The sequence below is a fragment of the Podarcis raffonei genome, chromosome 3 (assembly GCF_027172205.1).
Source record: "Podarcis raffonei isolate rPodRaf1 chromosome 3, rPodRaf1.pri, whole genome shotgun sequence".
Taxonomy (NCBI): Eukaryota; Metazoa; Chordata; class Lepidosauria; order Squamata; family Lacertidae; genus Podarcis; species Podarcis raffonei.
In genome coordinates, this window is record NC_070604.1 from 51,389,744 (window position 1) to 51,533,922 (window position 144,179).

At 42.1% G+C, this 144,179-nt stretch overlaps 1 protein-coding gene across 1 annotated transcript; it reads right to left on the reverse strand.

Moving 5' to 3' along the window:
• Window positions 1-21,170: 21,170 nt before the first annotated feature.
• On the reverse strand, window positions 21,171-88,632 carry PREP (prolyl endopeptidase). The gene is made up of 15 exons (XM_053381559.1): window positions 88,413-88,632; window positions 82,356-82,430; window positions 77,760-77,893; window positions 75,525-75,655; window positions 75,090-75,299; window positions 74,210-74,331; window positions 66,506-66,611; window positions 59,054-59,245; window positions 50,434-50,631; window positions 44,697-44,800; window positions 31,570-31,706; window positions 28,560-28,654; window positions 25,949-26,080; window positions 23,736-23,892; window positions 21,171-21,901 (listed from the first exon to the last, which is right to left on the reverse strand). Exons 1-15 carry the CDS (start codon window positions 88,455-88,457, stop codon window positions 21,607-21,609), a joined length of 2,133 nt encoding a protein of 710 aa, XP_053237534.1. The 5' UTR covers window positions 88,458-88,632; the 3' UTR covers window positions 21,171-21,606.
• Between the last annotated feature and the right edge of the window lie 55,547 nt (window positions 88,633-144,179).

The window sequence follows — 144,179 nt, forward strand, 5'->3', positions numbered from 1 at the left end:
TTGAGACTGCTTTATAATGAATCACTCTTAGACAATGTGCTTGCTATGTTACTGATTAATTTTCTGCTTTGCTTCTGTTCTGAGACGCAAAATAAAAACACTTTTGTTAGAGGAACATTCAAGCATCAGATCCATTTTATAGTCTTTTTTTCTTTAAGCTATTGTCTGATGGAGTAGTTTGTGTTACAATTTTGGAAAACACTGACGGTGCTGAAGATTTAAACATCTTAATCCTGTGAGATGCATTTGGAGGATGGTATACCATATTACTGTGCCGGCAAAGTGACATCATATCGTGTTGCACTGCAGATTGACTGAGGTTTTCTGTGCCAGTACAATAGTGCTCTGTTGTTTGGGGCTACTGTTGACTGGGGCTACTCCTCTGGAAACAGCCGTGTGCCCCATATCAGTCTTGTACAAAACTATTGCATGTCTCAAAAACTGGGGGAAGGGAGGTTATAACTGCACCTGCTGATGTGCGTTAGGCTTGTTGGTGCAACTCCAAAAGTTAAACTGTGGTGGAGCTCAGTCCTGGTGTTTGATTTCAGCCTCAGAACTCAGCCATATGAAGAAGAGGTGATAGTGTCCCAGAGTAAGAATGACTGATTCCACCGCATATTGGGGATTATGAAGAAGGGAGAGGGACCATACTTCAGATGAAGAGCAAATCTTTTGAATGCAGAAGGTCTGACATTTGATTCTTAGGTAAAAATGATCAGGTAGGAGGTGATGGAAAATACTCTTTGTAGAGAACAGTTAGCCCATGCAGTGATGTCCAGATGCTGTGGGCTATGCATTCCCATCATCCCTGATTAAAAGTAGTGGTGTAGCAGTTAAGAGCAGTAGACTTGTAATCTGGTGAACCGGGTTCGCGTCTCCGCTCCTCCACATGCAGCTGCTGGGTGACCTTGGGCCAGTCACACTTCTTTGAAGTCTCTCAGCCTCACTCACTTCACAGAGTGTTTGTTGTGGGGGAGGAAGGGAAAGGAGAATGTTAGCCGCTTTGAGACTCCTTTGGGTAGTGATAAAGCGGGATATCAAATCCAAACTCTTCTTCTAACGAGGGTCATTGATAGAAATCACAATCTGTACACTGTGAATCCTTTTCACTGCATGCGCTACAAATTCAGGTGTATACGTATTTGATCTATAGATATGAGTGCAAACCCATAGCAATCTAGCTCATGCTGTTGAAGTCAATCCTCTCCAAACATATGCACTTATTTACAAACCCTAGGAAGAGTAAGGTCCTTAATATTCCCCAGTCAGAGTTGCACAATATTGTTTCTTGAAGAGATGCTATGACTCATGTTTCTCTGGAAACACTGAAGGAACATGAACAGCCTTCTACCATGGTAGTGGCTCTGCAGGACAAGTTAGATTCTTTTTAACTGGAGATGCCAGATATTGAACCTGGAAATTTCTGTTAATGGGATTGTTTGTTGTATATTTTATTATATTTATTATAGCTTGTATTTTATTATATTTTAATTGTGCATTTTTTATTTTAAATCTTATTTTAATAGCATTAAGTGGTGCATTAATCAATTTGTAACTATATAACCCTAACTCTCCCCTTCATTAGAACAGTATCATGGCCAATATCTTATTGATTTTGATATGATTCGTTTGTGAGCGCAGTCCAAAGCTGCATTTGACCTTATAAAAAGCAGTTGTATTCCACATCCTTTCTCAGAGTCTCTATCCTTGTTTATAATTCTGAGGTTGTAACAGCAAATATATGCTATCATATCATCCCCCTGCCCTGCCCAAATCCTATACAGTGGTACCTCAGGTTACATACGCTTCAGGTTACAGACTCCGCTAACCCAGAAATAGTGCTTCAGGATGAGAACAGAAATCGTGCTCCGGCGGCACGGCAGCAGCAGGAGGCCCCGTTAGCTAAAGTGGTGCTTCAGGTTAAGAACAGTTTCAGGTTAAGAACGGACCTCCAGAACTAATTAAGTACTTAACCCAAGGTCCCACTGTACAGGCATTTATTCGAAAGTTTAATTCCACAGATGACAGCTCAGCTTATTTTGAAATGAGCTACATGGAAATTAGTTGGGCATGAAGCATTGAATTGAGGTGATTGTATACAGTAGGATTCCATGTTAGAAGTCATCCCTGACCCTCCTGACTTCTAAGTTTTACCCTTTCTTGCCTTGAAAAAGATTTCACAGGAAGCATCAGTGTCTATTGCTGTATCTGATCTGGTGGAGCCCTGTGTTGGAGGGGAGGGGAGTTTTCTTCCTCTGCTAGTGCTGGATCCTGCACTCTTGAGCCTTTGAGCTGCTGCCTCAGTACCAAATCTTACAGGATCAGACATATGTTCTGGAATGTGGTTGATTTTCTCTCTCTTCATGTTCTGCCAGCTTTAGACTGATGTGAGATCCTGCACGATGGTGGGATAATTATTATAACTTTTCGTAGACAGTTTTGTCACCTGGGACTTGAATTGAGTTTACAGATTGTCATCATACGATACGTGTTGATTTTTTTAGCGATGCCAGGATCACCAACATTTCCTTTTTAATTGGCCACTGTAGTAATATTGCTTTTATGTAATTATCACTGTCTGTCCATTTTGTGTTTCACCTCACTCTCCAACATGCACACAAACACATGCCAATCATGATTACACACACTTGTCAATTAATTTATGGTTACACTTCTTGCGTATGAAGTTCCTGCATATGGACTGCGGTCCACAAAGCTGATGATAAATTTTAAGGTGCAAAGCTCATTCCTATTTTGGTTGCAACAAATTGCAACAGATTAATATGACTGCCCCTCTAGAAATCCAGACATAATTATTTTCTATATTCTATATTTCTCCTGCACAATCTAGTGGGCTCTTCTTTCCTTAGTCATTCATTGTAATCATCTGGACAAAAAAGCACCACCTGAGTAAAAAACCTCAAACCTCAGCTCCATAATATGGTAATGCACTGGTGTAGATAGTTAGATATAGAAATTAGACAGAAGCAACCAAATACGCAACATCCTTGGTAAGCTAAAATCATGGATAGGCAGACTGTTGTCATCCTGAAATCAGTGAGAAATTCCAGGGGCTATAGTCCAAAGTTTAGGGTTTAGATTCCTTCCAATGCGAAAGCACTGGACACACATTGTCACACTGTAATAAATGCTGTGTTTTCAGATATAAAAGCAGAGACAAGTGAAGGGAAATACACTGCTATAAGCAGATCAGCCTGCACCATATTTCCAAATAATGATTTGTACAGCCCCCACCTCAGGGCAAGGCTGTCTGCACATGGCATCTTTCTATCTCTAGCTAGAAACCTTATTCCAGAGTGGGGGACATTTAGACCTCCAGATGTTGCTGAACTACAATTGGCCATGCTTGGTGGGGCTGATGTGAGCTGCCCTTCAGCAACACCTGGAGGGACAAAGGTTTCCCACCTCTGCTAGAGGTGGATTTAGGGAAGCTAGGTGCAGAGCCTCAGGGAGTCACAACTATTCTTTAGGATGGAGCGCGAGAGGCAGGGGGCGCTGAATTTGGGTATCCTACAGGGTGCCGCTGAAATTTGAGACCCCAAGGTCTGCCACTGCTTCTGCTCTAATCTCAAGGTTAAACTAGATGTTATATCGGAGACACTGTGTGTGTTAAGTTATTTTTACATTGTCGGCAGCCAGGAGAACAATTCTGAATCAGGGTTGCAGCGCAGTGGGAGGGGAGATTTCACCTTTTGTCCCTGTACTGATTGCTCATTGAAAAATCACTGTGCTGCTGTAGCAGCTGTTAGCAGCAGAGTGAGGGCATGAGGGGGAGAGGATTGGACCAGGGTCACAGGGTAGGGCAGGGGTTGGTGAAACCTGTGGCCCTCCAGATAATATTGGACTACAACTCCCATCATCCCTGCCATGCTGACAGGACTAGGGAAGTTGGAGTCTAATACATGGAGCACCATGCTTTGCTTCCTCTCACGTTCCCCCACTGAATTTTCCCCTTTCTGTTTGTCTTAAGGGGGAGTTGACTGGAGATATATCTATACATTGTCATGATTCTTAGTCCATCTGTCTCTATTTCAAAACTTCAGAACCCCCTTCTCTTTCACACACACACCCTGCCCATACTCTCTAGAGCAGGCTTCCTCAGCCTCGGCCCTCCAGATGTTTTGAGACTACAATCCCCATCATCCCTGACCACTGGTCCTGCTAGCTAGGGATCATGGGAGTTGTAGGCCAAAAACATCTGGAGGGCCGAGGTTGAGGAAGCCTGCTCTAGAGCACCAGTCTGAGATCCCGCTTCTGTATGTGAATTGCAAGTTCAAGGAACTTGCTACGTATATGCCTTGAGAACATTAACATTCTTTTGTTGAATCCCTGAGCGCAATCAGGCATCACTTTAGGGAAAACCACAGTTAGAAACACACTCGCAGCAATCAAGCAGCAAACATCACAATTATTTTTTACAAGGTATTTAGTGTTCTCTACAATCTGTGCTATATAGGTAAGTTACATTCTAAATATATAAATTCTCTTTGCAGAAGTGTATCATACCCCCCCCAACTATTCTTGATGCATCCTTGCAGGTATTTGTTTATGCAGGAAAGTGGAAGCTGATGTAATTACATTTTGCCGTAAACTGTATCAAGCTGCATAATCATTATCTATGTGTGAGCATCTGGAAGCATAAGGAAGAAGGTGAAGAGCAGCAAGCATGAGAGCATTTTAATTTATATTCATGATGACAATATTGGTGCTGCAAAATGTATGGAGAATAAATATCTCGGCATGTTGATACTTGTGGGGCAGATGGTTGCAGAAAAAAGCAGTCATGGATATAAGGAAATATCCCAGAGTGCCAAGTATATATAGCTGATAGAGCCGATAAGGCATCTTGCTTGAAGTTTACAAATCTTTTTTAGTTTATCTTTTAAAAGCATCAGTAGAAAGCAAAAGGGACGTCTTCTTAAAAGAAGCAGAATTTTTCATGTCTATGAATTTATCTGCTGAGAAACTTTCCCTTTGAATTTCAATAACGCTTTTTTAAAAAGCTAAATAATGATAAATATGATTTGTGATTTTTTGATAACTCCCAAACAAGGTGCCTCATGAGCTGTATGTAGCTGGCACAGTGATGTATTTTCTTCCATTCACAGCTGTTTCTAGACACACATTGTGGTAGTTGAAAACAATAGTAAACATCTTAGTTCCAGCAAGCAGGTTAGCTACAAAACTAAGATACCAGGCATAGCAGAGTTAAGGCTTAGGAGAATGGGAAGTCTAGTCAACATATTTTCTCTAACATTCATGAAACCATATAGTTCAAAATAGTCTCCATGCGTTCAGTCCTTGATATTGTTGTAATATATAGTTAATAAGTTCATGAAAGGGTTAACCAGAGCTCAGGTTGCCATTGGGATGGAGCTTAAGCGCACCAGTCACATTCTCAGAGGAAGGCGTGTCTATAAAAGGAGTGTCACCACCTAGAAGGCCCTGTTCCATGTCACCACCTGATGAAAGTCCCCTAGTGATGGTACAGTGAGAAGACCTCACTCTAAATCTAAGGACCCAGGTAGGCAGATGCAGAAAGAGGCATTACTTTGTATTCCTGGACCCCAGATGCTTTGCTTTAAAGGCCGGATTTACGGGATTTTTTGCTCTATAAGACTCACTTTTCCCCTCCTAAAAAGTAAGGGGAAATGTGTGTGCGTCTTATGGAGCGAATGCAGGCTGCGCAGCTATCCCAGAAGCCAGAACAGCAAGAGGGATTGCTGCTTTCACTGCGCAGCAATCCCTCTTGCTGTTCTGGCTTCTGAGATTCAGATTTTTTTCTTTCTTGTTTTCCTCCTCCAAAAACTTAGGTGTGTCTTGTGGTCTGGTGCGTCTTATAGAGCGAAAAATACGGTACTTTATTTTTAAATAAAGTATTGAATCCAAAAAGGCCTTCCTTGCAATACTTACATAGTGCAAAAACATGGCAATAATGCTCCACACATCTGTCACTTGCATAGCTATATCACCGATGTGAGCTGTTCGCTTCATAAAGGATCTATTTTCCTGTTTAATTGTTTGGAAGGGAACCAAAATCTAAAGCCCCCAGTTCACTCCAATGCAGATTGAGCAGGCAAATAGCCCATCAGCACAGCTGTGAGGAAAACCTCAGAGTAAAAGTACAATATGCAGATCAGGACAGGAACTGGTTGCTGCTAATATAATATTGGCTGAGGTTCTGTAATTGTATTCTGAATCTGAGAAACTGTGTGGCAGCTGTTAAGTCTTCTGTTCTTCTTCACAGATGAATTTTCTTTAGGTATACATCTAACAATACACTTGGTGTAAAATCAGGATTTGCTGCTGTCAGTTGTGTGAAATAGCCCTGTACTTTCACTATGTAGTCCTACAGCTAAGAAGTGCAGTATCTAGGGATATGAAAAGATGTGTATCTATTAGATAAGATGATTGAACAGTATGGTAGGTATCCTGGGAACACCACTCTTGACAGCCAGAGCCTGTGTTGAACTACCTGAAGTTAACTCAGGTGTGAATTGGGTTGCCACCTTTTACCCCCACATTGTCATTTACATTTCTAACTGGAGATAATTTTTATTCTTCCCACCCTTCCCCTCTATGGTTCTGCCATCCATTTCTTTCCTCACCTGTGGATTCCAGGTGGGCCACACTGCAACTGATGCAGGTGACAGATTATAGGACGGTGAAGGTAAAGAATGGAATAAACTGCAACAGCCTTTTCTCCTGCATCTGCTAGAGTTACCTGATCTCTGGGATAAGAGGTGGCAGCCCCAGGTTCAGACAGCAACTATGCATGTACTTCAATCCAAAATATCTGGTCAGATTGCATCCTGGTCCACAAGATGATTTGGAAGCACTCTCATCAGCTGACAGAAAGTCCCAGCAAATTGAGACAGTGCACATCCTCACTTTCACCATCACTCTGTGACGGTGTGAGGCAAGAAAAGGCAACCTTCTGCAAGGAATTAAATGTTGCCATCAATAAAAATCCCACAAAAAGTACAACTACCAATTCATGCATATTTTAACATCATAATAATGCCACTTAAATCCTATCAATTATTTTAAATTATAGACCTTGTTTTTATTAAGTTTGCAATATTAACGCCATGGAAAATTCACAGAAGACAAACTGCATCCTGTACCCAAAATCTGTGGGTCCCTGCCTACCACTGATGAAACTTTCAGAGCACTTCCGACGCATCATTTTTCAATAGAATCTGTGGTACTTTCAGCTTTGAGTTATTTAATGGTAGTTCACACTTGGGTGCACTTCACTTGCTGACACAGGATGACTGGTAATTTGAGAACTGTTTCAGTTTCTGTACTTGGAATGGGGGGAGAGGGAGGCCATCTGATCCTCAGGGCTTGCCTGGGACGTTGGCCAGTGGATTTGACTGCGGGAGCATTTGAGCATTCTGCCTCCACCTGTGCACAGCCTTTTTATTTGTAAACAAACTCAAATATTCCAACACACCATAATGGAGCAAACCTTAGCTCTCAGGGTACTGTGGAATTCCTTCTCTGCAGGAGCAGAAACTGGATTCTTCCCCCATTGGATGCTTCAATGGGAGAGATTTAAAATTTAAAAAATGGCAAGGAAGAAAGCATAAAAGCTCTGCCACATCACTGCAGATCTCTCCCACTTAGGAGGTAGGATTATTTTGTAAGGACAGATCCACACTATACATTTAAAGCATATCCAATGCACATGGCCCCAAAGATTCCTGGGAACTGTGGTTTGTTAAGGGTATTGGGAATTATAGCTCTTTTAGGGGGAAATTACAGTTCCAAGGATTCTTTGGGGGAAGTCATGGGCTTTCAATGTATGTTTGATGTTCCTTAGTATCCAAGTTGTGAATCTGTCCTTGGTCTCCAGTGATCTCGGCACTTACCAAAAACCAGATAAGCGCTGCGTCCCTGGACCTTCTGCTCCATCAGATAACTGGATCACCTATAACAATATATTTAGATAAGATATCATATAAAGAATAAACCCACTGAGTTCACACACTGATTGCATAATAATTTCTGGTCAAATGATGATGGTTGGGTTGATAAATTAAGCATGCAATCCATTATTTGGTGAAATGTCATGTGCATTTAAATCCCAGGTAAACCCAGTCTCATTCTAATGCTTAAAAACATAAATGTGAGAAGAAATTGTAACTATTTTTAAACCAATACAATTATCCATTAAAGCTCATAACTCTTTGCAGGCATGCACATTTGAAACCATAAAGAAATACAAGGTATATACACTGACTTGTAAGTGGATTTGAAATATCCAGTTGGGAATAATTTATGATTTTCAGGAAGACAGCTGTCCTCTCATTTGATGGAGCTACTGCAAGCTTTTAAGGTGGAAAATTCATTTGTAAGCATAACAGGCAATGACCTTCTCCTAGCAGTATATTGAAAACTCGACTAGAATTATGTAGGGCAGTTTTTCTTCCAACTGTGGCATATTATGAAGTACATAACCATTTTCAGAACTAGGGTTGGGAGGCAAGCAAAGCTCAATAGAAAGTATAATATGTATGGAACAATCTGAAATGGAATTTCTCCACTCTATTAAATATTTATTGCTTACAAACAGGGCAGTGCTTGATGGTCAGTTTTATGATAGCAATACACCTGCAAAAAGAGAGTCAGATTTTTATAAGCATAAGATTCATGTTATAAATTTTAAAAAACAGAATTTTGAAGGTTTGGAAATTGGTAAATTGATTTTGCAGGTTTTTGAAACAGAGACACTAGTCAGTGGAACAAAAACAAACAAACCTGCGTACCTTTTGTAAAGTAATTATTCTCTCACACTATGTTCAGAACTCTTTAAAAACTATTTTTGGTCTTCAGCTTACATACAAATATAAAAAAACAAGAATCACCAGAGAATTTGCAGTTCCAAGGAAGAAGCCAAGGGAAATCCAGACTTAATCAGCTGAACTTAGGTCTCACTCAAATGAATTTGACAAGTAAGTCAGGGTTTAAGTTAAGACTCATTAATTTCAATGGGAACAAAATTCAGCTAACTTTTTGCTTCTACCCATAGATTCTGAATCAACAGCTTTTGAATGCAAGGATCAACTCGACCACACACATCAAAGAGGGTGTTAAAACTATGCACAGTCTCACACCACCCATGACAACTATCCATGCATCTGTGAGTACTGGATGCAGGGATCCAGCAAGAAGGCATACCGGGAATTATTCCTTTGAACATGGAGATCAAGAAGGGAATGGGAACATGTGTGTACATGGATCACCCTTGCTGAATCAGTGCAAGAGGTAATAGAACAGTTCATCAAGAGCCTTTGCAAATTTACGATTCCATAAACTTGGGGCTCGAAAGTATTCCTGTTCTGGCACTTAGATATGCTCATAATATAGGATGGCAGCTGAATTCAAGCTAAGCAAAGCATTGGAGAAATCTCTGGCCCCTCTAAAACTGTCACCCCACCTTCCCTTGTCAATGCACTTCCATTTATTATGTATGAAGTTTAGGAGAGCATCTTCAATCTTGAGTGCAAAGGTTCTGGTAAGAGTCTTCTAAGTGACATTGATTAAGCATGCGGTAATTCAGGCATAAGCTTATATAACTCTGGCAATATTATGATTCTAGCAGTATTATGATGGGAATAAATCATAGGCTGAGAATACAGGAACAATTTCCATAACAAAACCTATTCAGGGCTATCAAAATACTTCACATCCAAAATCTAGGGCAGAGGTGGGAACCTATAGCCCTCCAGATGTTCTTAGGTTTCAAGTCCTGTCAATCTCAGCCAGGATGGCCAATGGATAGGGCAGGCAGATTAAATAATATTGTCATGAACTGGCAGGACAATGGGCAGGAAGAGAATCCCAGTGAGGGGTGTAGCTAGGACTAGGTCACACCGGGGCAAGCTGGGGATGGGGAAGGAGAGTTTGGTGTAGGCAATACTCACGTGGTGATGGAGGATGATGAGGGGATGGAGTTCAGTGCACAGGAACCAGAGCAGTAGCACCCGTCACCAGAGCCAGAGAGGCCCTTGTCTCCATGAACACAGCAGACTATGAGGCGAGTGGGGTACTCCAGACAGCTGGCCCACAGTCCAGCTCTCTAGCTCTGGGAGAAGGTGTGATTCCTCAGCTGGAGTAGGTTCAGAACAGGTGTGGGTCGTATGCCTCATCAAGCCCCAATGCTGCAATCAGCATGCAAAGTATAAAAGGGAAACAGAGCTGAGGGGCTAGGTCTGCTCAGCTGCCCACGTTGGAAGACCTCAGCTTGACATCTCCAGGATGTTTGTGGGACTTTGCTTTGGTTTGGATTTTGGACATGTGGATTGACCCTCGATGGGGACTTGACATACTGACTTGCCGCCAGGTAGGCCAGGGTTCGGGACAAATATAAACATAAGGGCAGTTCTGTTCGATTAGAAGAAAGGTGCGTTTCAATCCAGCATCTTGTTTCTCACAGAAGCAAAGTACAAGCTGGGCATGAGGGCAACAGCTCTCATCCACGATTGTTTCCCAACAACTAGAATTCAGAGGCATGCAACTTCTGACCCTGACTAGTAGCCATTCATAGTCTTAACTTCCATTAATTTGTCTGCTTGTTAGGTAAGATAGGTGTAAGATTTCAATTTTTCTACCTGCCTCATATCTTGTAGATTGGGTATAGTTGCTTGCATCATTTGTGGATATTCTGTAGTGAGCATGCTCCTGGTCTGATGTTGTGATTACTTGCATGCACATGCTTGTGCAGGTATGTGAATGGTCCAGGTTGGCAGAAGGATGTTGCATTAGTTAATCGTTTGAGTCCCTAGTTGTCTATGATCATCATGCCCAAGCCAAAAACAGCTTATTCAAAGAAGAGGTATATGGGATGTATGGGGATTGGTAGTACCTCTGATAGAGGATCCATAATGCTCCTTCTGAGATAGCTTGTCCACCTTTGGTCCCCACCATGCACTCAGCTCTCACCTGAGGCTCCTAGAAACTGTCAGCATGTGACAGTGGTGACACCCCGGTAATGGCTTTGACTGGCCGGCTAAACCAGTTGAGGTTAGCCAATGGGTCTCAAACCCTTGGTGAGTTAGGGACTTCCCCTGTGAAGATAGGCTCCAGGGGATTGAGCAGATGAGACCAATAGTGGGTCCAACAGTCAAGAAGGCAGTTTCTGCATGTGCTGTAGAGGGAAGTGAGGGACAGATGGATCTCATCAACCTGGGAAGGTAGCCCATCTGGGAGAAGGAAAACTTTTATCCTAAAACTCTACTGCCTTGTGGGATGTTTCTTGGGAGAAGAAAAGTCTAAGGAGTAAACCCCACACAAATCTGGAGTGGAGTCACTAAGATGGATGGTGCCTTGTACGCCTCCTTCCAGCAACTCCTGCAGCCAAGCTAGTGCCAAACATATTTATCTTCCATCCTTTGGACCATATCAAATGGAGCAGTGTTGTTGTCTGGACAGCTCAGCACCTCCATACACACTGTCCAGGTTTGTGCCCTGGGGAGGTCACTTTGGTGCTGGTAACACAGCAGTTGGACTTCACCCCTGAAGGCGCATTACATGGTCTCTTGAGATAGGCAGATGCCAACAACGAAAATCAAAGAACATTATTAAATAGTAATGGAAGAAGAGAAATACTGTTCTTTTGTTTCGTTACAGTTGAGTTCTGTATTAAATACGTTTCCTCAGTTTCAGGATAAGATGTCCAGTGGTTTTTATGCCAGAGGGCAGTCGCACCCAGAAAGAACTCTGCAATACATTTACCATCTGCTCCTGATCGTGCAGGTGTTGCACAAAGAGCGTTTTTAGTGTGTTGTTCCCCTCCAAAAGAGAAAGGAAACACTTTCCACAGCAGGTGCCAACTAGTCCATGGGTAAGATGCTACAGCTGCTATTTCTCTCTCTCAGATGCTGTGTCATCTAGTCTGCTCCCACCCATCTCTTTGGGGTACTGATGTTCAGCACTGCTCACTGAAGCAGTGACAGTATCAGTTCTGTTGATTCAGCATGCCTGTCACTTGGCAAAGCCTCCATCTGGAAGCCCCTTGATGTCTGACTGTGTCCTTATGTCACCTGTAATTACCCTTTGCTAAACCACAGCTGCTATAGTATTTATTTCTTTTACTGTAAGAGAAACACTGTGATTGTTAGCTCTTAGTGATTAGTTCATAGTATAGTGAGCTTTATTAAATAGGAACCCTGAAATCTGGAATCCCTTCCAAACTGATGCCAAAGTTTTGTACTCGTTTTGTACCACCAAAACTGGTATAGTGTATATTCAATATTTCTTTGACTAAAAATTCATCCACTGTTGGTGGGGGGAGATGCTAAGAAAGAGAAATCAGGCCAATTTATTCTATTTTGCAGCTGGAAAGGAGGTGATAATGAGGACTACAGAGAGTTATGCATAATGGAGAAATCCACAATAGGCTATTTTGGTGGTTTCACACATCTGAAGCAAAAAATGATGATAATTAGAAGTTGTGGAGACCAAATCAATGCTGGATCCAAACTTTGTTCATTTGTCTGGGGGGGGGGGAAATGAAATAATAGAAAACAATGCTGTTTGTCCCTGCAGATAATGCAGTAATGAAGGAGTTTACATAGTAGATTAGAGGCCTCCATGGCCAAGGTAATTATAATGACAAAAGACAGCCAAGGAAGCTAAATCACTATTAGTTCCAACTCAAGGAGCCAAGAGGAATTAAACAAGCCAGGAGGTTCCAAGTAGCAGATGCCTGCAAATCTTGTATGATTTTACAATCCTGCAAGTCCAGCCAAACATCTGCAGGGAAGATCACTTAGGTGTTATTAAACATGTTAGCTGATCGTCATTTCTTTTAAATCGAAGGTGGCAAACCTTTTCCAGCCTGAGGGTTGCATTCTCTCCTGAGTGATCTTGCATAGGCCACACGCCAGTGGAGGGCAGAGGCAAAAAAATGGGTGGAGTAATAGCTGTGGCTTTTGGTACAGTTGACTACATTCCAGATGGGGAAAGCACTTGGAGAAGGCATGGAGCAGGGTCAGTGAGGGGGCGTGGGCTATGGGAGAATTTCAAGGGCCAGAGAGAAAGGACTTGAGGGCCCCATGTTTAATCACTATGCAGGGTACAAAAATAATATAAAACAATAAAGTATTTTAACTTCCCTCCCCCAGCAAAACAGCATTATGAAGACTGATAAAACCAAAAACAAGGGTGTTTTTGTTTTTAAGAATTTCAGAAATAATAAGGTGTGAATGAAATTTGACATGCTAGGATATTGGTCAAAGTGTCAGCATTCATAACACAACAGGTACTGCAGTTTGAAAGGAACATGGGAGAAAATGGGAGAGAATCAGGGTTTTTTGCAGCACTTCTCAGGTGGGCACCATTGCCATTCTAAGACAACAAGGGAGGCGTTCATGGTGAGTTCCGGCACCTCCTTTTCTGGAAAAATAGCACTGAAGAAAAGCACTAGCAGTATAAGCAGGAAAACAGAATATTTCCCACATCTCAATGTACCCTAAGACATAGAGATGACTGAAAGTAGGAGAAAAATAAAGTGTATTAAAAAGCACTGATAAATCCTGATATATATAAAAAAACAGCTTCATTGACTACTACAGCTGGATAGATACATTGCCTTGGGGTTAATGAAGTTGCCATTGTAATATGTGAATTACTAATATGAGGAAGAAGGAAGAGGAAACTGAGAAATGTATTGTGAAAGAAGGTTAATCTGAAGAAGTTACTACTCTAAAATTCAGGGTGCTAATTATCTCAATAATTCAAGGTGTATACAAGGTGAAAACAGCTAGAAGACTAGAATGACAAATTAGAGCAGATAATGTTGTAAAAACAAATGAGAAAGTGAAGGAGGGCAATTTGTTGAGCTCAAAATAGCTTACAACAGCACACTTACTGCCTGTTTTTCTACAGGTCGATTCAAACAATCAGGTAAGGCTAATGATAGAATGTGAGAAATGAAGTTAAATAACACTGGGGAATATGCATGACTTGGAAAAAAGCAGGATCGTGGTGCTTTATTTTTGGTGAAGTGCTTACAGGAATATCTCCATCCAGAGAGAGAGAGAGGAGATCTCTTGAGATGTTAATTAAGAGATATATTGTGTGATAACCCCAAACCTTTGGTCATTCGTGAGATTTGAAAATGAGAAGAATTCTTTAGAACAATTGATTCTTTGAGCAATGCCTTGGGCAGCAATGTGGAAAGTGCAGTAATGCCAAGCTCATGCAGCGACTAATTTAAATGTTAACATTAAAAACAACATTGTGGAATCCAGTTGGTACCCTTGCACTCACAGGAAGGCTTTCTGTCTAACGGAGGTGTCCACTACTGGAAGAAGATGGGAGGTGTATTTGCTGATTCCAGCTCCCATTATTCCCAGAAATGTGTTCCAGTGTGTTAGGACTCTCCAGAACAAGGAGGAAAGTGGCATGAGGTGCTGCAGGGGAAGGGGGTGGGAAGAGAAAAATCCATCTCTTCTGGATTTGAACCAAGTGTTATTTTGTCCAGCATTTGGTGTACAATCTTGGCCAACCAGATGACTTCAAACTCTGCCTACAAAAGAACCTGCCCTCAGTACCTGGTATTAAGAGGTATGCTGCAATTTTACATAGAAGTTCTACCTAACCATCATGGGATAGACAAATTTAGGCAGAATTTAAAACAGGGTAGATTAACTTAGGCACCGAGACATGGGTGGCGCTGTGGTGTAAACCACTGAGCATGGGGTTTGCTGATCAGAAGGTTGGCGGTTCGAATCCCTGCAACGGGGTGAGCTCCTGTTGTTTGGTTCCAGCTCCTGCCAACCTAGCAGTTCGAAACACGTCAAAGTGCAAGTAGATAAATAGGTACTGCTCTGGCGGGAAGGTAAACGGCATTTCCGTGTGCTGCTCTGGTTTCGCCAGAAGCAGCTTAGTCATGCTGGCCACATGACCTGGAAAAACTGTCTGCGGAAAAACATCGGCTCCCTCGGCCAGTAAAGCAAGAGCCACAACCCCAGAGTCGTTCGCGACTGGACTTAACTGTCAGGGTCCTTTAACTTTTTTTAACTCAGGCACCATTGTTCTACTAATGGCTTTCCAAGCTAATAGACAACACCACTATATATGCAGTTAATTATGCAATATGTGAAGAATATATTCTTTTGGCTGCTGGCAATCCAATGTTATTTATTATATTTCTATATTGCCTTTCCTCCAGGAAACTCTAGGTAGTGCTCATGACCCCCCCACCTTTTTTATCTTCACAACATCCCTGGGGGACTTATTAGGCTGAGATAGTGGCTGTCCCAAGGTGAGGTTCATGGCTGAGTAAGGATTTGATCTTGGGTCTCTCCAACCCTAGTTCGACACTCTAACCCCTATGCTACCCTGGCTCTCCAGTTCATTATGTGACCCTGAATTGTAGCACTGCATGTGTCAGAGAAACATTGCTCTTTCCCCCAACACCATTCAAGAACAAACTAGATACGTGAGAGAGCCATGGCTATCCCAGTTCAAACAATTTAAGGTCCAGGTGTGCTCTGGTCCATTCTGTTAGTATCCTATCTTAAACAAGCTGGCATCCCCCCTTCTAGCTAGCCGGCCTGGTGACTCAGTGCCTTCCAAATGGAAGCTTCATGTTGAACATTCAGTGCATCTTGTGTGTACAACACGGATCCCCAATCAGCAACAAAACCTCTGTGTCATATTGTTCTGGAGAGCTATACTAAAACCATGAAGAGGTAGATAACTTGGAGACAGGGAACATGATGTGAATACATGTTCCAGGTTCTGTTTTTAGCATGCCCAGTAGAAGGAAAGAGCTCTCTGCCTGAGACCCATCACCCATCAAAGAAAACAGTACCAGGCTAGAAGAAGAAAGAGCATCACCTCATTTAAAGCAGCTTCCTATGTTTTTGCTGGCAGCTTGGACTGACTTGTTTTAAAATGTCTGCATCAGAGAAACTGGCTTCCCACTCAGAGTCAATCATGAATACACAAAAGGCTTGTGCGTGAATGGGAATATGATTCAGAGTGAACACAAGAGTTGTCAGCTTTTCCTTGGAGCGTATTTCTTTCTCTGAACCTTATGGTGTATTATTTTTTGTAAGGAGGAAGCAGAGAGAGAACAGCTTATCAGAGCAGCCAACTTGAAAAGACAATCATACCCCCTGGCGTCTCTCAGGCATGCACATTGGCACACTACTACTGTCAGCCATCAAACATTCCCTTAAAAGAAATTGCTCTGAGGACTGGATCGTGGGCAGGCTTTCTGTTGAAGAGAAACAGGGGGAACCCTCTTGGTCTCCATACATTCCATAATCTGAGAAGCATTTTATTGACTGGCTATAGAAAAATGGATGAGTGGGCTTAGAACTCGCCTGTTCCTATTCACTGTTACAAGATCTGGATAACAGCTTTGTGTGAATGGATCTGCCAGCAACAAGCTGCCTCTCTCCATATGAACCTACTTGGACTCTGAAATCATCTTCTGAGGGCCGCCTTCTTGTGCCTCCTCCTTGAGAGGTCCGGAGGTGGCAATACAAGAACGGGCCTTCTCTGCTGTGGCTCCCCATCTGTGGAATGCTCTCCCCAGGGAAGTTCACCTGGCACCTTCATTATACACCTTTAGGCGCCGGGCAAAAACGTTGGTTGATTTGATTGACATCATATGCCCTTTTAAAATGCGGTTTTTTTGGGGGGGCTATTGGGTTGTTTTTATTTTGATTATGCATTTGTGGTTTTATATTTTGATTTTATTTTGTGAACTGCCCTGAGACCTCAGGGTATAGGGTAGCATATAAACTCACCAAATAAATAAAATAAAATAAACAAGAAGTTTTCCCACATGGGCTGCAGTGCCAAAAATTATTCTCATACTGTTTATTCTTTTGGACACTGCTGATCCAGCAGTGATCAGGACACTGAATTGGCATCTGTCATGTCACAGGTCAGACTGGGTTTCTTCTTCTGAGCCCAGTCTTGGTGAGAAGAGGACACCAAACATGAAGCCAGCAAGCAGTAACCTATTGAACTGAATTCTGCAGCATTGAGTCATGTAGGACCAGGACAAAGACCAAGAGCACATTTCCCTGGGCCTAAGGAACTGAGGGCCTCCATACTACCTCATCATTCCAATGGCACGGTGGATGCACCAGGTGGGAGGCCAGGTAACACAACAGAAGTGATGGTCTACCTGTCAGACAGTTGATCCTTTAATAAGTTTTTCAAAAGGAGGTGGGGCATAGGAGAGGTGAATGGGAGCCAGAGGCTCAAACTACCTTATTTCACATCAAACCATTTTTGGAGCACATGGCCCACAAGGAGCTCTCCATGGTGCTGCAAGAAGGGAACTGCCTTGGCACCACAGTGCCTTGGTCCCTGAATATCATGGGGGCACATGTATGTCAGCCCATTTTCCACACGAAAAGGTGGAATGTAAATGTAAAAGCAAAGAAATAAACCGAGTTCTCGCAATTTCCAGGTGTTTTTCATGCACACCAAGCTTCCTCCACATAAGAAAGGTGTTTTTAAATAGCAGTTACACAATTATACTAAGTTGTTCATTACTAATCACCACCTATTTCTCTGACATGTAAGATTGTCACTTGCATTTCTGTTTTTATAATATGTCTTTACTGGTTTTTATGTTGTATTTTTGTATACCACTTAAAAGCATTTCTGAATATTTAAAACTCTCTAATTAAAATAAATTATTATTATTATTAACAACAACAACCATTTCCATCTTCCCAATGCACATTTAGGACTCTTTAGGTTAAGAAGAACCGTTTAAGGCTTTATAGATCCCTGTCCAGATAGGGGCACAACTGGGCCACCAACCAAAGCTGATGGAAGGCCCTCCATTCCACTGAGGCCACCTGACAGCAAAGGATCCAGAAGCCGCCCCCTCCAAGCTATGAACCTGCTCCTTCAGAGGGAGTATAACTCCGTCAATATCAGGCAGTTGCTTTAGAGAGAAAATGCTGGGGTGGAGGGAGAGAAAAGGACACATCTTCACCACCCCATTAAAACAGCATTTGTTATTTGCTACCGATATGACAAGTTGGCTCTTGCTAGGAAGTAATGTAAAAAGGGTAATGAAGTAGAAAGCGCTGTTCTTCATTTAAGTGTTGCCAGCTGACATTCTGAAAAGCTCCCTCAGTTTGTGGTAAAGTAGCAAGACAAATGGCTAATGCTCTTCACAGCTGGCTGGCCTGGATGCGCTAGAGATCACCATTTGTCAAATGGTAACTTAAGAGCAGCAGGCACTTACTTTGTAAGTCAAGGGTGGGGGAACATCATTCAGCCCAGTGACCACATTCCCTTCTGAGGGAGACGTGCTGGTGTGGGCAGGGCCAGAGGACAAAACCGACACAGCAATTAATGTAGTCATTTTGGCAATTTCCTTTTCTTCTTTTAGCACACTTTTCACTCTTTTGTCATCCAACTGCCTCCCTAGCTGGTTTCCTGCTTCTAGTGTTGTTTTTATGATATGACTGGTTGAGGTGTATGAAGGTGCTGGGGGAGGGGCAGTGGCTCTGGTGGGGGGGGGGGAGAGACCATGTTCCTTCTGGGGTAGTTTGTCCACCTTTGGTCCCAGAGCAAACTCCTTGACCCCACTGGAGGCTTTTTAAAAATTATGCCAAATGGTAAAAAAAAAACATTTACCAAATGGTAAAGATAACCTTACCATGTCACAAGGCAAGATAAGTGATGGTGGACTGGGTGTTAAAGAGTTGTATATGTGCTTTGTGGTAGCGTATCTTGGATCACTAACATATTTCGTGACTTTATGGTTTTCTTAGAGAGGTTAGTGAGTGGCCTGGATGTTCCAGAGACAAATAAGTATCATACTCCAAAAATTTGAATATTAAGATCTAACAATCCATTTCTTTCTTTTGAGATAAAATATGAAAGGTCTAGATTTTCTATGGAGATAAACATCTGAGATTTTGCAGAGAAAAGGATCGTGTCAGTATATAAAAATGAAGTTGCTTGTAAACCACAGTTGTATTGTTGTCAGCTTTAGATCAAATGGTGCTCTAAGGTTGATTGTTTCGCAGCATTATTGTATCTATTCTGGCAGTCAATGCATAATCATTCCTCACAAAAGGAGGAAGTCTTATTTTTAGCTGGTGGGCAACAGGCACGCACTCCAATACCCCAGTACATCAAGGGGAGAGATATTCTATCAATATGGCTGCCATATCCTACACACATCCAGCCCAGAACAGGTGGGGGAAGTCACAGTGCTCTGAAAAGCTGAGTGGCAACAGCTACAACCTCCCACCCCATGTCCATGGCAACACTGCCAGTGCCCACCAATCACATCCAGTGTGGTGATGTCATGGAGATGATGTCTCAAATTGTGGAGATAAACGTGGTGCAGTTTTGGAGGAGGAAACCACAGTAACTGTCAGCATATTTCTCCCTTTCCCCTTAGGGGTTGCACTGGATCTATTTTTGGGGGGGCGGCGGCGAAGGGATAGCTTGTTCTGTGTCCAGGCTACAGACCTGCAAGGAAAAGTTGCTCATTGAGTGTTTGACTGGCAGTGGTAATGGTTAGAGTAGACTGCCTGGTCTTCCCAGGGAACTTACCTGCATAGCATGGCAAGTACATACGCTTTGAAGAGAGACACTTCTTCCCAGTGGTGTAGCGTGGGTTGTCAGCACCCGGGGCAAGGCAAGTAATTTGCGCCCCCTAACCCGTGGAGCCAGGTAGGGGCAGAGAGCTGCGAGTGCGAGCGCGCCCCCCCAGATGTTGTGCCCGGTACGGCTGGCCCCCCCTGCACTCCCACTACGCCACTGCTTCTCCCAGCTGTTGGAGGCTACAGCCAGAGACTGGACAAGACACAGCATTTGCATACAGCTACGAGGAGGAGCAGACGGTTGCAGGAGATAAACTTTCAGATTCACTTGGTTACCTGGCAAGTGCTGTGTCCCATCACCCTTGTGTGCTCTAAGTGTGCATGATCTGAAGCTGGATAAATATAGGTCAATGCATCTCACTATCTGTAATTATGGTGTCTCTGTGTGGTTTATGTACTGGTGGTATACTGAAATCGGGTGTCGACTGATTCAACAGCATATGACATTGGTGGAACAAGAGGCAGAGGAGAGGGAATTTTTTTTCTTTTCCTTCCCCTTTTTCCTCGTTTCCATTGAGTTGAATGGCGGACATTTCCTTTACATTAGCTCTGTAGCTGGTGGAAAGTTTTGCCAGTATTGTTCAGGGTGTACAGAATTTTGCTTAACTCTGCTCCTCCCATGCCCCACCATCTCCACTCACTTTGGCTGGTGGAAAGTGACAGCACAGCGGACCTGGTATGGCAGTGCACTAGTGTGTCAGTACAGTTACGACATATCTGATGTGACCATGGTGGGGGTTAGTTCTGGCATACCTAAAGTTATGGGGTCATAATGTGTCATTATTGTAAGCATATTCTCTAAAGAACAATAGAAAGCAGAAGAAATGACAGGTGCTAATCAATCCTCCTTTCTTTTTGCCCTTCTCTTCCTCCAAAGATTATTTACATCCTTGGTATTTCAAACAAAAGGAAAGAAAAAACAGTGCCCTGCCTTGGACAGATGACATTTCCAAATCAAGATTTTACTGTAGAGAAAAACATTTACTATTTGTCAATCAAGAGTATATCAGACATTGAAAAATATTTCATTATATTAAAGGGAAAGCCTGATCTTCTCATTTAGCATTTAAGTTTGTATAACTTAGGCATATCTTGAGAAAAGACCATGTCTTAATGGCAGAATATCTATTTTGCACACAAGTCTCGGGTTCAACCCCTGCCATCTTCGGGAAGGGCTGGTAAAAAGCCTCTGGAGGACTGCTGTTGACAATAGTGTGCCAACGACACTGTACTAGATGGATCAATGGTCTGAGGCAACTAGGGCAAATTCTTATCTTCTGAGAAAAGGCCTGAAGTACCAACTCAGCCAAGAGAAGCAGAGGCTCTTCCAGTTGCATTGCTACTCAATTTGCAGCACCTCCTTTTAATTGTAACAGCCCAGAGATTATAGATAACAAGACTGGTTAAAAATAGATGTTAAAAGGAAAGAGGTGTGAGTGTATTGCACTGTGCGAAACAATGCAACTGCGTACTGATTCAAAGCAGTGCTGCATAAAAGCCAGACCTTTAAAAGAACTGACACACAACCTGAAATTACTCCGCATTTGTAATATAGTTATTTTAATGGAGAGGCATTGGCAATAATCCCAACACTCGTCGTGGCTGTAAAGAAAATACGAGTTGACAGTCTATACTGGAACAGTACTTACATTTAATTACAAGAGCGTTGGGTATGTTTACAAGGAGAAAAACCACATTAAAACCTTTTCACCACCAACACCTTTGACTTTTAAGAATTCACGTTAACAGCGTCATCTGCAATCTGCCTAATTATCCAAACATGCTATTTAAAAGGTATGACTGGAACTAAAATGAAGAGCCAAGAGTAAACACTGAACAGAAGCAGAAGAGAGACAGAGTTCATGGGAAGCTGGGCGTGGCAGTTCTTAAATGTAAGTACTACACCAAGTGCTCCTGTATAGTTTTAAAAGGTTGTTCAAGCCCTTGATTTAACTGAGACAGTAACGGCCTATTCTATCCATTCGAGATTTAGGCATCTTGCTATAAAGGCAAACATGTCAGATGCTTCCTCTATAACTTTGGCTGTGGGCTTCCCAGCCCCGTGGCCAGCCTTGGTGTCCACGTGAATTAGTAGTGGGTTGGTTTGCTTGGGGCTTCGGCCTACGACATATTGTAGAGTAGCAATGAACTTCAGGGAGTGAAGAGGAACCACACGGTCATCATGATCAGCTGTTAGAAGTAAGGTGGCAGGATACTGAACTCCTTCTCCTTCCGGAATTTTGATATTGTGGAGTGGAGAATACCTGTTAGAGGGACACACATTTGTTGGAGATTTGATAAAATGCTACCAGTTGGCAGGAAAGTGGGAAAAGAATAAGGAATCCTAGGGGCTGGGAACATGATGGACTTACTCAAGACATTTCTATACCGTCTAATTATTTGCATTTGTAAGTGGTGTAAAACATAAAAACAAACCACAAAAAATGAGACAACAGGACAATTATCACAAAACTGAATGCTATCTTAAAATGAGGAGGGAAGGAAGTATCCTCTGCTCGCCACTGCAGCGGGATCCCGCCATCGTCATCTGTAGGCATTCACTCCATAAGATGCACAGACATTTCCCCTTACTTTTTAGGAGGCAAAAAATGTGTCTTATGGAGCGAAAAATACGGTAAGTCTTCATCACCTGCATAAAGTTGAGCAAGGAGGATGGTGACTAATCTCAGCTGGGGAGGTTTTCCACTGGCCTGGGCCCATCACACTATATGAACGACTTCTATATTGAGCTGTGCATCTGAGCCATGGGGGACCACCAACAGAGATCTCCCCAAAGATCTCGGTGTTTTGGCCAAGATATAATGGCTAAGGCAGCCCTTAAGATATCCTGGAGCCATGTTGTTAGGCTCCTTGTAAATTAATGCAAGAACCTTGACCTGGCCTTGGTGACGCATGGGGAGCTAGTGCAAACGTTTAAGCACCCAAGTTATGTGCTAGTGCTCTGAGAATTAGTTCTTGTTGAGGAATGGGATATCTGGATCTAGAAAAGGAAGGCACACGTGGCCTACTGACATACTCATTCCAATCCAAGAGTTGGCAGGAAAGGTTGAAAGGAAAGGGACTCCTTTAATTTTATGGTAGTTTCCGCCTCCTCCCTTTTGTGTGTGTATATGGCTGAGAACAAGAGGAGGATGTAAGCGTACACAGGGCAGTTAACTCGGGGGTTAAAGTGGCAAATTTTATTCCAGGGATTGCTAGGAAATGACACTGGAAATAAAAACTGCCATTATTGTAGGGCTCTATGGCAAGACCAAGGGACGCGGGTGGCGCTGTGGGTAAATCCTCAGCACCTAGGACTTGCTGATCGCATGGTCAGCGGTTCAAATCCCCGCGGCGGGGTGCGCTCCCGTTGCTCGGTCCCAGTGCCTGCCAACCTAGCAGTTCGAAAGCACCCCCGGGTGCAAGTAGATAAATAGGGACCGCTTACTAGCGGGAAGGTAAACGGCGTTTCCGTGTGCGGCTCTGGCTCGCCAGAGCAGCCTTGTCATGCTGGCCACGTGACCCGGAAGTGTCTGCGGACAGCGCTGGCCCCCGGCCTCTTGAGTGAGATGAGCGCACAACCCTAGAGTCTGTCAAGACTGACCCGTACGGGCAGGGGTACCATGGCAAGACCACATTTCAAAAACTCTGTTCCGTTCTGATCACCACATCTCAAAAGGGGAAGCTGCTTATGATCACCAGCTGTTCAGAACACTTTGTTGGCTTTCATAGCTGATTAAAGGTTGTAGCCAAAAAACACCCCCTCCCCATGGTAAAACAAAGTGGAGTTAAAATGTTAGCTGCATTTCTAACATATTGGGAATACCTTTCATATTTATTTTGAAGTAATTTCTGCTGATCATACAGAGTTTATCTCCAGGTCAATGTACTCAGAATTGCAAGCTAAGCTATCTACATGTGAGAAATTTACTGAACTCAAGAGATAATGTATAAATGAATGCATCCTGGATTTAAGTGATTTTCAATTATTGAGAGAAAATAAGGGGTGCGCGGGAAACAAGTAGTTTCTATATTATTGTTATTCAAGAAGGCGATGGTGAATATAAACTAGGAAAAACAAAACAAAACTTTACTTACTTGTACAGCCAGGCAAACTGTTCTTTATAATCAGAGCAGCCGAAGTCTGTTGTCCAAGCATGACCAATGGTGAATTTGTGGAATTTTAACATGTCCATCACTCCTACTTGAGCAATAACACAGCCAAATAGATCAGGACGCTGATTGGCACAGGCAGCTGGAGAGTGGAGGAAAACACACCCAACCCAAATTGAATCTAATGTTTAAAGCAGCTAGCAGTGCTAATATCTACAAGTAGCAGTTATAAAGATAGCAATCAGAGGATGTCAACATTTGAAACATGTAAGGGCAAACCTGCATAGGCACAGATCAGTTTGTTGATTTAGCACTAAGGGAGAAGTTTATTGGGGGGAAAGAGGATGAGATGCAGGAACACCTGCTTCCATTCTGTGGGGAACTGGAATCCATGAAGCTGGCTTTATGACAAAAACAAATCTGCATGTTTTAGAACGGGGCCATTGCTGAACTTGAAGGAAGGGCAATTTCATGCAGACAAGGAGCAACTGCGGGATGGTGCAAACTCTTCCTCCATCTGTTCCAAGGATGGGGACCATGTGGCTTTCCAGTTGTTGTCAAACTTCATGTGTTTGGCCATCCAGTTGTTACCCTATTGACTTTAATGGCAAAGTTCTGTGGAGTCAGTCCAAAGCAGTGCCGATAATCAGTGCTGCCTTTTGTATGCTGAGCTCAACAAGTGAAGCATCGACACTGAACAGCCATTTGACGAGGCTATTATTAAATAGAATTTGTCCTTGTGTTTCCCAAGGACTTGAAGAGGAAGAACTTGAAATAGAAACAAAAGATTAAGGAAATGCAGCATTTTTAGAGAAGCAAGTCTACTGAGAAGAGAGGGGGTAAGGGCCTTCCAAGATTTCAGACATTTTCAATGGCTGGTAAATAATTTAACTGGAACCGTATGCTCAGGTTCCAGGGGACTGATATTGGAGAGTGTCAGAGCAGATCTAAATGCCCACAAGCCATTTTGCAGACCAAAAATTCATGAGGTAAACACGCCAGTACACAGACTCTGTTTTACTGAAATTAAAACAAAAACCTGAGACAGTCCCAGATTGGTTAATTTTCTCAAAATGGGATGGAATGCAGGGGTGGTCAGGAAGAAAAACACACTTGTGTGAGCAGTGGGTTTCCTACAGGCATCTGGGTAGCCACTGTGAAAACAAGATGCTGGACTAGATGGACCATTGACCCGATCTAGCAGTATCTTCTTATGAATCAGTCCCTAGTTATACACAGCTCCAGGGAAGCATTCATGCCTTATCACAAAGAATATTATACACTTTAACAGTATGAATGTCTCAGGTGGAAGGGGAACAGACTTCTTGGTACCATCAACATGGTTTTGGGAAGGAGACGGACTTGGCAAAAGATGACTGTTTTGAGATAAGGCTCTTGTATTAAGAGATTTGTCACACTAATTTTGGAACTGTTTTCTAAATGAAGCCCTAAAAATTCTTCCGTAGGCTTAAAAATGGTGAGGTTGTGTGGATTTGGGGTATATGCTACAGTCACATTTCAAATGTAATTCTATGACTATGCAGTTAGACCCATAAGAAATAAAGAAAAACTGAGAATGGAACTCAAAACTGTAATGCTTAAACCCAATTAGTGCCTGTTGTGTATGTGCTGTTCTAGCAAAGAGCCACTTGTTTTGTTTTTAAAAAAGAACACAGTGTTCCACTGTGCATGAAAAGGGGAACAGGTGATAATCTACCATTGCCGTATCAAGACTTTGGTCCTGGATAAACGTAAGGACAAAATACTTCAAAATAGGAGAGTGTGGGCTGAAACAGATTTAGTGGCAACTAGTGATGCAAAAGTCAGCTCTGACTAGCTATTTTTTGATATGAATTTGCTCTTTCCTTCCCTAACTAAAATGAAAAAGTGTTTTGTATGAAGTCAGTTCTACCCTACAGGAAGAAAAAGACAGATGCCTCAGTGCAGTAATTATGTGTGCAGCTCATAAAGGCAGATGTTTTCTTAAATGGCCAATTGGTATTCTGCAGGCCTAGACAATATTTGGGTATTGCACTAATTACTTCAGTTTGTTAACAAATGGTGCAATGTCCAACTTGTGTGGGGAGGGAAACGTCCTTCCAGAGCTTATCCTCTGAGTCCTCCATTTACATGACATTAAATTCACTTAGCTTTGTCATTTTTTAAAAAGGAAAAGGAAGCAGACAGCCTCTTCTTACCCACTAAGAGACCCCCATTTGAACCTCCATTGATAGTCAGTTTCTTTGGAGAAGTATACCCTTCTTTGATAAGATACTCAGCTGCACACTGAAAGTCATCAAAGCAGTTTTGCTTATTGGCCAGGATACCACCTAAATGGAAACGAAGAAAACAAGATAGTTAACCCTTTGAAAACACACAGATACACAGACTTTTGATATTGCCGATTCAGAACATGTACTCTAGGATGTATGTACACACAAGAAGAACTGCTTGGATTGAATTTTTCAGTTCCACAAGTATTTTAATAATGTATGCAGTTGAGGAACACAAAAAAAATAATGAATATCACGTGCAACAGAGACTTCAGAAAATGGTCTTGCCAGTACCTTTAATGCTTTCAGAAGGCTTGAATAATACATACCTATGCTAAAGACTTCGGGGCGGGGCGGGGGGGGGGGGGAGGAAGGAAGGAAAGAACAGACCAGGTAATGTTCCTAATAACTGATCGCTGTAGATTGCAGACAAAACGGTCACGTGCATTTCTGACTGAGGTTTGTCTTAATGGGAAATCGACAGCATCCAGCTCATTTATGGTATTTTAAGCTTATAGGCTTATAAAATTAATAGTTTCAAAAAAAAGAGGTAAATGAGTGCTTTTCTTAAAACAATAAATCTTTCATTCATATGGTGATCAGGGCTAGAGAAATATATCTTCCTTTTGAGATCTAGCATTTATCTACCGCAGATCAACACAGAACTTGAGGTGCACAGCTAAAGGTATCAAAACAAAGAAAAGCACAACACTATCACAGACACAATTGTATAGGAATGAAGAGATGTTTAAGAACTAGTGTGCTTTTTTGCCGTGCAGCAAGATCTGTTTTCTTGCCTACCCTCCTGCCTTTCCTTGTTCCAAATCTAGCAAACATTTTATTCCTTCCTTTCCATTCAGTAGATAGGTTTTTTCAAGTTAATAAAAATAAATAAATCAGGTGGAACAAAATAATTTTTACTGGGCAAGGCAGGTCCCTTGATTTTCATCAATAGTATACCCCTCTTTGATAAGACAACAGCAAACTTCAAAACAAGTGAAATCCATATTCACATCAAGGTAACAATACAATAAAGCTTCTTAAATCCATGGGCAGAAAATGACATTATGCATAAAGGCTTGGATCCATAGTGGTCTTGCATGGGCAGAAAACACTGAGTCACAAAAGGTGCCCTTCCTTCTCTTCCTGCAGCACCTGCATCCCATCCTGTTCTATTCTGGAAAATCCTCCAATGCTTAGAAGCTGCTTGGGGAGTAACAAGCAGCTGCAATGGGGAGTTCTGCTTATACATCTTTGATCCGAGCCAAGATGTACAGAATTCATATACATACTTCACATAAACACACAAAATAATCAAGATTACAATGTTGGATCTGTTAGGATGTAGCAGTAAACTACGGTTTATTGCTATGTGAACAAACCAATACCTTGGACCCATCTGCTTCCTAGTCTCTACTTCTCTGATAGGACTGCAAGATTTCACTTCTATTTTCAATTAGCCCAGTTCATCCTTAAGTTTTTTGTGGTTAATCTATGGTTTGTTATTATGGTTAATCTATGCTTTATTGAAATAAGCCAGCTTCATAAATCAGGGTTTTAAGTTGGCTTATTTCAGAAAGCCACAACCACAGTTTGTTCAAATTAATCAAAAACAGAGGTAAAGATTTGCAGTTTCATCCTTAACAGATGTGCTGGAGGAAGAGAGAGTACATAAGGCTGCAGAAAGTTCTCATAATGATAAACCATAATTTATTATTACATCCTAACGTAGCCAGTAAATTTTCTGGATCATAGCCACGAAAACAATTACTGTGGCTCAATCAAGGCAAATTTCTATAAATTATAGTGGTTAATATAAGTTAGGGTTGCCATATTTCAAAAAGTGAAAATCTGGACACAAAGGATGAGTTGTTTTTTTAAGGAAATTCGGACAGGGGTTGCCGTAAGTCTGGAGTCTCCTGGACATTCCAGGTGAAGCTCAGGCCACAGTGCCAAGCTCCATGAATATCAGTAATAGCTGCCCATGACACTTAAGAAACAACAGACTTCAACCTAATGCCAACACACAGTCTTGTGTGCAAATGAAACAGAAAAACCAGAGCCCTCCCACATAAAGGTTAACTTAATTAAGAACTCGTTAAAGGTCTACAGCTAATTTCCTGTTATTGAAGGGCACTTTGTTTTGGGGCAGTAATACTGTGTTTTCTCTTTCTGAAAACCCCAATTACTGGGAAACACTCCAGACTACAGAAGCAATTAAAATAATAATGAGGAACAAAACTGATGCAGCAATGGAGAAAATTTCGTAAATTAAGAAATATGGACATTTTCAAATAAATTTGTGATGGTGTTCCGGAGTCAAATTAAGGTAATAAAACAAAAACAAAACCAGACCTCTGCAGTGGTTTAGCATGGAGACATGCAAACATTTGACCTGTGGAAACACAATCACAGTGCAACCCTGTACATGACTACACTCAGAAGTGAGTTCTGCTGAGAGTTGTATGTGTCCAGGATTGCAGACTGTTATTGAATAAAGCACTTTACGTATGTTCTTGCACCAAGGAACTCTTACCTTTGTGCCAGGTCTCTCCATATTCACCACCTCCTCTGATATTAGCCACAGCTAGAATGCCACCCAGGTGTCTTACAAAAATGAGTCTTGATACACTGCAAATATATATATGCAAAGACAATTAATTGGTAAATACTTTCAGCGCTTGGCCTACGATGCTCAAAATGTAGCTGGAGGAGGAATATGTTTCCGTTCATAGAATCAAAGAAATGGAAGGGACCCTGGGAGTCAACTAGATCAACTACCTGCGATGCAGGAATCTCAACAAGATCATGCATGGTAGATGGCCATCCAACCTCTGTTTAAGAACCTCCAGGGAAGGAGAGCCCATCATCTCTCATGGAAGGAAAGAAAAATGAGAGATGTAGGAACATAGGAAGCTGCCTTATTCTACAGGTCCATCTAGCTCAGAATTGTCCACAGTGACTGGCAACAGCTCTCCAGCATTTCAGACCAGGTTCTCTCCTAAGTCCTACCTTGGAGATGCTGGGGATTGAACCTGGGACTACCTGCATGCAAGGCAGGTGACCTGCCACTGAGCAGCAATGCCTCCATCTAGACAAGCAGCTGGATTAGAACCAAGCCACTTCCTGGTTTTCCTACAGCATATTCTACGACGCCAGGGGCTCTGATGTATGGCCCAGGGTGCCAGAGATTTCTGCAGTGGTGAGGAAGGAAGACACAATACCTCCCATGTCTTAAATGCTATTCAGTCTTCTTTGGACACCTGAGTCCAGCTAGTTTTCCAAAAAAGACAGGCCAGGTTAATTTAAAAAGCCAAAAGATGAGTGATATTGAGGGAACAGAACCTTTAATGCCATTTTAATTCACAGGATACTGCCTGCCAGTTAATGATCCCTTTTTGGCAGGAGGTATTTAGATGTTCTAGCTCGACTCTAGGAAACTGATCTCAGTTTCTTCTTCTTCACCCAACTAATGTTTGGATAGTTTCCTGCAACTTGGGCACAGTAAGTCCAACAGGAAGCTTGGCTGCACAAGATGTGTTTCTTTTTGGTAGTTATGAACACCACACACACCAATTGGGGGAGCAGTAGAGGGTGGGAGGAAGCCCTGTGACACGAGCAGAAGTCCTTGCATAAGCTTCTGCTGATGTAGCTGGTTAGCTGAATCTGGTCTAGAGTCTTTTTTTTTAAAAAAAGTGTGCATATTACTGTATCAGTATGTATGGCCCTCAAAACAAAGGCTAGGGTGCCCTTTTGATGTTCTTGTTTTCCACTGGCCAGCAGCTCTATTTCCACATTGGCTTCCAGCCCTTAGACCACTTACGGGGAATGTTTGTTTGTCCAGATGTTGGTGATGCTACAACTCACATCAGCCCCAAGTGAGCATGGTCAAAGGCCAAGCTTCCTCTCCCAGACTGCATTATGGTCAAACACACCACCTCCATTTGCCAGCATTCTACATCTACACTGAGCCAACCTGGTAGCACTAAGACTGAAAGGTACAGGTGAGCTGCTAATTAATGCTTCATGTGCCCAAAGTGACAAAGATCTTTGACTTTATAAATGTGGCAGCAAATAGTCTGCGACACAGCGATGCACACGAGAGACACTTACACACATGCTGCACACACTGCTTGTTATGTGTACTAAGATCACTGTAAGCACCGAGATGATTTTTGATTCTAAAGTTGAGCTCAGTGATAAAATGGGAAAGGTTTGAAGCTTATATATTATGCAAGTGTTTTTTTTTAAAGTCCATTTAAGCAGGCATTTTTGGTTCTCTGCTTCTGGACTTATGACTCATTCATTTGGGCTTTATTGTCAGGTCACATCTGCAAGGTACATAGCTGAGTGACTGGCTGCTGAATAAAAGACATGACAGCAAAATATGGAGAAAGCCCTTGGGATGTTGAGAGGATAGTTTTCCCCTGGTCACCTGTTCTTGGAATCTTGCAAAGAGCGTGTTCTTATTTCAAGTGTTCTCTTCCATGGTATTGAGTACCTATGAGCCATCTGCCAGAAAATAGCCCCTTCTTCAAAGGCTGACCTCTTTTTTTAGCTGCTAAGTGAACACAAGGATCTGGTGGGGGAACACTCGAGGCCTGAAAACTTGAACTTTTGCATTAAAAAACTGTCCAAATTCTTTACAAAGGGAACTTCATATCTGAACTTAGAATAAAACAAGTTAACTATAACAAGGCTTAAAAAAAGAAAGAATCAGAATTGTGTACAAACGCTGAAAATAGCAAAGCTTTAGGAGTAAATGGAAGTGAAATAAAGGGAAGAGAAGGGTAAGAATAACAGGCAAGTAGTAGTTGTGCATAGACGTAACAGTGGCTCTTAATTCAAGTCAGTAGCAAGAGATTGTCTTTGCTAAACATCATTGACTGAGAGCATGGATCTTAAGGCATGGAAGGATTCAATAATTTCAACTTAATGTCATCCTCATGGGAGATGTATAAGAACCTATTTGTGACATTTACAGCACTATTCTGCTGGCCTCCTGGAAATTTAAGTGAAGCTTTTCTCCATTTATTTTTTTATTTTCGAAATGTATACTTGATCTATGGCTCAAAGCAGTTCTCAGGGCAGTGCAGAGGTACTACTTAGGGCAGAGCAGGGTTGGCACCCTCTGCATTTGTCAGATTATTTCTCCTAAACACACAAAGATCGTCTATGTAAGAAAAGGAGTGTCACCATTAGACTCATAGTTTGGTCATGACTTTCAAGCTAGCACAGAAACTCTGCCAGACGAAAAATAAGGACTATAGGCATGTTAAAGGAGAACTGCAGTGTGGTCAACAAAAATCTGAAAGCAGAAAAGAGCTGGTAAGAGGTGACAAAGCAGGTTGCTTAATTAGCAAATGATCACTCATGTTTTGGGAACTCCCTTGACCTGGGTATTTCCACTGGGTTTCAGTTTCAGTATCAGTATCCATTAGCTGCAAATTCAGGCTATATAATACACCGAACAACTTTCTTAATATAAAATTACTGGCACTATTACTATTCTGACAAATCTTCATAAGCACCCCATCTCTGCTTACCTGTAGCTTGGTGTGATTGATATGTTGAAGCCACCATAACCATAAAGGAAAGCAGGATGAGACCCATCTAATTTGATTCCTTTTTTGTGGACAACAAACATTGGAATCTTAGTACCATCTTTGCTGGGGTAGAAAACCTGGGACAGAGAAAAAAATATGTGTGTATCATTGGTACAGTCAGTCTGCTTGGATGGATCTTAGCCACAGGCAACCATTCTAATTTACAAAGGAAAAGTATGGGAAATAGAAATAAATAACATTTTGATTGTTAGGAAGTTGAAGGATGCAAAAATTATAATACAAGACAAGCACTGCTAAATCAGACCACTGAGTCCAGTATTCTGTCCAACCAGATGCCATCAGCAATTTTTAAGTCACCCATTGGGGAAAAACACTGTTGTAAGCCACTTTGGACACTGTTCAAAAAAGTGGATATAAATCAATTAAATGAATGTATGGAGCAGAGTGGGGGATGATAGTTTTCAGATTATATTCCAAAAGCTTGCTTGAACAAGGGTTTCTCTGAAATCCAAAACAAATGAGAACAAGGGGGGCAGGCTTCACTACAGAACTGAGGCTCCCACTGTAAAGGCCCTGTTCCTAGTTAGTATTAGTTCCTAGATAGTATTAGTTTATAGCAGGGGTGGGGAACAGATATTATTGGACAGCAACTTCCATCATTCTATACCATTGGTTGTGCTGGCTGGGAGTGAAAGGAGTTGGAGTCCAATGACATTTGGGGGGCGGGTACAGATTCCGCTCCCCTGCTTTACAGGGAACTGATACCTAGACGAGAGGCTCCCCTGCTTATATTAATGAGCAATAGGATCACACATAGGAAGAGGTGCTTCCTAAAGCAGGCAAGATCCAGGCTATTTAGGGCTTTAAACTGAGCACCTTGAATTGCTAACTAAAATTTCCCAGCAATTAAGGAATAGAATGCAATATTCTTCTTCTTCTTCTTTTTTAAATGCTTTATAAAAATACACACAGACAGCTTTGCTGAAATAAGCCACGCAGAAAACTAGGGGAGAGCTATTTTTGTAGCTAGCAGATAACTTCAAGAGGAATACGATCCCTCTCTCCCACAAGATATTTAGTGAGTATATTTATCACTGTGCCCACGGTTGGTAAAATCAAACACCACTACAGTGTCTTAAATTAGCTCCTGCTCAATCACAGCTACACTGGGGGGGGGGGTGCTTTCAAAAGATTGGAATGGGGGTGGAGAATGCAAAGGGGGGGGGGCAGGTGGGAAATGGAACAAGGTTTCCAAAGCATCTATTATTTAGTTACACTGCATGCAACAGGTGACGACAAACTCTTCCAGCCCTGAAAGCAGCCTGCTTTAACAAGTCTTTCACAAGAATAAACACTTCCATAAATCAGCATCAAAGGCTTGCACAGCATAACAGCCTCCACGCATGCCTGTGATAGGAGCTATTGAATAAAACTGAGCCAGTGCCGGCCGCAGTACCAGAAAGTGGACATGGAGAAAGAGGAGGAATCAACCAACTAGTAGCCTCAAAGCAAAGCATTTTTTCACAATCATTTAATTCTTCACACAGCACATAGTTAAACTATGGAACTCGCTTCCACAGGAGGCAGGGGTGGCCTCCAACTTGGCTGGCTCTGAAACGGGATTAGGCAAAATTATGGAGAAGGCTACTAGCCATGACAACTATTATCTGCCTCCACAGTAAGAGACAGTGATGCTTCAGAGGACCAGTTGCTGGAAACCTCAGGAGGGGAGACTGCTCTGGTGCTTAAATCCTGCTTGTGGGTTTTCTACAGGCACCTGGGTGGCCACTGTGAGAACACAATGCTGGACTAGATGGGCCATTGACCCGATCCAGCAGGCTCTTCTTAGATTCTTAAAACCACCTTCCATGGCAAAAAATAGCAGATCTGTCCCCTATTAAGGATGCATCTTGTCTACATTCAATATGGGATAATCTCAGTTTCCTTGCACTGATCTGAATAATCTAGAAGCACCAGGGGAAAAGGGGTGTGAATTCAGCTCAAGTCAATGCTTTATACCTATCCTGTAGGACTCAGGTATATTGGATACCCATTTGACCACGATGGACGCCCAAGGACTGTTTTACTGCTTTATCCCAATGAAAGAACAGGTGACCTAATGTTGCCAGCCTTGGTGCCAAAGCTGCAGGTAAATACAGTGGTACCTCGGGTTAAGTCATTAATTCGTTCCGGAGGTCTGTTCTTAACCTGAAACTGTTCTTAACCTGAAGCATCACTTTAGCCTATGGGGCCTCCTGCTGCCGCCGCGCCGCCAGAGCATTTCTGTTCTCATCCTGAAACAAAGTTCTTAACCTGAAGCACTATTTCTGGGTTAGCGGAGTCTGTAACCTGAAGCGTATGTAACCTGAAGCGTATGTAACCTGAGGTACCACTGTAAAGGCTTCCGTCAAGGGAGGCACATACCTAGATATGGTCAGAAAAGCTGTTACAGAAAATAGAAGAAGAATTATAAATAATCAAGTAAGACTTCAGGTAAGTTTTTTTTCACTAGCCACCCATAGGGACGTGAAGCAGCAGTGTCATGCTGGTAAAAGAAAAGTGCCAGGAGTCTTTAAAAAAATTTCTACCCCTTGTTAGTGAGCCTTGCAGTCGAGTAGCAAATGGTTGCTGGACAGAAACTCCCCAGGTGGCAGGAGAGAGGGGAAAAAGAGGTGGGGAAGAAACGGAAGAAAATATAATTTTCAAAAAAAACCTGACAGAAATCCTGCAGTGAAGGCATAAAGTTTTTTTTTTTCATTGTTGCTTAACCAAGTAAAGAAAATAGTTTAATTCCCTCCACACAAATATCAAATGTCAAAAAGGTTTGATGCAAAGTGGGTTAATCAAAAGCTTTTGAAGGCAGCCTTTTATTGCACTTCTATTCTTTTTGAGTTTTTGCAGAGCACACTGAAGATCAGTGAGCATTCCTTATACTTTTTGAAAAGGTGTCTCATTGAATGCATTACTAGGAAACCTGAGAAATTAAAGTCAGATCCCTTTCATTAAAGTAGCCCTTAATGCCAGAACACGCCATGATGCAGGCAATTATTGAAACAACAGTCGATAGCAAAGGGGAAAGTGTCAAAGGAGAACTATATAACTGACACACACAGAAGTCTTTGCAATATAAATAATGGATGTCGTTTAAACTGTGGCTTGGAATCTTGATCCCCTTCTTCCTCCCCACCCCAGTATCTTCTCACCTCTGACACTGAGTGCTCTTAACAGTTTCCCAGTTGGAAGCTACAACAATTGAATGAATGTGCTAATACCTTTTAGCATCTTCTCCATATCACAAGAGACCAGCTAGCCCAGTAGTGTCAACCTTGGCTGCCAGTGACACTCCAAAGCCTCTTATGCAGAGATAATTCCTACCCCTACTACCCGAAACATTTTACCTTATACTGTATAGTTTCCATTCCTAGCTGGGAATCAGATATAAGCAAGTCAACTTGCCAAAAAGGATACAGTGAAGGTGCAAGCCAGATGTCAATAGGCAGGGGGTTCCCAAGGATGCTGTCACACTAAAAGATCTACAGCGGTACCTTGGGTTGAGAACTTAATTTGTTCTGGAGGGCCATTCTTAACCTGAAACTGTTCTTAACCTGAAGACCACTTTAGCTAATGGGGCCTCCTGCTGCCGCCACGCCGCCACTGCGCGATTTCTGTTCTCATCCTGAAGCAAAGTTCTTAACCCGAGGTACTATTTCTGGGTTAGCGGAGTCTGTAACCTGAAGCGTCTGTAACCCGAGGTGCCCCTGTATTTCATACAAGCACGGATCAAGTTAGTATGGGGCATCTGTAGCAGTGCCAGTTCCTCAGGTCAAAGTGGTTGAGTGGGCATGCATGGGGTAAAGATGTGATCACAAGCAAACTGGTCCCAAGGTGTTAAGGGCTTTATATACCAGTAGTAACACCTTGAACTTGGCCCAGTAGCAAACTGGCAACCAATGCATGTATCTGAGCAGGGGTGTTAAATGCTGACAGGGTTTCACTCCTGTTAACAATCATGCTGCAGCATTCTGCACTATCAGAAGCTTCCAGATCAAGCACATCCAGTTGTGGTTTCTGCTCTCCAGGATCTTCTCCTTTAATTAGTTATGCTTTTAAAAAAAGTCTCTTTAAATCACTCTTTGTTTCAAGAACCATCACAATCTTTTTTTTGAAAAAGTGATTTTGTTGTCAGCCTATTTATTAGATTGTATAGTAGCTGCTGCCAAGAAGAACATCAGTCTATGACAATGGAGGCCACCTATGGCTTATGATCATTAATCTTAGGAGTGGGAAAGGGAAATAGGAGTTGTGTTGAGATTAATAACGACTTTTTTCTCCAGTCACCCTACTTTGTAAGTTTCATGAGAGATGCTTCAAGGACAAAGGCAGTAACAATTAGCCTGAGAAAGGTGACTGACTCTGAATAACTCATAGGCACATTTCTCACAGCTCAAGTTAGTAAATTCCCCAGGTGAAACTGAAAGCAAACATCCTGCAAAAAAACTGTCCAGTGCTTTATACTAAAAAACTGCTCTGTAGAAGAAGAAGAAGAAGAAGAAGAAGAAGAAGAAGAAGAAGAAGAAGAAGAAGAAGAAGAAGAAGAATGGCTACAAGCAAACAATGTCAGGCTGTAAGAAATGACAGAACAACAATAAAAATAATAACTTCCACCCTTGATCAAAGCTAATTCTACCGCAAAGTTGCAAAACTCACCCCATATTTCATTTAATTTTTCATGCTGAAAGTAGAAACACTGGACGGGTATCCAGAAAATCTGTCCCATTTGCAAAAGTACATCTGCTTGTGCCACAGAACCTTCCCTCCTTCTCTCCATTTATCCCCAAATATGCTCTGGATGGTTGTGGGGGAAGCCCAGAACAATTGTGGGGGGGGGGGAGGAAGTTCCATTGTGTAAATGGAAATCCTTGTAGGAACAGGACGATTTCACAGGATACAAACCACTGGCAACACCATGAAATCTCTACACATTTTAAATGTCTAGCTACAACTGAATGGGAGATCATCACAGTTACATGTAAGAGGTGTTTTTGCAAAGAAATAACCTTTGAGTCCTGTAAGGTTTTATTTTATACGCTATGCATTCTACCATCTATATGAAGTCACTGGGTTATGTCATTCTGGGATTTGAAGCGAGGTCATCAGTATGCAGATGACATCCAGCTCTTATTTCTCCTTGTCATCAGAGTCAGGCAAAGCTGTGGTTTCTGCTGAACCAATGCCTGGATTTGGTTAGAGGCTGGATGAGCCAATAAACTTAAGCTGAATCCTGACAAGATGGAGGAAGTACCCTGCTTAGTTCCAGAAAGCACTAAACACAGCCTTCCCTAAGCTGAGGTTTTGGACTACAATTCCCATCAGCCTAAGAGAGAAGGCAGGTGGTACTCAAGATTCCTTAATTACAACATGGCGTCATTGTTGTTTTACATTTTTTGTGAACCACGTAGAGAACATAGTTGTCTATAGATGCCTACCCATAAATTGAAGGCATTCTTAAGACATTCAATAAACTGTTTATGAACAGTACGATATAAGCATAAATAGAACTCTTTCAAGTACGGGATTATATTAACTATGCAGGGAACTGACATCTATTAACACTTTGTAAGCAGCTGGGACAAATGATTGGAACTTGAGTTGCTCTGCTAAACAAAGACTGTTACTTTCCAATTAAGATCTAATTTCAAAACCCAAAAAGCTTTTAATTTACTTTAGCAGGCATAAATAACCCTTCTGAGCATATCACCTTTCTTTATTAAAGAAGCACTGTTATGCTAGATTCTAACGCTAATTTAATACTGTTTGTTGGACTGGCATAACACTACTGAACTCAGTTCAAAGAAGCCCATCTATAATTTATCTTCTCTTAAAGAAAGATCTCTAATGGGATTTGCAACGCAATACATTACTTCTCCCATCCAGAATGGAACCACACACCTTAACCCCAACCAAGACAAAGACCTTTTCGCTGACCAAATTATAATTGAGGACCCCATTTCTGCACTGCTCAGAGGTGTAGCTGTCCCAAGATGGCTCTTTCTGTCCCTCAAACTAGGGAAGAAGGTTATCTTTCCCTGGCTCCACATTTCCTAAAACTACTTTTAGATGGATTTTGATAATGTGTGTTAGTTTAAATGTGGCATCCAAGTTGTGAAAACCAATTCAAAAGAAACCCCTAACAGCATACTACATTATGTCACTCAGACAAACCATACTGTTGAGGTGAAACTTTTTCCTCTAAAATTGAGAACCAAGGTGATATTCTAGCTACATTTACACTGATATGTTTTTGGCACTGGTTTCAGAACAGTCTGGATTCACCCTCCTTCAATTCGCATGGAACAAAGTGAACTCACAGTGATGCGCTCAAGTTTTCAACTACTGAATTCTAATTCTAATTCCAAGTACAAACTACTAATCATGTTCATAATAGTCAATGACATCATAACTCTAGCATCATTTTTTCAAGAGTTCTTTTCTGGCTCAGATTTTAATCCATGCTGGTGAGCATCTCACTCTACCCATCTCATTCCTGAATGTTGTCATGTCAGAATCCCAGGTACCTGGGAGCCTGACATACAATTTCCAGGGTTCCTTTGAAGGCTTCTTGTGCTTAGGATGCAGTTAATCCTTTGGATTTGGCTTGCAGGAGAAGTGGAAGAGGAAGGGAGTCTAATTCTGAACTGAGGTGTATACACCCTCAGAGCGGATCCTCAGAGTAAGCAACAAGGCTTTCATTCCAGCTTATATAAAAAGACATCATAGGGCAGGAATTGACAAAATATGCCAAAACACAACTCCCATTAGCCTCAGTGAGCATAGTCAATTGTCAGGGATTATGGGAGTTGTAGCCCAAAATATATGGAGGGCACCACGTGGGTTATCCTATGCCTAGAGCAATATTCCTAATTACCCAGATGCCCATCAGCAAGTGTTTTGTTCTGCCACTTTTATGAAACATTTTGAACTGTCAAACAAAATAAATTGAGATCCACTTGCTAATGTAAGAGGAAATAATTCTTCTCTATCTTGGGAATATGTGTAATAATGTGTTGATTGTTAACTCACAAAGGCAAGATCAATCTGTATTCCTAGATCAATGTTTGTGTTAGCTGCAAAACTACAATTAAAAAGGATAAAAGTTTTACCCATGTTCCATTTCAGAAATGATACTGGAGGGGGAAGAAAGGACAAATAGACTTTATCCTTCCCATGAGTAAAGATGAACTCAATTACTTACAGTAAAACTCAAAATACATCTTTATTCAGAGTACTTTAAAGACTGGAAAAGCTTTCATTTAAATTGCCATTAAAAAGCTTTTCCTGCGTAGTAAGCAATTTGTAGAGCAATAGGATCAATGGGTATGGATTGAAGCAGATCTCCTTCCATTCAGGACGGTCTTTTAACAAGCGGCATCTGAAGGTTTGGAATGAAGCCTCAGATTGCAACGTCCTCATCCATCAGTCAAGATTTCCACTACTCATTGGAAACAAGTTGGAAATTGGAAATACTACCCAAACTATCACGGCATATTGCATGCAGGTATGCAGTCCAACATTACCTGTTCACAAAAGTGCTCTGACATCTCATCTGCAATGCAGGATAAGCAGATTCATACTATTAAAGCAGCACAGAAGAGTGAAGTTTGGTGGGTACAACTCCTTATGCAACAATAAGAGAAGCTGCACATGCTGATATTATCTGTATCCTCCATTTTATCTGGGCACCCCAGGCCTCAAGATGTTTGAAAAGAAAACCATGTTCAACAACAATTCATGAAGTGACCAGTCCTTCCTTACTTTCAATTTGGGCTGCAAGCCTCCAGGGGTTTTTACTGGTATTTGTTTTAAAACAATGTCTTATTCGTACATAAGGGCAAGGAATGGTCCAAAACAAACCCGCGGCTCAACTGCATCCCTCTCTCCTTCCTGTGCTGCACTGGGAAGAAGCAAACCAGTCATCTTCTTTTGCATTATGTGCAGACGAGTGTTTATGCTTTGCTATTCTCCAAACAAACCATGAATGGAAGCCAAAGCGTATTGTTTGCTTTATTGCTTGTGGTTTGAAGGAAACAAACCGCAAATGCCATTTGCCAAACCAGCACTCTGGTTCCTTTTCTACTGGCCTGGCAGTTGGCGCAGGGAAGAGAGGGGCGGGCACCAAGGAACAGCATGCATCAGTAAACTGCATGCTTAGAGTAAACCATCCGTTTATGACTTACCATCGTTTATGGCTTATTGTTATGTGTGAACCAGTTCACTGGCACAGACTTGGAAGTCGTAGCACTGCTTGAAGAAATATGAATAGGAAAACTACGTTCACAGGTCTTGTCTATGCTCACAGGTCTTCCCCAGAAAAAGGAACAGGCAACAGCAACAAAAGAGTAGGCTAAGAAGCACTTAGATGCCGGAATTGGGGAAGAAGAGAAAGAAAAAAAACCACCAACCAATAAATTTTCTTCTAGAGAAAACTTATTTCTTGTTCCTGTGCTAGCAAAACACTCAGCACACACTAAGAGGCAAAGCCTTCTGTATTTTTCACCAAGGCCAACAAGAGAAGATAACATCCCAACTGTTCCCAAATGGATGGAAGTAGCACTATGCTGAAAGTACTCACAATCTTTTTTCTTTTTTTGCACACATTTTCAGCATTGCTGAAAAGCATGCCTTCCTCTAGTGACTTGCATTATTTTAGATTGCCCTCAGTTTCACTTGCCCCCCTCAGTGATGGCTAAATCTAATTGGCCGCACAGCATTATTAGAGTGCATAATCTCCAATGGATAGGATCATCCATAGGACTAATTAAGGCTGATTGGAGCAGCAGTAACAGCTTGGGAAAAAATTCTCTGAAGAAGTAGCTGAACTGGAGATATGATAGGCCGAGCAGGATTGAGAGGGGGGAAAGAGGTGAATTTTGGCAGAGAAAAACGTTTCTCACTATAACAATTAATTTCTACTTGAAAACTACCATATTTGGCAGAACTCCAGAGAGCAAGCCTGAGCATACAGGGCAGCATCCTAAACCTGCATTCATAATAACTATTACTAGAATTTGAGCCATATCTCAAAGGTAGAGCAACTGCTTTGCATGCAGAAGGTGAAGGTTCAAACACTAGCATTCTTCAGGTAGGACAGGGGAAGAACCATGTCTGAAATCTTTGTGAGCCACTTGCAGTCAATGTAGACAACGTAGGAGACATACACCAGTATAAGGCAGCTTCCTATGTAAAACCAGACCACTTGTTTGAGGGGGGCAACCAATAATTATAAGTTGGCTAAAAATAAATTAGCAGATGCCTATTACTTAAGGCTATAGGTAACCATTTCACTCTAAAAGCTACACTTGAAACACCAACAGAAAACAATTTAATAATAATAATAATAATAATAATAATAATACTTTTATTATTTGTATTCATGCCCCAGCCACTCTGGGCAGCTCCCAACAGAATATTAACTTCCTAAAGAACAGAGCAAGGCACAGCTCTTCTGAAATACGAATATTTTCAGTCATCTTAAGGGTGATGCTCATTAGCAAGATTGCAGAACCACTGAACATGCCAATTTTGAATCCCAGTAGACCATTTATTTGGAAAGATACTAGGAAAAAGAACCCTCAATATATTCTCCCTTAAAAATTGTGATCTGAATCTCTTATGGGGCAATCAGGAACTTGGTTAGTACATTTTTTTTAATGGAAAAAAGATTTTCATTTTAAAAAAGTCTGCACATTTAATACTCACAACTTGTCACACCAGTAAGGATAGCATGATCCAAGAATGGTGTGGGAAGATAATTGTGAAGAAATTTCTCTTACAAACTGCCAATTAAATTCAGTTCTGACTCATCCTCAACCTTGTCAAGATTACCACATCTGTACCTGATACAATTCTGTGTAAGGGGCAAAGATTATTTTAATCTCGTTTCTACTCCTGAATAAACAAATATTCCAGTCTACATTGTTAAATGTAGTAAGAAAGGAGCTATACTAAGTTCACTATACAACCCAGACTTTTCAGAGGGTTTCCCATAGGCATCTGGTTTACCACTGTGAGAACAGAATGCTAGATCAGATGGGCCTTTGGTTTGATCTAGCAGGTCTCTGATATTCTTATATTTTCACAATATGGCCCTTAATCTATGCTATTCCTTAGAATACACTGTCATGCAACTTTCCTTTAAATAGAAGTTCACAACTGCCCAGACAATTCCTGGAGCCTATCATTTTGTATCTGTTTAACTGGCATTAAGAGCAATTGAACTGGTCTCAACCACACCGTTTCAGCACCTGTAATCTTGGCCTGCCAAAATAAATGTACTGAATTCTGAACTGGAACAGCTGGAGGTGTAATCTATGATGAAATATCACTCTAGGGTATAAATATGATGAGCACAGGGCTCATCACAAGGGCTGAAAATGCATAGCTTTTACCTAAAGAAACATATGAATGATTTACAATACCAAACAGGAAAGCTCAATTAAACACAACCATGTGAACTTGTCTCTGTCCCTACATAAACTTAAGGAGGAAAACAGTGTTAATAATGGGGAGTAGGGGACTAGTATTCAAAGGCCTGGCTGGCTTGTCTCTTTAAGCCACATTTAAGCTTAACAGTAGTTTAAAGGAGAACATGGTTTGGCTTAGCATTACAGCTGAACTCAGGTTCATGGTTTGTTGCTCAAAAAACAACACAAACCACCCCCGTCCCCCCCACAACTGGCAATGCATGCAAAATCTTCTGCAAAACACTTTGCAGGACCCAATGATCAGAATAGCCCCTTGCAAAGCAAGGCCAAACCGTCAGCTAACTTGGATCTTGCAAAGTGATTTTGGGCATTTCAAGACCCAAATATCAGTTCATTGTCGGTGCTTTGAATGTTGGTTGGATTTGTGACATAAAGTGATTTGACAAGTGGACGGACACACCCAACAGTTGAATCTGGTTTACTGGGGATGCTCCACTGTTTATATCTAGCTCCCCATCTCTGCCACAGCAGGTAAAGCCAAACAGTTGTCTCAGTTGCTTTCTTCTACCCAGATGAAAGAACAAAAACATCAACAACAAAGCAACCACCACCCAGCCACAAAATCCAATCGTATTTGAGAATAATTTGTTCAAATTATACATTTGTGTTTAATCTACTCTCAGTGCTTTATGGAAGAGTGATGCCAATTCTGTACACGCATACACATATTCAAAGATTTTCTGAGCGTTCAAATAACAGACACCAACATAAAACAGAATCACAGTACATCTTTTAATCTTTACTAATATATGCCATGCTAGCAATGATGGGCTTAATTGTGCTTATCAGAAATACTATGTCTCCATAATACTGTGTGTTCTAGCAACATGAGTATATTGTTAGTCCTATTAGAGATACCTAGTTTAATGTACTGAAAACAGCCTAGCCATAAAAATGTTGACATTGCACATCAGTGATGACTTTAAAGCTTCAGTCAAAAAGACAGAACTACTGGTTCCTTTTTAAAAACAAATCTCAAAGAACTGATGTTGAATTCTTCAAACGTTTGCATAGTTTTAACACTGGAGCTTGAGGCAAGTACAGAAATGATTTTAGATTCTACAAACATTTTCCACCTAAAATTCCCATTAGCTTTTCCTCCCACTGAAACACTTTAATTACACGGGTATTTGAATTCAATTACTGTCATCTCACTGAATGTAGGAACACTGTATACTTATTAAGGTTACACACCCATGTCCGTTTTACAAAAACACAAGATGGGTCACAAAAGTGCATGTACACAGTATGCTTGTATTAAGGAACAATGGTGGCACCTTTGATAATCTCTCTTGCCCATCTGTCTGCAGTGGAATCATAAGATGGGTGGCTGCAGTCTCTCTGTCCCTGACCTAGTCCAGCACCCCATTCTCACAGTACCCAACCAGGTGCTTCCAGACAAGCTCACAAATAGACATGGAGGCAAGGCCCTCTCCCCACTGTCTCCTTTCTCCCCTCCAGCAAGGAGCAGTCAATGGCGTGTGGCATCATGAAGGTTCTTTTCAGCCATCATGGCTGAGAGCCACTGACAAGTGGAACTTGCAAGAAAATGTTGCTATGGATTCTCATTCTAACATAATTTCACCTAGGCAAGGATTCAGCCAGTAAGCCTTCTCCTAAGAGCTGAATAATAATAATAATAATAATAATAATAATATCTTTATTGTCATTGCCCCCTCTTGGGGACAACGAAATGAAGAAGGAACTGTGGGGCGCAGAGAAAGATGGGCAGCCTAATTTCCCTGGGTGGGCAATTGAATCCAATTGGGGAGGGGGATAGTGAGAATTTCTGGTTGAGCGCAACAGAAGGGGGTTAATAACTGAAAAAAGAGGGGATGGTACCCCTACTGTTACGTTAGCGCAATGACTTTTCAGCTACACCATGTAACTTCCTGACCTCCTTCTCTCCCTGCAGGCCTTATGTCCCTGCCCCATCTACTCCAGAGAGTTGGGGAAGCTCCTAGAGCAGATTTAACGGTGTCACAGGAAGAGTGAGGAAGTTACACTGCACAGCTTAAAAGTTGCTGCAGCAGCCTAACTGTTCAGTTGGATACTGCCCTGTGTCAGGAAGAGAACAGAAGGAAGGAGCAGTCCAAGCTGTTGGGGAAGGTGGAAAGGGAAAGTAGATTCAGGGTCTCTCTGGCACTGGCACTGTTGAAATTCCAAGTAAATGCTTCAAATTCAGTACCTGTTCTCAAGCAGTCTCACCAGATTCCCTTTTAAGTCACTATAATTGGCTAGGGACACTTGAGATTAAACTCTTAGGATAGTAAAGCATGACTCATAGCAAACACCAGCTACTGTTATTAACACCACAGAATCACAAAGTATGGACTTTAGGGTGTCTGCCCAGGTGGCACATTCATTTTCACAGGGTACTGTCACCATCAGCATGAGATCAAAATGTCCTGTCAATTAATGGGCTCCATCCTGTAACTATACTTGTAAGGGTGCAAAATCGACCAAAAGGTAAATTCAAATCAATTGTAACCAACAGCAACTCTTGTCAGCCTTTTACAGCAGTTGATTAGAATCTGTAAGAAAGGATCACTGCTCTTTACTCACCTGAACTGTTTGGTAAGCTGAAGGATCAAATCCTTTCACTGTGACCTCTCGGAAAACTCTTGGCTCCAGTTCTTCTTTGGTCAGATCACAGTGGTAGATAATACCTGAAAACGTGATTCAAGTTGGTCACTCACTGATTTAGTGCCTCTTCAATGAACAGAATTCACAAGAGTCTGTAGCTATTATTGGTATACCAACGAACAGGCTGTATAAGCAATCAAGCATCACCCTACAATACTCACGTGTGTGTTTGTGTGCATGTGTGTGCACGCACGCATGCACATGCGCGCACACACACATATGAAGCTTTGAAAATACAATTGAATAATAATTTATCAAGGCTTAACTTTTTAGCTGATGCAAAGTCTTTTCCCATGGACCTAGTTGATGAATTCTGCTAGAAATCTTGCATTTCAAAAAGTAGCTCAAATTTTCCTTTCTTTCTTTATAATTAAATGGTAGTTGAAACACTCGTCTCCCCTCTAGAAAGCCCCAAGGCGTTCTGGCTTTTGCATAAGATGCACTTAGGAATCAACACTTTGTATCCTCACCATCAAGTAATATCACCTTTAATCTTCCTTGGCCTCATATAACGAAAGGCTTTGAAATGGGATGCTGTTTTTAATGACACACCCTGCAAAAAGTGAGTAGAGCACACCTTTGAAATTTACTGATATGCCATTAAATGTACACTCAGTTGTGACCTTTTATCTTGCTGTAGAATTCTCAGATGACTGATCTTTCCCTGCTCAGCCCTCCGAACTAAGTCAACATTTTCCTATTTCCTACAACATAGTGAAGCATTAGCTATGGTTTAATGTGGTCTGTGAACACAGCTGGTATCTACTCTTTGTGTTTAATTGCCCGAACAGTGATATGTCACATAGTGAATAAGCTGCCTTTTTATTTTTATTTTGTTCTGAACACAAAACTGGGCAGAGTGTATTGTGCTACAAGTATGACAGAACTGCTCATCAAAATAGTGTCTGACACACAGTCAGCTCCGATTCAGCAGGCTTTTCAATTGCCAAAGTTTAACAGTAAGTTCAAAGCAATGTACAGGGATCCAGCAAAGACACAGATTGTTAGGGATCAAAAATGCCTTGCTACATTTTTGCATACTTTGGGGGGGGGGGGGTTATGCACTGCAAATGTAATCCTGGGCTCCTATTCTTCCTTTTTTAGTAATTTCTAAACTTGCTGTACATGGACATTTCTCCTTGAAATAAATTCCATTTGCTCACAAGGCTCTTACAGTTGAATGTACTTAATACTTGTCTGCATAAAGCGAGCTTTACATGAAGAAAGAATGATAAAAAATACTCTTTTAAAGTAAGGCCAATTTTGTAATTGCTTTCCTTATTAATGGCCCTTCCTTAAATCACAAACAAATGAAGAGTAAACTAACCATTTCAACAAGGGCGTTCTACCATTTACAATGGTTAGAGTGTTGGACTGTGGCCTGAGAGACCAGGGTTTGAATCCCCGCTCAGCCATGAAGCTCACTGGGTGGCTTTGGGCCAGTCACCATCTCTTAGTCTAAGCTACCTCACAGGATTGTTGTGAGGATGAAATGGGGAGGAAGAGAACCATGTACACTACCTTGAGATACTTGGAATATAAAGGGGGTAAATAAAAATAAATGAATGAATTTAGATTCCTAACCCACATTTCCTGAGGGGCCTGAGGAGGGTATCCCTACAAGCAATAAGCCATCCACCCCAGACCTACTTCATCTAGCTTCTCCAGTCTGTAGCTTCGCAAACTGCCCTGGAAACATGATGGATGGGTGGCATAAAAAAAATACTTCCATTCTCATACAACTGGTTTCCCTTAGCAGAGCTGAGCTTAACAGTTCGACAGCAGAGGTTTTTGGCACAGACGTCAGTGATGGGCATTCCTGCTTAGAACATGTTGCCTCACTCTGCTTTTGTCCTCTTTTTTATTGTATGCTGGGCTTGTATTTAGTCATCTGCCCAGTTGAGGAGGGAAGGGTCACAGACAGTGGGAAACAAGAGAACGACTAGCTTAGGACATTACTAGGTGCAGCATACTCAATGGCTGTTTCAGTTTCCATCTTGGAGAGGAAAGAATGGGAGTGCTGATAGTTGGGAGGGATAGACAGCCAACAATGAATTATTATGTGCAATCAGTTGTGTTGTTAGAGTCCTAGATCACCTGTCCACCTCCCCCTGCACCTTCTCCCCTGTAAAATCACAGTATAACCTACTTTTTACTTTCTTTATAGGGTGTGCTGCAAGGTATGATCCCAGGGTAGACCCCAAACACTTTCTTCCAAGGGAATGTGGCCCTAGACCCTGAAATGGGCGCCCACCTTTGTCCACAAGACCATAATTAAGGAAAACTGGCTTTCAACTACTGTGGTACCTCGGGTTTAGAACTTAATTCGTTCTGGAGGTCTGTTCTTAACATGAAACTCTTCTTAACCTGAAGCACCACTTTAGCTAATGGGGCCTCCTGATGCCGCTGCGCCGCTGCTGCACGATTTCTGTTCTCATCCTGAAGCAAAGTTCTTAACCCGAGGTAATATTTCTGGGTTAGTGGAGTCTGTAACCTGAAGTGTATGTAACCCGAGGTACCACTGTAATATATTGTTGCTAATATAGTTCCTTTCTTGCACTTTCATTTCTCACCGCGGCAGTGATTTTCACACAGCCTCATTTGTGTGTTGATGTATTTTGATTTTACGATGCTTCCTTAACTCTGAGGATTTTGCTAGCTTCTGTCTGGCTTTCGGGGGGGGGGGAGGGCTGAGTATCAAGGGGTGATAAGGAACAAGAGCTCTTCACAGTTAACAAGAGCTGCTGGTAGTCAGCATCTTGCAAGACACCAGGGCTGCAACCAGAATGTCAGAGCCCCGGCTCTGCAAAGCTCTCTGCAGCACAATGTTGGCAGCACAAGCCATCATTCTATAAAACAACAGAAGACACCGTAACACTTCTGAAAGTGTTGAAACACACAGCTACAAGAAGTGCAAAGCAGAAACTGAGTGCAAGAAAGAAGATGATGCTATTAAATGTTGCTGGCACAACTGCAGTCAGCTAAGAGCAGCTTCCTGACTTCTTTCCTCTCTTTTCCTTCCCACCCCCTATCTGAAGGAGACCAGAAATGGAACCACAACTTGAGGCTATCAACAGGAAACAAATTTGTTGTCCAACCAATTCAGGAGAATGAAGAAGAATGCAATTTTCAAGCTTGTCTGCTCAGATCCCCTTGGCACAAGAACTAATCTGTAAATTACAGTGTTAAAAGAACAAAGTCCATGCACTGATCCTACTACTGGGCTTTGAAAACACAAAGTAAGCTTTCTGGCTAAAAAGCCATGGTCCTTTAAAAACTATGCTGATAAAGCCACATGAGAACAGACTGCATGCTGGACTAGAAGGGTCAGTGGGGCTTTTCTTATGTTGACATCTTCCAGCTTATTAATGTGGCCACTGCCATGATTGTTTACAAAAGCCTAGTGCAAGGTATTATGGCTACCTATGAAGTGAATACTGGAGAAAGAGCCCCTTTATCCATTTATGTAGCATCTTTTGTATAGGCAGTAGTTTCACAATAACTGCCCTCAGAGCCGTTTGGAGATAGCTGCTTAATTCTTTACAAATGGACAACCATTTATATAGTGAGCAGTGTGGTGTTGTACAACCTTATCTGAAATGTACTCCTTTGAGCTGCTCATCTGAATGGTGGGAAACTGCTTGTTTACATTGTTCTATGTGCACACATGAAGGTCTCCCTGCATATGGAAAGTATAACAGCAGGAGGAAATATTGAACCCTTCTCCATGGCATGCCAAGTGCAGAGAGGCTTGTTATTTTTTAGCTAGGGAGCCACTTGAACTTGGAATATCCCACCCACAGGAAGAAACAATATTGTCTAAAAATCAAAACTTCATCTTATCATTTGACTGAGTTTATAAACAGGCCATACCACTCTGTCCAATGACCACATTACTTCCTTACATCAAAATACCATATTTTTCGCTCCATAAGACGCACCTAGTTTTTAGAGGAGGAAAACAAGAAAAAAAATATTCTGAATGAAACAGTGGGTGTATGATTTTTGCGGTTCATGCTGTGGCCACAGACTTGATATGTGATTTGACAGTGAGTTTGGGGTAGCCCAATGCAAAAATCCTGAGAATCCATGTGGATCCATGCTTTGTAACCACGTTTTTGCACCACTGCGGCCCCACGAAACAATGGATACGTGATTTTTTGGTGCAGGCTATAGCCATGGACATGCTATGTGATGCTGCTGGTGAATTTGGGGTGACCCAATGCAAAAATCCTGAGGATCCATGTGGATCCGTGCTTTGTAACGATGTTTTTGCGAAATTGCGGTCCCACAAAACAGTGGATGCGTGTGTTTTTTGGTGCAGGCTCTAGCCATGGACATGCTATGTGATCTGTTGGTGAATTTGGGGTGACCCAATGCAAAAATCCTGAAGATACATGTGCTTTTGCCTCCCACCTCCCAGGCAGCCTCCTTTATCTCTAGAGTCCCTTATCTCCCTCCTGATCCCTTGTCAATCAGCTGCTCAGCGGCTTTGTTTCAACACCCCCTTCCCTCTTGTTTGCCTTAGTGTCCTTTCCTTAGCTGGAGCAGTTTTTTGCTCCTCCTTTTCTTCTAATTTCTCTCCTCATTGCTTTAATCTTCCTGTCTCCTCTCCTTGCAAGTTCGCTGTCTTTAACTCCCCCCTCTCAGGCAGCCTCCTTTATCGCTAGAGTCCCTTATCTCCCCTCCACTTGCTAGCCACTTGCTACTCAGTGGCTTTGTTTCAACACCCCCTTCCCTCTTTCTAAAAAAAAAAAGAAAAAAGCACGACCTGCTTTTTGCCCCTGGACAATTCGGCTCCAGACACCACACATTCGCTCCATAAGATGCACAGACATTTCCCCTTACTTTTTAGGAGGAAAAAAGTGTGTCTTATGGAGTGAAAAATACGGTACCTCCTTCTTCACAAAATGTAAATAAGCAGGTTTTAGGATAGGTTAAGTTCCCTCACTACCTTTTGCTTTTGTCTAAATTGAAAACTAATATGGTAAACTAATTACAGGATTTAAAAAGAAGCATTAACAAATCACCATGAACAAAGCTTTTCAGTAAGCTGTGAAAAATAAAGATTACAAAAGGCACTAGTTGGCAAACTATGAAGATGGTAACTGGTCCCCAATAAACACCGAGCACAAATCATTGGTGGTTTAGACTTTATCGACAGTCATCCTTGATGCAACACTCAAGAGGCACACAAACTGTTTCCATTGTCATCGTTCTATTGTCAAACTTGTTATTTTACAAAAGCCAGCTTTCCATATGGTAAATAAGAATCTTACAGTTGAATATGGGATTGATTTAATCTGCACAATAGGCTGAATGAGAGCACCATTTAAATACAGGTCCTTTCAATATATCATTCAGTATATATATATCTCAATATTTCATTCAGTAAAAAGCAGGGTTATTTGCCACACAGACATGATTCAATTCTGCAAGATCTTTGGGTATTGCAAACACTCCATACTCTGCATGTACACAGTGACAACCTGCTGCCATGCTCCACCAAGCATGTGAAACAAGTTGTTCCAAAATAAGAGACTTGTGAAATAGGTTCTTGCAAAAAGAATTTCCCTAGACTTGACTAACATTTGTGTATGGGAAGTGTCATGTGTGAAGCTGCCCAGAACATAACGCAAAGGCAAAACAGACTTACCAGGTGATAAGAAGGAAGTAAACTGATAAAATATTTCACTGTCTTTCTTTTGGCCACTATATCCCACAATGCTGCCAACGTCCAGTGGGAGTGTCTTGAGATGAGCTCCAGTTGTAAGGTCATGAAGCTGCAGGACGTTCTTCACATCATGGAGGTAACACAAGACTAGGAAGTTGGATCTGACACAAGCTGCCCATTCTGTCCACAGGAAGGGAAAGAGTCCATTTCAGAATAAGCAGTAAACAGCACCATAACAGAATACACCTAAAGTCACTTTGTTTAAAAATGCACAACAGTTATATAGATTTCCTTAGCTCTTAAATCCAAGGGCCAAACAACACTTTAAACTTTGTCCACAGCATACAGCAAGATCATTTATTTTAATCTGATGGCAGGCACGGAGGACCCAACTGAACAGTTTAACCCCCCCCAAGCCATGATTCCCCAGCCCCCCCCCACAAAAAACCCCCTGCACATTTCTGAGGCTTAGGTCACACCCACACCTTACATTTAAAACACTCTGATGCTTCCATACAAAGAATCCTGGGGATGGTGGGAATTGTTAAAGGTGCTGGGAACTGTAGCTCTGTTAGGGGTAAACTACAATTCCCAGAATTCTTCTGGGGCAAGCTATGATAGTTGTAGTAGTATAAATGTGCTTTAATGTAGGGTCTGGCTGTGACTTTAGAGCAAAGGTTCCAGTAGGTGCCAAAGCTTTGTAGCCACACTGGGGAGGGGCTGTAGCTGAGGAAGGAAGGAATAAGCTTCCCTTCCTTGCACATCATGATCCTGATAACTGTGGGGGTGGGGGGGCACGCCTGTATTTAAGAAGAAAAAGAGAAAGCTGTCCATTGTGTATTAAGTGTAGCATGCAGCTTGGCCCTAAGCAAAAACACAAGTTCAATTAGATTCTGAAAGCTTACCAGACCCGTATAAGTAGTTGTTTTACGTAAGCAAGAACATGAAATGTTGGCTTGTAAGCAAGCATATGGCAGACTGTCTGTATGTATTCTACATTGTTATTAATGAAACTTTCAGATAACCCATCTGGGTCCGGCAAAGTTAACAACTTGTGGGAATACTCAGCATGTAGAAAGAGCCTACATCTGTTCTCTCATAAAACAACTGGAGCAAAGATGCATTGTGATCTGCATTACTGATATCACAGAGGGATTACATAACACATACCTAGCACTCTTGGTGCACCCCTTGCTCATGGCAGAGAGTGAAGGAGTGCAAGGTAAGTCAAAATATTTTACCCACAACCCTTCACCACAGCTGGCCTCTTACATCAATAGGGATTTGCACTAACCAGGGTTCACTCTTAAAGAGGATTTCTTGACATTAAGCAATGTTAACGTCATTGCGCTTCACATGGCTAACCATGGCTATGGATGGTGAGGGCACCATATCTCTCAGATAGGAAGCACACACTGTCACGGCCCAAATCTGATCCCTTCAGGATTTGGTAGCATTAATTCTCCAGTGAACCTTAACAACTTTAATTCTTTTAAAATTTATATACTGTCCACTCAACATCAAGACTCTGTAGGCAGCCAAATCAGGTTATTAATTTAAGAATGTTAGATCGAAGGGAGGCAGACAGAGACCACCGAAAAACATAACCACATCTTATTTACTCAAAGACTGCTACTGCTGAAGCAAGTTATCCCATTTTCTTTTCAACCAATTCCATAAATAACTTATCATACAAAACATTTTGCAGTAATTTCTGGCTTAGTTCAACTAGCATTCTTTGCCCACCAGACCAACCAAAAGAAAAAGAAAAAAGAATTGCAAAAGAAAAACACAGGCTGTTTTATAATGACAAAATGGGGGAAAGGAAAGGAAATAATTGCTTCTTTTTATAGTACTGTAAGCTCTAAACACAGGACATCACTGCAGCAACTGTGCCCATATCTCTCCTTACTTACAGCAGGAGAACCTGCCTAAAGGCAATTTTATTTATCACAGGGAGACAGACAAATAACTAAGTTGGCTTGGAACAGGATGCAGTACAAGAACAAGGGGTTGTCTGAATTCAGGGACTCCTCATTTTCAGAGAGTTCCAGTTTCATTGGCATGGAAATCCTGAATGGCAAGTGGAAGGATACAGATACACCTGCCAAAAATATGTGCTTTAATCTCTAGCCACAAATTGTATTGATAAAAGCGACTCGCAAATAAAAATTATGCTGCAGAACAAGAAAACACTGCTTATTCAGGCAGAGCCTTCTCTAACAGCTTCTGTTAGTATTAAGGTGTTTAGATAAAAAAGCAAGGTTGAAAAATATCTGAAAATAATCCCAATCATCTTTTAAAAAAAAAGCTCTCTAAAAGGAACAAATATTCTGACCTTCATGAATTTTAGATATCCTGGAGCTGCCTTTCAAAATCTGTGGTTCCCCCCGCTTCTCAATTCACAGAATTGCATTCTAAATTTATCTCAACTCTGTGTGAAACCTCTCCTTATAACTCAACTCTTGTTTTGTGCTTTGGGGTAGGAAAAAAATAACAATGCGTCAGCTGAAAGAGAAAACTGGCATATCTTTTTGCCATTTCTACACTTTCATCAATGAGAGCAGTTTTTGCCTAAACATTATGCTGTTCAGCAGCAGTAGCTACCATAAAGCATAACAACAGTGTATTGTTATTTAAGCAATGCTATTTGGGGGAAAAAGGAGGATTGGGGAGGTAATACTTCTGTGTTGATGCAGCTGGCAGCCCAGCCTACAGAAAACAGGAGATGGTGATGCAAAGCTAGATTTCTCAAGTGGCTGTTAAAGGAATCAAGACCACTACAAGACTGACGGTCAGCGGCGTAGCGTGGGTTGTCAGCACCCGGGGCAAGGCAAGTAATTTGCGCCCCCTAACCCGTGGATTTGCGCCCCCTAACCTACAAATCTATGCCTATGAATGATGGTCCCTCTCTCTCTTTCTCATATTCCAATTGATTCCCATTTCCGCCGATCGATCCCCGAAGCTCTCACCCAGCGAAATTTGTGCGTAATTACGCTTCGCCATCCCTAATCCTGCCGCTTCCACCGGGAAATCATGACGGTGCGTTTCTCCTCTCCAAACTTTCCCCGGCCCTTTGCTGGCCGGCGCAGCCCTTTTGGCTACGAGCTCCCCTCCTTCTCTGCCCGCTTCCGACCCCACCTCCCCGTCCAGCCTCCCTACCTCCTGAAAAAAGGCGCCGGCGCCGAGCAGGACACCCCTGCAGCCATCGGAGAGAGGCGGGGCCGAGGGAGGCAAGCCAATGGGCGAGGCGGGGGTAGGTGGCCACGGGGGCAGGCGCTGCCGCAGTCCTCGGGTGGGCAAGGTAGGAGCAGGCGGAGGCTGGCCGGCCGCTCTGACAATAGGGGCGGGCCGAGGGCACGACACGGCTGGGCCCTCTGGACTCGCGTCCCCCCCAGATGTTGCGCCCGGCAGCCCTGGCACCCCCCACGCTACGCCACTGCTGACGGTATACCTGCCCCATTGGAACATGGCAATGGACACTTAATAGAAAACTCTCACCAAGGGTTGGTTCACAGAAGGCGTATCCTTTACATGCAAACACTTCCCCAAATCCTCAGGTATGAGGACAATATCTTGTGTCAGCCAGGCTGTAGTCAGCAGAACTCCCCACAATGAAAAGAGCTGGAGAAGTGCCCTCCATGATCAGGGCAAAGACTATATGGATCAGTGGCAAAGCATTTGGCTTACATGAAGGAAGTTCCAATTCCTGGCACTCCTAGCTTAAATGATCAGGGAGCAGGAGATGGGAAAGACCTCTCCTGGAAATCATGGACAGACAACTGCCCTTCAGAGTAGACAATACTGGGACAGATGGAGAAATGGCCTGACCTGGCTTACAGCGACTTTCTATGAACTGATGCTGCTGGCTGTAGCTACAACTTTCCAGTTCACATGCGGTGTGCGCACATGAGCATACCAAAGACTGATCCAGTAGGGAGCAAAACATCTTAGTGTGGATCAGTCTTAAAACCCATTTTTAGCAAAGACCAAAACTTCATTCCTAAACATACTAAGGAGTAAGTCCCAACAATGGATACGGTGGAGTTATCAGAGCTATGCAGCTACAACTACTAATGGAAGACATCAGTTCCACTGTTTTAAATGGGATTTGGCCACTATTAACTGGCTTGGTTAGGGGCCTAGGTCTGCCATCAGTTGGCTCTGTTTCTGAGTACACATGTTTAGGATTGGATTGCAGATTGGTAGGCCTTCCATTCGTATGCACTTTGCATTTATTTTGCCTGAGATGTGGGAAAGGTTTCACAATATAAAACACCCAAGGCACTTCCAAATAGTGGAACAGGAGTAGTTTTAATAATAATAATAATAATAGTATGGGACGCAAGCAAAGCCGTGATGAGAGGGTTTTTGATACAACAAAATACATTAAAGAGAAGAAAGCAAAATGAGAGGAAGGAGAAAATTCTGGATAAGATAAAAGAAGGGGAAAGGAAATTAAGATTGAAGCCAAAATCGCAAGAGATTCTAAGAGAAATTAAATTGTACCAAACACAATATATGGAACTGATGAATCAAGAAATAGAATGGAAAATTAAACAAATGAGACAGAAGTCTTTTGAATCTGCAGACAAATGTGGCAAGTTATTGGCTTGGCAAATAAAGAAGAGACAAAAACTCAACACGGTAACAAACTTAGAAGTGGAAGGAAAGAACATATGCAACCCAGTAGAAATTAGGAATTGTTTTCAGAACTACTTTAGACAATTGTATACACAAGGGCCGCAGAATGAAACAGATATACAACAATTCCTCGAGAAAAATGGGCTGAAAAAGATTTCGCAGGAAAGTAAGACAATTTTGAACCAGGAGATATCAGCACAGGAAATAGAAGATGCCATTCAAAGCATGACGTTGGGCAAATCACCTGGACCGGATGGACTGACTTCCAAATATTACAAAGTTTTGAAGGAAGGACTTATACAACCTTTGAAGGAAGTCTGTAATGAGATTATGAAGGGGAAAAGGGCACCCGATACGTGGAGAGAGGCCTACATTACACTTATACCAAAGACAGAGACTGAAAAGACCCAACTTAAGAACTACCGACCCATCTCCTTACTAAATGTGGATTACAAAATCTTTGCTGATGTTTTAGCAAAGAGACTGAAAAGAGTTTTGATGGAGGAGATTCATGGGGACCAAGCGGGCTTTCTCCCGAAAAGGCATTTGTCGGACAATGTAAGGAATATAATTGACATTTTGGAGAAGCTGGAAGTGAATATAAACACTAAGGCTGTTTTGATATTTGTGGATGCCGAGAAAGCCTTTGACAACATTTCTTGGAGTTTTATGTTGAAGAACCTCCGGGGGATGGGGGTAGGCCAAGGGTTTGAAAATGGTATAGGTGCAATATATTCTGAACAGAAAGCAAAATTAATTGTAAATAATGTTGTAACAGAAGAGTTTAAGATTGAAAAAGGGACACGACAGGGGTGCCCTATTTCCCCATTACTTTTTATATCGGTCCTTGAGGTTTTGCTTAATATGATTAGGAGGGACCAGTTGGTTAAAGGCATTCAGGTCGGAGTTAAACAATACAAATTGAGAGCATTTGCAGATGACCTGGTACTTACATTATAGGAGCCAGAAGCTAGCACGAAAAGAGTTTTGGAAATAATCCAAGAGTTTGGTCAATTGGCAGGATTTAAATTGAATAAGTTAAAGACTAAGGTATTGGAGAAAAATCTAACACAGATTGAAAAAGAAAGGTTTCAGAATGAGACGGGGTTGACTGTGGCTAAAAAAGTGAAATATTTGGGTGTGAATATGACAGCTAAGAATGTGAATTTATTTAAAGACAATTATGAAAAAACTTGGACAGAAGTGAAAAAAGATCTAGAAATATGGTCAAACTTGAAGCTTTCCTTGTTAGGTCGAATTGCAGTTATAAAGATGAATGTTTTGCCAAGAATGTTGTTTTTGTTTCAAACATTACAAATAATGGATAAAATGGACTGTTTCAAGAAGTGGCAGAAAGATATATCTAAATTTGTCTGGCAGGGCAAGAAGCCCAGAATAAAATTTAAGATATTAACGGATTCAAAGGAAAGAGGGGGGTTTGCCCTGCCAGACTTTAAATTGTACTATGAAGCGGCAGCTTTCTGCTGGCTAAAAGAATGGCTGCTTCTTGAAAACACAGACATTTTGGATTTGGAAGGATTTAACAATATTTTTGGGTGGCATGCATATTTGTGGTATGACAAGGTTAAAGCGCATAAAAGTTTCAAAAACCATATTGTCAGAAAAGCACTGCTGAATGTCTGGGTTAAATATAAGGACTTGCTGGAAAATAAGACTCCAAGATGGTTATCACCAATGGAAGCTAAGGCAGTTAAAAAGCTAAATATGGAGTCGAAATGGCCAAGATATTGGGAAATCTTGGAAAAGGAAGGGGACAAACTGAGATTGCAGAGTTTTGAAAAATTAAAAGGGAAGGTGAGAGATTGGTTACATTATCACCAAATAAATGAAGTGTTTAAACTAGACAGAAAAATAGGCTTCCAGGTGGAAAAATCAAAATTAGAGACTGAACTGTTAGAATCCAGTACTAAGAATTTGTCAAAAATGTATGATCTGCTGCTGAAATGGAATACACAAGATGAAATGGTAAAATCAAGTATGATTAAATGGGCTCAGGACATTGGTCATAACATCATGTTTGCTGATTGGGAAAAGTTGTGGACCACCGGGTTGAAGTTTACGGCGTGTAACGCCTTAAGAGAAAATATAATGAAAATGATTTATAGGTGGTACATAACCCCAGTCAAGCTTGCAAAGATCTATCACTTGCCTGATAATAAATGTTGGAAATGTAAAGAAAAGGAAGGTACATTCTTTCACCTCTGGTGGACGTGCCCGAAGATTAAGGCATTCTGGGAAATGATTTATAACGAACTGAAAAAGGTATTTAAATATACTTTCCCCAAGAAACCAGAGGCCTTTCTCTTGGGTATTGTCGGCCAGGGGGTGTTAAAGACAGATACAACTTTTTTTATGTATGCTACAACAGCAGCTAGAATACTTATTGCAAAGTACTGGAAGACACAGGATCTACCCACACTGGAAGAATGGCAGATGAAGGTGATGGACTATATGAACTTGGCAGAGATGACGAGCAGAATCCGAGACCAGGGAAGAGAAGCGGCGGAAGAAGAATGGAAAAAGTTCAAGGACTACTTAAAGAAATATTATAAAATTGGAGACAGTTAGAATGATGTTGGATTAAAACAAATGGTTACTATCAGTAATGGTTATGACAAAGAGAATAAGGGTGATTAGCATAAATTTATAATAAAATAAGGCAAGATTTCGCTGAATAACTGTAAGAATTTGGAATACAGAAACGGGAAGTAAGAGGAGGTCGAGGAAGTAAGGTTTAGAAATTGGGTTATGAAATGGTACTTGTTTTATGTTTTATTATTGTTTAATGTTTGTTCATGTATGTTTTGTTTCTGTTATATAAAAAATTGTTCAATAAAAATATTATTAAATAATAATAATAATAATAATAATAATAATAATAATAATAATATATTTATATCCTGCCCACTCTGGGCGGCTTCCAACAGAATATTAAAATACAATAACCTATTAAACATTAAAAGCTTCCCTAAACAGGGCTGCCTTCAGTTGTCTCCTAAAAGTGCAAAACCAGAAAAAGAAGCCTTAGTTTGTGTGCTTAAATAAACATAGAAAAGGGCTAAAGAAGAATGTTTACAACCATTGTGCTATCTAGAATTTGAGAGCAGAGGTGTCAAGTGCTGATTAAGACAGGGCAATGAATCACTTCATGCTAAGTAACCATTTAACCTTTGAATTCTTACACATCTTGTTTTTGCAGAAGGCACTTCATTAATATGTCATCTTTATCAGGTAAAATCAAAAATTAACTTGACTGCAAAGCCTTCAGAGCGATAAATTATTAACTGCCTTCTGATATAATTATTTCTTTCCAAGGCAAATCTGGGAAGAGACTAAAGCAATGTGACGCAACAGCAGCTTGGCCTGTTAGCATCAGGACAAGTTGCTCTTTAGGAATAAAGCACTCTCACACAACTTGAGTATAATAATTTCTGCAGTTCTGGTATACAGGAATCTACCAACTGGGTGGGGGAAGATTCTTCCCCACAGTGCCTAAAAGAGAATTAGCTGATGGTACGGTGCTGTAAGGACACCTTCCCAACACCAGCATTGCTGCTGCTTACCTGGATGGGAAGCGGTGAAGTCGGGATTATGAAGGCACACAGGATTGGCTCTCTTGGTGCACCCAGATCACTTCAGCCTAGCCACTGCCCCATCTTTGCACCATCCAGATAAGCCATACTCTGAGCACACTGATTTCCTGGCCTACCCTGAGTATTACTTAGTCAGATACAACTTAAAAAACTATTCTGTTTCACTGTGCGCTACTCGTTTGTGGTTCATATGCCATGGTTGTAGAACTGCTGTTAAAAGACAACCTGCAATCCTGCCTCACAACATTTCTTAAACTTTAGAGACTGTTGGTGCAAGTCCTTCTGAGTTATTACAAAATTTAGTACGTGGCCTCTCTTTATCCTTTGTAACTTAATATTCTTACCCAGAACATCTCTTCCATGTTCAGGAACCAGCACTTTCCACTTGGATTCCTCAGGGTCACTAAAATCAATGTTAATTAGTCGATAATTTGGAGCATGACGGTTTGTCTTGAAGGTGAACACAGTTCCCTCATTGGTGACATATTCATATTCTGCATCGAAGTTGTCTATCAGTTTCACCCAGTGCAGAAGACCTACATTAAGAGAAAAAGGAAAGCACTTACAACTGTAAAACCAAGTATACGGGCTGAGGATATTTAATAGCAATGGGCTGCATTCAACTAACTTTAACTCAGAGTAGGGCAATAAGTTAATGACCATGAGTAACTTGGTTGACTACCACTCAGTGTTCTTCTGACCCCACAAGATTCTTTTTCCTGCAAGAATCATAGCTTGTTGGCTCTAAAGAAAGGAGGACTTGCATTATGGATGTCCTGTTCATTCTAATATTTAACCACACATTCAATCACACATCTAGACCTGATGTCTTGCAAAATCCTCAGTCGTCATCATCATCTACCCCCACCTTTCCTCACAAAAGAGTCCAGGGCAATTGAAAAAGTAACAAAATAAAATGTGATTTTGACAGCAACAGGACAATACGGAAAACCTTACAAGGATTAGAATGTATGTTAATGCTCTTTTGCTCCAGAAACAATAATTGTGTTCCTTTTCAGAAGCATATGTGTCCATAATCATGTATGGCACAGAAATGTCAAGTATAACTCAACATCTCCTTGCACTCCTTTGCAACTTAATAAAAAGGAACATACTAATTAGTCCTGACACATGCAAATATGCTTAAGTAATAATTAATCTTATTCTGTCTATCAGCATTTCTGAAATCTTATCATACTGTGCATGACAGCAAAGAGCTTCGTTGCCTAATGTTGCTTGGAGTGGAGACAGCCGCATTCAGACAATCCGTCAAACCATGTTGACACGAGTAGCAACTAGCCTTGGGCTTGTGTGCTACCTCCTACTTGTCCCCAAACAGGAGAGATTAGAAGCTTCTGCTTCCACCTAGCAGCAAACCACTGTCTGCTGTTGCCTCTGAATACAGCAGACCATAGTTGGTTCAGATCTTAACTCGCATGCAAGCCAGGTTCCCAAACAAAAATCAAGTGTACTGAATCATAGGAGTCAACCACTGCTCACTGAAGGATCGGCAGTGCAGGTTAAGTCCCCTCCAGGGACCAAAGATTTTATTCATCAGAGAACTTGACCGAAGTTGTTGCCCTACTTTTGTAAACCAAGGATTGGCCTGTGAAACAGAGGCGGCACTTTTTGAATAGCTGTACACCCCCCCCCCCATCACCAGTGGGTGATGCCTCACACAACTGTTAAGATAGTTCTCAGTTCTCAGATGAAAAGGTTTTCAAAATCAAAAGCTATATAAGGAATTTTCAGATGCCCCAACGTACCCCACGCAGGACACGCTTTCTCCTTCTGCAGGCCTTTCACAGCCATGCCACTGCTAAGCAAAAGGAGCAACAGGAAGCTGGAGGGTGAGGAGAGTGAGTGAGCACACGGGGCTCAGCTTTTCAGAAAAGTTAACCAGACAGATTGCTCTGCCTGATAGCAAAAATTGTTCCCGGGGTAGTTTAACGCAGAAAGTTGCCAAGGTACTGTATCTCCCTACAGAAGACAGAAAACAAAGAGGCTGGTGTGTTGAAAAGAATTCCTGCAGCAGAATCTGTCACTGGAAGGAATGCAAGTGTGTGTGTTTGTGTGTGTGTGTGTGTGATGGGTCACACATCATGCAGAGTGAGAAGGTGTTTGAAAAGATGCTGCAGATTGTCTAGCAGTCTGTACTCTGGCACTGAGCTACTGCCAGAAGCCTGCAATGAAAGGCAGATAACACAGAGGATGAATGAAGAAAGCTGAACAGAACACACTGCAGAGAGGAGAGTGGGGAAGATTTACACCTCTTCTTCTCAGGCCAGTAAGAAAGAGAACATGCTGTTAAAAACAAGTTCAGCAGCATCAGATGCTTCCTTATTCTGAGTCAGACACAGGGTACAGGGCACTTTGCTTGGCATCAGCTCTTCAAGGGCAGATGCTACTTGATTCTTCTTAGCCCGTGACCCCAGAGACTGAACCTGGGCTGCTGTGCTTGTGAAACAGCTTTGCTCTACACTGAGCTGCAGCCTTCTGAAGCAGACAAAAAACAACAACCCAGATGGCAGCAGCCATTACAGAACTTTCACGGTGGAGATTCACTTTCGTTTCAGGTCCAGGGCATGCCATGAAAGGCACGGATTTAGACTTCCCATATTTCAAAATGCAGAGTTAAACTTCACTCTCTTGCGATTCAGGGTTAGGAAATTTGACTGATGGTTGTTCCTCCTTTGGCTAGGCGTTTTAACATCCAGGATACGATGGCTGTTTGTGGGTGGGGGGGGGTTACAACTAAATTTCACGCTGCTTTAGCAGACAGTGAGTTAAAAGGTAATAGCCCACAGCCTAATCTCAGGAGTCAAATCCATTTTCTACCAGAGACAGAATGAGTCAACTTCGCAGATCCCAGGCACATCAAGGATCAGTGAACAGACAAGACACAGCTGCCTCCTCTATGGTAGAACTAATAAAATGTCACACTTGCCTGGAGCCTTTAATGGTGGACACCTTTCCCTTCCCTTCCAACAATTTAAAAGGCAAAAGAGCCAAGACAGCTTTGCAAAGCAGGCAAGACATGGCAGACACAAAGACTCCCAGTCTGAAAGCTGCTGCCAGTCAGTGTAGACAATACTGACTCAGATGGGCCAAAGGCCTGACTTGCTATAAGGCAGCGTCCTAACTCATAGCAATAAATTATATATTAAAAAATCTTCATAAGGGAAATGGGCAGAATATAGGATGTTTTCAGCAGAGTATAAAGACTATGGAGACTCACACCCTTGCACTCAACAATGCTGTTAAGTCAAGGGTCTATGGGTATAATTAACTAACTCAGTGGCAGCCATCTGATGATATATTTGCATGTTCCAATGGTTAAATATACAAAAACCTAATACCTAACCACAGAGTATATTTTAGATGCTTATTAATCCAGTTTAGAGAATGCCCAAACACTTTGCTAATTCATCTATGTTTAAAAGATGTTTCAGAGGCTATCAAATGAAAGCATCGTAACCAAGGCATTAAACTGATTAGATTCCCATCTCTATATTCCTACCTTTTAACATCTGCTTCCTTTTAATTTGAATCTAGTTCACATAAGACTTCTATCAATCAATCAATCAATCATTTATTGTATTTGACTAAAAGCCATTACAAATCCAGTTACAAAACCAGCATTGGAATATAAGACTTATATGGGTTAAGGAAAGGGAAAATCACATCTCTGTTGGTTCTTTGTTTGAAAAAAATAATTACTGTGGGCTTTTTAGAATTTGAGATCATCAGTATGCAGCAAGATCTACTCACAACAGTGAAATTACTCAAGCTGCATATACACTGTGCAGTATTGACTTTTCTATAAAGATGGGCGAAATTGGCTAAAATATTAAAAAACCCCAAAGAAATTAACAGTGATTACAAGGAATCTTTTTATTTTTGCACTTTATTTGAATGTGAATCAGAAATGCCATTGCCAATACTTGCTACTACTCTAGGGGTTTTTTTTTGTACTGCCAATGCTCAGCGATATTACAATGCACGACACTAAGAAAACAACAGGCATTTCTGTTGGGTCAGGATCGTGTTGGGCTAATTCAGCCATCATGCCAATCCATGATTAATTATGCTTTACTTTGGTTTGGCGTGATGCCCGAATTGACAAACCACAGTGTGTGATAAGCTGAAAAAGAAAAGGGGGCAAGGAACTGTAGTGTAATGTGGGTTTGCAAACTATGGCTTGGCTAATCATGGCTTGGTATGTCTGAATTAACAAACAACAGCTATGCCTATTGTTTTGGTAGAGTTAGTAAAGTTTTCACTTTAATGTACAGTGTAAGCACCAGCATTCTCTGGGATGCAGCACCTTCTTCCTTGTGGCTTAGTAGGAGAATGGTAGAATAGATGCTGAACATTCATCTTGACTCTCACCCAAAGTCCAGTGGTGCCGACTTCGACTTCATCTTTTCTGGCCACATCAAATGCCAGAAACATTTGACTGGAAGTCAACTTAAAAGCTAACAGTCTGAAGTACTTTAGGGCAGACAGAAGTTATCGGAGGAAGAGAGGGGAATTAGCCCCGTTGTATATTGGGGGGTTGTGTGGAGACAGTCTCTTCCTTTAAATTCCTGGGAGTTTACCTTAGTGAAGACCTCACTTGGAAAAACAATGTAACTCAGGTGGTTAGGAAGGCCCAACAGAAACTTCATTTTCTCAGGGTCTTGTGAAAGAACAATTGATTTACCTCCTTCTACCGGTCCACAATAGAAAGTGTCCTCTCATATTGTATCACAGTGTGGTACAATGGCTTGACAGCCACAGACAAAGTCTTTACAGAGGGTGGTGAACACAGCACATGATATCATGGGCTGTCCCCTGAGCCTGAGCCCGCTAGATGACATCGCAAGGGATCGTTGCTTTAGGAGAGTGAGAAAAATTCTCAGGGATGATTCACACCTCTTTAATGTTCTACCCTCGGGCAGGAGATATAGAAGTATAATCAGTCGTACCAACAGGCTAAAAAACAGTTTCTATCTGTGGGCTGTTAGGCTGTTGAACGGAAAATAATATAGTGCAACTGACGTTCGGGTTTGGTGTGTTGTGTGACAAGCACACAGAGTGCAATGAGATTGAGTGTTTGTGAGGGGGGGGAGGCTCAGTTAATTTCATTGTACACAGGTTGTACACTGACAATAAAGGTATTATTACTATTATTATTATCCTTACCCCCCAGCAGGTTGTTGGGCTTCAGCTTCCAGCTCTCATGGCTAATGGTTAAGGATGATGGGAGTCCAACATCATCCGGAAGACCTCAGCTTCCTTTAGAGCTATTCCAAATTTTACAGATAAACAAAGGAAACAGAAGTACAAGTTGCACTCACACCAGTCTTCCACATTTTAAATGCAGAACCAGAGTGTCAGACTAGGACCTGGAAGACCAGGGTTCAAATTCCCACTCCATCATGAAACTCAGTGGATGATTTTGGGCGACTCTCAATATAACCCACTTCACAGGGTTGCTGTGAGGATAAATGGGGGACAGAAAGAGAACTAGGAAGCTGGCTTGAGCACCTTGGAGAAAAGGCAGGATCTAAATTTAGTATGAAAATGAATGGATTTGTCAGTCTCACTCTTAAGTTCAGAAGCCAACTGTGGTCCTTGATATCAACCTGAACAGTCATTAAAGAAAAGAAAGCAAAGTTGAAGTTACTCATTGCTTACAGTTGTGCTCAGACACACACACAAAAACTTTTGGCAATCGTGAAAATGTATAAAGGGATTGCTCTAAAGAAAAGATGAGTAAATGTGATGAATTAAATGTATGAGAGGTACTGATTTTTTAATTAGCTATCATGTGCACAGCATGACAGAAATAAAGCTTATTTTAGAATTGGGTTTTAAATCCCCATTGGGAAAAAAGGGACAGATTGTGGAAATGACTTGGATAATATTCCACATCCTTCTCCCACGTATTTTTTCTCATGCAGTTCTATCTAAGGTTAGAAATGTTCTTATGATAAAATCAAATTATGATACAAAAAGATGCAAGTATACAGTAGAGGCTCAATGGTTTTTTGTTTTTGTTTGTCTTACGCTGAACAAGTTATCGATGTTTTCAAGCCTACACTGAAATTATGCTCTGAATCAAGTTCACTGGTTAAAGTCTTCTCACTGATTATATCTAGCCGTATAATATATGATTTCTTCTTTTTCCCAATGCTCTTAATTGGCCTTGGATAACAACTCTCAATTTCAACTTTAAAATGTATGCCTACAAGTTGTGGGATAAATCAGACAACGAAGTAATTAAAAGAAAGAAAATGGCCCTGAAGAACAAAAGAACTCTTGCTTTGTTCATTTGAGCACATCAGATAAATCTGTCCCCCTCCCATATGTTGCGATTTCCTTGTCCTGTTTCACTCCACACCAAGTTCCAATTAGAAACTCATTGAGCAGAAATTAGAATGTTCTTAGGGTACTTCATAACAGATGGAAATTTGAATTTTGATACACACATGGTTCAACAGAGTCCAATAAATAGAAGAGTTTGAAAATGAAGCCAAGCCTTTCCCCTTAAAAAAAAACTGCAGTGGCCAGCAGTCCAGCATAGAGCCAGCACAAATGAAAAAGGGAGTAAGAGATGTATCTAACCAAGTTGTTCCATTCATGCAAGGACTCCTGCTTGCACAATGAAACTTCCCCTCTTCTTGTGCATGCCTCCTAAAAAATAAATAAATCTGCTCCAGAGGATTAGAGGAACCCCCAGAACAGATTGAGGGCAGGAGAGGATAGGGTGGGGCAGTTCTATTGTTAAAGTGGATCTCCTTCATTGTATACAATACCCCAATGGAACAGACCACCTTGGAAGGTGGTGGATTTTAAACAGAGGTTGGATGGCCACCTATCAAGGATTTTTTGGCTGTTATTCCTGCACTGCCAGGGGTTGGACTAGATGACCGTTGGGTCCCATCCAACTCTACAATTCTACGACTCAGGTTGTAGTAGGGAGTTATTTAATCACATAAGTTGATGGAACTTCAGATGGGGGGGGGGAGTAGTCTACAGTGGCAGCCATAAATGCAATTTTGAAAATGGAGCATACATGCATAGACAAATTCAGAAAGGCTTCTTCTGCAGCAAGCAAATAATATGATGAAAGCAAGGGGGGAAAGAGAAAAATCTACAAGTCCCAATAAGAGTTTATTGCTTCAAATGCAAGAATTCTAAGAGAAGGGGTAAATTCTGTAGCAGGGGTGGGGAATTCAAATGTTGCTGGATTACAGCTCCAGTCCTCCCTGACTGTTGGCCATGCTGTCTTACAGGTCTATACAGGGGGGAGGGAGGTATTTCAAGTAACTTGGTTCCAAGTTGTTCAGGGCTGTAAATGTTATTGCTGAGACCGTGAGCATGGTCAGCTGGCCAACTGCACTGACTATCAGTTGCTCAGCACAGGTGTAATACATGTGCATCCAGGGAATCAACTCAGCTACCTGACTTGGGCCCAACCTTCAGTGCAGACCGAGTCACATAGGGTGGAATATGTACCAAGCTACCCCTTCGTATGCTTGAATAATCCTAAAACGACAGAAGGAAAATTTGTAGCAATCCAGAATGTGACTGTTAAAGACAAGTCCCGTATGCAGCCTAAGGAAAGAATGTGTGGTTTCTCTGTTTAACAAATACTGGCTGGAGAACAGGGCAGCTCAAGCAGCCACTAGGAACATACCCATGTTTTTATTCTTCGTACAAGATTTGTAACTTACTGTTATACGTAAACTTGAAATGTATTCGGAAAGAAGTCATTTTACTTTGACATGAAGAAAGCAGCCTCTTACCAGTTATCCCATTTGATTCCTTCTGTAGATTACAGTACCACAGCCTATTAACTGGATCACATCCTTCTCGTATGGACAGCAAAGCATACTGCCCATCATCAGATACCTAAAATTTATCACAATGAATGCAACATAAATATCGACGTACACCAAACCAAAAAGTTACTAACAATACTCAGAAAGGTTTGTTTTCCCCCAAAAAGCATTTTACAAACCAAAAGCAAATCAGGTGTGTCAAATTATAAAGTTACAAACATATGTAGGACTACTAATATGCTTTGTACAGATGTGTTTGGAACCTGTGATCTTCCAGACTTTACTAACATGGCCAATTGTAAAGGGGTGATGGGAACTCAAGTCTATCAACATCTAGAGGGCCACAAATTTGCCTAGTCCTTCAAATCCATTCCATGTCTCAGACACATACAAAATGTGAAGCAAATGTCAAATTCGGTGTTTTGACTCAACAGTGCATTCTGAAAAGCAGCAACCCAATGTATTTTGATAGAAGCACAACTGCCTGAAATTAAAGCCAAACTAATTTTAAATCCCTCTCATCTATGAAGCCCTTATATTATGGAAAGTCATGCCAAGCTGATGATGTTGTGCTAAATGCAAAGTGACAGCAGACAGTGTCAAAAATTATACTGGCAGATCTTTATTAAATATATTCACTCTACAGAAAGCATCTTAAATTAATTATATCAACACTTAAATACAAATTTTTATATGATCAGCAGGTGCAAATATTTTAAAGCCATGTCCTAATTCTTCCCCTTCCCCTCCCTCTGCCATTGTTGGTAGTGTTTGTCGTTATTGCTGCGTGTGTGGCTTTGATACCTTGGATTTTTACACAATTAAAATACAAAAGCAAAGAATATCTGTTTTGTATAACACATACATATTTGTAGAGGGAAGCTCAAGAGTCGAAACATGCTCTGCATGCAGAAGGTCCCAAGGACAATTCCTGGCATCTTTCTTTGCTTTGTTCAATTGACTTGATTTTTTTAAAAACAACCAAATACCCTTTATTTGGTTCTTAATTTTATGTTTTAATGTTGTTACATTATTTTGAGTTTTTAGCTGTAGAGATGTGTGAACCACCATAGGATCTCCTTGATGAACGGCAGTTTAGAAACCATATAAATAAAAACACACTTCAATTCTATTAAAGCCAGTGGCTAGAACCCGCTGCACAATTTCAAAAGCAAACTTACTATGAACCCAGCACAGACTGCTAGGGTTCCCAGCTGGCGGGGTACCATCCCAAACTGCCATGGGGGAAAAGTGGCTCAGGGATAGCCTTCCCTGTTTAGGGAAGTTGTTAATGTTTGGAGTTTTATTCTGTTTTTAATGTTCTGTTGAAAATGTTGAAAGCCGCCCAGAGTGGCTGAGGAAACCCAGTCAGATGGGCGGGGTATTATTATTATTATTGCATCCAGGGTGGAATTCAACTTGGTGCTAGGCAGATAACTCCGCCTATCCTCTCCAGACTCCCTCAGAACCAACTTGAGATGGGTGCGAGGGGAGAGGAGATGGGGCCCAAGTCCCACTGCACCAGAAGTTCTTACACATGCTATTGCTGGTGGGGCTTGTTAGTTGAATCCTGTCCCAAACAAGCTTTATATCTTTTTTTAAAAAATAATTGCTGGGGGGGGGGGAATTACACGTATAAAACAAAACCATTTCCAGCATTAAAATACAGAATTCTTTCAAACCCTTAGACCTCTTTCCTCCATGGGTTCCATCTTTCAAAGAAGCTTTATATCAAGACACACATTGGTCCATATACCTTAGTATCATCTGCACTGAATAAAAGCTGCTCTTTCTCATCCTTACCTGAAGATGCCATGAATTAAGCCTGGAACCTTTTGAAGGCCAAGGAAGTGGTCAACCATTGCACCTTCCCCGTCTAGTACCCAACATTTTGAGTTAATGTCAATATACTACAAACTTGAGAATCTTTACTGCCTTCACTCCATCAAAGCAAAAGCAATCTTTGAAACTTTATTTTGCATGATGGCAAACAAGAGCCCCTGACAGCAGCAATTTTGAGCATATCTAATGAGCTTCTCAACATTCCCCGCTGGACTGGTGAATAGTTGATAATAGTTTGCTTAATGCGATTCCCAGAACACATTCTTAATCTAATTTCCCAACACACATTACGGGTAGGGTGCCAATTAAGTCTGTCTTCATTGCTACAGCTGTCTTTACATCAATGCATTTCAAAACTCCAAGGAATTCAAGAGTATTAAGGCAAAACATTATTGACAGCTGCATTCAAGAACTACACCATCAGATATTTTACTGGAGAAAAATAAAGACAAATATATGTCTGTATGTATGTGAGAGTGAGTGAGTGTGTGTGTGTTCGTGTGTGAGAGAGAGAGAGAGAGAGAGAGAGAGAGAGAGGGCGCAATGTGAGACAGAATAGCCTCTTTCCTGCTTCACCTGCCAGCCGCTGGCCCAGCAATGTGCTTTTTTGTCTCTGTGGGGCTGGATGGCCACCCCTGTCAATTTGCATTTCATGCTATGCTGAAGCAGTATTCTGTCCACAGGTCTCAGAGTCACTCAGGTCCCAAATTAAATGTAGTTTGATTCAGGGGAAAGATTAAATTAAATATCCTATCAATTTCAGTGGAAGAACTGAAATTATACTGTTTTCTCCATCCCTTTGGTTTTTATAGTATTTTTTTAGTGCCAATCTGGGTCTTTTTTCTGAAATACAAAATTAGTATGGGGGGGTCCCTTTTGTTTTTAGAATTCATAACCACTGTCTCTTGGAATGAAATTCCCTGATATAATACAACACTCCCTTGTCTTCTGGTCTGTTTTTTAAGCAGTGCTCTTGAGAAAGAGAAACTAATCAATTAAAAACCTTTCTTTTTTGCAACAGCCTGTAGCTGCTTATACGCAGAACTGATTGAACCCATATGCCCAAAACCTGTGTGCACTTTCTAACCACTGTACCTTATTAATTACTTCCTTGCAGGTGTACACAGCCACCGCCACCACTCTTGCCAACTCCTGTATTTGTAATAATCTTAATTTATCAAAACCATTAAACCAGGAATGGGAAGCTACGGCCCTCCAGATGTTGATGGGCCACAACTCCCATCGCTCCTGACCACTGGCCATGCTAGTCAGCTGGGGATGATGGGAGTCTGAGTCCAACAACATATGGAGGGCACCAAACACTTCAACCATGCATTAAACTCAGTAGCAATGCTGGTTCCTACTCAAACGCTATCATGTTTTCCAAGAGGAAAGCAGTAATTAGCACATAATGCAGTCAAATGAAGCAGGTGTATAGTATTGGGTGCTACACTCTCCATAAAGCATAACTGGGAAGATCACGTTCCTTTATAAAATAGCCGTTCCAATTATGCTAGGCAGGAAGCCCTGTGGCCACATTTCTAAGATAGATCCTGGGATTCAGAACTACCAAGAAGTCATGCTCTTTAACCTGCGAGCTGTTTCCTACCATAAAATATGTCAGAGCACGGTTGCCTGCTCAGTAATTATCACAGGGATTCCCCTAAATTTTTGGTCCCAGGGGCAGGCACAGTTAGAAATCTAAAAAAACTGCCATGGGCACCATGAAATACAAAATGATCTTCAGAGAATAAAAACTAGTGATTCTCATAATCCCTGCCCCAAAGGTTAGACATACCTTCAAACAGAGACAGACAAAAAGGCCCTTCCAAATAATCACATTTAAATAATAATAGTGGGCCCTTGGTAATCTCCCTTCCTCCAGCCTGTTGCCTGTTTTCAGTCTCCAGGACTCAGGATGTTTGTGAAGATTCCAGTGCTTCACAGCAGCTCGTGCCAAACTTCAACCGCTGTAAATCCCATAGCACATTACAATCGAGATACTGCAGCAGCTCTTGTTCTGATTACTGGTATTTGTTTTGAGCAAAAGCACAAAGGTGATCCTTCAGGTCAGCTCATCTAGGTTGTGCAGCAGGTAAGTGCCTCTAGCTGAAAGTGAAAGCAGTTTTGCAACAGAAACCTTTAAAATGCTTCTGAAGCAAAACACACCACCTATACTGCTGTTGTGTTCACGTGTTATTTTTGAAGGGAGTGTGGAATGCAAAAAATATATAAATATATATCTCCTAATCTCCTAATCTGATACTTTTGATGGCATTTCTTATATTACCCCAAGCATGGGATCTTGGTTCTAACAACGTGCACAGCACAGGTCCACATTTAAAATCATCACTGCTTTCCCCATTTAACTCAGATAACACACACATGGCTTCAAATCATCATTCTATAGTGCCCTCTTCTGGGAACTGTCACAAACTTGCTCCCTCTGCTTCCATTCTAAATTCTGGATATAGCGTATAGGGGAAAAACAGGGCCATGACATTTCTGGTTTTAGTTAGAATTGATGCAAATACAGACACAGAACATTTGCTTTGGAACAGGGACGGAGGATGAGGCTTGGGGGGGGGGTGCCTTGGATAGCTGCCAATGGAACGAAATATAGTCCCTTCTCTGAAATGTAGAAGCACCATGTTGAAGGAAGAAGGGTGAGAGTTGGGCCTGGCTTCTTTATTTCATTTACCTATCACATTAACATCCTACCTTTCATCCAAGGAGCTTAATGAAGTGTACACTGCTCTCTTTCCGCTCCCTCACAGCAAGGACAAGAAATAGTGGCTGGCCCAGCATCACCCAGCGAGCGTCACAGCCAAGTAAACCTTGACGCAGGATTCACTGAATGAGGGCTGGCAGTGGAAGCACTGCACTAGGACTTCCGCTTGTGCAACAGGGCTTTCCCCCTCTCCTCCCCCACTCCACGCACCCCCAAAATTGGCTATGCAGTTGTCAGGAGAACCCCCAGAACAGTACACAGAGAGAGGAGACAGGGATCCTTTCCCATGGCAAGCTGACATGCTTGTGCTGAAGGAACAATCAGAAGGGCACGACACTGAATTCCTCCTTATGTCTCCCCAGCACTAATCTGACAGACTAATCACTAGGCAACCCTGTCTTAGAGATGACATCTAAGGTTTGTCATACTTGGTAGGTCCATTGACACTGATGGACATTAGGGGTGTCTTCAGAGTAGTGGTGAGTAACACATACAGTGGTACCTTAGTACTTGAACTTAATCCATTCTGGGAGTCTGTTCGACTCCCGAAACCATCTGAAGAGCAAGGTGTGGCTTCCGATTGGCTGCAGGAGCTTCATGCACTCAAACAGAAGCCAAGTTGGACATCCGGCTTTCAAAAAAATGGTCGCAAACTGGAACACTCACTTCTGGGTTTGTGGCGTTCAGGAGTTGATTTGTTCGGAACCAAGCCGTTCGACTACCAAGGTACCACTGTATCAGTGCAAATATTTCCACTTGTGCAATGGGATCTCCCTTCTCATTCCACCCAAATCTGTTCCTGGGATTCCCCCATCCTCCAGGGCAGATTTAGGTAAGTTGTAAACGACTAAACAACAACAGGGTGTACACAGGGGGAAATCCTGTTGTACAAGTAAAAATCCTTCTGCTAAGGCATGTTGGATACTGCCAAGTAACTTAATTCCATTGGGTGGAATTCAATGTAGCTCTAAGGATCAACACAGGTATTTCTGCTTCCCCCGCATGCTCTTCTGGGAGCAGGGATCCCCTAACCCTCCAAACCATATCTGGGGGAGCTATGGGGTGACATGAGGGGGAAGTCCTGTTGCACTAGCAGGAGTCCTTGTGCTGGCTTCCACAAGCAAAAAAGGATGGTTGAATCCAGCCCATTGATTTCACTCGGCCTACTCCAAGTATGAATTAGTTGGATTATCAGCTCTTTAGTTTAAGAGAAGAAATGCTAATTTTGATGAGGAAACAAGGGGATGGGCTTTTGTTAACTCCTTTGTGTAACTCCTTCCTAAGCCACCTCTCTTAATTTCTAAACGTTTGGAAGACAAAACTGTCTCCTTTCACGTTGGCTCAATATTGTTTGTTACTCAACCTGCATATTGTTCAAAATGATAAATAAATACAAGAAACCAAGAAGCAACTTTTAGCAACATTTACATAGGTTTGGATGGGCTAAATGTTTCTAAAGGTATAAAACTCGACCCCACTACAATAAAAGGAATATATTAGATATTGAAAGGTAGCAAAATCATACAGGTTTGTGCATCCTGCGGGCTTTTAAAAAATATTTTCACAAGGTCATTTGCCAGAAACTGGCAGCAGTAAGAGGGGGGGGGGAAGTAATAAAATATTGTAAACAGCAGGCAAAGCTGGTAAATGATTTTAATTAACAACAGATGCTGGGTGTAAGAAGCCTCCTGCAGATATGTAATCAAAAGTTATTAATTTCCTCAGACAAACACACGCCTTGAGAAGTTTATGAGCTTCTGTCACTACAGATTTATGACCTAGTTTTATATAGCAATTTGAGGCATACTCCCTAAGTTTGATGGTGAAATGTGTTTTGTACGTCAAAACACCATCATACTACACTAACACTACAATCTCCTGAATTCAGTGAGACTTACTTATGAGTAAGCACATGCAGGATCACATTGTCAGGCCATGAACCTAAGCATACTTGTTTGAAATCCAACTAGCAGAGAGGATTCATGCAGAAAAATGTTTTTGCACAAACCACTCACCTGCATGCAGAAGGGACTGCTGCAGCACATGGACAGAAACACCCATATCAAAAACAATCCAAATTCTGGACACATTGCCGGTTCCAATCAAGAGACCCAAAAGCACAAAAGTTGATTTCACTCTCATGAAATTAACTGCATTAGGAGAACCATATGTTCCCCATCCGTGCCATAGAGGGCCTGTTATGGTACGGTGGATTGCAGGTGGACTTGGATGAAGGAGACCTTGTTGTGGCAAATGTGTCTGTGGTGTATACACCACAGTTATCACTAGGTTTCCCACAGCAAATATATGGAAGTGTGTACAACTTACAGAAATACGGTGGAACATCTGTTTTCGAACGTAATCCGTTCCCAAAGACCATTCGAGTTACGAAACATTCAAAAACTCAATAGAAAGCCTCAAAACGGAAAAATTGATACGGAAAACTCAAAACGGAAGCTGCCACGGAAGTTCAACATCCGAGGTGTGCTCAAAAACAGAAGCATTTATGTCTGGGTTTACGGTGTTTGAGTTTTGAAACATTCGTTAACGGAGATGATCGAAAACTGAGGTTCCAGTGTAATAAGTTTATAAGCGTTAGCTGACAGTAATGAAGTTAAAAAGCATTGTTTTAAAATTCTACAAATGTTAACTCCACCATATTTTTAAAACTGAAAATGTGTGTGTCCAGTGCATAGCATACATAGTTTTCTTTTTAATATTTCATTGTGGTCAATGCCCTTTCAAGTTTTTTAAAAAAGTGGTACTACAGTAGCATCAAAGAAACAATGGCTGAGAACAGAAATTATTTTTTTTAAGTTGGAGAAAAATGGAAGGGGTGTGTGTAGGAGGGCTCTTAATGTAAACTGATCACCACAAAAATTCATTGTAGAAGAAGTCAAAATGAGTTCTCAACAATATACCGAGTCACCATTTTCACATATTTAAAATAATGTGTTATGTATTGGTCCTAGGTAGTGCAATAGAGGTAAAAAGAGGTAGCGAGAAACCTTATTTAACAACAAAGGATTGGGCCTATAACCAACTTTTCACTTTTATTATCTACTGAGTTTCAAAGAAGGTGAGATGCACCATACCTCAGCTCCACCCATCCATTTTGGTTCATGAGGAAATTCAGCACATAAAACATCCTTTGATTGGTCAGTTCCCAGGACATGATAGTACAACTTCTGGTGCAAGTTTGTCGACGTCTCAGTGCCTGGGGCAATCAACATATTTAATTACAGGTATGTAAGCTGTGACTTGTTATTAGTTCTAACAACCTGAAAGTTTCAAAACCTTAACATATTAGAAGCTTCTTATTTGACAAGGTAGCAGAACCAGATTTAATAACTCATATGTTTTCTGGAAATACCAGTCCTTATAACCAAGAAGCTAGATAACATCTATGAGGATAATTTTTATTCCTATTATTCCATGCATTTTTCTTTGCATTATTTTTCTTTATATAAATATAACACATTTGGAATAATATGTTCTTTACATAATTTGAGATACGTTGCTAGTTACTGTATTTTTATTTTTGGTCTGTGTAAAATGTCATGCTTAGCTTCCAGCAATATGTAATATTCCCTGTCAAGGAAGTGAGATGTTACTTTGGATTGAAACTTGACAGCATTTTGTGGACAGGTGGACAGGCAGAATAAGAAGTCCCATGAGCCAAAGAAACTAAGCAACTGAGAGATACTGGCTCTAACCAACCTGTCCCATTAGCATTAGCAAACTGGGGTCTCCTGCTGCTTTTGGACTACAACTCCCATCACCCCTAGCTAGCAGTACCAGTTATGAGGGATTATGGGAATTTAAGTGCAAAAACAGCTGGAGACTCAAGTTTGGGAAACCCTGACCCAAAATACCCACAAGAAGGAAGCAGAGCTAGTAATGAGATAAAGGAGTCTAAAGTAAATGAAGGCTATAAAGGCCTGAGGATGAGACGGGTGATTGTATGCCACTCACCATCACTTTTCCCATCTTGCTTTGGGTAGCAGTTGTAGAACATGCCTTTGCCATCATGGGTCCAAGCCATACAACTGAATTTTACCATCTCCAGTGTGTCTGCCAGTTCTTCAGTACCATCCACTTTCATAAATTTAATTGTTACCCAATCTGACCCACTGGAACTCAAGCCATATGCAAAATATTCGCCATCTTCACTGAATGCATAACCTGGTGATTAAGAACACGCTGTGTATTAGTTTACGTTAGTTACAAACTTTACTTTCATAGTTTATGCTTCTAACACTTGCCTTCACCATATAGGCAGCAGCTCAAAGCATGTTTTATGTTTTCCACAATTTAATATTTTCACACGTAGATGTGTATAACTCAAAACAGAGAAATTTTATGTTGGCTTCCAAAATTATGCATTTTCGAAAAATCTGCTACACTGACCTCGCAGAGCCACAGTGCCATCATCAGAAAGTTTATTTGGGTCCAAAAATACTTTGGCATCAGCATCCAATGAATCTTGCACATATAATACTCGTTGATTCTGAAGTCCAGAATTATAAAAGTGAAAATACCTAGAATAAATGATATAATTATTTGGGGGTTTTTATTTTCAACTATAGTATGAGACTGAATACAGAATTATGCAGGCTAAGACTTTCAAGAGGAGTGGCAGATTTATATAACAGAGGAAAGCAGCTTCTTCCTGAAGGAAAAATGCCTCATTTCAGTAATTTAGCACACAATTTCACCCATCAGGTTGCATTAAGTCAACATCAGATTCAATTAGCAACTCACAAGTTATGTTAAATAGTTCATTATAACAGTTAGAGCTTTTGACATTACTGCAGTGTGTAATGAGACAAATCATTAAGATTTCTCAGCCATGCACTTACTTAAAAAAATGGAAAAAAATCTTCTTCTTCATCTGAATGTCATACTGCAGCAGTTTGGCATTTCCATGCATAAGAGAAGCCCCTTAAGGAAGTAAGTCTAATGCCCTGAACACATAATACCAATGACATGGTTGCCACAAAGACAAACCACAGGCATACCTTTCTGTATAGGAAACTGTTTGTATGAAGTGTCACCCACATGGTAAACCAAGTTTAATCATGCCAGTAAACCAGGAATGGGGAGCAGGTGGACTACAATTCCCATCATGCGGTGTGGCCAACCATCAGTGATGACAGAAGCTCTAGTCCAACAAAAGCAGTGCGGCCACAAGTTTCCCAATCCCTGTAGTAAGTCTAAACCTCTCACTTTTGTAGAGATTTTGCTAGCTTAGCTATAACAACCCAAAATATATGCAGACTGGCAAATGAATTATCGCCATATACACAGGCAACCATTCAAGTTCAACTAAAAAAAAAAAAAAGGTTCCAAACTGCCACTTGTAAACAACTTTTATGAAATATTCTTCAATGCTGCTGAACCAGTTTAAGCATAAGCCATCATCTGGCTTAGCATTAATGTAAACAAGCAAATGTGTGGGTTTCTGGAGAGGATATCACAACTGCTGTGTTCCTTTCCCGATTCCTCCTGCTGCCTCGCTACCCAGAGCTAAACCATAGTTTGCCTTGGCATGTCATCTGAACCCTAGTTAGTGCTTTGTTCTGCCCAAAGGTTTCTCTGAAGTAGTGTAGCACCGTAGGACAGATGGTGAGAGACAAACAATGGGCAAGAGCCTATGGACAACAGTGCAGACTTTAAGAGCTCATGACCTAGTTGGGCTCCAATTCTGGCTCTAAGCAGCGGATCACAAGATAGCCACATCTGCCAGGAAAAGGAGCTTGACAACTTTGTGGAGTTGGGAGATGAACTATCCTTGCCAGATGAATTTTTCTTCTTCTCGTGTATTGAAGGGGAGAAAATGACCTCCCCACTTTGATGTGATGAAGGACTAGTGAACTGAGTAATCTTAAATAGATATTTTAGCGTACTGGTTTTTTGTCCTTTTCTACTTCAGACCTTTAATTCTAAGCCAGGCCTTTAATTACTGCCAGGGATATTCTAAGCCAGGAGTAGCCAACAAGGTGTTGTTCTGATGATAAAGAACTACAACTCTCAATATCACCAACAACTGGGAAAGCAGGCTTGGACAATCCATCATCATCTGAAGGGAACCATGCCTCCTCTAGGCCTTTTCCTGAATTTTCGGCTTTCATTAAAACACACACACACACACACACACACACACACACACAAACAAAAAACCCTTTTCTGACTCTATATTAAGGAAAATGGAGAAGCAGTAAGCAATTGCTCAGTAAGTATTAGTAAACCTTCTCTCACTTCCAGTATTCTAGTAAATGTAAGCAAAGGCAAGAATAGGGTTGAAAAGTCACAGAAACAGACATGTCCTCTTTCACTGCTTGACAAAACAAAAGGTAGGATTTCTGTATTTTCCTTAATTATTACAGCAGTTGGTCATGAGTTTATTTTATTTTTTTGGCGGGCTGGCTGTTGATTTTCCTGGCTCAAGATTTAATTAGTAGAAACTTTCTCTCTCTCTCTCTCTCTCTCTCTCTCTGTGTGTGTGTGTGTGTGTGTGTGTATTTGACCTGAGAATCACTTGGTGTGAACGCTTAGCACATAATTTATGATACCCCCACTACAAAATGTCTGGCTATAAACCACCCTGCAATAATTCAAAGGCACACACAGTCCTTTACATACCTTTTCCCTTTCTTGAAATGACAACTATACTTGGGGTAGTCATAGAGTTCTGTCATTTGCTCTTTAAATAGTCCCCGGACAGCACACTGCTCAAGAAAGGGTACTGTTATCTTATTTTGTGCCTCGACAAAAGCCTGAAAGAGAAAAAACAAAACATAATGAAATAAAACAAGGGCTTTATAAAGCAACAGTTTGTATTGACCTAGATCAGGGATGGGGAGCTGATGAACTGGCAGATGTTGTTGGACTCTCAACTACCTGACCAGACAGAGGCGGAATAGCCCATGATCACAGGTTGGGAGTACAACATCTGGAGGGTCACAGGTCCCGCCCCCCCTGGTCTAGAGAGTGCAATGATTTGGATGCAACTTCATAACAGTCTTAGAGTAGAACTGAGCATACCACAGACATTATTTCAGGAATGCTGCTGCTCGTTTCATTAAGTGGCAATGGCACATAATATTTTTTTTTTATAAAGATATTTATTAAGTTTCCAATTTTATACAAACAAAAAGCAAAAAGAAAAAGAAAAACACATACAATTCTGAATACTTAATTTTCTATGACATATTTCCCTGACCTCCTCATACCTCCCCTTCTTGTATTCCAATTCAAATTATTTACTCAGCAAATCCTTATCTCATAACATTACAGCTGGAAACCCCTTAATTTCAATCCAACATCATTCAACATTCTTTAATTTTACAATATTTCTGTAAATAGTCCTTAAATTTCTTCCAGTCTTCTTCCGCCGACTCTTCTCCCTGGTCACGGATTCTGCCAGTCATTTCTGCCAATCCCATACAGTCGATCATCTTCATCTGCCATTCTTCCAGAGTGGGTAAATCTTGCGTTTTCCAATACTTTGCAATAAGTATTCTTGCTGCTGTTGTAGCATACATAAAAAACGTTCTGTCCTTCTTTGACACCAATTGGCCGACCATGCCCAAGAGAAAGGCCTCTGGTTTCTTCAAGAAGGTATATTTAAATACCTTTTTCAATTCATTATATATCATTTCCCAGAAAGCCTTAATCCTACGCACATCCACCAAAGGTGAAAGAATGTACCTTCGGTTTCCTTACATTTCCAACATTTATTATCGGGCAAATGATAGATTTTTGCAAGCTTGACTGGGGTCATGTACCACCTGTATATCATTTTCATAATATTCTCTCTTAAGGCATTACATGCCGTAAACTTCATACCTGTGGTCCATAACTGTTCCCAGTCAGCAAACATAATATTATGTCCAGCAATGGCACATAATAACATGATAACTAAAGTGGCTTTCTAATATTCAAAACATGATAGCAATCTGTCCAGTCCACCTATTACTGACTTTTAATTTCAGCATCCTGCATTAAAAGGGGGAGGGTGACTTTTGAGATGGATTCTTCCTGAGAGAGAAGTCTACAGTCTGCCAACTTGCTTTGCAGGTCATCAAAGGATTCTCTCAAGCAGCTTTCGGATGAAACCACTTCATACATTCAAACACAGAAAGAGGTAACTATTTTACCACTTGGTCACCACACCCTGGCTGAACAAGTCAAAAAAGCAGGTCATCACAGGTATGAGTCCTGATGAGCTTTATGGGTCTCTTTGATCTAAATGCAAACTCTCTCATTTGGTGTTTAAACCAAATTGCCAAGATGCCATGAAGACAAACAGTTCAGCCACCACTGAAGCGATATATGAACAGTAAAGTGAAGCACTTTAGTTCCAAGATTAACGCGAAGGCAGATTACTGCTGCTTGAATGGTATAAATGGATGGCTTAATAAATGAGCCAACATAACTGTTGGTGAAAAAGTTGCAAGAATCTCTATAGCAAGGCTGGGCTATAGCTTTTGTGCAGGCTGATCCCATGTATGCCAACAGGATAGAAAGGCCATTCCAATGAAAATTTACTCAGAAGTAAGTTCTGCTGAATGTAATAAGGCTTAGTCCCAAGTGAGTGAATGCTGGTTTGCATCAATACAAGCAGATTCTAGTTTGCGGAATGCTCTCCCCAGGGAGATTCACCTGGCACCTTCATTACATTATCTTTAGATGTGAGCGGAAAACATTCTCCTCTTCTCCCAGGCTTTGGCTAATTAAACTACCTATGGTCTTTAAACTGGGGCAAGGTGGGTATTGTTTTGTTTGCTATTATGTTACATATTTTTGTGTTTTTATATTGTAAACCATCCTATGATCCTCGGATGAAGGGTTGTACTGTATTGAAATTTAATAATAAAAAATTAGCTATAAATTTAGCAAAGAGAAACAGAGAATAAAAGGACCAGAAGGGGACATAATCTATTAGCTCTGATAAAACAAATGGGTACTTTCTGCAAACTACTCCATAGCATTAAACAAAATCAATTTATTTTAACAGCTCACCAGAGAGAACAGTATTACTGTTCCAGTTCAAGGCCTCAAATAAAGTCATAAAGGTAAATTTCAAACTATTTTCTGCAATAATGAGACACAAAACGCATGTGAACCTGTGAACTGAAAATGATGAACAGCCAAATGTTTGATACTTTTAATACAAGCAATGGAGTGTATCAGGGTTCAGTTTAAGCACGTTGCACACCAAGAGTTCAAGGTTCACAGAAATATTTTGATTCAATGTGATTAACAGCCCCTCTCGCAAATGCACTCTACCTATCCTTGAAACTAATCCAAACATACTTGAGCCTGGTTGAGACATAATGGGGCCAACCTCTTAAGAGCTTGGGTATGAAGACTTAGGCTTCTCCCCTGTCCCAGCATTATCCATTGTTTAGTATTGTGTTTGTATGGTTAATCCTAACAAGCTTTCTCCTTAAAGGTTTGCAAATGCTGTTCAAACCCAGATTATGAGAACAGTATTGGTTCATGCTGGTGCAGATGCAATACTAAATCACAGCTAAGGCTGTATAGAAAGGGAAAGAGAATTTGCACTGGAGAGGTGACAATGGTAAGGTGGGGGGTAATGTCCACAAGCTCATACCCAAATATCTTAACTGTTGCTAAATGATTAAAACTACTACATCTGCACTGCTTTGAAAGTATCCTGTCTATGGCTTGTACTTATATATTATATACTTATACTTATATAAAATATACCTAGTATATTTTAAATATCATTTACTTGTGAAGATCATGCACGTGCCAACTTTGTCACTTACTCATGTAAACTTCCTTTCTGTTTTCCAGCGCATGCACAAAATTTGACCCATTTGACCCAGGCAGCTCCCACCTTCCATAAACCGACATGGATCCTGAGCAAGGTCCTTTCTTTAAGAAGTTTGTAAAGTCACGGCATGCAGAAGCCTCTAGGGGGCATACAGCTGCTTAGCTCAAGCCACTGCATCTTCCAAGCCAAAAATCTCACCCTTCAGCCATGCCCACAAGTGATCATAGAAGAAACGTCAAGCCCAATGCTACGTAACAGTGTCATAGCTTATACAGATCAATATGTAACATGGATGTTACAGGATGTAACAGTAAGTCAGAAAGTATGCTTCGTTTTAACCACAGCATGCACAAAGAAACGTAGATTTCAGATCGTGCCTTGTTTAGAGAGAGAAACAAGCTACAAACTCTGGTTCAGAAACAACACTAAACCAATTGCTCCATGGTTTGTTTCCCTCCAGAGGGGAGCAAAGTGCAAGAGCTCAGGCTACATGTACCAATGTGAAACATTTGCACATTAAGGCTGAAACAAACTGTATCTTGAGCACTCCCACTACATGTGAATATGGCCATTGAGTCATACCACTGTTCCACAGAGTCTAGTTCAGTATTGCCTATACTGACTGGGAGTGGCTCTCCAGGGTTTCAGATAAGTCTTTTCCAGTTCTACCTGGAGATACCAGGGATTGGACCTAGGACCTTTGCTCTCTCAATGACATTTGATCCTCCCCTAATATTTTTAAATGGAGATGTAGTGAATAGAACCTGGTGCCTTCTACAAGCAAAGCATGTGCTCCATCACTGAGACTTTCAGTCCCATCCCATCTTTTCAGCCGGAGCTCCAAGGCACCGAACCCGAGACCACTGCATCCAAAGCTTGTGCTCTGACCATGAGCTGTGAGACATACAGTCTAGGGAAGCCACCCCACTGTAAATACTAGGGGTCCTGAACCAGGGACTTGTGTCATTCAAACATTTCTACCCTGCACAACTAACAAAAACATTACAGTGGTACCTCGGGTTAAGAACTTAATTCATTCTGGAGGTCCGTTGTTAACCTGAAACTGTTCTTAACATGAAGCACCACTTTAGCTAATGGGGCCTCCTGCTGCTGCCGCGCCGCCGCCACGCGATATCTGTTCTCATCCTGAAGCAAAGTTCTTAACCCGAGGTACTATTTCTGGGTTAGCGGAGTCTGTAACCTGAAGCATCTGTAACCCGAGGTACCACTGTACTCCAATCACAGCAATTGCCTGTGGACCAGTAAGACTTCCTACAAACACAAACCTTTCTGGTGTAAGATGATCATTAGCAGAAAACTAGTTTTTGCCTGATGTTTTACCTGAGACTAGTATCACATTTGAACAGTACTATGCACGTCTACACTGCAAAGGCACTTGCCCCAAGATGTCCAGAATTATAAGAAAGGCTTACCTTTGTTTGCTCACTATCAGGATCTTCAAGCCAGCTGTACGGATCACATATTTTACAGCCATGATAGTCGTCCACCTGATTTTAAAATATACAGAGAGAGATTTGTTTTTTAAAAGATTGCTTTACAATCACTTTATGAGTGGCATTAAATAAGTTATTACAGCTTAATACACTGCTGAAAACTAGAGGATGCAATAGGCAACTAATTTCAGCAAGCTGCTCTGACAGCAGAATAATAGTCTCTTCCAAACAAATGAAGTTAATCAAGCATAACCAACCCAGAGAATTCATGTGCCGATGTAGTTTTGGACCTTCTGTTTTTATTAACAAAAGAGAGAACTCTTAGCCACTGATTATAACTTGGCATGGGAAAAAGATGGGAAATGGAGATCAATACAGTGGACCCTCCGGATACGAACTTAATTTGTTCCGGGGCTCCGTACGTACCTGAGTCCGCATCTAGAGGTGCCACTTTCACAACCCGAAAGTTACATTACCCAAACGTAACGTAACCCGAGGGTCCACTGTACTATTAAGGGCTTCTAAAAACACAACAGCAGTTTGGAACAAAACCCAAAGATAGGACTTCTGCAATCACTATACTGAAGCCACAGGTGTCTCTTTGGATGTACTGTATGGCTTTTCACTCCCTAACTAGCTGCCTATTGTGCTCTCAACACAGTAGACATGTTCAGGGATTTCTAATTCCAGAAATGAGTCACATTTGCTGGAACAGGACATTTGGGTGCATCTGCAAGGGAAAGTGCTTGTGCTCTTGGTTTGGTGCTATAGCACTAAACAGCAAGCACTAGAAGGATTCAGGTATCATAGCAGTCTGAAAGGACATTAGGCAGGGATGGGGACTCCAAATGTTGCTGGACCAAAACTGCCATCATCCTCATGGGAGTTGGAGTTGAGCAATATCTGGAGAGCAAGTGGTTAACCACTCATGTTTTAGGTGAGGATGTCAGCACCTGAACTTGGGAGAACGTCCTCCATGCAAAGCCTATACATGTGGCTCTCTAGATTGGACTCCCAACTTCCATCATATTAAAAGCTAGTACTTCAGTGAGGGAAGATATATCTAGCCTAAAGAAATGAGCAACATTCCGCTAACAGGTTATAAAAGACTGCAGTATGGCTAGAAGTTCTTTTGTTGCTAGTGAAATTCTACTACGTAAAACTCTGGGAGGGACTTCTGAACAATATCAGCAATTTTATTTACAAAAGGCATTTGGAATGTTTGTTACCAGCACAGGGCAGAGCAAGCTTGACCCTTCTCTGCCTAATGAAATATTTGATTAAAAGTATTATTTTCTGTAGCCTAATAGCCTGAGAATGTTATAATTGGAACAGAGTCACAGATTTTAAGAAATGGGGAGTACAATTAAATCTATAATTTAAAGGCTGGTCAAATTCTTTGGTTATTTTATGATTTTTGTTTTCCTTCATACAAGGCACTGCTTTTTCCATATCATGGAAAAGTAAAGCTGTTAACCCCCCTCATGGATCACTGCCTTGTCGTGGTGAAGGGGCTTGAATAACTCAGAGAAGCTGTGAGCTATGTCGTGCAGGGCCACCCAAGATGGACAGGTCATAGTGGAGAGTTTTGACCAAACGTGATCCACCTGGAGCAGGAACCGGCAAGCCACTCCAGTATACCTGCCAAGAAAACTCCATGGACAAAGACAACAGGCGTATAAAAGTTATGACGCTGGAATATGAGCCCCTCAGGTCGGAAGGAGTCCAACATGCTACTGAGGAAGAGCGGAGGACAAGTACAAGTAGATTCAGAGCTGATGAAGCGGCTGGGCCAAAGCCGAAAGGACGCTCAGTTGCGGATATGCCTGGAAGTGAAAGGAAAGTCCAACGCTGTAAAGAAAAATATTGCATAGGAACCTGGAATGTAAGAACCATGAACCTGGGTAAGTTGGAGGTGGTCAAAAATGAGATGGCAAGAATAAATATTGACATCCTGGGCATCAGTGAACTAAAATGGACGGGAATGGGCGAATTCAGTTCGGACGACCATCATATCTACTACTGTGGGCAAGAAACCCGTAAAAGAAATGGAGTGGCCCTCATAGTCAACAAAAGAGTGGCGAAAGCTGTACTGGGATGCAATCTCAAAAATGATAGAATGATCTCGATACGAATCCAAGGCAGACCTTTTAACATCACAGTAATCCAAGTTTATGCACCAACCACTAGTGCTGAAGAAACTGAAATTGAGCAATTCTATGAAGACTTACAACACCTTATAGAAATGACACCAAAGAAGGATGTTCTTCTCATTATAGGGGATTGGAATGCTAAAGTAGGGAGTCAAGAGATAAAAGGAACAACTGGCAAGTTTGGCCTTGGAGTTCAAAACGAAGCAGGGCAAAGGCTAATAGAGTTCTGCCAAGAGAACAAGCTGGTCATCACAAACACGCTTTTCCAACAACACAAGAGACGACTCTACACATGGACATCACCAGATGGGCAGCATCGAAATCAGATTGATTATATTCTCTGCAGCCAAAGATGAAGAAGCTCTATACAGTTAGCAAAAACAAGACCTGGACCTGACTGTGGCTCAGATCATCAGCTTCTTATAGCAAAATTCAAGCTTAAACTGAAGAAAGTAGGAAAAACCACTGGGCCGGTAAGATACAATCTAAGTCAAATCCCTTATGAATACACAGTGGAAGTAAGGAACAGGTTTAAGGATTTAGATTTGGTGGACAGAGTGCCTGAAGAACTGTGGATGGAGGCTCGTAACATTATACAGGAGGCAGCAACTAAAACCATCCCAATGAAAAGGAAATGCAAGAAAGCAAAGTGGCTGTCCAACGAGGCCTTACAAATAGCGGGGAAGAGAAGGCAAGCAAAATGCGAGGGAGATAGTGAAAGATACAGGAAACTGAATGCAGATTTCCAAAAAATAGCAAGGAGAGACAAGAAGGCCTTCTTAAACGAGCAATGCAAAGAAATAGAGGAAAACAACAGAATGGGAAAAACCAGAGATCTGTTCAAGAAAATTGGAGATATGCAAGGAACATTTCGTACAAAGATTTCCATAATAAAAGACAAAAGTGGAAAGGACCTAACAGAAGCAGAAGACATTAAGAAGAGGCGGCAAGAATACACAGAGGAACTATACCAGAAAGAAATGGATGTCTCGTATACCCCAGGTAGTGTGGTTGCTGACCTTGAGCCAGACATCCTGGAGAGTGAAGTCAAATGGGCCTTAGAAAGCACTGCTAATAACAAGGCCAGTGGAAGTGATGATATTCCAGCTGAACTATTTAAAATTTTAAAAGATGATGCTGTTAAGGAGCTACACTCAATATGCCAGCAAATTTGGAAAACTCAGCAGTGGCCAGAGGATTGGAGAAGATCAGTCTACATCCCAATCCCAAAGAAGGGCAGTGCCAAAGAATGCTCCAACTACCGCACAATTGCACTCATTTCACACGCTAGCAAGGTTATGCTTAAAATTCTACAAGGCAGGCTTAAGCAGTATGTGGACCGAGAACTCCCAGAAATGCAAGCTGGATTTCGAAGGGGCAGAGGAACCAGAGACCAAATTGCAAACATGCGCTGGATTATGGAGAAAGCTAGAGAGTTCCAGAAAGACATCTACTTCTGCTTCATTGACTATGCAAAAGCCTTTGACTGTGTCGACCACAGCAAACTATGGCAAGTTCTTAAAGAAATGGGAGTGCCTGATCACCTCATCTGTCTCCTGAGAAATCTCTATGTGGGACAAGAAGCTACAGTTAGAATTGGATATGGAACAACTGATTGGTTCAAAATTGGGAAAGGAGTACGGCAAGGCTGTATATTGTCTCCCTGCTTATTTAACTTATATGCAGAATTCATCATGCGAAAGGCTGGGCTAGATGAATCCCAAGCCGGAATTAAGATCGCTGGAAGAAATATCAACAACCTCAGATATGCAGATGACACAACTTTGATGGCAGAAAGTGAGGAGGGATTAAAGAACCTTTTAATGAGGGTGAAAAAGGAGAGCGCAAAATATGGCCTGAAGCTCAACATCAAAAAAACGAAGATCATGGCCACTGGGCCCATCACCTCCTGGCAAATAGAAGGGGAAGAAATGGAGGCAGTGAGAGATTTTACTTTCTTGGGCTCCATGATCACTGCAGATGGTGACAGTAGTCATGAAATTAAAAGACACCTGCTCCTTGGGAGAAAGGTGATGGCAAACCTAGACAACATCTTAAAAAGCAGAGACATCACCTTGCCCACAAAGGTCCGTATTGTAAAAGCCATGGTTTTCCCAGTAGTGATGTATGGCAGCGAGAGCTGGACCATAAAGAAGGCTGATCGCCGAAGAATTGATACTTTTGAATTGTGGTGCTGGAGGAGACTCTTTAGAGTCCCATGGACTGCAAGAAGATCAAATGTATCCATTCTTAAGGAAATCAGCCCTGAGTGCTCACTGGAAGGACAGATCGTGAAGCTAAGGCTCCAATACTTTGGCCACCTCATGAGAAGAGAAGACTCCCTGGAAAAGACCCTGATGTTGGGAAAGATTGAGGGCACAAGAAGAAGGGGACGACAGAGGATGAGATGGTTAGACAGTGTTCTCGAGGCTACGAACATGAGTCTGACCAAACTGCGGGAGGCACTGGAGGACAGAAGTGCCTGGCGTGCTCTGGTCCATGGGGTCACGAAGAGTCGGACACGACTAAACAACAACAACAAAGCTGTTAACAGGTATTGTTTGTCAACCTTCCAGTTAAGATTTCCAACAGAAAACTACAAGAACATGGTAAGCGGGGTGTGGGTGTACAAGCTCCCAAATTAATAGAACTTGTGCTACAAAGAATTAAGAGGTAGTCTCTCTAGACCGGGGCTGAGAATCTTTGGTCTGCAAGATCCAATTCCCATCAGTCCCAGCCAGCAGGGCAAATGGTCAGGAATGACAGGACTTGTAACAAAATATTCATCTTGAGGGTCACAGCTTCCAACACCTGCTCTAAATCAGGGCTCGCCCACACTTCTGCTTGTGTCATGCCTAGAAAGCATGTGTCCGAGGAGTTTCCTGATTGCCCCACGCTTTCTAGGCACAGATTGGAGTGGTTTTCCCCTTGCCCTGCTCCTTTCCAAGGGAAAACCTGAACAAAAACCTGAACTGCCATTTACTCTGATGGAGTGCTGAAGTGTGGTTTTCAGGGGGGGGCGGGGGGGCGGGGCAGCAGGACAAGAGGAAGTGTGGGTTAAGTCCTTTCTTTTCTGCTTGCAAGGAAACACCATCTGTTTCTTTTAGAGATTTATACACGGCTTGATTTTCAGAATTCCCAAGCGGCACTATCCATACACCAGCCCCAACTGCACAACCATCCCTTCCGCCTCAAAAGTTCTGTAATTTTATTATTCTAACCCAGCCCATTGTGCACCCTCAGTGGAGAGCCACTGTGCTGCACAAAGCTATTTACAGGGCAGATACAGGCAAGCCAATCTGGTTACTGGCCAATCTGATTTGAGGAAATTATGTCTTCCTGCTCGAGCAACAGGTGCTTGTTTTTGGGGCTCGTAGATTGTGCAAGACAAAAATATGTGCCAACATTAAACTTCTGCAGCTCACGCTGTGTCGTTGAGTGGCAAAAGTGACCCCCGATCCTCTCCAGGCATACCCACACCTGCCGAAATAACCCACGGCGGCCGTCCCCAGCAATCCCCACGCCCTCAAGTAGTGGAGAGAGGCAGGAGATAAACGACACCGGTGGTTTGAGACCAAACCGGCCAGGTTGGAAAGACTGGTGTGTGGATGGGTGTGCAAAGGACACGGCCCTGCATCACACCTGCACCCATCCCTTCAAACACCTCTATTTCCGCATCAGGCTTGACGGGGAAAGTCCGCAGGGTGTGATAGATGCGGGAAGCCTTTCCACACCGGGGCGCCGGTGGCCGAGGAGGAAGCGAGGAGGCAGGAAGCCACCGGGTCCGAGAAGCTGCCCTAAAGACCGGAGCTGCCCGGGACTCCTGGGGGGGCCGTGTTGGGGGGATCCGGGGGCGGGAGGTGGGGGCCAGGGAGCTACTCACGGATGTCTCTTCGCGGTACACCTCGGGGTACTGGAAAAGCTGCATGCTGCTGCTGCTGGCGGCGGGTTGCGGGGAAAGGCAGGCGCCGTGGCGGAGCAGGCGGCAATGGGGCGGCGTGCAGGAAGAGGAGGGGCCCGGTGGGGCGAGGCGCCGCTCGGCTTCCCCTTCAGCCGAAGACAGGCGGGCTGGAGCTCCGCCGCCGCCGCCGCAGCCGCGAAAGGGCCCTCCCACTCGCCGGCGAGGAGCTGCCACCTCCGGCAAGAGGCAAGAGAGGCGAGCGGAGCAGGCCCAGGAGGCCGCGCGGCTCCCCCTGCAGTAAAGCGCCAGCATGGCCGAGGCCGTCCATGCATTCGAGGCTGGTCTTTCTCCCAAGGCATCCTGGGAACTGTAGTTTAGTCCCTCAGAGAGCGGCCGACGCACCTGAACCCATTGCAGCAGCAGCAGCTCCCAGGATTCTTGACGGGGTCGGGGTGGGAATGTGCTTTAAATGTACGGTGTTTACGCAACCCGCCCCCCCCCGCAAACTCAGAAGCCGTGCTCGGTATTCTGGTCAGCCTGATAAAAAGTCTCGCCCTACTACGTTTTTCATAGTACGAGGGAGGGGACTCCAAATGTCATCTAGTCCAACCCCCTGCAATGCAGGAATACAAAGAGACTGCATATATATATATATACTCTCCCATCACTTTCAGAGAGAGAGATAAATTAGCCGTGTTCACGTGAAACAATAAACCATGAGTTTGTGAAATAGTAATCTCTTGCTTCTTTATGATAAAGTCGTAGAGTTGGAAGGGACCCAATGGTCATCTAGTCCAACACCCTGCAATTCAGGAATCTCAACTAAAGCATCCATGACAGATGGTCACCTAACCTCAGCTTAAAAACCTCCAAGGATGGAGAGTCCATCACCTTCCGTGGGAGACTGCCCCCCTGTCTTTAACAGCTCTTACTGTCAGAAAATTCTTCCTGGTTTTTAGTCGGAATCTCCTTTCTTGTAACTTGAAGTCATTTGTTTAGGTCCTCCCCACCGAAGCAGGAGAAAACAAGCTTGCTCCATCCTCTATATGACAGCCCATTAGATATCTGAAGATGGTTATCATATTTCCTGTCAGTCTCCTCTTTTCTATGCTGCTACCCAGATCCTTCAACCACTCCTCACAAGTCTAGGTTTCCTGTCCCTTGATCATCTTGGTCATCCTCCTCTGCACACACTTCAGTTTGTCAATATCCATCTTAAACTGTGGTGCCCAGAACAGGACACAGTATTCCAGGTGTGGTCTGACCAAGGCAGAATAAAGTCGTACTATTACTTTGCTTGACCTAGACACTATATTTCAGTTGATGCAGCCTAGGATAGCATTAGCTCTTTTATTTTATTTTAGCTGCTGCATCACACTGTTGATTCATATTAAGCTTGTGGTCCCCTAGATCCCTTTCACATATACTGGCAAGCCTGGTGTCCCCCATCTTATATTGGTGCAGCTGGTTATTCCTGCCTAAGTGCAGAACCTTACATGTATCCCTATTGAAATTCATTTTGTTAGTTTCAGCCCAGTTCTCCAACCTGTTAAGGTCATCTTGAATCCTGATTCTGTCTTCTGTGGCATCAGCTCTCCCTGCCAGTACAGTGGCATCAGCAAATTTGTTAAGCATCCCCTCAATTCCTTCATCTAAGTGGTTTATAAAGATTTTAAACAACAACAAGTCCAGAACAGAACCCTGTGGCATCCCACTTGTCACTTTTTTCCAGTGACAAGTGGGGTGATGAGGAACCATTAGTGAATTTAGGGATTTTCTGAATTTGCCATAAAGTAAACACCTTTGAGGGACGTGGGTGGCGCTGTGGGTTAAACCACAGAGCCTAGGACTTGCAGATCAGAAGGTCGGCAGTTCGAATCCCCGCCACGGGGTGAGCTCCCGTTGCTCGGTCCCTGCTCCTGCCAACCTAGCAGTTCAAAAGCACATCAAAGTGCAAGTAGATAAATAGGTACTGCTCCAGCGGGAAGGTAAACAGCGTTTCCCTGCACTGCTCTGGTTTGCCAGAAGCGGCTTAGTCATGCTGGCCACATGACCCGGAAGCTGTACGCCGGCCCCCTCGGCCAATAAAGTGAGATGAGCACTGCAACCCCAGAGTCGGCCACGACTGGACCTAATGGTCAGGGGTCCCTTTACCTTACTGATTTTATTAGTTTATATTCATTGCTCCACATGCATTCAGGTGGGACCAGAGTTACAAAGTTAGCGCTAAAGATCTGTCACTCCATCTTCACCTTTCATTTGATCATTTTGATATATCAGTAACTAGAATTCTTAAAGAATTTTCCTTCCATTTTAATCTAATTTATCATTCTATTTAAAAAAGTTATATATTAGTATGGGACCTGTGCTTCTGAAATGTATCAGGAGGTGGCAGCAAAACCACACTGTTTCTGTTTCACTGACAGCAGTCGAAACATCTTAATTGTGCTCAGGTTGCCCTGACGAATACATTAGTATTTAAAATCTTTAGAACATTTTGATAAGAACAGCCAGCTTGATGGCTGTGTGCCTACAGATGTTCTCCTCCCAGTAATTAACCTGGCTTAAGTGGTTTCTGTTTAATTGATTTTAACTGGTTTATGTTTATTCTTGATTGACATCTTGCATACATAGACATAATTTTCAGTGTATGAAATAATTAACTCTTTCCAGAGCATTTGCTCCTTTGTACCAAAATCTCTTGTGGTAAGCAATAGGTTTTGAAAACAGTAGGTTTATTATGTTCATTGTGGGTGTGGGTGTGCACCTGCTTGTGCATCTGTGCTTCTCTGCCTGTGTATATGCAATCTAAACAACATCTTAAGCAGAGCTGCCTTCAAGTAGCCTCTGGACCATAGCACAATGCAAGCAGTTCAAGCTATCCTCCACTCTCCAGGGAGGGAACCCCGTGGTCCTTCTTCCAGATCTTGATGATGCTCTAACTACCATCAGCCCCAGTCAGCATAGCCAGTAGGGATGATGGGAGCTTGTAGTCCAACAATGTTGGCTTTATTTAATTGCACTGAGGTGGGGGCTGACAGTATACAGTGCTATTGTGTCAGTTTCTTGACCACTGTTTCCTATGTACTGTATGCTCAGCTCAGGAGGGGTTATAGTCCAACAAAACAGAGAGAGACTTTAAATCATTTGTCAAAAGTGCTGGTTTTCACCTTCTCAGTAGCACAAACCATTTATGTCCAAGGAGCTTGAGGTGATATATATCAGTGGTGTCCAAACTTTTTGCAAAGAGGGCCAGATTTGATGAAGTGAATGGCTGTGGGGGCCAACCAAAGGGCCAACCAATGTTGTTGACCTTCTTTTAGGATTGAAGTTGTTGAGGGTTTTTTTAGGATTTTCCCCTGGGAAATAAACTGCCACAGGGGCCAGATTAAACTGACCGACGGGCCCAATTAGGCCCCCAAAATGGACTTTGGACATGCCTGATGTATATGGTTTCCCTATTTATCCACAGAATGACAGGTTAGTCTGAGAAATAGTGACTTGCTCAAGGACTTCCAGGAAGCTTCATGACTGAGATGGGATGTGAACTCCTGTCTCCCCAGTCCTAGACTCTATACGCCATCTTCATTGATTCTGAGTGGTCTAGGTGGTGGTAGGGTGAAGGTCATAGTTCTAAATGTGCTGAGGACAGAGACTTCACAGAAAGGTGGAATTCCACAAGAGTGATTTTTAAAAGAATTGAAAAGATTAGTAACATTGTAAACATTATATTAGATGTTAAAGTCATAATATATTAGGATTTTCATTGTGTAGCATTGGTTCATCCTACCCATGCCTCTGAGGTTCATCCTACCCATGCATCTTGAGGTCAATGCTAGGAAGTTTCATCCAGTTTGCCCAGGCCTACTTCAGCCTATTTATGCCGTCAACAATATATAGAAAACACCAGGTTGGGGAAAGCCTAGCCTATTTGAAGGTCTGAGGCCTCTCATAGTACACTTGTAAGTACTCATTTCCCCCCTGTGTGGGGAATGGTTGTGAACAGTAAAATAGCTGGTGAAAGGGTTAAGCAGTCCTTTTTCTCAGTTACCTAATTCCTTTGCTCAAAAATGACAGCCTCTTGAGCAAGGGTCAGCAAACTTTTTCAGCAGGGGGCCGGTCCACTGTCCCTCAGACCTTATCGGGGGCCGAACTATATTTTGGGGAAAAAATACCGGTAATGAACAAATTCCTATGCCCCACAAATAACCCAGAGATGCATTTTAAATAAAAGGACACATTCTACTCATGTACAGTAAAAACACGCTGATTCCCGGAACGTCCACAGGCTGGAGGCCGGATCTGACCCCCGGGCCTTAGTGTGCCTACCCATGCTCTTGAGGATTCTTCTGACTTACAAAGAGTGCAAATGTGTGTTACATCCCATTGACCACTTATTCTTTCCCTTCCTTTCCCCTTCTGAAACAATTAATTTTTATCCATTTATATACTCCTGCTCATGATTTGTTCCTTCTGAACTAATAAGATTGCAGCTGTGTGTGTATGCAGGACAAAAACATGTTAATGATCATGTCTGTTGACTGACTTTATTTTTGCCTTTATTGTTGTGAATTGTACAATATTTGCTGAAGTACAATATTTACTGAAGTGCAATACGGGTTGTTAACATATCAGATGAACTTGCAAAATACTGCAGCTCATTTAAAGATAAATGCTATCTAAACCTTGTGAGGAATAAACCGATTGTGTCAAGAAATGGACCTTTCTCCTCAGATAATGTATGAGATTTGTGTAAAGTATGCAACTGTTGAATGGTCTTGCAAAAGACATAAGTAAGACAAACAAGAGTGAACAGGTTTTCTTTCACCTTCAATGTAAGGTAAGTGTCTGGTACTAGTAATTATCAACAGAGCTGTTAAAATGAATTACTTAGAGAAGTGGTATATAAAGGTAAACTATTAAAGAGTAATTAAACTTTGCCAAGGTATGTGATTTTTTTAATGTGTGTCAAAAGCTATGTTTAATTTAAAAATAGCAAAAAGTTTTCTCCCACTAGAAGTGCCACTAGCGCACATTAATTCACATTGAGTTTTCCAAGAGTGTTTAAAAGGGTTGTAACAGCCTGCCCCTCTCAAGACAGAAGGCCGATCCAAACAGTACATTTAAAGCACATCCAACACACATTTAAAGCAGATGACTTCCCCTATCCAGGGAACTGTATTTTGTTAAGGGTGCTGGGAATTGTAGATTGGGGGGGCTACAGTTCCCAGGATTCTTTGGCGGAAGTCATGTGCTTTAAATGTATGGTGTGGAACTCCCCAGAAACTCCCAGATGTTCAGAGTTTACTAGTCTTGTCTCCTCATTCTGAATGGAGGGCTGAGCCTTCATCCCACACACTTATGCCATAATTGATGTTCCCTACAAAAGCTCACACCTGCAGCTCCAGGTAAGGAAGGGCTCACCTTGTCTGTCTGCATATTGCCAGATTAACAGTTTTAAAGGTGCAAAACATGATATTAATAAAACATTAATATTCATGTTTAGATGCATATTATTTACATTAATAATCCTGGAAACAAATGTAGCTTCCAAAAATAATTCCTGCTCAACACCACTCTGATGGGTCACTTTTATTTCTGTTTTGGAGGTGGGGAACTGAGATTAAGGTTGCTTTCTTTAATGGGGTATCCATATGAAACTGTCATCCGAGCCTGCTCATTCACTGAGGTCATCTGTGACCTTGTTCTGGGTGAACTGATCTTTGGAAGCTGAGTGGGTAGCTACTAGAAATATGGCCTTCTCTGTGTTGGCATCCTGTGATATGACACCACTTGTTTTTTTCTCTTGAGTTTTCATAGAGGAGTTTTCGTATGCTCTGTGATCTGCCACTTTGCTGGTAGCGGTTCTGGTACTGCCTTGTAGCTATGTCCTAGCAAAGCAGCTTCTGCCAACCTGTTGCCTTCCAGATGTTTAGAATTGCTGCACTGGCTGGGGCTGACCCAAAACAACTGGAGGGCACCAAGTTGATGAAGGCTGTGGTGGAGAGTATTGACACTGGAGTATCCATGCTAGAAAGGAGAATAGGGCTAAAAGGACAAGCCATGATTTCTTTAGAATCACATTCTTGTTCTCCAACCTTGAGCACATTACCCAACCCATGTTATAAAACACTTGCATACGCAGAAAAGGTTTTTCTGGGAGGAAAATGTGACTTTTCCCTATCTTCCTATCATGAGTTCACATGTGTTATGCAAGTTTTTTGGATGGTGTGTGTGTGGGGGGGGGAATCTGTTGAAACCAAGGGTATTTGACCCTGACCACAGACTTCTTATCCTTTTGCAAACAACACAAGCATTCCAATTGACACTAAGTGCTCTCCCGATATCTGATGTGAAACCTTCCAACCTACTTCCACATAGTAAACATTCAGACACAGGAGGAAGCCATTTCCCTGGTAGCAGTTTTTCTTACATTTGCTTAGTATTAAGCTGTTCATATATTAGAGATGGGATCTTTAAGAAGCCACACCCATAGTGAAGGACTGGTGCTGCTTACTTATTCTATTAATTCTTACATGGGTTGGTGTGATCTTCCAAGGGACTGCTCTGATTCAAAAATGCTGCAGCTTCAAAAATGCTGCAGAATCAGGTGCTCTTGGAGAATGGGAAGTCAGAATTTGTATTTGTGAAACATGCTGGCTCTAGAAAACAATTAGAATTGTAAAGTTGGAAGGGACCCCAAGGGTCATCTAATCCAATCCCCTGTTAATTCATTGCCTCAAAACATATAGCTTTTAAGACTTCCTCCCCACTCCCATTGTTTCAGGATTATTTGTTTTGTTTCTCTCAACAAAACTAGGAAGTAAATCACAATTATTAACATTTTACAATTGGAGACATGAAGCTGGGATAGATTTGCTTGAAGTCAGCAAAGAGCTGGGTCACTTGTGGACCAATCTGAACCTAGTATAGACCTAGGTTACCAGACGTCCCTGTTTCCCAAGGGTAGTCACTGGATTTACAAATCAGTCCCCATACAAAATCTATTGAAGTTGAAAAGTGTCCTTGGATTCATTGGAAAAAATCTGGTAACCTTAGTATAGAACAGGGGTCAGCAAACTTTTTCAGCAGGGGACTGGTCCACTGTGCCTCAGACCTTGTGAGGTGCCGGACTATATTTTTTTGGGGGGAAATTGAACAAATTCCTATGCCCCACAAATAACCCAGAGATGCATTTTAAATAAAAGGACACATTCTACTCATGTAAAAACACGCTGATTCCCAGACTGGCTGCGGGCCAGACTGAGAAGGCGATTGGGCCAGATCTGGCCCCTGGGCCTTAGTTTGCCTACCCATGGTCTAGTCAGACTAGGTGTTAAAAGCCTCTTCTCTGTGTCTGTGATTGGGAAAGTCTTATTTCTGCCATGGCCAATGTAGTGCCCTCCAATTGTGGTGGACTACACACTCCCAGGACTGCACCTGGCCACGTTGACTGACTTTGTCTCACATAATGCCTTGTCTTATACAATACCCTAAATCTCCACAGATATGTTTTGTGTCAGCAACACACACGCTTGTCTAGTGGTGGTGAAAGAATGAGCCCAAATATGATTACTTTTGTATAAAAGAGAAAAGGAATTTTATGGTTCAGCTCAAGAAAACCATCTGCTAGGAGAAATAGTTTGACTAAGATTTCCTCTGAGATTATATGTGAAATTTATTATGTGTTTTAATCTTTCATGGCATGAATGCAACAGTTTAGTTCTTTTGTAAAGCAGTGGTGCGGTTCCAGTTCCAAATCTTTCATCCGTACGATCAGTTATAGCAAGAGGAAGCTGCCTTTTCATTCAATTGTATGGCTGCCCTGTCTCCCAGGCATGGAGAGTTTCCCCTTTGTGTCCTTTGTTGGATCCCTTTGGAAACATTCAAAACAAACAACTTCCTTTCTCTTCCTGTAGACAGAACAAGGAATATTAATGGCTATCTACCTGTGATAAGCTCTGTGCAGGTCTCATTTTACATGACTTGAAAGACTCATCGGTATAGCCAAGCCCAATTAACCTGTCTTGCTCTCACAAAACAGAGTTACCAAGAGGCTATACCTTATCACATAGCTCAGGGAAACAGTTCCGGCACAGCAGACTGATCAAAGGATATTTTCAAATACAAAATCCCCCAAACAAACAGAGCACACACTTGCATGTAGCGTCCTGGTGTCTATTTTGGATTTTTCTCTAGGCAGAATTCTAAAAGTAACAGGGATATTCACTGGCAACAATCTATCACATTACATGAGAGGAAATAATATCCCAGCAACAAATTTCACTTCTCCTTTATCCTATTTCTTTGTGCTGCTGGTGGTTTGCTTCCAGAGTATATAGAATTAAGAACATGAAACATTTATTTAGCTTTAAAGTGTATGAATCACTCAAGGTGATATTCAGCATTCAAATATTTCTTAAATATTCTTAAAGTGCAAGTAGATAAATAGGTACTGCTCCAGCAGGAAGGTAAACGGTGTTTCTGTGTGCTGCTCTGGTTCACCAGAAGCGGCTTAGTCATGCTGGCCACATGACCCGGAAGCTGTACGCCGGCTCCCTTGGCCAATAAAGTGAGATGAGCGCCGCAACCCCAGAGTTGGCCATGACTGGACCTAATGGTCAGGGGTCCCTTTACCATTAAACTACAGTTTGAAGTTGGTTGAAGATCCTGTATTCAACAGCTTGGAGCAATGGGGAAACACTAGGCGCCCAATGGTAAGTGGCCAAGCATTAGTCCAATGGCAGCCTCGGGTGTTGCTGTTTGACAGAGCCTTGTTGACATCCAGTGAGGGAAGCCGGCCAAGAAAGAATTAACTGGCATACAACATGCAACCTCTAATGATGGCAACCTGGCCATGTTGACCAGTCAGGTGTAGATAGGTATGTTTATCGAGGGCAGGGCAATCCCCAGGGGTCAATCATCCCCTTTGTCCATTATGCAGCCTTTTAAACCAGAATACCATATGTCAATTTAATAAAGTTGATTCTGTGTCACTGGTATACACAGTGAAATAGTCCATGTGTAAAGGATTTTAGTTTTCTCCTTTTTTCAGAAGTGCTTCACAATAAGAGAAATTGGAAGGTACCATGTTTTCACTATCAGTACCTGAAGGATGAGCTGAATTCAAATATAAAAATAAATATTTTTTTGTTCTAATTTAAGCAGTATCTTTTCTTTCGCCTCTTCCATAGACCTAATCAGAGATGGTCCTAACCAGCCTCTCACTATAAGGTTTATGACAATGTGAAATGAACTGAAACCATAAAAATTAAGCAAGAAAAAATGTAATTTTATATCCTTTTCAAAATACTTCCTTAGGTTTACATACTTTCCTCTGCAGAGCTGCGTAATCATAGAATGATTCACTTAAGCTGTCAAAACGTAACTGTCTGCGCACATTTTTCTCCCACAAGCCACAAAGAGTCACATTGCTCCAACTATTTTTGAAAGCTGAGGACCCACAAAGTTCAGAGTTTTCACCATTTCTGCTTGCCTAAATGTCCAGACTGAGACCTTACAGAAACTGGTGGGGAGATGCAGGTTAGGCTTCTAATAATGCACCCAAACACATGATTTCACAGGCCGTTCCCCCACATTGTGACCACATGCTCACACACTGTGACTAATTTGCAAAATTCTCTTACAGCCAATAATTGTGACTATTATACACCAAGTCCCCTTCTGAAAATAGACCAAATAAGTGAGAGTTAATACTGTATGTGTGTGAATAACATGCAGAAATGTCCCAAGATATATTGATATCTGATATGGAAAATAGAGATGCCCCCATGATAATGGAAATATGGGAAACAAAATAATGGATACTGTGCCTTCATTTAATGGTGCCACTGGAGAATTAGAATGGATATTTTAGAAATATATTATCTACATGTTCAGAGTCATTTTAAAATATCAGTTTTTAGTCTAGCTTCATCATCATTTTATTTTTCTTACCCTTTGCCAGAAGGTTGCAGGATGAATATAAAAACAACATGCGATTAAAACAATGAACAGCAACTCTCATCTATAACCCCAAAACAATCATTCCATTAGGAGAAAGTTTTAACTGGAGGTTGCCTTAAAAACTGGATATTTGGCAGCTCTCTTTTAGAAATAAAGCACAGTGTGTCTGGGATTTATTATCTTTCTGTACCATCTCTCTGCTTACTCTCATCTAGTTGACAGTTATACATCTAACATTAAAAGTGGCCCACTTTCTCTTTTGGACTCTGATCTGGAAATGGTTAAACCATCGCATTTGGAATTAACTCAGTGGAAATTAATGGCTCTTAATTCTTTTACTAGCAACCCTTGGCAGTTGCATCCTTTTTATAAAGTGTCCAAAATGTTCACTATATTATCTAAATAGTCCTTCCATCATCCCTATAAGGTATCGTGGTAGCAGTAATCTCGTGATATGTGTGGTGCTTTCAAAGGGAGGTTGAACGTTTCAGGTTTAGCTAGCTGCTATGTTTAACATTTATACAATACGTTAGCTGCTTTTATCTTGCCCAAGGTAACCCAATGCAACTTAAAATCAAGTATTTAGGCTTTGGAAAGTGCTGTGGACCATTCTATGACTCTAACCATATCTGAAGCATTACAGCCTCAACACCCAATTCCAGAACACAACAGATTACAGATCATATCAGAAATATGGCACAACATCAGAACATGCACTTCTCAATTCCAGGCTTGGACAAGCTCCATGTAGTTTAGGCCATTTGATGAAATCACCTGGAGGTGTTTGCTTTGCAGTCAAATAGCATGCTTACTTTGTTGCTGCTCTTCTATGATTCTATGATTCATTCATTTGTTCAAATTTGTTTATTTATGGTAGGAACATGTAGCTATCCTGCAGTTGAGGATTTTCTCAGCATCCAGATAAAGTGATTGAGGAACCCCTACCTCTTGAATATCTGTTTGCTATACAGGTGTTAAAAGCCTAGGAACTCTTGCCAGAAAAAAGAGCTGGGAACCTTTCCCAAACTTATTATATGGGGTTTTTCACACACTATCCCCCCCCCCACTTCACCCGGAATCATCTGGAGGCAGTCTTCACTCTTCCACTGAACAACAACAAAAAAGACATCTCTTTCAGGCTGCTGTATTTTGTTTTACCATTATTCTGATGAACAGACCCTTTGAAAATTAATGGGTTTTGTAACTTTAATATGTGATGAATAGGCTGCAAGTTTTACTGATCTTCTAGTGTGATTTTCTTTTAAGTTGTTTTATTTAGTCCTTTTTATTGTTGCATTTTATCTGGTATCTATTTTCTGTATATTGTCAATTTTTTTTTGTTTAATTCTCAAAGCTTTATTTGTTTTTGCACATTTTGGCCAGTAGGAATAATGTAGCATTGATTAAAATTACATTTCACTTAAGGTAAGTCAAGTGAGTTATGTCGTTGTTGACAAAGCATAGTTTTCCAAGTACTGCTTTTCCAAGTGGATATGGCCTCTGTGTATGTGTGTCTTCTTCTTAAGGGAAGATGGCAGCCAGCAGTGCTCCACCAGCTGTCACTGCAGCTGTGGTAGCAGCGGACAGGCCAGCAGCACCGACTACCTGAAGCGCGGCAACAGCGCTCCCAGCTGCTACTCGTCCACCATTGGTGACGGCCGCTGCGGACATCATTTTTGCAGCCAGAGAGCCAGTTGCAACTCCAGCTCCAGTGAAACCCGCTGCTCCCAGTGCTGCTAAAACAGCAATCGTGGCCACTGCCAAGCCGGCTACACCTCCCAAAACTGTAGTTACTGGAACACCCACCATATTGGCTTTAAGAGACTGACTCCTCTCCTTGCAGATCTGCAGCTACCTCCACCACGTTCTCTATCATATATTGTCATATTTGGATAAAACAGATTAGAGAGCAGTGGGCAGCCAGACAGGGAGACATTTGCTGTTGGGGGAGAGCTCTCTTAATCTTATCTTCTGATCTGTTTTTTGCCATTTCGCAGTCAGACAGTTCTAATGGACGGCACTCTGCTTTCTGGGCAGAAGTGAAAAATCGAGGTTCCTGCTTAGACCTCAGTTAAAATGCAGGCTCCATTAGGGAACCCTAGTCCATACTCTCTCCCACAGGACAATGTTGCTGCCCATATACTGGGTGAGTCCTTTAAAAGAGGCCCCATGTACTCTGTGTACACATGTTCCACGGGGCTTCTTTTAAAAGACTCACCCTCTAGAAACAGTGAAGGCTAGTCCATTAGGGTAAATGGAGAACAGGTCCACCAAGCTCAGCTTGCCAGCAGCCAGCCCACAACCTCTTGCCCATATTCTTTTAACCAGCCCAGGGGATGGCACCATCTACCACCTTCTCCTTACTTATCTTCAGTGTTGTAATTATGGAACTCAGCAAGCAGCAGGAGGAGAAAGCTAAAACTAGTTGGTCATTATTTCTGGCTCCACCTACTGGCTTTGGTTCCACCTGCAGTTGGAATCCTTGGCTCTGGCATCACCTACTGATGGCCTTCCTGCCTTCCTAATAAGAGGCAGGAATCAATGCTGCACAGGACCTCACCACTTCAGTCAAGGTGGAGTGATGGAGTTAGGCTGACCAGGTGGGTGGAGGAGAGGAAAGTGCTCCTGCACCTTCAGTTTAAGTGTGGGGAGCTAGTGGCTCTTCAAATGTTGTTAGGCTCCACATTCCAACAGCTCCAGCCAGCATGGCCATTGGTCAGGAAAGACAGGAGCTGAAGTTCAGCAGCTTATGGACAGCCACAGGCTCACCACCCCTAGAAGAGGATATTTCTACAAGTGGAGCTTGTCATGCAAGCAACACTTGCTGAAATGGCCATTTCTACACAACTATCAAGCACGGAGGAGACCTGTTCTCATTTGCATCTGGCCACCCCTAGGTGGAGGCATCCAACTTCAGCCCCTGTTGTGACGTGTTTAGCAGCATGCCCCAGATACAATTTGGGAATCACTAGCCTATGGAAGAGGGAGCCAACTCTGCCATTGTTTAAGATTGACAGCTGCGGTAACCTGAGTCTCCCGAAAGGTCAGTGGCCAGCCCCACAGCCTCTTCTGTGCCTATCAGTGCCATCTCTTAAAACAACAGTTGCTTCCAGAAACTCTTCATCTCTTTTGCTCTTTGGGCCTGTCTTTCCTCTTCCTCCCAGTCCCCAGTCTCGTTCTCCATTCCGTCACTGGCGCACATCCTTCAACATCATTCTCTCCCCTTTCTCTATGTTTTTCCTGTTGTCGTTGGAAAGACCTTTGTTGTGATAGCCCTTCCTCCTTCCCCCACCCCTGCAAGGAAAAAGAATCTTACTCAAAGGCCAACCCTGTTTTAAAAGGAAATCTGTCATTAAAATGCTCCTTCAGAACAAAATAGAGGGCCTTTTCAATGTCTAACAATGCAACTGTGAAGTAAGTCCCCACTTTGTAAGTGTAGTTTTAGGATTGCATCCTGACGAAGTAATCCAGTAAAAGCTGCCAGAGGATCACCTAATTTTTTTTATTGCATTTATATCTCACCCACCCTGCAAGGAGCTCAAGATAACATCCATGTTTCTTTCCCCATTGCCCTATTTTATTCTCACAACAACCTTGTGAGGTGATTCCTGCTGAGAAATCTACAGCTGCCCAGTGGACTTCTTGGCTATTTGGAGATTTGAACATCCATTATGCCACACTGATTATCAGCTACACTAGAACAGTTGTCTCCATCCTTTTAAGAGCCACCTTGCACCCCAACATTTAAATGGGCAACCTGATTCTTCATTTTGTATACCATATGTTTGCCTGGTGGCAGCGCTGCTATTGCAACCCATCTTGGATCAGGCCATGACCTGCAGTGGTTTCTGACCCACCACTTGAAAACCACGTGTACCCAGAGCCGGATTTATGTATAGGCTAAGTAGGCTGAAGCCTAGGGCCTCTAAATCTAGGGGGCCTCTCCAGCCCTCCCGCTCCCCAGCAGGCAAACTCCCCTCTCCCAAAATTGCAAACCAAAGACTTCATGCGACGGCAGGGCAACTTGGGCCTCTAAAGCTAAGGGGCCTTGCCAGCCTGCCATCTCCCCAGTGCAGCAGTCTCCCCTCTCCCAAAATTGCAAACCCAAGACTTGTGGGTCCCCAGATGTTGTTGAACTACAACTCCCATCACCCCTAGCTAGCAAGGCCAGAGCTCAAGGATGATGGGAGTGGTAGTCCAACAACATCTGGAGACCCACAGGTTGAGAACCGCTGACTTATGCAGAGGTTAAGGCCCAGACCTTATTTTAAGAATAACATTACAACTTCATTTTCCTAAGAAATAGTGCTTATTCCACAAAATGTTTACAAGGTTCAGCTACTGCTAAAGTTTTTCAGTGTTAATTTTATGCATTTTTAAAAATCACCACGGTATTTAACAATAACATCTTATGTCCTTTAGAGGAGAAATTGTGAATTGCAGAATTTTAAATACCTGTTATCATCCTTGGCTTCACTCAATTTTGTTTATAACACTCTTCCATTTTCTTCTAGTTGTGAGGGTGAGGAGGGGCCTCACAAGTGGGCCTCTCTTCATCTAAATCTGGCCCTGCATGTACCAGGAGATGTAAATATAATGCCTTGGAAACCAACTGATTCCTACTCATGTGTCCCACCCTCACTTTGTGAATTTCCTGAGCAATCTATTTACAACTAGCTTCCTTGAAACTTGGAAGTATTCTCTGTAACAAAGGCTTCCATATTAGGCTGCCAAGACAGCTATTAAAATAGAATATTGCAATTCTTTTTTGAGCACTTGTGACCTTTCCAGTGTTTTTGTTTCCTACTGCTCAAAGTGAATGTTTTACAATGTTGCTATAAAAGTTTTTTCTTCTTCTGTGGCTGGATATGGTTGATTCCCCTGCACCTCAGAGGACAGATGATCATGTGAAAAGGCGTCATTGCTTGTGGTAAGCACAATTCTCCAACTATATCTCCTGTTCACAAGAGGTTCAGACAGCCTGAAAGTCAGATGAAACAAACGAGTGAATACATCACAGGAAACATTCATTTATCATGTGCATATCCTGCCTTTCCTCCAAGGAGCTCAAAGCAGTGTAAATGAAATGCGTCTCTCCGCCACCCCACTTTACCCTTCAGACAACCTGTGAGATTGGCTTGGCTGAGAGTGAGAGGCTGGCTCCAGGTCAGCCAGAGGTTAACAGTTGAGTAGGGTTTTGGGCCTTGATCTCCCTAGTCCCCATCTGACATTCTAACTACTGTACCACACTGATTTACCATATGCCACCTTAAAACATGGGACATGGGTGGCACTGTGGGTTAAACCACAGAGCCTAGGACAATCAGAAGGTCGGCAGTTCCAATCCCCACGATGGGGTGAGCTCCCGTTGCTCGGTCCCAGCTCCTGCCAACCTAGCAGTTCGAAAGCATGTAAAAGTGCAAGTAGAAAAATAGGTACCGCTCTGGCGGGAAGGTAAACGGTGTATCCGTGCGCTGCTCTGGTTCGCCAGAAGCGGCTTAGTCATGCTGGCCACATGACCCGGAAGCTGTACACCGGCTCCCTTGGCCAATAAAGCGAGATGAGTGCCACAACCCCAGAGTCGGCCATGACTGGACCTAATGGTCAGGGGTCCCTTTACCTTTACCTTTAAACATCTTCAACATCAGCCATGCTCAGAACAGGTTCGTTAAATGGATGTGACTAACCGAGGTCTATCAATTTCAAGTGAGTCTGCTCTTGAGTACAACTTAGCTGAAGGCAACTACTTCCAATATTTCTTACAAAACAGCCATGAGCCACATCTCCTTGTGCATATGGGGCTTGTTCCTTGTTGAGCAAGGAAGTGTGCTTGCTTTGAGAGTGCGGATCACCTTTTGAGTTGGTCAGATCGAGACAGCACCATTTGCCACTGAAAGGAGGCAATCAGCACTCTCAGAGTTGACAGCACCAGTTATTTACTTAGCAGGTGCTTGTATGGATTTCTATCAAGCATGGGTCATGCTTTTGTGTGACCTATTTTATGTTCACAGGCGACAGCGGTGAACAGTTCACAAACCCACAGATCTTTGCTGAGTAGGACAAAATGTTTTGTTAAGAAAAACTAAAAATCATGATAAATGTTTTAGGGGGGGGGAAATGTAAAAAATATCCCAAATATACATAAACGTATGCACATGCCCATAGTATGAGCCAAGGTTGAAAGTTTTGTGTGTGCTTTTTAAAAAAGAAAGCATATTTAATTATAGGCAGTTTAGAAACTGTTATCAGCAAATAGAATCAAAATATCTACCTTGTTACAGCTTGTCCTTGGCTCTAACATGGCAACAAGTTGCTAAACAGTGATTTTTTTAAAAAAATGAATGAATAAAATAATTATAATGAGATCAATCTTAATTGTTAGCGGTGGTGGTTTTAAATAAGAATCTGGGAAATCTCATTGGTGTGAATTTGATTCAGCAGGAGCAGATTTGCTTGCATGTTTCTTTTGACACATACTCTGGATTTTGGAAACTTCTAAGGGGAAGAGAAGACCTGCAGTTCATTGCTAGTAGTACATATGTAAAGATTCCAGGTTCAACCCCTAGTACCTCCAAGTCAGACTGCCAAGGCTCCTGCCTGAAATTCTGGACCGACAGTCTGACTCCGCATACTGCAAGCTCCTACAGGGATGCGGGTAGCACTGTGGTCTAAACCACTGAGCCTCTTGGGCTTGCAGATCAGAAGGTCGGCGGTTTGAATCCCAGCAACGGGGTGAGCTCCCATTGCTCTGTCCCAGCTCCTGCCAACCTAGCAGTTCGAAAGCACACCAGTGCAAGTAGATAAATAGGTACCGCTGCAGTTGGAAGGTAAGAGGCGTTTCCGTGCACTCTGGTTTCCATCATCGTGTTCCGTTGCGCCAGAAGCCATGCTGGCCACATGACCTGGAAAGCTGTCTGTGGACAAACGCTGGCTCCCTTGGCCTGAAAGTGAGATGAGCGCCGCAACACCATAGTCGCCTTTAACTGGACTTAACTGTCCAGGGGTCCTTTACCTTTTTTTTACTGCAAGCTCCTGTATTCATGGTTGGATATAAGGACAATGCGCTTTTACCGTGCCAGTTGGCCATACAGCTAATACACCATTTATGGGCAGAGGCAAATTCGGATGTGCAGAGTTTTTCCAAGAAGGAAAGTAAAGCAACTGCCACCCCAAACACTTCTTTGTAATTGTAACTTGTCAGACTAGCTGCATTTCCATCATTTATTCCACCAGAGGCTCCTGATATTGTAAGCAATGGATTAAATATAAACATTTTAAGGTCCTCACACCTCAGTTATCTTCCCAAACTGTAGGAGTGATGGGTTATTTATCACTTAGCAGCAGATTTTTGCTCCCATCTGTATTGGTAAGCAAGAGCAGAGGCCCTGACTACGCCCCGTCCAGCATTTTAATCTTATAAAAAAGAAAAACTGGTAGTGCTTTAGTGTTAAATTGCATCAACCTGTGTGCCACTGTTTAGATTGGTCTGTGCTTTTAAGGCATAATGCAAGGGGAGTCTGTCCACTCATCAACCTGCCCACTAATGTGAATGTTCCTGGGCACCTAAAACAAATATGTGGCCAAACTTCCTTAACTTGCTAGCCAGTGATTTCTGCCAAAAATATTGTTTACTATTTTGATGGTGCAAAGGCAAAGCTGTCACATGGCCCCAGAAGTTCCACTGCAGCCTGTCATCTGATTGAGGCTGTTTATATGCCATGCCCCAAGGAAGTGAAGCAGAAAGAATGCTGTGACATTTCTCAACAGGAAGCATTTATCTTTGCTTCATCTGTACTTAATTGACTTGCAAACCACTCAGGACACTATCAGTGCTAAATGAACAGCTCTTAAGTAAGCAGTTACATTTTACACAAGTGTCTCTAAGGTACGTTTAGTTTTGCTCCTTGTTAAGTGGTACAGAAATAGCTCTTCAGCTTGCACACTCCAACCTGGCTATGCACACACCTTTGTGTCTGATAGTTCCAAAATGAGCAAGAAGTCTTGCTCGGAACTCTCACTATTACATGTCAGGAACACAGAATAAAACCTGCACTCAGAAATGCCTAGTGGTATGGTCCATTTCTTGTTTCATTGGGGCATAATTCTTCTCCTCCTCCTACTACAGCAGGGGTGTCAAACACAAATTCATCGGGGGCCGCATCAGCAGTTTGGTCACCCTCAAAGGGCCAGTTGTATCTATAGGACTTAATATGCGCTCAATATAAAAACAAGTGGAGGTTTCCTGAATGCATATAAAGTGGAGGTTTCCTATGTAGAACAGCCGGCGCCGCTAGAGGGCAGACGTTCTCTGGCTTGTAGGCTGCCCCGCATGCGCTGAAGAGGCGGCTTTCTTGTGTCAAAAAAAAAAAAAAACGAGAATAAAAGGTGAAGGCTGGTGGCCGGTGGCGGCTACACGGGCCACATGACGAGGTCTGGCGGGCCGGATTCGGCCCGCGGGCCTTGTGTTTGACACCCGTGTACTACAGTATGATGAAAATGGTTTGGATTGATTCACTCACCCTCTCCCCTCCCATGAAATTACTACTACCCACTGACAAATACCCCTTCCTCTTGGTTCATGTGGGAACCAATGACACTGCAAGCAATAGCCTCCAGAAGATCAAAAGAGATTACAAGGCTCTGGGCAGGAAATTGAAGCAATTAAATGCACAAATTGTCATCTCATCTGTCCTCCCAGTTGAACGACGTGGCCCAGGGAGAGAGGGAAAAATAGTGGAAGTGAACAACTGGCTTCGCAAATGGTGTAAACAGGAACGGTTTGGATTCTTAGATCACGGAATGCAGTTTCTTGAAGATGGACTTCTGGCAAGCGATGGGCTGCACCTCACAACGGTTGGGAGGAATGTTTTTGCCAAAAATCTCAGAAACCTCATCAGGAGGGCTTTAAACTGACTAATGTGGGGGAGGGAGACAGTGCTCCTGAAGGTAGGAGTCTATCAATTGATGAAGATGATCATCCAAATGTCATAGACTGAATGGAGCAAACAGCACGCAGACCTAGTGGTGAGAGGAAAAAATCCTTAAATAAGAGACACGGGGGAATGATTAATGGACTTCAATGTCTGTACACTAATGCGCAAAGCATGGGAAATAAACAAGATGAGCTTGAGCTCTTGGTACAGCAAACTAAATATGACATAATAGGAATCACTGAAACCTGGTGGGATAAGTCCCACGATCGGAATGTAATAATGGAGGGATACAATCTATTTCAGAGAAACAGACCAGACAAGAAAGGAGGAGGAGTGGCGTTATATGTCAGGGATGTGTATACCTGTGAAGAGATCCAAGATTTAGAACCTCAAAGCCAAAGTGAGAGCATTTGGGTCAAAATTAAGGGAGAGAAGAATAACAGTGACCTCATTGTGGGAGTTTACTATAGATCCCCAAGCCAAACGGAGGACATAGATGATGCCTTCCTGGAACAGATGGCCAAGCATGCAAAAGGAAGGGAGATAGTAGTAATGGGGGACTTCAATTACCCGGATATTTGTTGGATGTCAAACTCAGCCAAGAGCATAAGGTCAAACAGATTCCTCACTGGCCTTGCAGACAACTTCATTGTCCAGAAAGTGGGAGAAGCAACAAGAGGAACAGCCATTTTAGATCTGGTCCTAACCAATGTTGATGACCTTGTTAGTGGGGTAGAAGTGGAAGGATCATTAGGCGCGAGTGATCATGCTCTTCTGAAGTTTACTATACAGCGGAAAGGAGCAGCCAAGCATACTAAGACTCAATTTCTCGACTTTAAGAAAGCCGACTTCATAAAACTTAGGGAAGTGCTGGGTGAGATCCCATGGACAGTAATACTAAAAGGAAAGGGAGTTCATGATGGCTGGGAGTTTGTTAAGAGGGAGATAGTAAAAGCACAACTTCAGGCAATACCATTGAGACGGAAACATGGAAGGTGCCTAAAGAAGCCAGGGTGGCTATCTAAAGAACTTTTAACTGAGTTAAGATTAAAAAAGGATGTGTACAAAAAATGGAAAAGGGGGGAAACCACCAAAGAGGAATTCAAACAAATAGCCAGCACGTGTAGACACAAAGTCAGAAAAGCTAAAGCACATGTCAGACTAACCTGATCTCGTTTTTTGACAGAATTACAAGCCTGGTAGATGAAGGGAATGCAGTGGATGTAGCCTACCTTGATTTCAGCAAGGCATTTGACAAGGTGCCCCATGATATTCTTGTAAAGAAGCTGGTAAAATGCGATCTTGACTATGCTACCACTCAGTGGGTTTGTAACTGGCTGACTGACCGAACCCAAAGGGTGCTCATCAATGGTTCCTCTTCATCCTGGAGAAGAGTGACTAGTGGGGTGCCACAGGGTTCTGTCTTGGGCCCGGTCTTATTCAACATCTTTATCAATGACTTGGATGATGGACTCAAGGGCATCCTGATCAAATTTGCAGATGACACCAAACTGGGAGGGGTGGCTAACACCCCAGAGGACAGGATCACACTTCAAAATGACCTTGACAGATTAGAGAACTGGGCCAAAACAAACAAGATGAATTTTAACAGGGAGAAATGTAAAGTATTGCACTTGGGCAAAAAAAATGAGAGGCACAAATACAAGATGGGTGACACCTGGCTTGAGAGCACTACATGTGAAAAGGATCTAGGAGTCTTGGTTGACCACAAACTAGACATGAGCCAACAGTGTGACGCGGCAGCTAAAAAAGCCAATGCAATTCTGGGCTGCATCAATAGGAGTATAGCATCTAGATCAAGGGAAGTAATAGTGCCACTGTATTCTGCTCTGGTCAGACCTCACCTGAGTACTGTGTCCAGTTCTGGGCACCACAGTTCAAGAAGGACACTGACAAACTGGAACGTGTCCAGAGGAGGGCAACCAAAATGGTCAAAGGCCTGGAAACAATGCCTTATGAGGAACGGCTAAGGGAGCTGGGCATGTTTAGCCTGGAGAAGAGGAGGCTAAGGGGTGATATGATAGCCATGTTCAAATATATAAAAGGATGTCACATAGAAGAGGGAGAAAGGTTGTTTTCTGCTGCTCCAGAGAAGCGGACACGGAGCAATGGATCCAAACTACAAGAAAGAAGATTCCACCTAAACATTAGGAAGAACTTCCTGACAGTAAGAGCTGTTCGACAGTGGAATTTGCTGCCAAGGAGTGTGGTGGAGTCTCCTTCTTTGGAGGTCTTTAAGCAGAGGCTTGACAACCATATGTCAGGAGTGCTCTGATGGTGTTTCCTGCTTGGCAGGGGGTTGGACTCGATGGCCCTTGTGGTCTCTTCCAACTCTATGATTCTATGATTCTATGATTCTATGATTCTATGATTCTATGAAATTTGCATTGTCCACAGTGTGTGTTTCACCATATATTTTGCTCCATACAGTTTCATTTTTGGAACTGTCACTATCAATCTCAAAAGAGTGCAGGCACCATGGCCAACAATGGTGCCATCATGCCACCTTCACCTCTATTTAGGGTACACAGAGGCGTAGCAAGGGGGTGCGGTAGGGGCGGGCCACCCCAGGTGTCACCACTGAGGGGGGTGACAAAATGCCAGGTAGCACTCACAGCGGGGCCTGCAGCGCGCCTGAGCATAGCTGTCAACTTTTCCCTTTTCTTGCGAGGAATCCTATTCAGAATAAGGGAATTTTCTAGAAATTGGAATACAGAAAAGGGAGGCATGAGGAAGTCGGAGAAGAAAGGTATAAGAAATTAAGATCTGAAATTGTACTTGTTTTTTGTTTTTGTTTTTGTTTGTTTGTATATTTGTTGTGTTTATTGTACTGTAATGTTATGTTTTTGTGGCTATAAAAAATTCTTTAATAAAAATATTATAAAAAAAAAACAGAATAAGGGAATTTTCCTTTAAAAAAGGAAAAAGTTGACAGCTCTGCGCCTGAGCCACGCGTCTCTCCTGGGAGTGACATGGTGGCTTGGGCACCTGCAGGCTCCATGCTGCCCCAAATGGTCTGCCCGCTGCCTTCTCCTCAGCTGTAGGGAGGCTGAGAGGGAGGAAGTAGGCAGACTCTGGAGGACCTGCAGAGCATCCTGGCCCTGGCCCTGCCCCTGGACACATGCCACCCCAGGTGCCCGATTGTCTTGCTCCTCCACTGAGGGTACCTCCAGGTTTGCAGGAGGGAGTCAGGTGCATACTGAAACTATAGTTCTGTGCATTTGAAATGGATTAAAGTACTACCTTATTAAAAAAAAGTGTGCAACAAGTCCACTTTTAAAAAAGACTTTTGGAGGTTTAGAAAGTGAAGGAAGATGCCTGGAAAACTGTGACAACAAACAATTAATGGGAAGACATGTAAACATCCCACAAGCAAGTCAGGATGAATGTTCATTGCCATATGACTACGCTGTAAACAAATCGAACTAAATGTTCATTAAAGACCAGGCATAGTCTCATCACCATGTGAGCTTTGGGCATGCAGATCAAGGTGGATGCTGTATGAATATCTCACCTGAAGGAGCCCAGCATTGCAATCCTATAGCTACTTAACTGAGAGAAAGTCCCTTTGAGACTGACTTCTAAGTAGACATGGATGGAATTGCACCATTAAAAACCTCCCTACTTCCAGCCTTTGTGTGTCTATGAGCGCGCACACACACACACCTCCTTTTAGGCAAGGCTTGTTTGTTTTGGCACACTCTGGTCCTTTAGTGTTAATACGGATTTTCAATCCCTCCTCTAGCCCTATCTTGCATTTCTTCCTATGTTGCATACAGTAGCTATGTCACACTGGTCACACCAGATCACAAATTATTTTATGTTTGAGAAAGAAACACTTGGCATTTGCTAAGGTGTTGAATGAAGGAGAGAACTAATGCTGTATCCTGTTAACCTCAAATAACTCTTACATGTGATTCCCATGCCTAGAGACACAATTAAACTGTATAAACTTTTTTTAAAAAACACCCACACCATAATTAGCTTTCTCTCCATATTTTTGGATTATTATTTTCTTCAGAGCACATTTGGATGGGGGACAGAGGATGGGAACTGCACATATTACAGACTGGCAAGTTGCCTATCATGGATCTCCAGATACAAGAATGATTTGTGGGAATGATTCCACAGGTGGGAAACCATAACTTTGGAACTAGCTGTGAGCATAGCTCATGTTTCTCGCAGGCTTGGTGATTGCAGTGACAAATCCAGGACTCTCTCAGTATGAAAACTTGAAACAATTACAATAAACACATTTATGTGGCACAAAACCCTGCCACATAGTAGTACAAAGTAACATAAATGCACAGAAAGAAATATTTCAATCACATCCAAACAATACATTCTGAGCACTATTATACCACTCTAAGGTTCATGGGATATTCTAAAACCCCTCAACACTCTTAACTACCATTCCCATGATTCTTTGGGGGGGGGAAGGGAAGCCCTGACTTTAAGTGGCATAATAGTGCTTTAAATGTATGGTGCGCAATGTCACCAAACATGATGCATCTTTATAAGAAGACACAAAGCTTCCTGAGGTAATGCATTGTTCCCCAAATATTCTGGTAAGAAAACACTTGCTAGCGAAGTACAATCTAAGTAAAGGAGATGTTTCCTGATTATGTGAAGGAAGAATCCTTCTGTGTTGCTGGTTGTTTTCCATTCCACAAGGTCACAAACATGTCATCAGTAAAGCTTCTGCTGAGGCATTTTTAAAGCTGTCTAAACATTTTAATTAGCCATACCAGATTGAGCAAAACTGCTGTGCTAACAAGTTTCCCCCCCCCTTTTGTTTTTAAAATAAAATAGAAAGTGCCCTGCGTTGCAGCACAAGGAAGTACCTAATTAAAATCTAGCTTAATTAAATCTTGGGGAGGTTAATTTAGGTAGATTGTCAGAAAGTACAGGTATCCTCCAAGCAGCTGTTATTGCTCATGTGTCAATGCTCGCTTGTTAACATTCCATTGGAATTAATTATGTGTTTGGGGCCACGTCTCTCAGTACAGTCTAAAGACAGGGAAACGTTCTCATGGGTTATGTGTGAAAACGTGTCTTCTAAAATAATTAAAACGCATAACTAGCTCGTAAACAGATTGCTTAAATGCAAGGCGATCCCGATTACCAGATGCTGGAGACAGACATCAGATTAAGATGATGGCTCCCATCTCAATATGTTTGGCCTGTAAGCTTCCCAGATGCATATGGGTATCGGATCCTTAAGACAGCATGCTGGAACAGATGGAGTTTCGGTGTGGTCCAGAATGTTGTCATTATTAAGAACTTCTTAGGACTGATCTACACTATCCATTTAAAGCACATTCAATGCACATCTAAAGCTTGTGGGTTCCCCCAAAGAATACTGGGAACTGTAGTTTTTCTAAGGTTACACATATAAGGAAATCCATGCACAAGAGGGAAGAAAAAGGAGGAAAGGTGCACCTGACCTTAAAATCTAGTTTCAGTTGTAGGACTGGACCAAGTTTGATTGTGTGTGTTTCATTAGTTATTTCCTGCCCCCTTTCTTTTTACTTTTAACCAACTGTCTAAATAAATTATTCTCTGCCTCATTTTATTTTTTATTTTTTGGTTTTGTGCATTCCTCAAACCCTACAATCTCACTGAAGAAGAATGTGAACTTTTTTCTTTCTTTCTTTTTTAAAGAAGCTCTTCAAGTTTTGAGTCAAACTTTCACATCTGTGCCATTCAAGTGGGTTTGAAATTAGGCCAAACCGTTAGACCCACGTCTTGTTTCGGTCCTTGACAAACAGCTTGTGCTGCTTTGGGCCTGATGTTCAGGAGCATGAGCTGGTTCGTGCCTCTTTCATAAGGGAAGCGGTAGAAGATAGCTGTGCATCGCTAGGCTTGCAAAAACAAAGCTTGCTCAAACGGCATCTTCCTCCCCACATCCATTTTAGAAGCACCACTGTCTCTCACTTCAGCCCATAGTAAACAAAAGACAGTAGCAAACTAGGCCTCTAGCTCATGTGCTCAGAAGTGCTGGAGTGGAACTGGCAGAGCTGATGGTCACCTGCTGGCATGGCCAGGACGCTGGCTTTCCTGTTATAGTTTCTGGGGTTGATGAGGCATGTGACCCTCACCTGTACTGAGCCTACTCCAGCTTAGGAATCACACACCTCCTCCCCAAGCTAGCCAGCCCCACCTGGGCTGTGGGTCCTTGCCTGCTTTCCCTCAGAACTGACAGCTGTTAGTTCTGGAATCCTGAGGTCGGGGGTGGTACGTCCCATTTTGCCACCTGAGGCAAAACAGGAAGTGCCACCCTGCTCTGCCACACCACCACACCACCACCAGTGGGACACTCACCACCACTGCACCACCTGCCAGTGGCACTGCAGTTGTACCACCAGCTGTGTCCCCTCTGCCGCTTGTGGAGAAGCAGTGCTGGCATTGGCGCCGATTCCCTGAAAGAGCTTGTAAGATCTCACTCAAATCTCATGAGATCTTTTGCTCTCCTTGACCTCTTGCAAGACTTTGATGAGATCTCGCAAAGTCTTGCAGGAAATCAGCACCTATCTTGGCACCACTTCTCTGGCAGAGGTGGGGGCGTGGCAGGAGGTGCCCATGAGGGTACCGTGAGGGTACTCGAGGACTTCTGTTGCCTGGGGCAGCTACTTCATGTCACTTCATGGGTGGGCTGGCCTTGCCTGAGGTCATTGTGGGCATGCACACTGGTATCTGTTTACCTGTAAGCACACACCTTTAATTTTTATTTTTTAAAATAAATACAAGTTTCTCAATCTGCCAGATTTGCACAAAACAGTGTGTGTGTGTGTGTGTGTGTGTGTGTGTGTGTTGCTCCAAACCAGGCAACCTGAGGTCCATGGTTATTTGCTTATATGTGCACATACACCTTTTGTGATCTACCATGCTTGCACAAAAGAGCAGTCCAAAAATAAAAATAAGCAATGCCTTGCTCCAAACTGGGTAAGGATTTGTTCAAATGAAAGGCTGCCTGTCACTTCTTCTCTTTTCCTCCCCATTTCCTGTACCTGCAAGGGAAGCTTTTTATTTTTAATACTGCTCTTTTGAGTGAATGCATTTTCGTGCCAAAGAGCTTAGGTCCATGCTTTATCTCCCTATATGATTGCCAAGATGCTGAGATCTTCTGGGGAAGCCTTTCTACTGGCTCCACCACCTTCACAAGCATATTGAGTAAGGACTTGAGAGAGGGCCTTCCTGGTGGCTGCTCCTAGGTTGTGGAACTCCCTTCCATGGGAGGCTAGCCTGGTTCCCTCTCTGCTTTCGTTTTGCTGGTACACAAAGATGGCCCCTGACTGGTTGTTTTGGAAGGGCCTTCTGAGGGTAGATGTTGTACTTTTCCTTTGCTGTGCTTTTAAATCACACCCACCCAAAATGAGGGACGATTACCTACTGTAGCGAGATAGGCACTTCCAGGACTCTCTTCAGCCCACTGTCATGGTACCAAATCAATTTCCACAGCAGCTTCACACAGGAATCTTTCCTTGAAAGAAGTACTGAATTTTCAGTCCTCTTACTGAATTTCCAATGTGAAAGCTCCTTTGCCGATTACTAGACATTTTCATTTTTAAATTCAAGACAACAGAAGGTGATTTTCAATGTGAACGAATGCTTTCCAGAGTGTCCGAGGTGTGGCTGCCATGAAAGGGCTCTGTACTTATTTGCTGTCTCTTCTGCCTTTACCCTCCATGTTCTGATTCCTTCCTTCCTTTCTGGTTTGAGCAACCCACAGTTTGTCATGATGTCCAAATTTGGCAAACTATGGTTTGGACAAACCACAAGTATGTCTAAGCTGGAACTGGAATAGGGTACAAGGAGACTTCTTATATTCCTGAGTCAGGCCACTGGTCCACCCAGTTCAGTATTGTCTCCATCAGGAATGGGGAAGCTGTGGCCCTAAAAATGTTGTCAGACTACCACTCCTATCACCCTTGGTCAGCATAGCTAGTGATCATGGATAATAGGATGATGATGTAGTTGTCCAGCAACATCTGGAAGGCCACAGATTCTTCGTCCCTGGTCTTCACTGCTTGATATCAGCTCTGCGGTGTTTCAGATAGGGGTCTCTTGCAGACCTTGACAGGGATTGAATCTGCAACTTTTTACACACAAAGCACATGCTTTATGCCAGAGCTGTGACCCTACTATGGCCTGAAAAGGGTTTTCAATTCAGGAGGGTATGGAAGGAATTAGAGTGCATCAGGGGAAACAAAGGAAGATGTACTTTATCAGGCCACCCTACTTATCAACCTCGACTAGACTCTGCAAGGCAGCAGCTCCTCAGGGTCTCATCAAAGGCAAAGGTATTCAATAAAACCTACTCTCTGGTTCTTTAAACTGGAAATGAACCCAGATCATTCTGTATGCAAAGCAGACAGTAGGACACAGAATGTGTAAACCACAAATGGCTCTGTATTGGACAGAAAAACCCACAGTGATGGACAAGGTATCTTTTGGGGGAAAGGCATAACTTAGGGTTGCCATATGTCCAGAATTTCCCGGACATAGCTGGAAATCAGCCATTGGAAGCAGTGTCTGGGAGGAAATTGCTGAACTTTCTGGGAAAATCCAGACAAATGGCACCCCCGTCAGCAGTTTTCCTTAAAAATAGCTCAAAAAGTTCATATTTTTTTTAGATTTCGGCAAAAAAAACCAAACACAAAAAACCTTTCTGTTTGGATTTCCACTTTTTGAAATATGGCAACCCTACATTACTTCCATTAGTGATATACTTGGAACACACTTTGAAAACTACCACCATAAGCTAGTAGTGAGTTATCGGTGAAAAATAACTTACTTCTAGATGACTACAATGATACTCCATGCTTATGGATTTCTTACTGCTAGTTTATCACAGCCCATATGGAATAGTTGGACTAGGACCTGGGAGACAAGGATCCAATTCCCTCCTCAGCCATGAAGCTCACTGGATGACTGAGTCAGTCACTATCTCTCAGTGTAACCTGGCTCATAGGGTTGCTGTGAATATGAAAAGGGAAAACCCACATATACCATCCTGAATTCTTGGAGTAAAGGTGAGACAGAAATGTAAAAATTAATAAACAACCTAAATAAATCCATTTAGCCCTAGGTGGTTATCCCATACAGATTTCCTGTCAGTTCCTTTGCCACTTTCACCCATTAAAAGCTACAAACTTTGAAAGAGGATGATCAGAACAAAAGTGCAATGTCATGTAAGTGAATATACAATTGCAAATCAAGGAACCATGATTTCGACATAGTTTTCTTCCTATTTTAAAATGCAAAGAACAGTAAGTTATGTAATAATACAGTACTGGATTTTGCTTTCCTCTTGTTTCAATAATCAGTCTAGAAGCAATTGTGAAACTATCTACTAATACACACTTGGGTGTCAATGGGACTTACTTCTGAGGAGACCTAAGATTATGCTGCTAAGAGGCACACAGATAGACAGATAGCTATAGATACATGGAAAAAATTTGAGATAATATGGAAGTATTTTATTGCTTTTTGTTTATTTTATTGTTTATTTTGTTGCTGCCAGCTATGATCGTTTAGTGACAATGCTGGTTAAAGAGTCAAATGGAATAATAAGGAGGTATTTTGCATGATCTAAGACAATCAAAGTATTGTGCAAAGGATCCCAATACTGGATCATCACAGTTAAAGTGTTTACTGACACTCTATGCACTTGGCTATTAGGCATACATCAAACATGCCCTGACTGATTTAACTGCATCCATCAGTCTAGCCAATGAGCACTGGAAAAATTACATTTCCAAAGAACCCTGTTATGAGGTGCTGAAAAGGTTTTGGCCTCCATCCAAGTTTGTATTTCTTAAGAATGGTCCCTAGTAATAATAATACCCCTCAGATCTCCACTATCAGATTTCATAAATGCACATTTCAAATATATACACATATATGTAAGTATATATATTTTACTTTGTAATTGTTAGTCATGTTTTAACTGGAATATTATTCACAAGAACCTTTTACATATTTATTAATATGGATCACTTCCTTCCTTAAACGGTGACTGATGAATGACAGCACAAAAGACTTCCAATTTAAAATTCCACCAGAGCCCTAACAGTGAAATCTCACGTATTTGTATTGATCTAGCAGGACCCAAGTTTCTATCAGGCTGCAATTCAATGCACATTTACCTGGCAGTAAGCCCCTTGCAGCTCAATGGCACTTACCTCTGAGAAGACATATATAGGATTGCAGTGGTGGATTATTAAGGCTGGCTTGCTGAATTACTGACAGCACAATTCCATTCATTTCACTACCTTGGAAGTAAGTCTAATGGCATTTGCTCCCTCATTCGTGTGCTTAACATAATTACAGTTGTATATTTAGCTGTTGTACATTTTGCCTTTCCTCAATCGATGGAAAGGCAGGATATAAATGTTTTAAATAAAGAAGAAATAAAAGACTGAAAAGGATTTGGCACAGCAGTTCGTTTGGCTCCTTTTCAATCCAGTTAGTTGACTCTGAGCCATGTAGCAAAGATTCCAAGAACATTGTTTAGGAAAGCTCTGCAATTCTTTTCTTTTTTTAAACTGATCAGAACAACAGAAAAGTTGGGAGGTCACATTTCGGTGAGCTGAGCCTCAGCAGTGTAAGCGTGTTGCACTCAAAGTGAGCTAGTTAGCCAATCTAGACATAAGAACTACCATTCTATGTGATTTTTGCTGAAATCCGTAGGCTTTTGGTTTAAAAGCAATGCAGTCATTTTGCAAAACTCCAGAAGCCTAGATGAAAACTGTAAGCTGTGGGCCAACACAGAATTTCATCTGAGACACTAAGGAAGAGAGTGCTACGGAGCATGTACAAAGAGTCCTTGGCCCATTGCCAATATCCTTTACAATCACCTGTAGATTGCAGGACAGAAAGGCTGCCAGCTCTGTCACTGGGAACTTTGGGTTCTAGGGCCATTCATTTTAGGGAGGTACCTGCCTTATAGATATGAATAGTCTTAAACCCATTTAACTCCCTGCTAAATTTTGACCATGTGAACACTTTGTTATATAGAAAATGTCTTGTCTTCAGGCTGCATTACAATAGACCTCAGGCAGGAAATAGGCCTTGTGCAGACAGATAAACATATCACATTAGAAAATGATTTTTGCATTCACCTTATCAGTACAACCTTTAAATTATCAAGTTTTGTATTACAAGCCAAGAGGGTTACTTTGTAATAGTTATAAAGCAGCCTTGAAGTTGCTCATTCTCTTTGACAGGAGTAAGAATCCCCCCCCCCCCGAGCAGAAAAGGGTCTGGCTTTCCTAATCAATTGTGTATACATAGGATGGTGCAGGTGCTGTAATGCCAGGTGTATAGGTGTGCACAATTATCTGTGATTTTGCATACCGGACCTTGTACATTTCTGCTTGCATTGGAAGTTGGAGCATGCCATTAGCGCATACCAGGTTTTTTTGGCAGTTGCGAAATGTTCTGTATCCTCTCATGTTTCCCCCCCTTTGGGTATGCTTATGCGTGTTCCAGTTTTCTCTGTTTCACCATCATCTTCACTTTAAAGAGTAGCTGTGCATTTTAAAGTATGGAATTTATCTTTAAGATGTAGTAAATTGTGAAGTCCCGCGAAGAGTTGTGGGCCAAAGGAGAGGCGGTGGGGACTGTTTCTTTAACAAACTCCAGTTCTCTGTGCTGTCTAGCAGGTGTCCATTTATGTGCTCAAGCTGAGCAGTTAATGGCTCAATTTTCTGCATAACTACAGGCAGATTTTCCAGATCTTCTTATGTTGTCACGTCTCTCAGTCAACACATTAGTAATCGTTAAGAAAGTGGTGCCAGTGATTTACTCATCGCAGTGATGAAATGCATTCAGTTTAATCTTACGTACCATATTCATAAGGGCTATAATCCTGCACATGGCTAAGGCTGTAATACTTTACCCACTTGCCTGGAACAAGCCATGTTGAACTCAGTGGACCTCACTTCTGAGTAAGACACATATATGATTGCTTTGTAAATCCTATTTAAGTCAAGGGCCCCAGTTCAGCAAACGTTAGCTGTTGCTTCCTGTACAAGTCTGTAAGTTCTACTATACAGTGGAAGCTCGGTTGTTGAACGCAATCCATTCCAGAAGTCCATTTGACTTCTGAAATGTTTGACAACCGAGGCACAATTGCCGGCTGGCAAATTCCTTTTTAAAAATGGAGAAATGCACCTCAGAAGCCGTTCAACTTCTGAGGCGTGTTCTAAAATGGAAGAATTCACCTCTGGGTTGTCGGTGTTTGGGTTACAAATTGTTCGGCTTCCGAAGCATTCAACAACCGAGGTTCCACTGTACCTACTTATCATAAAGATCTTCAGTGGAGGGCCTCCAGAAGGTATGTCTGCCAATATGAAGTGAGGCAAAGCTACCAAAGACAGGGCCTTCTCAGTGGTGGTACACCAGTTATAGAAAATTGAGCTTTACCTAGCACCTACTTACTGTATTTTTCGCTCTATAACACGCACCAGACCATAACACGCACGTAGTTTTTAGAGGAGGAAAACAAGAAAAATATTCTAAACAAAATAGTGGATATATGATTTTTGTGGTTCATGCTGTGGCCACAGACATGTGAACTGACAGTGAGTTTGGAGTAGCCCAATGCAAAAATCCTGAGGATCCATGTGGATCCATGCTTTGTAACCACGGAGGAGGGAAGGAAGGGGAACCATGGATCCTCTGCTCACGACTGCAGCAGATCCCCCCCGCCACCCACAGGCATTTGCTCCATAACACGCGCAGACATTTCCCATTACTTTCTAGGAGGAAAAAAGTGAGTGTTATGGTGTGAAAAATACAGTAATTGTCATACGGTGCCTGTGTGTGTGTGTGTGTGTGTGTGTGTGTGTGTGTGTGTACCTGTGGTCAGTGCTATTTTTCTAGAAAAAGATGTGCTGGAAATCACAACAAACACCTCCCTTGCTCTCTTAGAGTGACAATGGTGCCCACTTGAGAGGTGCCGGAACTGAGTTTCTATAAGTTCCAGCTGGGAAAATGCCCTGCCTGTGGTGATGTTTTGCTGGGTGCTGTCTCTCTCCATGCCCCCCTACCTCCATTCTGTTTCCATCAGCCCAAGGGAAAGGCTGCAGTCTGCCTTTTCCCACAACCAGCTGCTGAAGACACATTTATGGTATTTCTATTTTTACAATTAAAACTGTTTTGTTTTTTCCACAGATATACATTCACTCAAAAGAGCAGTATAGTGGTACCTCGGGTTAAGAACTTAATTAGTTCTGGAGGTCCGTTCTTAACCTGAAACTGTTCTTAACCTGAGGTACTACTTTAGCTAACGGGGACTCCCGCTGCCGCCGTGCCACCGGAGCACGATTTCTGTTCTCATCCTGAAGCAATGTTCTTAACCCAAGGTACTATTTCTGGGTTAGCGGAGTCTGTAATCTGAAGCATCTGTAACCTGAAGCGTCTGTAACCCAAGGTACCACTGTATCAGAAATAAAAAGTTTCCCTTGCAGGTCTTGAACCAATGGCTTCAAGTTACAAGAAAGGAGATTCTGACTAAAGATCAGGAAGAATTTTCTGACAGTAAGAGCTGTTCAACTGTAGAACAGACTTCTTTGGGAGGTTGTGGGCTCTTCTTCATTTGAGGTTTTTAAGCAGAGGTTGTTTGGCCATCTGTCACGGATGCTTCAGTTGAGATTCCTGCATTGCAGGTGGTCTGGGTCAGTCCATAAGGGCATTGCAGTCCTGAGCATTAAAAACAACAACAAAAAACCACTCTAGGAATATGGTTGAATGGTGACACACAAACACACATAATTCAATGGGATTTTCTCCCAGGTAAATGTGTACAGGATTGCAGTCTTAATCTCACTGAAATTAATGAAACCGATTAGGCGGATTCAACAGGACTTGGTTCTGAGTAGACATAGTTGGGATTGCACTATTAGTTGTGGTTTACAGCCTAAATTATTTTCCTAAATCTCATTTCCATTTTTAGCAGCAAGAAGTTCATTTTGCACTTTGATTTCATATAAATGTACATTCCACTTGACAGGATGGACTAAAAGCTGCATAACAAGAAAAATAGATGGAATTTGTTTTTCTTTATTTCATTTTCCTGTATTACTCGTTGCTTAGTTAAAGGGTAACCCAAAAGTCTGAACCTATTTTATTAATTCAGTCCTATTTCCCTAGGACTGTAGTTCTAGAATTGTAACACTAGTAGGAGCTCCATCCAAAGGGAAGAAAACACAGCTAGTTTCAGAACCAGATGGTTCTGAAAGTCAGCAAAATCGCTGGCAACTCTGATACAGGCTGAAAGGAATTGTCTTTCTCAACTCCGTAGCAGTGCACTGTTGTTCTGTCAAATGATTCACTATACCATCTCAGAAATAAATTCGCCTGTCTGCAAAGCTTACAGACTGAAGGTACTTAGGTGTAAACAAAGAACTCATATTGTTTAGGAGCAGTGTTAATATAACCGTCCTTGCTTTAGAGCTAGGGAAACCAAGGCACAAATTAATTAAATGCAGGGAATTAGAGTCAAAATCAGGGATGGGAAACCTGTCCCTCTGGATGTTGTTGGACTACAACTCCCATCAGCCCCAGCCAGTGTCATTAATGGCCAGGGATAGTGGGAGGTGTAGTGCAACAAGGTAAGGCATGCCACATATTTCTTATTCCTGCCCTAAACAAAATAAGGAATGGGGCTTCTTAAATGGCTTCTTTTAAAGAGCTTCTATGTAAGGCAAAATTCACCCATTGAAATTCACCTATTGAAATGTATCCAGTCATTCTAATACTGTAAAGAGAGAAGCTTCACCATATTGTGCAAGTGGTTTTCAAAATAATATTTACACAAAAAGAAATAAAAATGGCATTTTTCAATGTTATGGTTAACAAAATCCAAACTCAGCAGTCTAGTTGTGAATAGTACATTGCAGGCAAGATATGACTAAATCGAGAGATTTAGCCAGACCCATCAAAGTTTTTTACAAAGATTTATCTGACAAGGTCCAACTATCCCCACAAAATACTCCGTTTTTTAAAATGTACAAGTGCCAAAGCTAAGACTTTCAGTTGGAGACTTTGTGTTTTTTTGAAATGTAGCCCAGGGAAGCGTTCCCTCTCACAGTATTAACAGGAAAATGTATATTTGGTGTTTTTTTTAAATGGTATTGTTCATTATTTTTAGGAACAGCAGGTGACTGACTTCCACTGGATAAAATATGAGCACACTTAGGTTCTGTTTTCGTCACATGCCAGCTTTGTTCCGATTTGGTTACCATTCCCTGCATTCCTGAGTTCCTCTGGTAAATCAGATACACAATGTCTTTTTTTATTATTGCTCCAGGCAGAGAGTCCGATAAAATACAATGGGACACAAGAGTTGGCCGGACTGCAATGTGCAGGTGTTGGGAGCATTGTAATCATCCAAACCAGATGCTCAGGAGATTATGCACCTGCTTCCTCTTCTTTTGGAGCTCTGGAGAATATGGCTCAATACCGACTCCAGCTCTGCCTTGACCGGGTAAAAGAGATGTATCTAAGACAGGTTTGGCAAATGGTCATATAAGTAAACCTCACACAGAAACAGACTCCACTGAAAACATAGGTTCTTGCAAAGGGGAGCTTTTGGCAGAGGTGGGTAACTGCCTCCCCAGATATTAGCCACTTGCTTTGGAGAGCTCACATTAAAGGCTTTGGAGAGCTCACTGTGGTACAACTCCTAACTCAGTTCAGCAGGAGTCAAAGAGGTAAGTGAATGTGCTGGCTAAGAGAGTGGCGTCCAACAGCCTAAGAAGATCCCACTGTCCTGTCCAGCAGTCTATTTCCCACAGTAGCCACCCAAGTGCTTCTGGGAAGCCCTGCAAGCAGGACATCAGCCCAATGGCTGTTCTTCCTGCTGTTCTTCCTAGCAAGGGGTCTCACAGGCAGGCTGCCTCTGATCCTGGATGTCATACGACAGCCTGTAACCGTTGGCAGCCTTATTCTCTGATAGTTCGTTTAATCCTGTTTTATAGCCATCAAAGCTGTTGACCACCACCACGTCCCATGGAAGCAAATTTCTCCACACCTGCACACCATAAACCTCCATCATGCCCGCCCTGCATTCTGCCTTTTTACAAAAAAGCCCCACAGGTTGCCCTTTTCTATCTCTTTTCCAGCTCTGCTTTTTGACCTGTACTCAGTACTGAAAGTGGGGTCGCACCATCAATCTGTATAGAATAGATTAATACAGTTCCCAGGATTCTTTGCGAGGCAGAGGGTGCTTTAAACATATGGTGTGTAGGGCAGACCCAAGCCATGCATTTAAAGCACACTCAATGCACATTTAAAGTACCCTTTACAGTCCCTATAATTTTTGGGAGGAGAGGAGTCTGCTTTAAATGTATGCTTTGTATGCAGCCTGAAACATTCAAGTCTATTTGTCTGCTGTTGATGCCTCGATTGGAGTTTATTGTCTAATTAGGCTAACTGGGGCAGAGTGGGGTTGGGGATGATTAAAATAAATGATAAACAATGCATCTTTTATTTGATATTATTTGGACTGGTTTCACTTATCTGCAGAGATTTTTTTTTAATGCTCCTTAATTTGTCCATGAAGTTCTGTATCTAATCATTAGTTGAGCAACCAATAATCTTCCTCCATCCCCTCCGCCTCCTTTTACGACCAACTTTAATCTTTGGACTCAGTGAAAAACATGCTTCCCCTATCATAACTAGTTTAACAACAAAAAAAGTCCCTTTCAAGTTTAGATTACTCAGATACAATGGCTTTCCTGCAGCTTCATGCTGGAGAAAGGAATTTACGTTAGGGGGAAAGAGAGAGAGAGAAAGAAAGAGAGATTTATGATAGCATTGTATTTCCATTTGAATATGGAGAGTTAATAACATGCATATGTTTTTTTATTATTATTTTAAGATTTAAGCTATGCCATCGGCAAAAGGAAACCTGGAAATGGTGGGACTGGCAAGACTCAATGAATAACTTAATCTGGATTTCATTCACAAACAGCAGCTCACACACAGGGAAAGGGCTGGTGTGTTTGGCCAAATCGGAACTGGAGTAAGTGCCAGGATTTCCTGATTTGTTTACATTGCTCAAAACCCTTTCTTTCCCCCCTGGAGTAGGACAGAATTAGACTTCCTTTTCCACTTTTGGCCCTATCCAAACTATTCTTGCCTGACATTCAGTTCTTTCCCCTATATTCTCCTTTGTTCCATTCTCAGCTGGCTTCTTGTGTCTCTTGGAAAAGAAATCAGAAAGGCAGTGGAAGATGCTTATCTACGACAACAATAACAAGGTGGCCGGTGTTGTTGTTGTTTTAAAATGATAGTAACACAATGCCCAGGGCCTTTTGTCATATAGACCTTTGGATTCACCCCTTTTAAAACAAATCTTCCAGAATGGCAATCTCGTCAGTGCTTCATCCTTGAGGCAAGCATTTTACAGTATAGCAAGAGGAGAAACCAGCAGATGAAGCTCATTCGTCTAAGTCTTGTTGATGAAACCTGTCACTGAGTTAATAGGAAATCAGAGGGCAGAGATCATAGAAGGAAAACACTTTTTCATCAACCGGCAGAACTCTTTAAGCACCTGAAGGTTTTACCCCCCCCTTCCATTCATAGTTTACTTTTACTTGCTCTGCTGTATGTTGTGCGTTGCTTCAGATCGCCATGTGCTGAGGGAAAACAGGTTTTGCAAATCCACATGTACTCGTGTAGCCTTTTGACCAAATCCCTCCAGAAGAAAACCACTAGAACTTGGATCGAGGCCATTGCTTTTCTTATAGCTTGGGAGAGCAAAGGAACCATTGGTGGCTACTACTGTGCATATATGAAATTAGTAGCGGAGAATTCCATTGGAAAGCTGTGTTTTAAAAAACAACAACAAGAGGGGATATAGAAAACCACAACAAGGACTTACTTGCAAGCATGGCTATGTTTCCTTTCCCCCCTAGACATGCCCTTCTTCCACTGCATATACACATTTAGGATTTGTTTGTAACTGTGTTGCAACAGTAGGCTCATTTGATCGGTCTTTGAGGCTCCTACAGCTGCCTCCTGGCTCTCCCCAGTTGTGCATTATGTCTCCTGAGTAGGAATAGACAAATTTCTCAGTTTTGATTTCTCTCACTTTCCCATTTTTCCAATCTGAAATCCAGTTCTCCACATTTCTGCAGCAATTTGCAATTATTATTATTAATTGTTTTAAAAAATCATCCTGAAGATTCATCAGCATCTTAGAGCAAATTTTACCCAGTAAAAATTTTTTTGTATGTAGTTTTGACTAATGTGCATTTTTATGAGAGGTTTTCCCTAATGGGATGCATTTTTGTACACTATTTTCATGAATAAATGCATTTTTATGAGCACTTTCCATAAATATATACACTATTTCATACACTTTGGTTGGAGAATTGCATATCAAAATTTGGAGAAGTGTGAATTTAAAAGGAGAGCTTTGCTTTGTTTCATGTATTTGTTTGTGAATGATGATTAGGTAAGTTTTCATTAAATCCAAATCAAATTTCTTCTTCATCTTTACTCCTGAGGTAAAATTACCCAGAACTCCAGCACATTCTTACCTCGATACAGTTTTGTATACATTTCCAGAGAGGTAGCAAAAGAGATAAAAAGAGGCCTGCATCACCTTGAAGCAGAGGTGGGCGGAAGAAATTGTTATAGATTTAGAGTAAACTGTGGAAATTAATAATTCTAGAGTTTTGGCTATTTGTGATATGAAAGGAGAATGCAAGATGCAAAGGAATTCCTGGGCTGGTTTATGGAAACCAGCCTGGCTGGCTTAGTGAAGAGCAAACCTAACATGCCAAAAGGTGTTGATGGGCCATTGAGGAGAGGAATCTTTTAGCCTGGGGAGTGAGCTGTTACCAAGGTGATGGGGGGTGTTTGAGGGGACAGGGAAAGGATTTTTCTGGGAAGAAGAAGGGGAGAAAGGCTGGGATCCATCTTTTGCACTGCTGCCTCTGGAAATGTGTATGCTGCAAGGTCTGGATTCCCTCCATGCAGACTGAAGGTGTAAATAGGTGAATAAACATGGTGACCTACTAGGAATACAAGTGATAATGTGGTGTCTCAGGTAACCTGATCCCAAGTTGTATAGGGCACCAGAACCTTGAACTTGGCTCAGTAGCAGATTGGCAGGCAGTGTAAATCCCACAGGCAAGGTGTTATAGGTTGGAATTCAGTCAGACTTGCTTCTGAATAAACATGGTTAGGATTGTGCCATAAGAGAATATTGTGCTTCCATTAGCAGGACTATAAAACTGCATTGCTGATCTTTTGTTCCACAACATCTCCTGTGCTTGGTCCACAAGGCCATATAAAATGGAGTTTTAGGGCATTCATTCAACTGAATAAGCCTCCTTTGCCTATAGAAAAGGTCATCCACGATTTAATGCTTTCTAGAAGCTCCCACATACTAGTTCCAGGCTCTCTGAGGGTAGAATCCCACAGTTTTGTTATTATGTCTTAAAAAGGCAATTATATATTTTCTATTACAGTTTACCTGATAACTGCTGGTAGCTTTTCCCCACTAACCATCAATGCTGTTCCCAAGACTCTGAAGGGGGGGGGGATTTTTCGTGTGTCGTGCTTGTGTCTTAAATAAACGATGATTCATTCCATGGGTCAGCCAGAGTTTGGTTCCTACTCACAAAACAAAGTAGGAGAGTTATTTTAAACAAAACTTCTGCTTTCTCGCATTAAGAATAGCCAATGCAGAATGAAATCACAAACCTGACTATGAGAGAGTCATTGTCATCATTATGTATAATTTGGAAGGATTCTTTACTTACGGGATTTGAGGGTTCAATCTGGCATGGATTTTTATTTCCCTCTCAGGTCCAAATGAGCATTTCTTTTTAAATGTCCACCCTTCTATCGCTGCATTAAGAGTTTCAATATATCATTCAATTACATTTGCTTTATACTTACAAATACAATGGTAGAAAGAAAGAGGGGAAATACATTATTTAGAGATGGCTGATGCACTCAGTTGCTAGTTAATGTTGCATCTGGAATTCAATATTTTACTCACCTAATTTGTCACACACAAGAAGATAATGGGAATAATGCTGGCGATGCTTGCATCATACCTTGGGTTTTAGTCTTCTTTTTAATGCTGGGATCTGGGGATTATGGCTCAACTGTGGAGGAGGGACTGTGCCACTTGCCCTCCTCCTGTGGACACCTATGCTTAGATAGGCCTTTGATTATTTTTTGTTTCATGCTGCTTGAGGTGAAAATATGAAATCACAATCGTGCTGAGTTGTGATTCTGGTAAAATGTACTTCCAGACTACAATGAGAAAGCAAGCACATAAATAGCAAGTGTGATAAAGACACCATACCAACCCCTATCATGGGGGGGTATAATTATGCATATTAATTATATTATTTGTCCAACTGGTTAATTGATTTGTGTTTCTTTTTTCTCAGAATGGATAGCTAATAATGAAATCCTAGGCACATTTACTCAGAAGTAACCCCACCCCCAAGGGACGCGGGTGGCACTGTGGCTTAAAGCCTCAGCGCCTAGGACTTGCCGATCGAAAGGTCGGCGGTTCGAATCCCCACGGCGGAGTGCGCTCCCGTTGCTCGGTCCCAGCGCCTGCCAACCTAGCAGTTCGAAAGCACCCCTGGGTGCAAGTAGATAAATAGGGACCGCTTACTAGCGGGAAGGTAAACGGCGTTCCGTGTGCTGCGCTGGCTCACCAGATGCAGCTTGTCACGCTGGCCACGTGACCCGGAAGTGTCTGCGGACAGCGCTGGCTCCCGGCCTCTTGAGTGAGATGGGCGCACAACCCTAGAGTCTGGCAAGACTGGCCCGTACGGGCAGGGGTACCTTTACCTTTTTAACCCCACCCCCACAAAAAAGCACAACAGAACACCCTAATTCCTGCATATCATAAATATGAGCTACATTAGCAATTAATTTCATATATGCTGTCTGATTTTCTGCAGTTACAGATATATACAGGGGAGGGGAAACTGCATGATAGAACAATAAATAATTTTTAAAATAAGCCAAACTCACAGGATATGTGACTCACAATGAGTTGTACATTATTTGCTGAATGTTACAAAGAGCATTATTAATTTCTTTCCAGTAGCCAGTGGGGCATTAGGAAAATTCCATTTTGGATATTTTATTTTCCTCTTAAGAACTGTGACAAAACACTTCTTTAAAAAATTTAAAAATGCCAGCGTTTCTCTCCTTTACACATTCAGCTAGGATGTGGCTAATTGAGAAATGTGCTATATCTTGTTTTCATTGCGGTTGGTTCTATTAGAAATTTAAAATGGTGGTTCAGATCAGTATATACATTCATGACCTGGTACATGCGGAAATAGGAAATAAACTTAGGAGGTGGGGAGAGACTTACCTCTTTTCTCCTTTTTTTTAGCTAAATGATTTGGTGTTTCTGGTGATAAGATTATGGTTCCTTTAAAGCTACATGAAGAAACCAGATGTGTCTTTAAAACCGAGGGGAAGATGTGAGGACCCATCTCCACAATGCGGAGCAAAAAATGAAAGAAATCACTTAAACATTCTCGTTTTAATAAAGTTCCTTGTTCAGTGTGAGAATAATAGCCCTTTATGGAATTCTGACCCATTGTTATCTGATAGGATGCAGGAGGAGTGCTGGAAAAGGTTGCAGATGAAACATAAAAAACTACTCTCTACACACTTGGGACGATGAAAGTTTTCATGGCACCTCTGAACAAGTGGGGGCTGTGAAACATTTTCTGTGTGCTTGGCTGTCTTCAACACAGGTAATGGTAATTCTGCCCCCTTCCCCTCACTGCCTTGCTTTCATTCTCACCATAGTCTCTTAGGTAACCAGGTCCCAAACCATATAGGGCTTTAAAGGTAATAACTTACACCTGGAAAACCACCTGGAAAACAACAGGCAGCAAGAGAATAGATACAGTGTGTGGCTGTAATGAGCTCCTTGGGCGACATTCCACACAAATAGGTTCAATCCCATTCTGCTTCAGTTGGCGCCAATAGCAGAGGCCCTTCTGCTGCTTCCTGGAGGGAGAGGGCAGTTCTTATGAGGGTTGCACCATGGTTGGGACTCAGGTGGCCATGTGAGAGAGAGGACAGGGGCTCCTGAAGCTTCAATGGTTGAGCAGATGAGGAGGTTGAGTGGCAAGCTGCTCCTGCTGAAATTCCTTCTAGAATCTAAAACAATGAGCAAATTTGCCACAGCGGGAGTAACACCGAAGAGGGGGTGGCAGAGCAGGGGTGGCACTGTGCTCACTGAGATGGGGGGGCAAGGTGTCAGCAAGGTCAGGGGAGCTCCAAGTTTGCAGAGAAGGTGACTCTTCAGGTGTGCACACACTTGCAGGGCAGCCACTGCCAACTTGAGCACCCCTGATGTTGGAACCACTGTCCTGTCCCCATCTCAGTGAGCATCAGCACAACCACTGCTCCTCAACCTCACCATGTGCCACTGCTGTGCAGGAACCCTGCCTTCTTCTTCAGCTGGCCACCCTTATACACACCATGATCCTGATTCCTCCCTGCAGTTGCTACTTTATAAATAAAAACAGATGCATGGAATGTATAGCTCGCTGGGCCCTATGCTGTCTCAATGCGTAGCATAGAATCATAGAGTGGTAGAGTTGGCAGGGACCCTGAGGGTCATTTAGTCTGACCTCCTGAAACACAGGAATCTCAACTAAAGAATCCATAATAGATGGCCTTCCAACTTCTGCTTCAAAACCTCCAGTGGAGAGCCCACAACCTCCACTGCTGAACTGCTCTTACTGCCAGAAAGTTCTTCCTGATGTTTCATCAGAATCTCCTTTCTTGTAACTTGAAGCCATCTATTCGAGTCCTACCATCCAGAGCAGGAGAAAACAAGCTTGCTCCATCTTCCATGTGACAGCCCAATAGATATTTGAAGATGGCTATCGTATCTCCAGGATGTGGGTGGCGCTGTGGTCTAAACCTCTGAGCCTAGGGCTTGCCGATCAGAAGGTCGGCGGTTTGAGTCCCTGTGATGGGGTGAGCTCCCGTTGCTCGGTCCTTGCTCCTGCCCACCTAGCAGTTCGAAAGCACGTCAAAGTGCAAGTAGATAAATAGGTACTGCTCCGGCGAGAAGGTAAACGGCGTTTCTGTGCACTGCTCTGGTTCGCCAGAAGCGGCTTAGTCATGCTGGCCACATGACCTGGAAGCTGTATGCTGGCTCCCTCGGCCAATAAAGCAAGATGAGCGCCGCAACCCTAGAGTCGCCCACGACTAGACCTAATGGTCAGGGATGCCTTTACCATTAAACTACAGTTTGAAGTCGGTTGAAGATCCTGTATTCAACAGCTTGGAGCAATGGGGAAACACTAGGCGCCCAATGTTAAGTGGCCAAGCATTAGCCCAATGGCAGCCTCGGGTGTTGCTGTTTGACAGAGCCTTGTTGACATCCAGTGAGGGAAGCCGGCCAAGAAAGAATTAACTAGCATACAACATGCAGCCACTAATGATGGCAACCTGGCCATGTTGACCAGGTCAGGTATAGATAAGTATGTTTATCGAGGGCAGGACAATCCCCGTGGATTGACCTAACGGTCAGGGGTCCCTTTACCTTTATCGTATCTCCTCTCAGTGACTAACTCATGTGCATATGCTTTTTTAAAACAACAGCAACAACAACAACCTCTGGTTCTGAGTAGCTGCAGTGATGTCATGGCAAGATTTAAAACATTGTTTTCTTTATGGGGAAGGGGAGTTAAAGGAATATTGACGATATTGTGAGAAGACAACATGGTTGAACAAGAGGAGAAGCTGGATCATTTCTTGGGTGAAATAGTTGGTTAGAAGAACAACCATCAGATAGAGTTCTTCTACAACATGCACAATATGGCTTGCCAACTATGAGACAAGGTGAGGTGGCTTTCTCAGGTGGCAGGATCCACCAGGGCAGCAGATTCAGCCTCCAAAGAATGCATCACCTTTTCCCACTGTTGCGGTGGCTGCAGCATGCTCCGTGGAAGCTAGGTCTGCTGCCACCTCAGCAGCCGCCCACCTATGTTGCCTCTACAGCAGCTTCTTGGTGAATAGAAGGGTGGTCTCCTTCCACCCTTGTCCTTTACTCACCCCTTCTTCCCTGGTCGGGGAAAGTGCCATTTTGTGGTTTGGCTCAGGTGCCAAAATGTCTTGGGCCAGCCCTAGGATTTGTGATATGAAACACACAATGCCTATCTTCAGATGCTATCACTGGCATGTTGGTTTATCTGAGTTAGTGTTTTCATTACGATGCTTTCCATTTTAATTCTAGGAACAGGAGAGAAAAAACATGATCTCGTTTAAAGCTAAATCAGAATTCTAACTTGCCATTGGACTGTTTGGAGAGGAGCTATTGCTTCTGGGAGAGCACCCAAGTGGGAAATGGCACTTCCTTCCTGACAGGATACTCTCACTACTGCTCCCCTTGTCATATGGAAGGTAGCAGTTCATGGAAAGCTGGAATGAGAGCTTGAATTGAGGTTGCAGGCAGCAAAGAACAGCCTTGTAAAAGATTGCTGCGTTTTATTTGTCATTGAGACATGGCTTCAACCGTCCATACCAGACACAGCTATTCAGTTGGAAGGCTGGGTGGTACATCGTCATGACCGAGGCATGGACTTCGGAAAAACCAGAGGAGGGGGGCTGTGCGTATATGTGAACAAATGCTGGTCCAATAATTCTAAGACTGTGGGCAGTCACTGTTCACCGGATTTGGAATATGTGGCTGTTAAATGTAGACCAGCCTATCTCCCTAGGGAGTTTACAGCTGTTATGTTAACTGGTGTGTACGTGCCACCAGATGCCAATGCCAACTTGGCTTTGGGATGCCTGCAGAGCCTTATCAGCAGCCAGCAAGACAAGTATCCTGAAGCTGTGCACATCATTGCGGGAGATTTCAACCATGTAGAACTTAAAACAGTGCTCCCAACGCTCTATCAGCATGTGAAATGTCCCACAAGAGGGGACAAGACACTAGATAAAGTTTATTCGAATGTAAATCACGGCTATAGGGCTTTACAGCTGCCACACTTGGGCCAGTCCGACCATATGTCTTTGTTCCTGGTACCAGCATATATCCCACTCAGGAAACGGGCTCCCACAATATTAAAATCTGTTAAAATCTGGCCTGAAGGTGCTATTCACCAGCTGCAGGACTGTTTTGAGAGAACTAATTGGGATATTTTCGATCGTTCAGACCTGGAGGAGCACACGGCGGCAGTTCTGTGCTATATCAATCACTGCACAGACACTGTCACAGTAAACAAATCCATCCGGTTTTATCCCAATCAGAAACCCTGGATGAATAGAGAGGTCCAGGGCCTGTTGCGGGAAAGGAACAGGGCTTTCAGGTCAGGCGAGGTGCAGCTTTACAGTGTGGCAAGAGCAAACTTGAAGAGGGGTATTCGACAGGCAAAACGGGATTATAGGCTGAGGATTGAGGACAATTTAAGGAGCAACAACACAAGACAGATGTGGCAGGGGATTCAGCACATTACCAACTACAAACCTAACCTTGGTGCTGTCGACGGTGACCCTTTGCTGGCGGAGGAGCTTAACCTCTTCTTTGCTCGCTTCGAGAAGGAGCCACCTGAGACGCCGGTATTACAGCCACCAGCCCATAGGGGCCCCTCATTCACGGTAGAGGAGCATGAGGTGAGAAAGGTATTGAGGATGGTGAATCCGAGGAAGGCGGCTGGACCTGATGGCATCACTGGAAAGGTGTTGAAGGGCTGTGCGGATCAGCTGGCGAGGGTCTTTACTAAGATCTTCAACAAGTCCTTACACCAGTCTATTGTCCCACCCTGCCTGAAGTCGTCAACTATTGTCCCTCTGCCTAAAAAATCCACAATCAGTAGTTTGAACGACTACAGACCAGTTGCACTGACTCCAATCATCATGAAGTGTTTTGAGAAACTGATGCGCCGTCATATTATTTCCTGTCTTCCATCAACTTTTGACAACTACCAGTTTGCATACAGGGCAAATAGATCCACAGAGGACGCTATCACCACTACTCTCCATGCTGCTCTGTCCCATCTGGAGCAGCCGGGGAGTTATGTGAGGCTGCTGTTTGTGGACTTTAGCTCAGCTTTTAACACTATCCTCCCCCATAGACTGGTGTCCAAGCTAGAGGCGATTGGACTCTCCAACTCCACCTGTCTCTGGGTTTTGGATTTTTTGTCAGAACGTTCTCAGAGGGTTAGAGTAGGGTCACATATGTCCACAGCCCTTAGCCTTAACACCGGCTCACCACAGGGTTGTGTGTTGAGTCCCCTGCTCTATGCTCTCTATACGTATGACTGTACAGCCACCTATTCCAGCAACAAAATCATCAAGTTTGCTGATGACACTACGGTGGTAGGGCTCATTTCAGGAGGGGATGAGTCCGCCTATCGGGACGAGGTGGAGCGGCTCTGTGTTTGGTGTGGAGAGAACAATCTGGCTCTTAATACGGCTAAGACCAAGGAATTAGTGGTGGATTACAGGAAAAAAAAGGCGGACATTCAGCCCTTGTATATCAATGGGGAACGGGTGGAGAGGGTGGCGGAATTCAGGTTTTTGGGAGTAACTATCGATCAGGGCATGACTTGGAGCGCAAATACCACTGCTCTGGTGAAGAAGGCCCAGCAGAGAATTTATTTCCTCAGACTTTTAAAGAAGAACAATCTGAGTGAGAGACTGCTGGTGTCCTTCTACCGAGGCTCCATAGAGAGCATTCTTACATACTGTATTTGTGCTTGGTTCTCCAGTTGTACAGCTAGGGAGAGGAAGGTGCTCCAGAAGGTCATAACCACAGCACAAAGGATTATTGGTCAACCTCTCCCATCTTTGGAAGAATTGTACGGTTCCCGTTGTCTTAGGAAAGCAAACAACATCCTGCAGGATTCATCTCACCCGGGATACAGTCTGTTTGCACTACCGCCTTCTGGCAGGAGATATAGAAACATCAAGTCAAGGACAAATAGACTGAAAAACAGTTTTTATCCGAGAGCTGTGGCCCTTTTGAATGCTGTAACTCGATAGTGTGACCTGGGAGATTGATGGGTGTGGGTGTGGCTGGAATGTGGTTTGTTGGTTGTTGTTGTTGTTTTGCTTTTGTTGTTTTTAAGGGATGGCATCCAATTTCGTTGCACTTGTGCAATGTTGCACGTGTGTAATGACAATAAAGAATCTATCTATCATCTATCTATCTATCTATCTATCTGTGATGGTGCAGGGTTGAGGATGGTCCTATGCTGAGACGCTCCCTTCCCTTCTCCACAGATAAGTGGGGCCGAGGGAGAGGCAAATATAATTATTTGCAAGACTGAGCTAAGTATTTGTATACAGATGAGATGTTTGGTCATTATGTCTGCACTTTGCAGCAGGGGAGACAGGCTGCTTTCTGTTTTATACTGTCTCTGCAAATATTTGTAAACAGGCACATTGGAGTAAAAATAAAAGTTGCTGTTAAGAAAAGAGCCACACACTTTGGTAAACTTCTTTTACTTTCCCCTAATTAATAGGCTGACAAAGCTGCAGAGATGAATTAAAGGCCTGTTTCAAGTACCGGTGAAAGAATTTGAGGGCCAGATCCTATTAAAGCTAATAGTCACCAACAACACAATCGAACCATCAGCCCTACTGAGTTCAGCGGCACTTGCTCCCTGGTGCGTGTACTTAGGATGACAAGCTAAGTCCCATTTAAAGCAATTGGTGCTAACTTAATTGCACCAGTCATTTGTGACAGAGGCAGGGGGAAAGGAAGTAATCTGCATCCTGGTCGTGGGCCAGGTGGAGAGGCTGAAACCTCTGTGGGCACCCCAGTATTACGACTGGAATGAAAATGTGTTGGTGCTCTGTGCTCCCATGTCCCCATGATGGCAACAAATTGAGTCAGAGAAGCTGAGGGCCCACCACTAAAGGCTCAGTGGGCTGGATCAGGCCCACGGACCACCTCTTTGACATCCCCGCTGTAAATATTTATTTCAGCAGGGCTATCATATGGTTCTATATTTCCCTGGGGCAAAAAGAGATATGGAAGGAATTGTATGGGGAAACTGATCCACTAGTTCCACCATTTGCAGAAGCTCACGTGTAAGACTTTCCTGTAGCTGGACTACAGCTCCCTCCATCTTTGACCAAGAGCCCTTCTGCCTGGGGCTGCAGAGCGATGGAATGTGGCAACATCCAGAGGGCCAAATGCTCCCCGTCTCTGCTGCATGGCAACCTGCAATCCATTGTGGCACTCTGCTGAAATATGTTGCTTGCAAGAGTCCCCCCAGAGTCCTACTAATACATTTCCTCCCTCTAATCATGAGTCTGTTGATCCATACCAAGAAAATAAACCAGTTCGGTGTTGGTTTCATTCTTAATTTTTGTAATCAGAAATGCATATCATTCTTATTTTGTTTTTATTTACCCTCAAAACACAACGAGCATCTTTTGAAATTAGATTGCCTTTGCTTTGAGGTTTCATTGGGTTGGCATAGTTATATTTGTATTCAGGTCTTTTTACATGCTAATGAAATTAGTTGAAAATGACCCTGTTCCATTCCACCAACTCCAGACATGTTTAGGTCAATAGGAACACATCCACAACAAAACAAGGCATCAGAAAGGGGAAATGCTCTGTGGTCTGTCCATATTTGGAGTTCCAGCTGTTATTTACAACATCATGTGTGCTTTCCCCTCCTGTTCACTCAGCTGGCTCTCATCCAAGCCCATTGTCATTTTTGCACACATGCATCCTGTCACATGACTATTCCTTGCTCCTGACAAGTAAACAGGTAGGAATGCACCCTTTCAAGTGAAAAGAATACGTTCACTTCCAAAGAAGACACAGGAAATTATGTGGGTTGACGAGCTAAATTGGCTTAAATGACAGGATATACAGTAAACTGTATTACACGGCATTTGTGCAGTAGTCACTAGTAAGCGTCAACATAAGCATGTCCTGTCTGGTGTTTCTGACACTTTTTCTCAGGCAGTCTTAGTCAGATAAGGTTGTTCTTTGTGGGCCTGCAGTCTTGAAAGGGTGAAGGAGTTCATTCACACATTTCTATATATTCAGATTATGTCTTATTCAGAAAGCATATCAACACCCACTAGCCACAGGGTCCATGTTCCTGGGAATCACAGGTGGGCAGAATGTTGCGCTCAGTTCCTGCAGGCACCTGGTTGGCCACTGTATGAACAGGATGTTGGACTAAATGGGCCATTGTCCTGACCCAGCAGGCTCTTCTGATCTTCTTATGGAATCTCTGACTCTTCAGATGTTGTTGAACTACAAGTCCTTTCATAGCCAATGGGCAGAGATGGTGGGAGGGGTGGTTCAGCTATATCTGGAGGGGCACAGCACCCTCTTCCTTGGTATACACAAAATATCATAAAACAAAGTCCTTTCCAACAAAGCCAAGTGTGAGGGCATCTTGAATCATTACACCTATAGTCTTTAGGAAGGCAGTGGTAACTGACGTTTGCTCCCCCAGAAAAATAAGCACTATAAACCCACACACTTCAGGGCAAAATAATATTTATGCCAGGGAATATAGCACATAAAAATATCATACAAGTGTTGGGGGAAGGATGGTGTTGAAGAAAAACTGCAGGTCCCTGAGCTGCTGTGACTGTGAGTCAATTTCATGTTTTGGAGCTTGTCCAGTTCCTTCCCATGTCATGAGTTGGTTAGAAGTGTTGGGCTCCATCCTATAGATTAATAGCAGCTTAGTATTCCACATGTGGATACTTATGTAGCCCAAATGGAACCATTCACATATGGGAGGAAGGTATGAGCAGGCTCAAGGAAACACAAAGATTTGCAGGAGTAAAAAAACAACAAAACTAAACCCCTATGTTTGGGGTAAAAGGTAAAGGGACCCCTGACCATTAGGTCCAGTTGTGGCCGACTCTGGGGTTGCGGCACTCATCTCGCTTTATTGGCCGAGGGAGCTGGCGTACAGCTTCCAGGTCATGTGGCCAGCATGACTAAGCTGCTTCTGGAGAACCAGAACAGCACACGGAAACGCTGTTTACCTTCCCACTGGAGGGGTACCTATTTATCTACTTGCACTTTGACGTGCTTTCGAACTGCTAGGTTGGCAGGAGCAGGGACCGAGCAATAGGAGCTCACCCCGTCGCGGTGATTCGAACCGCCAACCTTCTGATCGGCAAGTCCTAGGCTCTGTGGTTTAACCGACAGTGCCACCCGGCTCCCTTGTTTGGGGAGCGGGACACAAAAACAAGGAGGTCAATGGCCACAAATGTTTGACTGTTGGGGGGATGAAGCAAAACCAGGAGTTGATAGGGAATGAAATGGCATATCCTGGTTGGAATCCTGATCAGGTGCTGCCCCGTGCTGCAACATTTTGTTACAGCCTCTACTTTTAGAGATCTATAAATCTGCCTGGAAGACAAAGGATTTGCTTGCATACCAATGGCTTTTCACGCATCCTCCTTGCAGAGCTTAAGAAGCAGCTTAGCAATTAGGTGGTGGGGCTGTTAAAGCAACATCAGAGGCAATACTCAGGCATGCTCATGCAAGGCCTGGTTTTCAATATCTGTGGCTTTATAACCAATTAATCTGCCCCATCACATTTTGTCTGCCTTCATTCCCCCCCCCCCGAAATATTTTTAAAAGAATAGCTATCTCGAAGTCTTGGACTGGGTTGTGTTTTTGTGTGTGTGTGTTTTAATGACCACGAGAGGAGAAGTGACATGTTTCCATCAAATTTGCAATGGCTATGAGGAAGCTGCAGCTGTTTCCTATGAGTAAGTATGGACTTTCCACCCATGTTCCTTTCAGATCTCAACACAGCAACTCGTCGTAAGTCTTGCAAAATTTCACATATGTTTCTAGAACTGGGTGACAGCACAGTTCTGAGTTTCATGCTTTAGGAAGGCTGTTTATTCTCAGAAGCACCCTTTTATTTAGCTTGCAAAAATTACCAATTCTTAATTTGGAGAACAGTCATGCTGGGTTTAAAGCACAGAGTGGCAGTGAATCATTTGTTTCTTTTATGGGGATTAAGCACATTGCTGCACAAAGTTCTAGTTACATAATTTTATGAAAGGGGTTGAAGAGAAAGAGTGACAAAACAACGAGCAAAAGTTCCCTGAAGTCTGCAATGTCCCTTCCTATAGAAAGTACTTGAAGGAACGAATTGAGAGTTGTTTAAAGTCAATGGGAAATGTGCAAAGAACATTCAGTTCTCACACAGTAAACCCACAGGGAACATTGTAATCTTCATAAGTAAGGCACTCCTAAACAAGCGCACTTAGATGACTAGCTGTTGGAAATTCACTTCCAACTTCCTCTGTGTGTCACTAGTGTTTTGGTTGCAGTGGTGGGACAGGGGGGCATCAAACAGCTGTCCTAGACATTACATTGAATTCTAGAGGGCAAACGAACAAAAAAGATGTATTGTGACATTTTCCCACGAGATATTATCCCATGACAATAAAGTAAGGGTATGCTTATATAGGCACTTCTCCTGAATATCTTCTATAGGTTTGTCCCGTAAGTAGATGATCTAGATCACACCACATCCCATGATGTGCCATTGTTTCGTACTCCAGTTTCTTATTTTAAAGGATATGTCTTCCTGCAATTGGTCTGCACAAAACTAGTGTGGTTCTTCTTTCCAGCTGTTGTCCTGTTCCATATCAGAAGACAGATAGATATATTTGTGGATTTGTGCACCATATTTGCACATTTAAAATGTACACATCTAACTCAATACAGTTATTCCGGCAACAGTGAAATCAATATGTGAACTGAATCACAGCTATCCATTGAAAATTTCACTTCTCCAGATTTCACATTGCAGTTCTCCAAGCCAAGTAAGGTGTACATATATACTAGGGCGAAGTGTGCATATAAATATATATAATAGTGAAAATAACATACAAAAATATATTATATTAGGCAATATTCCATACAAAAGTATGTACAGTAGAAGTTTGCACTAAAATGCTGATGAATATTCATGACAATTTAAAAAATGCAAACTGGTGTGGAAATGTGAAGAACTGGATTTAAGAATGGAAAAGGTGGAAAAGGTGAAATTGATGTATTTGCCCATCCCTGGACATGCCCCATCTTGCTTCATGGAAATGCTATGTCTAGTGTTTGTGCAGGTTGGCCATTTCCACTCCTTTTCAATAGAAGCTGACCCAGAAAAATGTTCGTGCTTATCTGCCTTATCTTTAGGAGCTACTTTTCTTTATCAGTGCAACGTGTACAGTAGTTGATGCGGAGATCACCTTTTTCTTTTGCTCTTAATCAGCACCTTTGGGGTAAGTGACAGACAGAGTGCAGCCAGAAACAAAATAAAATGGCAGGAAATGTAATTAGGAACCGAGGACACTATGGTGCCAGTACATTTCTGTGGTATGATAAATGGTGGACAACGGAGACTATTAAAATCAGTTCTCACCCCACATTTCTAAACATTTCGGGTGTACTCATGTCTGGCTTAAAATCATTAGAAGGCAGCTTCTTCCCACAGCATCTGGTTGCTTCTTAAATCCTTTGGATGCCCTGATGGCTCTCGTCACTATGTCTGAAATGTGGTTAGACTATTGCAGGTCTGTCTGAGTTGAGTTGCTGGGCTGACTCCAACTTTCTCTTGACTCATAAAATCCATAAACTGCTCTTTTAGGAACATTGTGTTTCCTATATCTATAGATTCAAGGAAGGGGAATGAAGCTTATGTTTACATTTAGAAAGCCGTCTTAATCTTCCTAGACATCTTACTTGCTCATGGACAGTGAAATCCAAGCTCTTTTTTGTGATTAACCAGGCCTCATTCCACCTCACTCACCCCTTTAGGAACGAAAAGCACAGAAATTTGGTTAGTAAGATAAAAATATTTGTCAAGGTGAAATTGCTCCAGTTGTCTGGTGAATACTTGATGAGATGGGAGGGGGAAGACGGAAGAATACCCATGCAGTGGTAACCACACAAAAAACCTACAACACACAGCAAGCCAGCAGTCCTGTGTGCAGGAAATGGCTTTGTCTGAACATGTTTTGTAATCTGTTGCCATCCTCAGTCAGACTGAGAGTGTGCAGCCCTACAGCGATGCCCCTAACTAGGGGTGGGTAGATCAGTCTATTTTTTTATATATATAAGATATTTATTAGCTTTTCACACATTATAAAGACACAAATCACAACAAAAAACAAAAACATAAACACACACAAAACACAAAAAACACCACATGTATAATTTCAATCCCTTTTTTTCATAAAACTTATTTTCCCGACCTCCTCATACCTCCCCTTACTGCATTCCAATCCCTAATTAATTTTGATCAACAAATCCCTCCCTAATTTCTAATAAATAATTTTAACCTTTCTTTTCATATTGCATAATGGTTACAGCATACAACCTCATATTTTCCAAATCCACAACGTCTTAGCATTCAACAATTTTACAATGTTTCTTAAGATAGTCTTTAAATTTCTTCCAATCTTATTCCGCTGTCTCTTTTCCCTGGTCTTGGATTCTGCCGGTCATCTCTGCCAGTCTCATATAGTCTATAACTTTCATCTGCCATTCTTCCACGGTGGGTAGTTCTTCTGTCTTCCAGTACTTCGCGATGAGTATTCTTGCTGCTGTTGTAGCATACATAAAGAATGTCCTGTCCTTCTTTAGCACCAACTGGCCGACCATCCCCAAGAGAAAGGCCTCTGGTTTCTTCAGAAAGGTATATTTAAATACCTTTTTTATTTCATTATAAATCTTCTCCCAGAAAGCCTTAATCTTTGGGCACGTCCACCAGAGGTGAAAGAATGTACCTTCATTCTCTTTACATTTCCAACACTTATTGTCAGACAAGTGGTAAATCTTAGCAAGTTTGACTGGGGTCATGTACCACCTATAGATCATTTTCATAATATTTTCTTTTAAGGCGTTACACGCCGTGAACTTTATGCCGGTGGTCCACAACCGTTCCCAGTCTTCAAACATAATGTTATGACCAATGTCTTGTGCCCACTTAATCATGGCTGACTTAACTGTTTCATCCTGTGTATTCCATTTCAGCAGCAAGTTATACATTTTTGACAAATTCTTAGTTTTGGACTCTAACAATTCTGTCTCCAGCTTTGATTTTTCCACCTGGAAGCCATTTTTCCTGTCTGACTTAAAGACCTCCATTATTTGATAATAATGAAGCCAGTCACGCACTTTATCTTTTAATTTCTCATAACTCTGCAATTTCCATTTGTCCCCCTCTTGTTCCACAATTTCCCAATATTTCGGCCATTTCAACCCCATATTGAGTTTTTTCACAGCCTTCGCCTCCATTGGAGATAACCACCTAGGAGTTTTATTTTCCAACAAATCCTTATATTTTATCCAGGATCAGTCTATTATTTCTAGTCTGTTGTGTTTCCATATTAATCCGCAACTTACAAATCTTCGTGGAAATTCATATTTAAATACTATGTACTTTTCAGTTTATATTGGAATAAAATGTGCATTTCTAAATGTGCTTTCTATCAAAGTAAGCTGCTCTGAACATATTAACAGCAGCATTTGGTCCTAAAATGCCTATTTTTATGCGAAGTTTTTGAGCTGAGAACTGCATCATAAAATGCACAGATGTGTGAAATCTGAACAAAAACCAATGTCTTCACTTTAATCCAGGAGGTGCAGATCATGTCGGTTCATGTTGGAATTTCCACAGGTCTAATTCCTTCAGCATCCATATTCTAGGCATTCATTCATTCATTCATTCATTCAGTATATACCCCACCTTTCCTGCAAGGAGCTCAAGTTGATGTACATAGCTGTCCTCCATTCCATTTTATCCACTCAACAACTCCTGTGAAGTAAGTTAGGCTGAGAGGCAGTGACTGGTCCTAGCCAGCCAGTGAGCTTCATGGCCAAGAGGAACTAGAGCCCTCATCTGACACTCTAACCACCACACCACAGCAGTTGTAGCCAACATGGTGCCCTTGTTGTGGACTGCAACTCCCATCAGCCCCATATTGTCCCAGTATTGTATGGGGTGATGGGAATTGCAATCCACAATGTCTGGAGTGTCCCATGCTCCCTGCCTCTGCTCTACAGTTTCCTTTGGTGCTCTCAGTATGGTTCTGAGTTATTCTAGAATTTTTATTTTAGCTTCTGACATTTGGATGTGTCAGTAGGGTCCCTCCAAACTGTCAGCTGGAAGCCACTGTGAGTACTTTAGTTATTCTCTCTTCACTGTTATAGTTTCTCCATTATTGGAGTATGTGGTTCTTTTTGTTTTGATTTAATTTGCAGTCACTTTTTAACAAAGAGTCTCTAAATGACTTATAACATTAAAATTCATACAAATACAGATCATGTAAATAAAGCATTTAAAATTTATAACAACACACTAAAAGCTGGAATTAAAGTCTTTTTCTTTGCAAAGATATGCAGTGGTCATGTGCACACAACACTTTTTAAAAATATGCTTTTCATTAGTTTTCTTACTTAACAAACACACACAAGAAATTAACAAAAATAACAAAATAATAACAACAGAAAAAACATCCATCCATCCATAAATCCCTAAGTTCTTACAAAAGAACTTATGCCACCATGTTCTTAATTCCCAATTCCTTATCTTCCCCAGTTGACTTCCGTCTTCCTCAAAGCGGGTCTGTCTTATCTATTTGTTAAACTGCTTCTTTAACCATTTCACCATTTCTTCTGTTATCTGAATACTATACTTATAATTCATATTGTAATGTTAAAAATTAATCAAACCATGTCCAAGTTTTAACTTGAGGGCACTGTTTTTTAAAAATATTCTTTATATATTTCTCACTCCTTTTTGAACTTTTGGTTTGGCTGTCTCCTAATTGTCTCCATCATTTTTGCCAGTCTGAGATAGTAAAATAATTTATCCTGCCATTCCTCTTTTGTTGGTACTAATTCTCCTTTCCAATTTCTGGCAATTAATAATCTTGCTGCTGTTGTAGCATATAAGAATATTCTCTTTTTTTCATTTAGAATGCCTAAAATGCCCAAGAGGAAGGCTTTTGGTTTCTTTATGAAGGTTCACTTAAACATTTTTTTCAATTCCTCATATATAATATCCCAAAAATTCTTAATTTTTTTTGCAACCCCACCACATATGAAACAGTGTCCCTTCTGCCTGTTTACGCCTCCAGCATGTATTAGATCTCATTTTATACATCTTGTATAGTTTGCTGGGAGTTACATACCATTTATAGAACATCTTCAAGAGATTTTCCGTTAGTGTATAACAGGCCATAAATTTCCATTCTTTATTCCATAATCTTTCCCATGCCAATAGTTCTTCATCTTTTACCTCCCATTCTAAAAGAAGCATGTACGTTCCAGATATTACTCTTTTCTTATTTTGCATTAATTCTTTGTCTACTTTTGATTCTTCCATTGCAGCCAGCCTGTTAGGTGATGTTTTATTTCTTTGAATTTTTTCACTTTCAGTTTATTATCTTCTTCTAATAGATCTTTATACATGGTCCAATTTGTTTCCATATTTTTTTCTTTTCACTGCTATAGCCTCCAAAGGGGATAGTCACCAGGGAGTTTTTGGTTCCAATAGATCTTTATATTTTTCCTATACCTTATATAGTGGCTTCCTTATAACATGATTCAGGAAGCCTCTATGAATTTTAACTTTCTCGTAAGTGCACACAACACTTTGACTGGCTTTTTAGTCTATATGAAATTTGAGGGAATTTTGGTGGTCACATGTGAATGATGAAAAGCCCACATGAATTTTATGAATGTCCAAAATACATACAAATTTTCCCACTGTTGATTACTAAGACAACATTCATCAGTTGCATCTCTTGAGTGTTTCGACATTTACAA

Coding starts and splice junctions, on each gene's coding strand:
- PREP (XM_053381559.1), bottom strand. CDS start 88,457: ATGCAGCTTTTCCAGTACCCCGAGGTGTACCGCGAAGAGACATCC. Junction 31,707..44,696: donor CAGCTTACCAAACAGTTCAG/GTGAGTAAAGAG, acceptor TCTCTGTCCCAG/GTTTTCTACCCCAGCAAAGA. Junction 28,655..31,569: donor TCAATCACACCAAGCTACAG/GTAAGCAGAGAT, acceptor ATATATTTGCAG/TGTATCAAGACTCATTTTTG.